Genomic DNA, 134,653 nt, shown 5'->3' with positions numbered 1-134,653 from the left:
ACAATAACCTTAGGGAAAGGTTTTTTCTGGAATAACATGTAGTGAAAATGTCCTTTTAAATAACTGCAGGGCTGGTGCTTGCAGGACTTGCAGGTATTCTCTGCAGGGAGGTTGGTTGACGCTTCCAAGGTATCACATGAGGACCTGGTGTCATTGGATCAAGGAAAAATCAATCCATAGCTTAAGGCTTCCCAGCAGCACCTCCGTTTGCACCAAGCCAAGAGGCTTCTCCATCACCCAAAGTCTTGGAGACCCAGCTGGATATCAGGAATGACCAGCCAGGATCAAACCCCATCAGGGTGAAGGGTGACTTCTGAGCTCCTTCCAGCCCTGTGGGAGAAGGAAGGCAGGCAGTGATGATTCCAGAAACATGACCAGGGATGCTACTTTGGGATAAGCTGCTTCTCCTGAGCCTGTGGGCCCATATCACAGCTGGGCTCCAGCCCATCCATTGAACTCCTGCCCATTTTCAATAATCCGTTTCATTAGTATATGCAAACAGTGCATGCAGCCCTCGAGTACAATTTCCTTGGAAAAAAAAAAAGATATTGCTGAAAGGCTTGTGGGGAGGGGGCTACTGTACCAGTCTGGGCACTCCTCTCCCAGCTCTGCCCATGACGCCAACACAGATCTTGTCACCTCTCTGTGACATCCTAGCCTTGCCAAACTCAACAGGAATTTCATCCCAGACTTCACTGGAGCCAAGATGTTGCCCTTTGCATCTGTCTGTAGCTCCCTGTGAGCTCTGACAGTCCCTCTTGCCAGGCACCTGTTTCACAGCCACCACCTCTGTCCTCCCCTCCCCTTCCTGCTATTAAGCCCTGATTTGCATTAGCTCAAAAGCTTCCCTGCCAGAAAAACTCTACAATCCAAAGAATTGGTGAGGATTGAAGAGGGTTGACTAATATTTAAGGTACCCAAAGGAAAAGGTACGACAGAACAGCAAATAATATGAAGACAAACACCCCCCACCACCACCACTTTAAAACCACTCAAACTGTGACAGAAGGATAAAACGTGATCCATCTGTGGTTCCCTTCCATACAAATTTCCTCCCTGCTTCAAAAGCAGGATACTGACAGTAATTACCCGAGTGACACAACCACGCTCCCCTCTGTCGTCTTGTTTACGAGGATCCCAGACCTGTGACACACAACCCTCCTCATCCTACGCAGGCAGTGCTGCAACCAGCCAAAAAGGAAGAGCCCTTGGCTTTGATCTCCAGGCAAAAAGTTGAGGCTTAATCATAAAAAAAAGGAAATAACCCGCTACACACACAATGTTGGTGCAAAATATGAGTCTCTCCTGCCAAGGGCAGAGACCCAGAGCAGCTCTCCTGAGGTTGTTTGAGGTGATGATTCCCAAGGTGGGTGCTGCTCCATGCATTGACATGACCACCTGGTGAGGTTTATGCTGTCTTTTTCCCCAATTTTTCCCTCTTTTCATGAAGAAAATGACCGCACAAAGGGAACACTTTCCCTTCCTTGCCAGCAACAGAGAAATTAACCTTGTCAGACAACAGACCTACAGTGACAAAGGGCAGATTACCAGCCCAGTTTTTTGATAAAAACAAGAGTTTATTAACACAGTCGATTGCTCTATAAAATCAAAACATACTTTCACACACTTAATCTCATTGATAAGGTGGAAGTTTTGTAGGCTGGGAACAGTTTGCTCAGGATTTAATGGTTGACTCATTAGCCGTTTGACCAGATTTGAGTATTTTCTACATTTGGAATAAAAACCTTAGACGAGAACATTTTATCTCTTTCCCAGTCCCCAGGTGACCAAATGCATCTCACACCAGCACCTTGGCAATACAAGGACTTCATTTACAGTCCATGACCTTGAGGTGCAACCCCAGAATCACGGAATACTAAAGGCTGGAAGGGACCATAAAGATCTAGTCCCACCCCCCTGCCTTAGGCAGGGACACCTTCCACTAGTCCTGGTTGCTCAATCTAGCCTGACCGTGAACACTGCCAGGGTTGGGGCATCCATAACTATCCTGATTTTAGCCCTGAATCCTAATTTTATCCCACTTTGAGCAGGTCTGTGATTGCCCAGCCCCAACAAGACATAGTGTCCCTATGCTCTGCCCTCACTCCCTGCCCGTCAGTGCTGTGCTGTGCCCCCCTCACCCCATCCCCCACCCTAATGCCCTATGTCCCACACCCCATGGTGACAGGGGACCTCTCTCCTCCCTGTGGCCCTTCTGCAGCCCTGGGCCCTATCAGCCATCCCCAGACCCTTAAACTTCACCCTGTGCCTTATCCCCTCTCCCCAGGCCCTGTCCTCTATCTCTAACTTCTATCCCTGGGCACGAGCTCCCTGTCCCCAACCTTCTATCCCCACTGCAGGCCCCATTACCCTCTCTCAGACCATGTCCCATGTCCCCAGGCCCTGTCTCACTCTCCAACCCCAAACCACCATCCTCCACCTTCCTGTCCACTCTCTCATCCTCCATCTCTGCCCTGTCTCCCATGTCTATCCCCTCTCCCCGCACTCCCGTCCTCCATCCTTTCCCCATCCCCCACCCCCTATCCCCATCCATCTCTGTCCCCTCTGCCCTGTTCTCCCATCCCTGCTCCTGTCCCCCACCCCCTATCCCCATCCCCACTGCCTCTCCCTTTGCCTGTCCCTGAGCCTACACTCCTGTCCTATCCCCGCCTCTTCTCCCAATCCCGCCTCCTGTTCTCATCCCCGCCTCCTGTCCCCATCCGCCAGCCCGTCGCTGTCCCCCTGCCCATGCCCCCATCCCCTCCTCACCGTCCTCCGACACTCCCTCCCTCCCTCCTTTCTCTCTCCCTCCTTTCTCTCTCCCTCCTTCCTCTCTCCCTCCCGTCCGCTCGCCCCGCCCGGCGGCTCCCGGCGGCCCCGGCGGCTGCGGGGGCCGGTCCCTATGTCGCCATGTCCGGGGCCCCGGTGCGGGTGCTGCTGCTGGGGCCGGTGCCGTACGCGGAGGCGCTGCGGGTGCAGGAGCGCTGCGTGGCGGCGGCGCGGGCGGCGCGGGGCCCGGTCCCCGCCGCTGGGGCCCGGGCGGGGGGGGGCGGCCCCGCTGCCTTGCGCGGTGACAGCGCGGTGCCCGCGGAGAGCGTGGTGCTGAGCGAGCCGGCGCACCCCGTGTACACGTGGGGCTTGCGGGGCGCGCCGGACGCGGCGGCGGCGGCGGCGCTGCGGGCGACGGGCGCGGGGCTGGTGGCGGCGCGGCGCGGCGGCCACATCACGTTCCACGGCCCCGGGCAGCTCCTCGCCTTCCCCGTGCTCGACCTGCGCCGCCGCCGCCTCCCGCTCCGCGGGTACGTGGCCGGGCTGGAGGCGCTGGTGCTGCGGCTCTGCCGCCGGCTCGGCCTGGGGGCCGCCCGCGCCCTCCCGCCGCCCTTCACCGGAGTCTGGATGGGCGACAGCAAGTTGTGTGCCATCGGTGAGCGGGGACGCGGGGCAGGGAGCGGGTGTGCACGTGTGCACCGCTCCTCTGCAGACGAGCTGAGACATGTGTTCAGCCTGGAGAAGGGAAGGTTCCAGGAATAGCTTAGAGCTCCTTCCAGTGCCTGAAGGGGCTTCAAGAAAGCAGGAGAGGGACTTTGGGCAAGAGCCTGGAGTGACAGGACAAGGGAGAATGGCTTCCCACTGCCAGAGGCCAGGGTTAGATGGGATATTGGGAAGAAATACCTTCTGTGCCCAGTTCTGGGATATTGGGATTAAAAATCAGTGTCCAGTTCTGGGCTCCTCAGTACAAGAAAGATAAGCGACTGGAGAGGGTGCAGTGGAAGCCAAGAAGATGACTGAAGGACTGGAACATCTCTCTTATGAAGAGACTCTGGGATCTGGGCCTGGTTAGTTTGGAGAAGACAAGACTGAGAGGGAATCTCATCAGTCCATACAAATATCTCCAAGGGGTGTCAGAGGATGGTGCCAGGCGCTGTTCAGTGGTGCCCAGTGACAGGACGAGGGGCAGTGGCCATAAACTGAAACACAGCACCTCAACATGAGGAAAACCTTCTTTCCATGGAGGGTGGCAGAACACTGGAACAGCTGCCCAGGGAAGGCGTCCCCACCTTGCACCCTGCGCTTATTAGGCCCTTACACCCATGGATGGGTGCCTGCAGCCTGGTCCCCAGCCCTGCCCCCTTCCCTGTCCCCCTCCACAGCCCCACATCCTACACTCCTTTCTGCAGCCCAGCACCCCCAGCTGGGCTCTGCCACCTGGGTCTGGGGTCCTTCAGGCCAGACTCCCCTTTTGCAGTACAGCCCTGTGTCCAAACCCATGGAAACTCCAGCAATGGGAGGTGCTGGGGGATGCACCCCATCTGTTCCAAAATTGGGGAGCCTTCCTCTAGGTTAGGGTTTTCCCTGGCAGAATTGGGGAGTACAGCATGCGGAGGGGAGGATATTTATAGTGACCTGGACAGTGTAGTCACTAAATATCTCACACTGGGACATCCCTGGTGATGGGTGCTGATGGGTGGGTGCTTTTGGCCCCTGCAGGTGTGCACTGTGGCAACCACATCACCTCGCATGGACTGGCACTGAACTGCTGCACTGACCTCACCTGGTTTGACCACATCGTCCCCTGCGGGCTGGAGGGGAAAGGTGTCACCTCGCTGAGCCATGAGTTGGGACGGCACATCACTGTTGAACATGTCCTGGAGCCCTTCCTCGACTCCTTCCAGGAGGTGTTTGACTGCACCTTGGACTTTTCAGGAGATTAGGACTGTTGTGGTGCCTTGGCCTGGTGTTTTGGCAAAGCCACGGCATGGCTGATGGACATCGTGGCAGCCACCTGGGGCTTTGTTGTGAGACAAGAGCTCTTGTGCCTTTGCCTGTAGACTCTGCCTGGATGGTGGCACAGAGGTTTAGGCTGCTGCTTAAACATCCAAACCTCCCCTGGGGCTGTTCTCCCCAGGCCCCAAGGACTCCATCCTTCAGCTGAGACCATCCCTGTATCACCTGCTGGGGAAATACCCAAATAGGTGCTTTTGTGGTTTTTTTTCTGCTGCTCTCCCCGCAAAAATCCAAAATTTGGGTGAACACTCATGCGCCAGCTGGACTAGAGGAACAGGAACTGGTGGGTCGAGCATCCTTCCCTTGCTGATGGATAAAAAGAGGCAGATTTTATATAAAGAGAGTTGCTGGGAACTTTTGCTGCCAATCCTTTGCTAGTTTATTTTCCTCAAGACTTTATGAATAATGACCTTTTTCTCACCCTGAACCCAGAGAAATTCTCACCCTGGGATCAGGGAGAGTGGAAAATGGCTGTAAATGGTGGTTAAAAGGCCGCTGGAGCGATGTGAATGGGAAAAGCAGGAGGAGGAGGGAGAGGGGTCAAGGTGCCTGAGGAGAGAAACTGATTTTAATCGACAGGGATAAGAAAGTCCCCTGAGACTAAAGTCCCTACATCCTGCTCCAACAAGACCTGACCCCCACCCACAGCCCCTCACCACTGCTCTGGGCCTTCTTTCTTCCTCACAAGTGTTAGGGTTTCTCTGCATCTGCTCTCAGGGTTTTGGGTGGACCAAGGGTGCAGCTGGGAGCAATGGGGCTGGAAAAAGAGGAAAATCCCATTTCCTGGAGCAGGCTCAGCTCTGGGAGGGAATGGTGAGCAGGGAAGAGCGTGCCCAGGCAGGCTTGGTGCCAGTGTCAGGGCTCGGGGACAGACGGATGAGGAGGGACAGGAAAACGTGACCGGCAGCGTGTGCCGGAGGGGAAACGCAGAATCCAGCTCTCCCAGCCCCATACGGCCCCTGGTATCTGGCTGCGGTGAGGGGGCCGTGGAAGGACCTATGGGGTTGGGCTGGTGACCCGTGGCGGGGCTGGGTGGCTGTGGCAGGTGGCTCTGCCCGGGAAGGGGAGGAGACTGGCGGCACTCCCAGCCCGGCCGCATCCCTTCCCACTGCCTGTGATGCTCAGTCTGGCTCAGCCTGGCAGCAGCGCAGGCAGGGAGGGCACCCCGGGTGAGTGTGATCTTCCCTTCCTACTTCCTGGCCCCCATTCCCCTTCCTGGCCCCACACCTTCCCTAAGGTGGGTCCCCCCATCCTGCATCCCATCTGCGGGTATCCTACTGCAGGTCTTGCCCTAAATCTTTCAAGTTCAGCCTCCTCCTGCTTCAAACTTTTCTCTAAGTCAGGAAGGCAGCCAGATCTGAGCCCATCGTGGCTGCTCAGCCCCTTCCTCCTCCTCTGGGGTCTCATCCTGAGAGGTGCACGCTGAGTTTGGGGTGACCTTTCTCGGGGGGATCAGCTGCCTGTGCATGGGGTAGAGCTGCTGGTGCTTGGGAGCAGGAGGGAAAAGGGTGGATGCCTGGGGGGGGTGACAGTGTTTTGTAGGGCCAGCATGTCCCAAAGGACAGCACACGTGGGGGACTGTGTCCTGGTGTCCCTTCCTGGCCCAGGCAAGGGAAGGTGCACAAGGGCACAGAGGGGGCATATGGAGGTCCAGGGGGTGCTGGCAGAGGGGCACAATGTCCAAAAGGGAGGCAGGTCAGAGGAGGTCTGGGACCCCTAGGAAGGGAGGTTTAGGGCAGCGACCCCTTGATATGCATGTGTCTACAGGGGTGTGTGGGGAGCTGTGCCAGCTCTACACCTTGCAAGGGTACAGGATATGTGCCTGCCATCCCCACACATTCCCAGGGAAAGCAGACCTTGAAACCAACTGTCCTGGCCCCCAGGTCAGCTTTGTTCCGTTGTCCTCACAGGACACACGAGAGGGGGTCAGGCAGCTGCCTCAGAGCCCCGGGAGCTTTATTCCCTTTGTAGAAGGAGTGAAATTTAAAGAGGGGGCTGCCAGGAATGCAAAGGGTTTGGACAGCCCTGCTCTGTGGTAGAGGAGGTGCTTTAGGGATCATTTTGGGGTCATTGTTGCGTCCAGCAGGACCAGGGGCTGCCAGGAATGCAAAGGGTTTGGACAGCCCTGCTTTGTTGCACAGGAGGTGCTTCAGGGATCATTTTTGGGGTCACTGTCGCATCCAGCAGGACCATCATCCTGGGAGCTGCCCCACCATGAGGGCAGCCTGTTATGAGTCTCCCTGTCCTTTCCTGCAGCCTAGAGAAGGACATGGAAGAGAACAACCAGACGGAGACCTGGCACCAAAGCCTGCAGGCTATGCTTAACGCCTTAAACCAGACACTGCATGGGGTCATCCTCTGCCCCGGTGACCGCTCTGCCACCACTGCTGCTGCTACACAGAACACCCGCCTTGGCCATCCCGGCCGGAACGACAACGCCTACATGTACATCCTCTTTGTCATGACGCTCTTCGCTGTCACGGTGGGCAGCCTCATCCTGGGCTACACCCGCTCCCGAAAGGTGGACAAGCGCAGTGACCCGTACCACGTCTACATCAAGAACAGGGTCTCCATGATCTGAGCCTGGCCCTAACGCCTTGTCCCCATAGAGCCAGTGGGTTTGGGGTCAGGTTGCTCTGCATATCCCACTGTCTGTGGGATGTGGCAGTGTTGCCGGCCCCAAATCTCCTGGGAACCCTCACCGTGGAGATGCTCAGCCCTGGTGTGAGCAGCACCAGGATATCCTCACCAGGGTACAGCTCTTGGCTGGCAGGAGCTGGCAGAATGCAAGCCACAGGCAGGTCCTGGTCCTGCAGACCCACCTTGACTGAGCCCCATGGGGACAGGGATGGTAAAGGCAGCTACTTTCCCACCTGCTGAGGCTGGTAGGGGTCTTCCAGGAGAAAAATTTCCCATTTTCTGATGCCTACTGGATCAACCAGCATTGACCTCCATGGGCTCCCAGCAGCTGTGTGACACAGGCTTTTCTGGTGCTGCAATCCTGTAATTTTTGAGCTGGTCTAGGCCCTGCTTTTCTGGCAGGGAATTAAAGGAGGTGGTGGGTTCCAGGGTGGTTGTGTTTGCTTCTTCTCTGACTAGAGTCACTGCTGGGGGCAGTCCATGGGGCACTGCTCCATGCCAGGGCCTGGGGGATGCTGGAATGGCTAAACTTGCTCCCTGTGTGCTACCAAGGTGGATTCAAGGGCAATCCCTGGGTGGCATCACAGCCCCTATGATGGGAAAGTTCCTGCAGGATAGAGCAAGCCTACAACCCAAGGAGCTGCTTTGTCTCTGCTGCTGTCTGGAGAGTGTTGCTGGAGCCGTGGGCACACTGTGAGCATGGCCCAAGCCTGGCTGGAGTCGTGTGGCTCCACGCATCTCCAAAGGTCTCTCCGAGCTCCGGACGGTGATGCTGGAGTTTTTCCTGCTTCCTTCCTGCTGTCAGCTGTAGCTTTGGCCTTTTGTACTGCAGGTCCCAAATGTGTTTTCCACAGGGTCAGGGCGCAGTGATGGACGGGAAAGGGATGTTCTTGGGTCCTGCTTGGCTCCTTGGCTTTGACTCTGCTATTAAGCTGGCTGGGTTTGGATCTGGTCTGTGGAGTGGCCGGTGTCCAGAACAGTGAATGTCCCTGTCCTTCAAAACAGGCTGTGGGGCAGCACTGGTGACCCAGTCTCCCACAGGTCTTAACCTGTTCATAATGGCATAATGATTGTCTTTAATTGCAGCTAGATTAGCTGGCCCACAGGGGCCTTTCTGCCTGCATTCCAAGGTTAAACACGGCTGCACTCCTGAGCCCAAACAGTGGCGCCAAACCCTAAACCGAAAAATGATAGTAGGTGTGAGAGTGTTTGGGGAAGGGCTGGAAACCTTGGCACCAGAGGCACTGATATGGCAGCAGCTCAGTGACTAATTCCTGATTTTCCACACCCTCTGCTTGGGCACAAAACCTGAAGCAGGGGTTTTGGGGAGCTCGCTTTGGGGCTGATCCCGCTGGGATTCCTGAGGCAGCAGGGCTTTCTGGGGTCCAGGTGCAACCACTGTCCTCCAGCACCTGGCCCAAGCAGGAAGTAGCTGGAGAAGCTTTATTGTGTTTGTCTTTCAGTTGCAGCGCTGGGAAAGGAAAATAAACCTATCTGCAAATAAATCAGGGGAACTGGGCCAGGTGGGGACAGAGACACATAATCCACTCTTGGGTTTCTTCCACCACTGTTATGTTTGTCCTCCTCCGATGAGAAGAGCCATGGAGCAGCCTCGTATGCCAGGGGCAAGATGTGGGGCCCTGGAACGGGATGGGTGCTGGATGGTGAGTGTGGTGCCCCAAATCCCCCCTGGTGATCTGGTCTTTTTGCTTTTCCCACTTCTGTGAGAGAGGGATGAATCTGGTGAACCTGGAGTCTCTTCTTCTGCTATGACCTAAGGGGAAAAACCCTGTTAAAGGGTGGCATATCATGAGAATGCTTTTCCCTAGTCCAGCAGACTCTAAATGGGAAAATCCCTCCTACAAGACATAGCTTCTGCAGATCATTACCCACCTGATTTCTGATCCATCAGCAGCTCCTCCTGTCCATCCCTGCAGTTAAATTTGGACCATAGCCTGTGGCAGGGGTTCTCCCACCCTGCAGCTGCTGGCTGGATGCCACCAGGCTGGGTGACAAGAGGCCAGTGCCACCTTGTGGCAACTGCCTCAGGGTCCCAGTGCCACATGCTCCTCTTTCCCAGGATACTCTGGCATCCCCGGGAGCAAGAACAGATGGACTTCTCTCCACGGGACCTTTGGCTCCTATTTGGCTGCCCTTGTCCCCATGGAATCCACATCTCTGGCACAGGGGAGTCACAAACAACAACAGATCTTTCCCCACCAAGAGGGCAGTGTGGAGACACCTGCAGATGCCACCACTTTGCCCCAGCCCACAAGCAAACCAAACCCACCACCTGGATTAGGAGAGGAGTCACTGCAGGGGGCAGGTTTGCCTGAAGCCTCCCCACCCCAAAGGTCTTTGCATCTTATATAATTCCAGAAGGGGAAAGCCAGAGGTGCTCCTGTGCTCCTGTGCTCCAAGGTGATGTCTTGTGCCCAAGGGTTTCGCTGTAAAACCACACAGCACAGCTCCCTGCCACATGGTAACCCAGCCTCCAGATTAGGCACTATGTGAAGTTCCTAGTTATACTTGCAGAAGGATACCCACCATACCCTTCACAAGTTTTCTGGGCTATGTTACAGGGAAATATCAGAGGCTGAGGGAGCTGGGGTTGTTCAGCCTGGAGAAGAGGAGGCTCAGGGGAGACCTCATCACTCTCTACAACTCCGTGAAAGGAGGTTGTAACCAGGTGGGCGTTGGTCTCTTCTCCCAGGCAACCAGCAGTGGGACAAGAGGGCACACTCTTAAGCTGTGCCAGGGGAGGTTTAGGTTGAATATTAGGAAAAAAATTTTTACACAGAGAGTTATCAGACATTGGAATGGGCTGCCCAGAGAGGTGATGGATTCTCCGTCCCTGGAGGTTTTTAAGATGAGACTGGATGTGGCACTTAGTGCCATGGTCTAGTAACCACGGTGGTGTTGGGTCAAGGGCTGGACTTGATGATCTCAGAGTTCTTTTCCAACCCGGTCAATTCTATGATTCTGTGATTCTATGATCTCTGTGTTCATCTCTGCTATTCATGAATTTGATTCCATGAATAGCAGAGTGATGGATTCCATCCATCAGGGGCAGCATCACAAGGTCTCTAGTTGTCATCAGTTCTATGACTTCTTGTAGGTCTATAAGTGTTTATATCAGTTCCCCCTCCCTTCAACTGCCCCATCTTGTAGACTAAGTCACAATAAGGTGAGATGGACTCCAGAACATCCTTCCTGGAACCTCCACTAGGGGAAGGGTCTCCATCCAGCCTCTCCTTTAGCCTCACAGCACCAGCTTGCAGTGCAGGCAAAGAGTAGGGAAGTGAAACCAGTGCACTCTGTCAGAGCCTTTCCAGAGGATCTCCCAGGAATTTTCAGATTCTGTTCCCTTTCTTGGTCCTATCATCTCTCTCCTCCCATGAAGGCTCCCATCTGAGCCTCCTGTTTCCCAGACTTCTGCTCTGGGCAGAAGTGGTGGCCCTACTGCCAGCCATGCAGAAGCATTTGGGGCTCAGAGCGAGCTCCCAGGGGCTGGCTAAGTGGTGCTCCACAGCAAACTCTATGACACGTAGCAGAGAAAGCCATGTCAACTCACTCACATGACAACACCAGCAGCCTGGTTTGAAGTTCCAATGGGAACTCTAAACTGGGGAGTACCATTCCTTCTGTCAAGAACATAAGCAAAGCCCAACCTTTTAAAGATTTTTCACAACTTGCAAAAAATAGAAGAGATAATCAACTGCAAAGCAGCTGATTAAGTTAAAAAAGGAGGGTTGATTAATAAATAAATTAATTAGAGGAAGAAAAAAAGAAAAAAATTCCCATCAAACTTGTGCACACAATGCATACACACACAAACAGTAGCCTACCTTTAAATTTTAAACACACCATGTATAACAACTCCTGATACTACTCTGGAGTTACCAGGCATGAATAGAGACCAAGTTCTTATGTGTAAAATTAGGAAACGAGAATCTGTCAGTAACAATTCCAAAGAATAAAGAGTTTGCCAGATAATACAGCGCAGTCAGATATTCGAGCATGGATCTAAGAAATTCAGATAGATATTCCTAAAATCATGGGGGAATCAAGGGCTGGCATAGCAAGCAGAAAATACCAAGTTACATTAAGTGTTTATAAAGCAGTGAAAAATGTGCCACACCTGCAGGCAAGCCCAGTTTTCTACTATAGTCTTTTGTCTCACTGCTTTAGTACCTGTTAAAGCCCTTATTGCACCACTGCGCGTACCCAGGGTAGCTACAAGATTTCACACGATGAGGAACCAGGCACCAAAAAAGAAGTCTCTTTAGGTCACAACCCCAATCATGCATACTGCAGAGGTAAAAAAAAAACCCAACAAAACAAAACAACAACAAACCACAGAAGAAAGGGGGGGAGGGTGGAAGGGAAGGCATTAAAGACTGGGGCAAGCAAAGCGAGAATCTTTGACTGTGCCTTCGCCTCCCAAACCCCACAGCGGAGGGCTCCTGAGCCACCGGCTGTGCCCCTTTCTGGACAAACCGCTCCTGCACCACTTTCTGTGAAACAACTTCAACTTTAAAGAAACTTTTATCCTTCTGGCGACCGGCTCCAGTAACTGCTCGGCGTCACACGGGCTTCAGAAGGCAGCTGCTGCGCGAGCCCGGCACCCGGGGGAGCCTCCCGGTTAAGAAAGGCGGAGGAAGGAGGCGCGGGCACCTCTCCCACATCTGGGAACAGCCCGGAGCCGCTCCTGCTCCCGATGCGCCTCGGCCGCCAGCAGCCGCTGCCCGCCCGGGCGGCCGAACCTCCGCCGGGGGAGCCTCTCCGGGCCGAGCCTCAGGGCACGGCAGGGGCCGAGCGGTGGGGATACGGGCCTCTGCCCCGACCCCGCCGCGGGCGGTGGCTCCAGCCTTCCTCCCTCCCGGCGGGCCTCACTCCCGGCCCCGCCGGGGTACCCGGCGGCGATGCCAGGCTGCGCCTCCCTACCCACCCCCCCCCGCACGGACACCTCCCCACCTCAGACCTGGAAATGAGACCGAGGAAGGCAGCGAGAGGGATGGATGCTCACGGCCAAGTACCTGGAAACAGGGAGATGAATGGAAGGAGAGCCTCGGGCAGACGGAGGTGCCCAGACCGGTCCTCGTCCCGGTCCAGGCGCGGTGGCAGCGGGGATTTGTCCCTCGTCCAGCGTCGGAGCTTGCAGTGTTCCCAACGTGGCGGGGGAGCTGTCATGCCTCCTGGTACAAGAGCAAGTGCCATACTCATCCACCGGTAACCTTTCCCTCAAGGGTTATGAATTTCAACCAAGTAACAAATTTGCCTTGGAAGAACAAATTAAAAAAATTGAACCCTGAAACGTTCCAGGTTTCAGTAATGCACAGCTGTCAGCACAGAGTTAGTTACAGCAACTCTCTGGGGCAGATGGATAATTGCAGTGCTGTTGAAAATCAGTGGTATAAACCTGAACTTCCCTCTAGGAAATTTTGGGTTTCACTCCAGTGTACAACAGAGAAATTCCTTTTATGTTCAAAGCATATCTTTCTGTGGTTTTAGTTCAAGGGTAGTATCAGTCACATCGACAATGAATTTTTGTGAAAGACTTCTATACTATCATAAACCACTAAAACTAGAATCCAATAGCAGAACACAATGTAATAATAATAATAATGAATTATAATAATTTATAATAATGGCCAAGAGCTGTGACATTCACCATATACTGGACTGTAAATACTTAGTATTCCAAAAAGTATTTGGGATTTTTTCAGACCAGGTCAATTTCTTGAACTGACAAGTTGTCTCCATTGTAGTTTTGTCAGGCTTGTTCCAGGTTTGACAGAAACAACTCATTTCTCAATGTGATTAGTTAGAAACAGCATCCTTATCAATCAATACAGGACATTCAGTTGCTTTCATACACGTGCACATGTTTATACACCATTCATATCAGCTGCAATATTTGTCTTTCAAGGTCTTAAAAGGTCTAAAGGTCTCTTGCTTTAAACCATCATTGCTCATGGGAATATCAAAACTGGCACAATTTCAAGCCCCTGCCAAAATTAATTGACAAAGACACCCAGGTAGTGGCCAAGTGCCCACATAAACCAAGAAACCCTTTCTTATTTAAGACACAGATGTGTGGGAGTATTTGAAACACTGCTACTAAACTGTCCTAAGGAGCAGAGTGGTGTTTGAACCTTTCACAAGCCATCCCAGGCTCACCATGTGTTAACGTTGCCTGTTCCACTGCTCTCAGTACCTCAGTGCACAAAGCAGCGCCTTTTGTCCTGTGAAAACAGAAAGCTCCTGCTGCCCCCCCAACAGATTAGGTCCAACTTGTTGCTGGAGTCTGGAGGTCAGGGCAGGGTCTCTTCCAGATGGATACAGCTGTCCTTGGAAACACCTTCTCCACTGCTGTGCTTGATTTAGTGCAGGTCTTTCCCTGCCAACTAACATACCAAAGCTACTTGGCTTTTCAACAAAATTTCAACACTACCGCTACCTTTATTTCAATGTTTCCTTCTATCTCCTAGGATCAATAGGTAGGTCTTGAATCACTCAAATTTCACTCTGCCAGCATTCCCTTTTTTGTTCCTTCTGAAGTAGGTAATGTCTCCAGCAACTATAACCTACTTGTTGTTTGAGACTGATGTACCTACACGCTTCACACACTTTTTTCTTTTAACGAGAAAAATATGTTAGCAAATCTCCTGTGCTCACCTGCCTTCACTATAGTTGAGGGGATTTCAGAGGGAACTCCAGAGAACTGCCAACTGCACAGATTAAAATAAAGTTTTCCAGAAGTGTGCTGTCCCATCAAAGCAACAAAAGAAGGGAAGTCCCAGGGACATCTTCTTGCTCTTATTTAATGAAAATAAAGGGGACATTTGGGGAAATTGAGCAATATTTTACAGTAACTCACATCTGCTGACATGGAAAAGGTTCTGTATTTAGGCAAATGTTACTACTTCTTCAATGGGCTGGAGAAACCTAGAGAAGAAAGAAGAAAATTATGAAAGAGTCTGGGAAAGTAAGAGGGCTGGTTCTTGGGAAGAGAAAGAGTAAACTAGAGCTGAGCAGGGAAAGGACAGTACTGAAGTAGTAGGGGAAGACCAGAGGCAACCTCAGGGCAGATAGGCAAATGGAAGGTACTCTAAGCAGACCAGCAATGGCAGAAGGTTCAAAGCCTTTTGTATTCAGAGGGGAACAAGACAGAAAAATCCTCTTCTACCCTATTCTGTGTTCTCATGTCAACTGTTTCTTTTTACAGGGACCTGGCTCAGCTCAGCAATCTTTGCCAAGTTTTACAAAGTTCTTTGTACTTTACCTTCTCTGGAGCTCGCGTTGGCTGACATGGATTCTTTGGAGTGACAAAGCCTTTGAAGTTAGTGAGAAAGAGAGCAAGTAGAGACCTCTTGTCCTAAAATCCAGGGTTCTTTGTTCCTCTCCTTTTATTTATTCACCTGTAATAAATCCTGCGTGCTGGTGGAAAAGGCAATCTGAAATTCCTTCTGTCGTGAGGTCTGTTCTTTCCTCTGCCTTCTGGATGGACACATTCTGCAGTTAATATATTTCATCACTCTTCCCTGGATTTCTGGACTAATAACCTATTGTAAGCAGAGCAATTTGAGCCACTAACCAGTGAAACCTGTACAGATTTAAGGAAAAGGATACGATACAGCTGACTCAAGTTGCCATTATTTAACAGGGAAAGAAAAAAAGGCTGACTGAAATCTGTGACACAAATTCAAATAAAATAAAATAAAACCAAACCCACTAAGGTGTGCTGCGTGTTGGAGGCTTATATCAGGACATTGGCTCAGGTGATTCAACTTTTCCTGCCTATTTGTTTTCCAAGTCCTTGGGGAGCATTTCATCATATATTCAGTTTCCTTCCCAATCACCAAAGCTAACTTCTGCTCTTTGAAATTACACCTTTGCACTGTTCTCATGCTCTTGCTACCAGAAACATGAAGGTGAGGCCATTCCTCTCCCCCTCCTTCAGCAGCCTCTGAACCACTCAGCTGGAGCACCGCTGGTTGCTCTCTCACAGTACTGAGCCTGCACGTTTTCTCTTTACAATTTCCATTTCCTGGGAAAAAGTTAACTTTAAAAAGCAGTAGTTAAACTCACTCATCTCTTGTTTTGTTGTGTTTATACAAATACATTGATGGCTTCCAATCAAAGCCACAACTGAAGATCACAAAAGCACCTGTGACTACCGTGGAAAAAACCCACAGATAATTTAACTGAAAAAAATTATATTAATGGGCATTTAGTCTCAGGAAACTCTAATTTGAGGAATGCAAGGTTGAAGACCTCTTTGTAACATACATGATGGGACATGACAGGTTTCAAGGCAAGTTGAATCAGCACATGATTTTCAGAATGCAAGGAACAGTTGTCTTCTAAATACCGAGCAACTCTTGCTTGAAACATCACCCAAGATTGATTTCTAAAGGTTCCACTGGCACTGCACCTTCTTTTATCCATTGCCGGCCAGCCTGGGAGTGTGGAGAACAGCCTTGGGAACATGTCTGTGTTCCCTTCCCTGGTCCTTTGTGAGAGCTCTTTCTCCAGGAGAGCAAGGAAGCACTGAAACTCAAAGCCCAGTTCTTTCTGGCAGTCCATTTCAATCAGCAACCACAGTCAGTCTCTGCTGCAGAAAAATGCTCATAGAATCATTTAATCATGGAACAACTTCGGATATGATTGTTGTAACTTCTTGATAGCTGGGATGAGGTTGCTGGATACCCAGTGGGTATTTGAAAGTCAAAAGAGAGAAAACACAGTACTAGTGAGTTACTATTTTAATGAAAGACTCACTGGAGGCACTTTCCCTTCCACTGGTGATCTCTCCCACTAGAGGGTACTCTGCAGCTACCAAAGACAGTGCTCTGTGCTGAAGCTGCACTCAACACGAGCTTCTTTGGGGGGCCTTAACAAAAATACACTGGAAACACTTCTCTAACGTACATCATGTAACGATACAGAGAACTGGGAGGAACTTTTCCAGCTCGAGCCCTTAAAAATGTAACTTTTTTTTTTTCCCCAATACCGGTCTTGGTATAGTTCTGTGGGTCCTGCCACATCAATAGCATAGATCCTTCTGCCTGATTTCTTGTGAGACATCAAAGAGCATCCTGGGACATGTCACCTACTCACTAGCTTGCCTGGTTTGATTCTTGCTGTTGCTCAGATTTCCACACATGTCTGCTCCAGGTGCTGCAGCAGGGACACACAGGCTCTGACCCTGGTCCAGGCTGGTGGCTGGCACTTGGCTTCCCTCACTCAGGTCTCCCCAGTTACCAGCACCCAGGCACATGTGGCCTATGGTTCTGGCCCAGCTGCTGGCACCAGTTCCCCATACACATATGCACACCAGCTAGGGCATCCCTCACCCAGGAGAAGACTCAGAAATGGAGTTTATTTGGGAGCTGGGACACACCATGGGGAACAGGTGCTGGGCATGCCCAGACAAATGTACTGACCAGCCTCCTATATACCCTTTTATTCTTTTATCCATCCATTTTCCCTTGCTTTTTATTCCCAGATCCCTTTGATTCCTCCCCTTTCTCACCTTTGTCTCCTCCCAAAGCATCGCATAACAGTCCAGTACTATCCCAAAGTGCACTTCTTTTGCATGGCATGACACGTCCATACCCTTTCTTTTAGGCAGTGATGCCCCTCAGTTCAAAAGATGTTCTACTGATGGACTCATCTGGATGAGTCCACACAGACCCCACGGCTTAGGATCTCCTGGGACATCACTGGGAGAGGCTTCAGCGAGCTGCCCCTTCCTCTGAGTCCTTAGTCGGGGTTCCCCATCTGCCCTTGGGCCCCTGTGCTCCTCTTTGTGGGGATGGCTGATGTCTCTCCTTCCTCTCCTGGGCTGGGGAGCAGGTGTGGTGGGGTGTTCCTTGGACTCCATCACCTACCTTTTCCTCACTGTCCTCATTCATGGGTGAGCAGCCAAGCTCCTTCATGGATAACCCAGCAGATCCACTCTCAAATGCAATTTGGAAGTTGCTGTTCAGGTTTTCAACTTCCTCTGAAAACAAGCCCCTGCGATTTTTTTGCTTTCTTGGATTTCTCTTCCACCTTTTGTGAAGTGAGGTGCCTCGTGTCTGCTCCTGCAAGAGACCCAGCACAAAAAGCTCCACCCTACCTCGCATAGAGAAGTGAGGGGAAGACAAGAGGGTTCCCATTCACAGTGCAGGATTAGCAAGAGCTTGCAAGGGAAACAGGGAGATCAAAGCAAAGTGTCTAGGGGGTGAATAACTACTAGAAACCTTGGGTGTTTGTGTTACCTCATTTTGATAAACAATGTGCTGGTCTGTGGGTGTGTGCAGGCTCACAGAGGCCTTCTTGCCTAGGTCTTGGTGTAAGCCTGTCTCCTTTGCAGGTGTTCTGGGTGCACTACGGCTCTTCTGTCTAGAAAAAAACCCAACACCATTAATTAGTCACATAATGCCCAGATACCTCCTGGCATTTAGACTGAATTGTGCTAAATGTGCTGTTACTACCTGGATGGGTTTCCAGGGCAGGTATATAAAATCACCAACAAGAAACAGGCAGGGAAATTGCCAGGTGAACGCAGGAAAGCCACATAATTTGCAAGAAAATGGAAAGTATTCTTACTTTTCCCTTCTGTTTAGTCTCGTGACACAATATATCATCAAGATTGTCAAGGGCAACAGAACTATTACAACTGGCGTGATTATTGTGGTCTTCTGAACACCTGTGAAAAGAAACAGGTAAGTTCACACAGAACATGAAGTGATGCCAACATGTGTCTTCAAAAGGTTGGGACTGAGGTGAAACATTCAGCATTTTGTGCTCATTTATTCCTTGAAGGAGAGAAAGGAACAGTGTGACAACGTAACACTATGGAATGTAAGAAATTATTTTGGTTTTTAAATAAATGCTGGTAATGTCTCACATTTCCCTGGTATCAGGGAACCCAAACCCCAGCATTTTAGCTCTTGATCTATTTGTGTTCATCTTTCTGTAGGAAGATGCTTTATCATGACAGAAGTCTCCCATCCTTCCTGAGGCACATCGCCCAGCAAGATCTTCCATTTATCAGCCAGGAACCTCGTCTGCTGATAACCTCCATCTGTGGATACTGCTGGAAGGCTGATTGCATCTCCCCTAAATCAATGATTATATAGAAATGTAAACATACAGAGGCATATATACCTATGTTGCACAAAATAATGTATTTATTAGATCTATATGTGCACACAGCCATCACACAGACACAAAGGTACCACAGGAAAGAGCCTTCTGCATGGTTTCAAATCACAAAGTCTCTGTCTAGCATGAGATCTGAACTCACAACCTCCCCAACCACTCCCCAGTGCACGTCTCCATACAACTGCAGCCTACCTTCCTCTCCTTTTTTCTCCAGAAAAAGTGACTTTATTTTCCTTCCTTGTGGGTGTTCAAGCAGGCAATGCAAGGCATGGAGGTGGTTGGCAGAGAAGGTAAGTCTGCTTGCCACTGTTACAGTTCCATTTGGGTTCTGGATGTGGTGTATTTCAGGGGACTCATCCAGGCCTCTGTCATCCAGCCAAGTGATGGTGGGAGCAGGCTTTCCTGTTGCTGAGCAAACTGCAGCAAGGAGACCCTTGGTGGGCAGGTGTGAATCAAATTCAACAGTGAGCTCAGAAATTGCTGAGAGCAAAAAGAGAAGGTACTTTTTACAATCTGTGGTGAGTTTATGGTCAAAGCTGGATGGATCACCTCTCTGTGCAGGGTTTCTTATCCAAAAGCATCTCCTGGCTTACTTACCTTCACCTTCTCCGAGGAATGGTGTCAATCTGGAGACTATCCGCCAAGGAGATGCTGCAGCATGGAATGTCTCCATGCAGCACTGGAGGGGATAATGACCCACCCACCTCCTGACTACACCAGACCTGTGCTGAGTACCAGAGAGTAAGAAGATATTAGTGTAAAACTTACTTTGGATGTTGAGGCGTATGTCTTTGCTGAAAGAGCCATGACGGAACACATTGAAAATGCATCTGTAATAGGACTCATCCTCAAATGTGAGATTTTGGAGGGTGATAGCTGAGGCCTTTGAGGTTGCTCCAGTGAAACGCACCTTCTTCTGAAATGACCCTATCAGCCTCAGACCATGTATTGAGCTGTAGGTGGCTATGTTCTGAAAGAAAGACCCATTTGTCTTCTGCCAGGTGACTTGCAAAACCTCCATCGAGAGCGAGAAGTTGCAATATAAATTTGCCTCTCCACCAAAGGCTGCTAGGATGACACTATCAGATTTGATGACTTCCTTGAAACCTAGGAACAAAGCAAATCCCAAATCAGAGCAAGAGGAAAAACAATTCACTCACAGAATCATCAGAGTTGGAGGAGACCTTCAATATCATCTTGTCAAACTGTCAACGTAGCACCACCATAATCCCCTTAAACCATATCCACAAGTGCCACCCACATCCAGATGCCTCCTGAACAATTCCAGGGCACCAATGCCCTGGGCAACTTATTGCAATGTCTAACCCCTCTTTCATTCAATTATGTTTTCCAATGTCTAATCTGAAACCCCCATGGTAAAACTTGAGGTCAATTCTTCTTGTTCTTTCATTTGGGACAGGGCAGAAGAGACCAACCCCCACATCACTACAACCTCCCTTCAAGTAGCTGTAGAAAGCAATGAGGTCTCCGCCTCCTTTACTCCAGGTTAAACACCACCAGCTCCCTCACACACTCCACATGTGACTTGCTCTCTAGACCCTTCATCAGCTTTGTTGCTCCTCTCTGAACACGCTTCAGCACCTCAATGTCTTTCTTGAAGTGAGTGGCTCAAAAATGAACAGAGTACTCGAGGTGTGGCCTCACCAGTGCTGAGTACAGAGGGACAATCATTTCCCTGGTCCTACTGGCCACACTATTCTTGATACAGGCCAGGATGCCATTGGCCTTCTTGGCCAAAGAGACAGATCCTATCCAGTTGACTGTCAACCAGCACCCCCAAGGCCCTTTCTGCTGAGCATCCCTCAAGCCACTCCTCACCCAGCCTGTAGCACTTCTCCCATTAACCAGGACTGCTGGTGACTGATTTAAAGTGGCTCATCAAGCTCTCTCACCAGTTCCCTCATCATTCTCATCCAGGTCCATAGACTTGTGGTTGTCTAATTAGCATAGCAGGTCACTAACCATTTCCTCCTGGATTATGGGGGCTTCAGTCAGCTCCCTGTCACTAACTTTCAGCTCTGGGAGCTGGGTGTCTTGAGGACAACTGGTTTTGGTATTAAAGACATAGGAAAAAAAGGCATTAAGTAACCCAGCCTTTTTCTCACCTCCTGACACTGTGCTACTCTACTGGGAAGGCTATAGTGCCTTGCAGCATCCCTTCATAGAGCTCTTATCTTGCAGAGCTCTGGAGCAAGGAACTCCACCACGTGGCTGTGTGGCACACTGTGAGAACTCAGACAGCTTGGTCTCACAAGTGGCTGTCGCGTCTTTAGCCTCTGCTGTACATATCCCGCAGAGAGAGGAAGGCAGCATGGGAATGGAGGGTGGGCAGGCTCCTTAGGAAGCACAGCAACCACCCAGAGAAAACATCTGTCACTCCCAAGAGTGTCCCTGCTCCCCTGTTGCTGGCACCTGCAGGGCTGTGGGGGAAGGCAGAGCAGCCCCGTGCACCCCGCAGACAAAGGGCTGTGCAAAGGGCTGCAGGGGGTTATCCCCCTGCTCCAGCCTGTCCCCAGAGAAGCGTGCACCACCCAGACACGTGCATTAGAAATGCAAACCTGCACTATCCTTTGCGCTGAGGAGCTTAGCAAGAATTAGAAAGAAGGGGAATATATAGGCAGAAAATACAGCTTGAGTGCAAAGATTATCTGAGGTTCCCTCTCTGACCTGCATTTCTCAACTTGAACAACCCCCAGGTTTCTAGCTGCTATTCCAGACACCAATTAGTATTTTTTAGTCAGGATGGGGTCTGGATCTCTCTGCTCACCAGAAAAGGCTGGTGTTGCTCTAGAGTTAACCTGGTGCGGGTAAAGGACACTCCACTCACCCATCGCTGGTTCCTCTGGCTGGCAGCCTCCACAGAGCAGCAGGTGGCAGCTTTCAGCCCAGAAAAGCAGGGAGGAAAGCATCGTGGGACAAAGCAGTTGCCTGAGAAAGCTCATCTCTTTCCTCATATCCCTGAAGGCGGCTGGTGTGCCCAGGGGTAAAGTTGAAGATTTTGGCGCCTTTTTGAGCGCGCTCCTCGGAGGCCAATTGGCAGTGCCAGGCAGCAACTGTTTCAGGACCCTGGTGAATCATTAATCACTGTCTTCTGGCAGCACTGGCTCCAGAGCTGGAAACAAACAGCACCCACTTTTTTTTTCTCCCCCAGCAGCAAAGCTTGGTGTTGTTCCTCACAAGCCCCCTGCATCTGCTCTGCCACGAGCCATCTGACGGACTTGCACCTCACACGGTGTAATTGTGGGATCTTCCTGGTAGGCAGGAGTGGTGGCTGGTGGAGAGGGAAGAAATGAGGGACCACAGGCCCTGACAAGCCCTGACAGCCCCTCCTCTGTTTCTCTTTGGCAGGAAAGGAAGTGTGGGCAGGCAAATGCTGCCTGTGGATCACTGCCTCTGCTGCTTGCTGGACACCACACTGAGTGCCAATACCAGACTCCTGAGTGAGATCACTTTACTCCCCTGGATCTGGCAGAGAGGAATCACAAGCAAGAACAGATCCTTTCCCACCAAGAGGACAGTGTGGAGACACTGTAGATGCCACCACTTTGTTCCAACCCACAAGCAAACCAAACCCACCAACTGGATTAGGAAATGAGTCACTGCAGGGGGCAGGTTTGCCTGAAGCCTCCCCACCCCAAATGTGTTTGTGTATAATTCCAGAAAGGGAAAGCCGGGGTGTGATTGTGCTCCTGCACTCCGAGGTGATGTCTTGTGCCCAAGGGTTTTACTGTAAAACCACACAGCATAGCTCCCTGCCACATGGTAACCTGGCATTGTGAAGTTCCTAACTGTACTTGCAGAAGGATGCCCACCATGCTCGGCATATGTTTTCAGTAAGAAAGGGAGAAAGCTGTCTTACAGGAAAATATGAGAAGCAAGTACCACGTACACTCTGTGTGTGTCTTTGCTGTTTATAAATTTGACTCTTCCATCCATCAGGAGCAGCATCATCAAGTTCTCTAATGCTCATCAGTTCTGTGATTTCTTGCAGGTCTACATGAGTTTGCATCCTCCCACCACCACTCCCTGCCCCATCTTGTAGACTAAGTCATAACAAGGTGAGATGGACTCCAGAACATCCCTCCTGGAACATCCACTAGGGGAAGGGGCTCCATCCAGCCTCTCCTTTAGCCTCACAGCACCAGCTTGCACTGCAGGCAAAGAGCAGGGAAGTGAAACCAGTGCACATCAAACACTGTGTCAAGAGCCTTTCCAGAGGATTCCCCAGGAATTTTCAGGTTCTGTTCCCTTTCTTGGTCCTTTCATCTCTCTCCTCCCATGTAGGCTCCCATCTGAGCCTCCTGTTTCCCAGACTTCTGCTCTGGGCAGAAGTGGTGGCCGTACTGCCAGCCATGCAGAAGCATTTGGGGCTCAGAGTGAGCTCCGAGGGGCTGGCTAAGTGATGCTCCACAGCAAACTCTATGCCAGAGAAACTCAAGACAACTCATTTTCCCCTTCCCAGGGGCAGAATTGCCAACCAAATTCACTACACTGACAAACTCAGAAACCTCAACAAAAACAAGCATCAGAGATTCTTGCAGAAACAGCTCAAGGCAAGAAATGATGAGAAAGGACAAGAGAGGATGCAGCTATTGCTGCGGAGGTTGCACAGGGAGCTTTCCTGGCTTAGAAGGGCCAAAGAGCATGTGAAGGTGAATATGCTCAATGCACATGGCACTTGCACCTCTAGAGGGGCCTGGTAACAGGTCAGATTATTGAAACAGAATCTGTCCAACTTCTCACATGGTTTCCCACATCCTCCTTCCCTAACTTTTACTTTTTTCTGTATAGTTCCTAAACTTTGTACACAGAAAGGAGCTTTTTTTCATTTTTCAGTAATTTATCAAAGTTTCTGGAAGATGCAGTTCTTTTTTTGTTTAAACAGAACTATCCCAGAGGACTGCTTGTCCAAGCCAGACCTCAATGTTTTCAACTTTTCAGATAAAGCAGCATACTCAGACTGTGAGTACTGAAGGCTGTGACCTTAATTACTTAATTCTTATTTTCCGAAGAAAAAAAAAGTTTTAAAGTCTGCCTAAGTGTGCTAGGTTTGAGTTGAAAAGACAATGTTCTGGGGGCTTATTCCTTTTTCAGGCTTTAGTTTTGCTATTTGTGCTGATGCCAAAGATCATAATTACTAGTAAAGAGAAAGACAGTTTGTCAGAAGTTTTATGACACTGTACTTCCCTCCACTCTTTCTGTTGGTTCATGTTTATTGTTCTCAGTTATGCCACAGGCCAAGGGACACCCTGCTCCTGCTTACAGCCTGGGTGAAAGGGAGAGGGGGAAAGGAAATGTTGGCTCTCTCCTGGCTGCAAGCTCAGACACACTGCTGAGCTGAGAGGGGCAGACATCAGCCTGGCAAAAGCCACGAGAGCAGGTTATCATCCAAAAGGTTCAGCCCCCTGGTTTCCTGCTGGTAACATAGTTTCTTCAGTTCGGAAGTTATGGGGATTTTACTCTTTTGATCACAAACCTATTGAGGAACATGGAGTTTTGCAATACCCAGTGCCAGTTCCTCACTTGTGTGTCAGCTCCCAGCTGCGCCCAACCCTCATCTTCCCTGGCTGCATCATCCATACCCACTCTTATGTCATATGCTGGTCATCAAGGGTCAAAAGAGACCATCCATCACTAATTAACTCTGCAGACTTTGCAAAACATGACACTTGCTCGTGCTCTTAAGTGGTATGCTTTCCAAGCACTCCTCAATTCTTTTGCCAAGACCTTGGCACATGTGGTTTGGTTGCAAAACTGGGCAAACTCCTCAAGCCAATTAGTCTGCTATTGCCTACAGAAGAGAGGCCACAGAGAGGTACAGATTCCAGATAATGGTCTCAATGCGAAGATAATCTTGTGAGAAGTGCCACTCCTGGAAGTAGCCAAAGGCCTAATCATCCATTTTCTAACAAATTACCAACTTGAGAGATTTCCTGTGAAAATTATTCCTGCATTTGACTCCATTTAGAGAATCAAACCCTTCCCCCATCTTCAGGCTCTACGTGTGCCCTTTTGCTCTGATCTTTCCTCCCTCCTCCCTCCCTAGCTCCCACTTGCCAGATCAGCCCTATGACAACACTAGATGGAGAAGAACAAGAGGTGCCCAGCAGGGTAGAGGTGATCCAGGCAGGAGGACAGCATCTTCAAAGGTATGATGAGACAGAATAACATCAGGGAGAGGAAACAACCTCAAACCAGCCAGGAGAGACAAATGACGTGGCTGGGTCAAAACAAAGCAAAGCTAAGGACAAACTTGTTGTTTGTGGCAGAGGTATTGCACTGATTGATAGTTCATCAGGTCTGGATCCTATGGACAAGAAGAAGAGCAAAGGAGGAATAAACGTTATAAGGCAATGAAGAAAGCTGTAGAGAATCAAATAGAGGGTCCCAGACCTTCTCACTCACCTGTCAGGAAAAACATCTGTCCCCCTACTGATGACTGGTGACCTCTGGCTTCAGTTTTTCCAAGCTGGCCTCCCAACCCATGTCTGCCAGTTCCACAGCAGAATGATACAGAGCCACAAATCTGAGAGCAGAGGAGTTAAAACTACACAATGACCACAAGATCCTTCTACTGGGCCAGAGCCTGCTGGAGAGCCTGGTACATCACACCCCTTCAGTTTGGGGTGTTATTACCTGTGACCCAGGATTTCACCTGCTTTTGTTTTGCATCTCAGTCAGAAGGTTTCCACCCCAGAGGAGCCTGCAGGGAGCTCAGCACTTTCTCTTGGTGATGCAGCAAAGTCTTGGTTTCCCTATGCAGCCTTGAGCTAGATTCCAAGGAATGTTTTCTGATTGTCTTGATGTGGTCAGAAATTGTTATAATGCAGATTTTCAGAAAGAAATGTTGAATGTATATACATAAATACTGAAGTATTGAATAGAGAACTGACACCTTGTTTCTACTGATAAATCCTAGAAAGTAGACAGTGTACATTTAATACCCTTAAAATTAAACCATTCTAAAGTAGGTATGCAAAGATTTTAATTCCCCCTTGTCTCCTCTTTGTGTATAGGTTCCGGTATTTAGAGAAAAACCTGCAGCAAACAATGATATTTCTTGTTACTGAAATCCACCACAATCTCACTTATGAAAATAGCTACATTCCTATAGACAAGGAAGGCTCAGGGCAGACTGATTTCTTTAAATCTAAAATGTAAGCCTGGGTGTTTATGATGAAACACTGGACTTTCTATAGTTTATTTGAGGGAAAATATCAAATAAAATATTCTGATTGAAAAAAATTAACTTTTTTTGACTAAAAGTTTAGGTTTTTTTTTCTGCTAACTTTTCATTGCATCTTAGTCTTTCATGTATAATTTCAGATGCTGTTTTACTAGAAAAGCTTCCTTTTCCTCCTTTTTCTTTAGGGTGGTTAAAGACCACAGCTTCTGACAAGGTAGAGAACTCAGAACTCTGTTTATATTGTGCATGGGTTTTAGGCTGAGGATTCCCTCAGTCTTCCCAGAAATTTCAGATGGCTTTTTTCAAAGCTGAGCAGACTACAACAGAGTCCACAAACCAAACTCTTGTCCACAAACACTTGGGCAAGAGTTCATTGCTCCTTTCACACACAGCTTTATATGTGCAAAGATGAAAGAAGCAGATATATGAGAAAGCCCTTTGTATGGCTTCCAAAATGTGAGTAATTACTGGTATACTGAGAGTGAAAACAAAAATATACTTGATTTCTGTCTACCTGGTTTGATAGTCTTATTTATGAAAGAAAAATGTACTCAATTAGTGCAATTCTCTTGTTTCAGCTATTTCCAGGGCTCAAGTGTTGAAAACTGAATGAAAAACAATAGGTCATATTTTCTTCCATTTGTGAGTTCATAGGAAAATTTACTGGTGTGGTATTTAGATGAATTGTTCCCCTAGGGTCAGGGGAACTGATGAATGATGCTTTCAAACTTCCATCATCAAAATAAGGTTTGTTTTCACTGTATGAATTTAGTCCCAAAACAAAGTTCCTTTTCACTGTATGAATTTAGTCTCAGCCCACTGCCAGTAGTGGTTTCAGAAGAAGAATATTCCTCCTATTTCAGCCATGACTTGTAAAATATCTAAGGCCAGATTTTCAGCTACATTTCCAAGTCACTTCTTCAGCCAGAGCTGTTGGGGCAACGCATTTGCACCTTACTGCTCTCTTAGAACCAGGAACCCAGTACCTGGGCAGAGAAAAATACCAATACAATACATTTTTGAAATAGCCTGACATGCCAAAACAGGAACATGGGCATTTTATACAGCCTGAGGACCCTTCATTATATATCAACATAGATAGATAGATAGATATAGTATACCATCAGTTAAAAAGGACACTCCTTACATGAGTTAAAACCTTAACGCAAACTGGTTAATGTCAAGATCAAAGGATCCCAGAGCTGAGAGGTGCAGGCTAAATTTGCTTTATGAAGAGAAACACATTACCCAGAGCCAATTTTACTCATGTAAGAGGCAAGCAGGAGGGTGACATTCTCACTTGCTTTCTTTCCATCTGTTAGGAGAAATTATGCCCTGCATCAATACCACTGTTGCCCTGGGCTGGACAAGTGGCAGTGACAAGGGGTGGCCAAAGGCAGAGTTAGGTGAGACCAACAACTGTCCAGTCCCAAAAGAGACAAACTCCTTCTGATCCCCTCAGTCAGGTGCTTGTTTGTCTTTATTTCATATTCTTTTTTTTCCACCCAACGGCTAAGAGCTAGTTAATTATCCAGTCTGTATGCTTGCATTCAATTTGTTGCTATGTGAAGCCAAACTCCACTGCACTAGTATACAGCATTTTATGGCACTGCATCTTAGTAGGTGGCTTTGTATAGCATGAAGGTAAATACATGTATTGGTTTTAAGTGTTCTGCCTTTGGATGTCATTTGCTGTTCTCATTCCAATATTGTGAAAGAAAAATAAATCTTGTACAGAATTTTGCTTATGGGTAAACTGCCTCATCCCTCTCTTTTACTCAGTCTCTGGATCTATCATGCCACAAAAGCTTCTCACAATTCAGCATTCAGCTAAAAAGCAAAAGAAATTGCAATCCCACAGATAAACAGATACTTTCATGACTCCAAACCCTCCTTTCTCCCACTCCAGGTGATCAGCTTGTAGAAAAGAATAGTAGGTAACCTATGCTGTCTTCCTGGGTTTGAAAAGGTTTCTTTGCAACTTTGTTCCTTTCTTTCTTCCCTCAGAAATTTGTTTTAATTACCTATGTCCAGACTCCCTGTTTCTGTGAGAGAATCCTTTCTCTCTTTTTTTTTTTTTTTTTTTTGCAAGGACCCCTTAGTCTAAACAGTAGCAGAAACTCTATGTTCAAACTCAAGTAAGCCTTTCTAAATTGCAAGTACAGACTGTGCAGAATGCAGGCTGAGGCTGCACAGCCTGCTCAGGAGGGGTACCAGGGGCTCTCACCCCCTTCCTGTTCTCCACGAACCCAGGGGTAAAACCTACTTCTCCCCAGCCTCATCCCTCACAGAGGAAGAAATAAAGCTGCAATGATGGAAAAATTTGGAAAAAACATTGCTTCCTCCTTTGAAAATTAGGGAGCTGAGGAGAAAAAATCCCAATTGTGACAGCTGCAGCCAGTTCCCCTTTCCCCTCACTCACCAGCTGCTCTATTACTAAGTGTTAGGGAGCCTAAAAAAGCATTTTATGGCAAGGACCAGATTTAGTCATTCTCAACTCACCCACTTGGTTTCATTTTAGGTTACTTGGCTTTTTGACTACAACTCAGTCTGATTCATCTGGGATGCCCATTTGAAATAGATGGATGAGGAAAAACCAGATGACATGCACTTGCTCCAGGAAGCCAGAAAGAGAGGAAAAATCCTGCACTTGCAGTCTTCATGCTCCCCACAAGACCAACATCAGCCAGGTGGTCTCATTTCTCCTTCCCTGGGTCTATAAGGTTTCATGAGCATATGGTGCAATTCAGAGAATTACAGGAGATTACAGCTCAGAGCTGACCTACAGGTTATAAGCAAAGAATTTTCACCATAGGTAACACTTGTTGCGCTGTCATTGTGTATATCTGCCCATATGCAGCACCCACCTGCAGCCATCTGCATTCCACTGCACTCGCTGCTACACCAGAACAAAACCAAAACACACCAAGCAGCCCTACTACCCCTCCAACTGCTCTTTTATTGCCCTGCTTCCTCCTGCAGATGGGTGGGCTGCCCGGAAACACAAGGCAGCTGTGATGGATCAGGGAAATTACGATGGGGGCTGTGGAAACCACTGAAGAAGAGGGGAGAAGAAAACGTATTTGTGCCTTTTGCTTTTGCTTTACTTTCCAGGAAAGGCTGGTGGAAGTCAGAGTTGGCACTTCCACGTGCCTGATGACTCTTGGCTTAAAGCCTGTTGCTCCTGGCGCCTGGGTTGCAGTCTTGGCCTGATCTCCTGTGCCCTTTGGGGAACAAGTTCAACACTTGAAGCTCACAGCAGTGTGCTGGGCTGCTCCATGGGTTTTCTGCAGCCCAGTTCCTTGCAGAGGTCTCCTTTGGCCCACCAGCAGCACTTCCCAGGCTAACAGCCCTACAAAACGCTGCCTTGTTTCAGAAAATTCCCCCACCTCCTTTTGAGCTTGCAATGTTAAAATATTGAAAAGGAATAAACATAATGTTCAAACCCCCAGAAAATACAAAGAACAAGTTTCATTAAGTGGATCCACACAGCCAGCCTGAATCTCAAATAAATACTTTACATCTTTTTTCCTACAAAACGGAATATTATAGTGTAACAAAATAAATAAATATCTATTATAAATTGTCCTTTTCTGTGTTACTCTTGGAAAGAGTCACAGCAGGTTTGCTTGGAAGCTTGAGGTGCCGTTGTAAGAGTTTCCCTCTTGCATGTGTAGTGTGGGTAGTTTCTCAGGTGTTCAGTGGTGCACTTGGGCTGAGGGACACCACAGGATCCCACCTGCCTGCAGCTCCATACTGCCTGCACTTCTTGGCCTTGCTACAGGCAGGAAGTACCTGATGGAAGAGAGGTTGTTTCGTTTATTTCTTAAAAATACATGGATGTTTGAAGTGCAAGGGTAAAGATCCTGGCTATATGTATTGTCAAACGAGTCCTTTCATCTCTCTGTGTGAGGGGAGCCTCAAGTTTTCCCCTTGCAATCTCACCAGCAGTCTTTAGCTTGGACCTACGGGCATAATGCCCGTGGAAGACGTATTGTATTTCCTCAACTCCTTCTTTTTGTCCAAAATGCTTATCAAAAGTCAGGGTGTACAGGCTAGGCTTATCCTGCAAGGAAGAGGAGGAACCTTCTCAAAACTGGGCTGTGATTTTCTGAAACAATGGCTCCTCACTCAGTGGACCCCCCACCTCAAGCTTGCACCCGTCATCATCAGGATGGCCTCGGTGGACAACAAGCACCCTGGGCTTTCCTCACAGAGGCACAGTTTTCCTCTAAGACCCCATTTTGTTTGAGACACATCCTCAAAGCTGCTGCCTTTGTGAGCTGCGCTGGGAGTGCTGAGGGAGGTTATTTTAGGAGCTGCAGAAGAATGGCCCAAGGGTCTGGCCACTGCTTGCACAACTATTTTGTGCATAAATATAGTAGTAGAGTGACTCTTCTGCCACAGTGTGCCTTGTCATTGACATAGTGAATATTTTCTAGCTGCCAGTGCTGTCAGGTGCATATGGCCTGGCTATGCAGAATCAGGTTTCCCCTTCCCAGTGTGCTGCTGCCCAGCTCTCTGGCTGGAGGCTGCTCCCTGTGTCCCTCTCCAGCCCAGGAGCAGCCTGGGCTGGGCAGTGTGTAGGCAGCCCTGGTGTGGCTGGGCAGAGCTGGATCATGGTACTGAGCCCTGTGACGGTGGGGTTGAGCCCTGCTGCACCCTAGGGAAAGGCAGACCTACCCAGCATGGCCAGGCTGGGTTTCTCTCCAGGTCACATGAGTGCCTGAGGCAGTGGCAGAGAAGACAGGTGAGAAGGAGGAGGGAAGTCAGGGGGACCAGTACTCCCACTGCAATGGCAATAGTGGGTGCCACGGTGCTGTCCGGACCTGTGGGGAAGGCAGCAGGTACTCAGTAAAAAAAAGTAAAAAACCAGCCCAAATCCCATTTCAAACATCTCTTGGCTATTCCCTGGGGTGAGATAGGGTGAATAGGGGCACTGGGACCACATGCCAGCATGACACACACAAGTAGCAGTGCCAGCAGACCTGTGCTTGGGGTCTGATGTCATGATCAGGTGTTAGGAACCCAGCCCTCCAAGCTACCCAACACTGGCATGTCTTGTTGGTGTGTCAGGCTATGTGACAGGGAAACCTGTCAGAGAGGAAGGGAGCCTGGGGCACATCATGGCATATAGGGGGACCTAGCAAGGAGTAAGACATTGTATGCCATAGCCCAGGGCATCTGGATGTTCCCAGGCACCTCCTCCATCACTCCCAAGCCCAGTCCCGGCTGCTCTTCAGGATGCCTTCCCCACCTGTCCCCAACCCTCTGAGTAGTTTTGTGGTCTGTCCCAGGGAGTGTTTCTCCACCCCACTTCAGAGCCCGAGCAGAGTTACACACTTACCTTGCTCCAGGCTGTCTGTGGGCAGGACCAGGGTCACATTTAGAGAAGGGTGTTGGATCATGCAGGCGATGGGGTACTCATGGAGGATTTTGGAGGGGGTGTGGGTGAAATTGCTGATGACAGTCATGGTCTGGTTGCTGAACTTGATGTGATATTCCCTTGGCTTCTGCTGCAGGATGCTGGGAAGGTGCCAGGTTATTTTTGGAGCTGGTTTCCCTGTTGCTGAGCAGCTTATCCCCACCACTTTCTCAGAGTCCTCAGCTTTGTCTGGATTGGGTATAAGTTTAGCTTCCACTTTGGGGTCCGAGATGGCTGTAAATGACAAAATGATAAAATGCATTAGTTTCTGCCCACATTTGAGCAAAGAGCCTCTGTATTTACAATTATCTTGGAGAACAAGCTTGATATCTCATCTTACTTCCCCCTTCCCAAAGCCCCAGCAGTGACAATAAAACATGAAAGTGATCAGGCGGCAGCGTAGAAGTGAAGAACTAGACAAAAATAAAGGGCAAGGGGCAGAAACATCTGTGTTTCAATTCTATTATTATCAGCTGCACTGCACCATCCCAGCTGAGAAGTGGTGATTATGGATGGGTTAAAATCAGTAGGTAGTGAAACTATGAAACTATACATCTTCTTCTCTCTGGAAGAGCTGATCTGCTTGAACGAGTTAAAATTCTTGTTCTTTTCCCTTAAACTTACCTGCAGGATTAGCTTTACTGCTGTTTGAGGTGTGTAGAGTTGTGGATCACAGGACTAAATAAAGCCCGACCTCATTCATTTACTATGGTTGCGGCTGCCTAGGAAAAATAAGTGTGTATTTCTCATTTTTTGTATGACCAATAGACAGAAACTCAAACCCCACAGGGTTGCTGAAACCTCTGAGAGCAACAAGGAAAGTGTGTAGGGGGATTTCAGCTGGAACTTCTCAAAATCTCCCGTGTATGAAAAGACTAGTGTCACAAACAGTTTATGTTTCAACTAATAAACGATCTCTGAACTTCTTCTTTCACTCACAGGATGCATAAAAATAACGTATCCACCCCCAGCATTAACACAGCATTCAAACATTAGGTTGCAAAATTCAAAAGCAGTCAAAGAGAGTAGTCACAGATGTTTCCATAGAGGATGAGCAAAATTGCTTAGTATCTTGCCAGAAACACGTGCACTCCATGCCTGCTCTTCTCCAGACTAAGCAGTTCTCTTTCTTCTCACGTTGGACCCCAAAGCATTTTCCTGCAGGGCCAAACTTCTCGCTAGCAAATGTCTGTAATAGATGCACTCTCAAAACCTGTAAGTGCTCACTTTTGCAGCAAAGTCCCGCTACACTGTTTGCTACTGTGTGCCCGCTGTTGATGTTTGATGCACACACTTAAATTAACTGCTTCTTTTACCTTTCATTAAAATATTTGTTTCCAGTGAAAAAGTCTTTGCAAAAAAGGTTGTGTGCAAGTACTTGCTTTAGTTGCTCTTGAAGAGAAGTAACGCAGATGTTTCCAAATTCGAGCTCTGTCAGCATTCCCAAATATTTGAAAAAGGGAGTTTCTAATGAGGTACATCACTTTGATTATCTGTAATGGCTTCTGTAATTAGAGGGAGACTGTCAGATCATGATTTGCTTTTTATGTTTAAAAACTCTTGACAGTGGTGTCATGGAGACTGATAAAAGGTTATAGGCATTATAATATGCCTCATGATGACATCAAGCCTTTTCCAACCCTATGGGTGTTCACCAGCAGCCCTGTGCCTCAGTTTCCCTGTCTAAGAAAGAGTGATGGCATTTCTCCAGTATGCTCAAGACTTCCAGGCAAATGGTGGTGTCTATGATAAAGGCAAGTCTCTGAGGATGGCCCAGCAAATGCCCAGGGAATTTTGTGACCCAGCAAGTCTTGCCCATTCTTGTGTGTCACATGCCTCTTTCTCCACACCTGCTCCCTCAGTCCTCTTCCTGGATTTCATTCTAATACTCTTTGGCAATGAAGACTGACAAAACATTTCCAAAGTAAAGTGGAAAGGGAAGGGGAATAGACTGTTCAAAAGAGACCGACCAAGCATGATTGAAACTATTCTATTCCAAAATTGATTATGCTAAAGGGTTAAGAAATTTCTGCTTCTTCCTGGGTTTACTGTTCCCAACAGGCAAGTCTGAGATCCCTCTAGTCATACCTGTTTCTTTTTTCACAGTGTTATATCCAGTTCTTACAGGGTTTCACTTCCCCTCACCACACAGCGATGGTGCCCATCCGGGAACAGCCTCTCTTGTGAGGGCTGTGTAACAGGGCAATTACCACCTTGTAAACTCCCTGGCAGTCCCCTCTTGAGGGCAAAGACATGGCAGCGTTTCATTTTCAGCTGGTCACTCTGGCTTGCTTACCTTGCCCTGTGCCCCTGAGCCTTGGGAGATTCCTGCTGGCTTCACACTCCATCATGGGGCACCCTCTGAACTTGTTCAGACAAGTCGCTCCCATCATTATGAGTAAGGGGATAAGGGAGCAAGACCATAGCTTTTAAGTAGCATCACATGTATTAGCTTCAATGAAAGATACCATATATGAACCAAAATCTTCTGTCACAGTGCCAAATACTCAGATTGTTCGTGCTGACCTCCCCAGGACAAGTTTGATGCAGCACGTTCCAGGAAGACCACCATGATCCCCATGAGGCAGCCCCTGGCAGTGGCCCACAAGGGCATGAGAGAACTGAAACCCTTCTCAGTTGATACATTTTCATATGAGATGCAGGAAAAGATGCTTGCATGAGTGTGTGTGGCAGCAGAAAAACAACTTCTTTTTTTAGAAGTAGTACTCTGGTGAAGGATGAACCGGAGCCACAAGGCTGGTGGTTTTGGTAAGAAATTCCCCCACTTGGAGAAAAAAAAAAAACCCAAAGCAAACCAAAAACAGAAACAAAAGAAATCTAACTTTGTGTTCAATTTACATGATAAAGAAGAATGGGATCCCACTGCAAGGCACTTCCATGTTTTTCCTGTAATGTATAGCCAGTGTTTACCCTCCAAGTGACTCAGAGCTGGGTGTCTTTAAGAAACACCTTCCTCTTCATGTATGAAATATTGTATGAATTTATTGTAATTTTTCTTTTCTGGTCTAGGAGTTTTCCCAAAAGAAGGGAAAAAGCACTTTTGTTCCAGACTTGATTTCCCCCTGTATTTCCCTCCACCTTTCCCCTATAATCCAGGAGCGTCTTTTCTCCACACAGAGGACTCCAGACACATGTGCGTGGACACATGGATCTGTGTCTTTGTCAGCTGAAGGTACTAGGGATGAGCAAAATACTCTGCAGAGGTCATATCACCAGCAACAGGTCACAGACACTGATATTCTCCACATGGGACATGATCTTTGGCTGATGTCCTCACAGCAGAGTATTCCATGAGGAAGTCAGGAGCCAACAGGTTGGCCTTAGAGCATGTTTAATGTCTCAGCTTTCTCACAGGCAGCAAAGCAGCAGCCTTCCTCAAAAGATAAGCAGCTTTTCGCTTGTTTCAGTTGAGTTCATCGATTTGTCTGTATTTCAGCTTGTACTTGCTAGTTGACAATTAGCTATGAAGGTGACAAATATTGCCACCTTGACTCCTGATTTGTTTCAACTATCTTCTTTAAGGTAGTTAATGCTGACTTGCGCAAGATTCATGTGGCAAATCTCATGAGCCCTTTTCCTGACCCCAGCAGAACTACTGTATTTTTTACTATTGCTTAAAAATGATCTTTCAACTACCCTAGTCATGCATGTGCCTCTTTGCCTTTTGAATACTTTGCGATTTTTTTAAGACCAAATGCAGACCAAGGAAACAATTGCCTGAGTTCCAGGCTTAGGATGTGACAGCAGCAGTGAAATTAAGGAGAGGAGTGCAGGGTTCATGGCTGTGGCCAGCCAGCTGTCACCACAGGACTAGGGAAACTTGGAGGAAGTTCATGGGTTGCACATCAGCTTTTGAATCTCACTGTTGCTGACTTGAAAGGGAAGAAAATTAAATAAATGTTGAACGCTGGTTTCCGGTCAGAGGTAAAACCAGACAGGGAGAGAAAGTCAGAGAAGAAGCCGAGCCACTTTTCCCATAGCAATGTAGCAATGTCAGGGAAGGTTTTTCACAGGGGAAATTACTTGGTCCTCAGAAGAAAGTCTGTACACAATTACAGTGCCTTACCATAAACCTTGAGACACATCCTGCCAGTGACAGCCCCCGAGGGAAACGTGTTGAAGATGCATTTGTAGCATCCTTCGTCTTGGAGGGTGACTCCATGAAGGGAGATGGCTGAGGCTTGTAACTCGCTGTGGGCGAAGCTCACGTGGCTGACATAGCCCTTGGCTATCTTCTGGCCATTCATTGTACTGTAAGTCGCTATGTTGTCTTCAGGCCCATCCGTCTCCTTCTGCCAGGTCACCTGTATCACATCTTCTTTTGTGACTGACTGGCATGAAAAAGTAACGTTTCCTCCTACCTGGACCGACTGGACTCTTCTGTTCATCACCTGCACAGAGGCTGCGAGAGAAGCAGGTGCCATACTCAGCATTTCTCACACTCGTCTGCAGCCCACCTCCAGCAGAGGCCCCCACAGCCCTTCACTCTCACTTCCAACCAGAGCAACTCTGGAGGATTTCTCTGCCCCTCCATCCAGGGAAAAAAATTAAAATGCAGCTTGAAAGATCTACTCCAAGAGTTTTACTGGACCTGCTACCTCTCACACAAGGCATCTCACCAGCCTGATACCTATGCTGCAGAGAGCACCCCTGAGAAAGGCAGCTCTGGTGCTGGGAGCCACTGATTTCTTTCTGCTAGGACTGCTATGCCACGGGCACCCACAGAGAAGTTCCCTAAAGTTTCAGCTATGCTAGTGACCAGACATCAGGCCATTACCTCTCTCTTAGCCCTTCTGCGGTGCAGAGTGAAAGAAATCTGCAAAACTGCTAAAAATTATGTCTCACTTTATGCCGTTCATTCACACTTTTCAGAGGCTGGCAAGAGAACAGAAAACCAGAAGGAAACAGCAAAGTAGGAGACCAGAGGCAAACTGCATTTGTCCTGCTATCTCAGGCTTGAGGCCATGCAGCTGGGAAGCAGCTGCTGAAGAGACCTTGCTGAAGGTCCACAGACAGAAAACTTCCACAGCATAAATGCCATGGTATTAAAGGTCTCCAGGGAAAAGAAAAAACAGTTTCCTCTTCCAATTTATAGACCCGTGAAAAAACTGTTAAGGGTACAGGCAAGGAAAAGGGATGCTCCCAGGCTTACAGCTCAGCTCCACAGTCCTCTTAGGGTAATAGTTTTCAAAGTTTATTTGTGTACATTAGCAGGGGGAGGAAGGTGTCAGCAAGGACAGGTGCATCACTGAAGACATATAATTCAGTGTATAAGAACACTAAATATCTTTGCAGGCTTTAAAGAGGAGCGAGGCTGTCTGCAGTGCCCAGAGGTACACTTGGCTAACCCACCCAACAAAGTGTTCTCAGGTTCTGGCTGTGGCCATGGCCAGGCAGATCTCCACCAGAGAGCAAGAACCCAGCTGTGAAGCTGTACCAGTCATTTTGCTGTACCATAGGTAGAATACAAATCACGATCATGAAAGCTAGTTTGAAACTAAGTCAGCCTTTTCTATATGCTTTTTAAATACAAAACCAGCGTAACACCCATACACACTTTTGGTGGTCTAAGCAGATACCTACAAGCAATATTTGGCCGGTTGCAATAAATTTGTGCATCTCTCCGGAGCATATAAATGCACTGGTAGTAAATTAAGCAGCAGATGCTGTCAACGCAACCAGCAATGACATGCCTGAAGCTCCAGGCATTGCAGACTGAGCACTGCAGTCGTGTGCAGTGCCACAAGTGCTGTGTCACCTATGGACTTGCCCCAGGGGGGTGAGAGATGGGGACTGTAGCATCCAGCAGTACAGAAGGCTGGCAGGGCCACCGAGGTCCCTAAGGCCATTACAGTAATGACACAGACACACAGACAGACAGAAGGAGTTACCTGATGTAACGGTCCAGATGCTGGAGAGGAGCAGGCAAGCGACCATCATCATCTCAGCTGTACGCTCAGCGGGACGAAAGAGCGACTGATGCCTCGAGTGTGACTTCCCCCTTTTTATTCACTGCACTCTTACTCTAGGGACATTCCCACACCCTTCAACTACAGTAAGAGGGACCTCATAAAAACTTCCTGCCCCTCTGACAATCAGCTGAATAACAAAATTTTTGGGGGACATGACAACAAACGTCAGAGTCAGAAACTGACAATTTCCCGGCTGGGCTACTAGACAGACAGGGGGAATGGGTTTTTCACAAGCACCTTTTCCATAAGGTTGGATTTTCACAAGTGCCAAAATGCAAACAGAGATTTCTAAGCCAGCTGAGCAGTGCCTGTGAGTTGCAGGATGAAAGGCCACCCTGGTCCTGACCTGAGCTCTAGGAAAGGAGTTCGGGTCAGTAGTCATGCTGCAATCAGTAGTGCAAATGTCCCCAACTCAGAGGACCCAGTTAGAGGTCTGCACGCTTTGTGTAAGTCAGTGGACACCCAGGAGCTGCTGATGCTGCTGTAACACAACTCTTTTTCTAAGTTAAGGAGACCAGAGCAAGCCAAGGGCCAGACCCAGGACCTAGGTCATATGTTGCCTCAGAGAGAAAGCAGAGCTTTGGTCTCCCCTTTCTTCCATTGAGGTTGCCCCCATCTCCAGAGGTCCATGATCCCTTCCCAGGCCTGTCCCTAGGAAAGACAGGCCTGCTGTCCCACAAGCACACGCCTTCCTCTCCATCCTCACTTGAGATGACATTAAAATAGGTGACACAGCTGGTTTGAGCCATTGTTTTTGTGCATTTTTGCTTTGTCATTGTTGCTCCTGTGTTTCCCTTTTTTCTGTGGGTTGTGATCATACTGCCGAAACCAGTCAAACCCTCAGCCCACGGGTGGCTCACACACCGCATAGTGGGGCAGCCAGCCAGTGACACCTCATCTGCTAATCAAACTTCTACTGGTAAACTGTGTCTCGTGTTTCTGCTTCCTGATGAGGTGGTTTACATTTTTACAAGTTCTTACTACTGAAAATGACTATGATTGCAATTAAAATGTTTTCTTTCAGTCAAATGGCTGCAGAGATCAGCCTTGAATCATGCAAATATTTTGGGGGAAGCCAGCGGGGCCCAAGTCATAACTTTACACAAAAAATTCTCAGACATGCTTACACATTTACAGTTCCTTTTCTCTTCCCAAGTGGTAATTAATCTGAACACAGAAACAGCTCAGGTATCAGCATGCCTCTAAAGAAACATTTTGGATGTGCTTTTGAGTAAGTTCAATAATTAATTATTATCAGTCTACAAAACTGCAATTGCTTCATACTATTGTCTTTTTCATTTGTGGTATCTTGTTTTCCTTTCCTTGAGTTATTTTCATAGTTGCGTTTTCATGCAAAATTTCTGGAAGGGCATTCTGACCTGATCAAAATGTGAAAACAACGTAAAAATGGTTCTTGTGGGGTTTGCCAGACCATTTTACAGCTATTAAGCAGTACGATTAGCTCCAACAGGCTCTGGACCAAGACTCAGGAAAAAGTCAGACAGAAAACTGCCAGCCCTGAAACGGAGATTCACAAGCAAATATTTAATTTCTGATTGTCAGCCTCTCAGAACTTTCAAAACTGAAATGAAACCCTCCCCAAACCATAACCCATTGAAGATTTGCTGTACGTCCTTTTGCAGCAGAGTCTCTTAGCTGGGTGCACATTATCTCTGAAAAGATTTGTCACAGGCTTTGTTGATGTCCTCATCTTGATTCTGCTACAATTTAGAAACAATAGTTTAACAGGAGAACTTTCCACAAGCTTGCAGACACTGTCCTTATAGCTGACACCACTTAGTGATCACAAAAGGAACTGCATTTGATTCTAAAAAGAATTGCAAGCCCAGTTGATATATAGGAAATGTTTGTGTCGACTTTAACTATCTTATTTTCTGCCAGAAACACCGTAATCTTCCAATGCGTGCTGCTAGAGTAAACACTTCTTGATAAAGATCAGTCCTTCAGTCTTAGCAGAGGATGAAGAAAAATGGTGGGAAAAATTTCTTGGCTCCATTTGCAGCACCCCTGTATACCCAGCATAACTGGTGATAAAAGCCATGCGTTCTGGCTACTCTTTCCAAGCTCTGCCTTTTTCCATGTTCTGAGCATGCAGAGACCTCCCTACCAGTCTACATGGGAGGGTGTCTGCATGCACATCTGACTGCTGCAGCATCTCTGTCTGATCCCTTCCCTTTCTCCAGGGACTGGGCAACATCAGCACTTGATTAATTACTTTAAACACAAGGCAGGCAGAAATATGAGATCCACTCATTAACCCCACCACTTATTTAAATTTTGTATCTTTAAGTTCATATATTCAGACAGTTCCTGCTCTGTTCATCTTTACATAGACTTTTGGTGGATTACAGACCTCTTCCTTCCTTGTCAGTCAAATCCTATGCTCCTCTGCTTCAGTTGCACAGCATCTTCATTTCTGAGAACTGCACACCATGCCTGAGCTTCAGTCACATTTTAATATCAGTGAAAGCTTGGGAATAAATCAGGCAGAAGATTGTTCTGCAGCTACTGCTTGAAAAACCCCGTGATTCACATTCATTTCTTCCTTTCTGCTCCACCAGGATGTTCTCTCTAGTTCCCAGTAAATCAAAAAAAGACATACAAGAATTAATTGCACAGTCATGAAATGCCAACTTTTCCCCACAGCCCAAATGACTAATGGAGTTGATGACTTGTATGGATGAACTTCCAGAAAATGTTCCCAATGGGAACCACTCAGGCACAATTGGAGTCTAAAACATTGTTTTGTCAACCATCAATCTAAAACACTGGTTTTTTAACCACCCAAACCCTGGTTAACAACCGGGCAGCTACCTACCTCATCAGCAGAATTCAGTGCCACCTCTTAAGGCATTGCCTCTAAAGAGAACAAAACAGGTGGGGACGTTTTCATCCACTCCTGATTTGCATTGACTTTTGGAGGTTGGTTCACCAGTACTAGTAGTAGGTACTACCACTGGGAAGCAGCTTGTCAAATGCAATTGAACAGGCCTGGAACTTTATAACATGTTTGTAGGTAATGCCTGCATACAGCAAATCCCTCCACATCTCCACTGAGTTTGGAGAGCTGCAGTACTGGGGTAAAGACAGTATCTGCATCCACCAACATATGCTCCAGCCTATGTCACTGCACCAGGGTGAGCTGCAGCAGGACCTGCAATCCGCAGCCAAGGGATGCTGCAGGACTGAGTGGGGCTCATCTTGGCTAGGTTACAGACAAATTGTCATGTTTGTGCCTAAGTTTTAGATCAGAGAACACAAGGGTAGTTTATCCACAGACACAGCTGTTTATCATGTCATATTTGGATTTGTGATCTCTCCCCAAACTGGACTTCCTCCCTCTGCTAACACACTGCTGTCAGCTAGAAGTTACAGCTGCTGCTGCTGAAATCCAGTGTGGGACTGCCTAGTAAAGTGCAAAAGAGGAGAAAAGGAGGTGGCTAATAAGCTGAGACCTAGCTTGTGGTGGTGTATATCTATCTGCAAAACTACGTGTTCCCAGGGGACAGCACATGCTGTCAAACTGTCCTGTTAAGTGCCCAACCCTTTTTACCTCTGAGTTTTGATGAAACTGTTGCAGACACCTAAAGTCTTACAGAGATTTGTTTTTCTTTTCCAGCAATGTACCACAATTAGAATGTGTGAACAAAAACTTGCTCGTTCCCCAGGCCACCGACCCTGCAAATAGTATTTCTGGTTCTTCTATTTTATTTCTTCCTTGTAGCTGAGAAGGAAAGGGATAAAAATGATAATAATTATAAAAAAAAAGAAAGACAAAAAGGAGAGGAAGAAGCAAAAAAAGGCTGCACTGAAAAGCTTCAGTAGGAAAGGCTATGCTTCGTTGGGGTTTGAAGTGTTTGGTTTTTACCATTCAGTGTGTCACTCCATTTCTCAGAAGAGCGAGATGGCCAGGCATGTGGTTTCCTCTTGCCAAAAGTACCCTAAGTTACTATTTTTGGTCAAGGGAACCTAGAGGGAGTCCATGCTGCAGCCTCCTAATCACTTCATTAAGGTCATCAGCACCAGCACACATGCCAGTGTCCCAGGAAACCACATCACTCATCCATTCCACCCTTCTTCCTCTCCCACCCCCGCTCATAAGGTTTTCACGCAGTGGAGGCTTTGGGGTGGGGTTTTTTTGTAGGTGAACAACATCTAGGTCCTACATATGTTTTTCAGTGTGAGAGCTGCTTTGGTCACTCAGTTTCATTCTGTAACACAGACAGTATAGAAAACAATTTAGCCAGAAGGGAAATCACACCAAAATTGGCTACCCAACGTGCAGAGATCCAGTGGAAGGATGGGAAACTGCCCACCAAAAATAAGGTAGGTCCGATACCATTTTATATTTAATTACTAAACAAGAGGATTAAAAGAGCGATTCCATTAAAATTGGAGCAAATAATACCTTCAATGAATCAGACTTGATTAAAGGAAGGTAATTTAGAAGCAAATTAAGATGAACAATATAGTTCTTAGTATGTCAAAGAGCATTACCTCAGGATGATTTTTAGGGAGGTGACTTCATCTGTAGGCTCCCAGCATGGAGAACCTGCTGAAGGGAGGACGGATGTTCATCCTGGTGAGGAACACAAGGAACAGAAAGTACTTGTCATCTGCTCCAACTTTCCAGGAAGGAAAATTACGTGTAGAGGTTCACCTTACCATCTCTTATCTGTTAGCACCACGTCTCGTAAAGACAAGCTTTTATATACACAATAAAAAAAATAGATTAAACTGTACAATGTATTTAAATGCTGTACATGAGATATGTAAGTGTGCTACAGTTATGGACAACAGTGGTTAGGAATAGATTGTCTCCTAAGGAGCTGTGAAGACAGAGGAGGATGCTCAGCAGAAGCCACCTAGGAGAGGTGGAAAATTCCCTTTCTTTTGCCTTGTTTTCTTGGTAGGTCAGAGAAAAGGTCCTGCAATCTCTGAGTATTGTATCCTGACTGCTTACTTGGTCTTGTGGTGCTCAGATGAGGCACTTCATTGCCAAAATTAAATGTTCTGCTTGTTTCCAAAGAGAATCCACCCCTCATCTCCCTGCAGGTCTGTGTCCAGACATCTAAGTCATGACCACTTTACCTGGCCTTGAGGGAAAGGGCAAAAGTCCCCAAAGCATGAAGCCTTACTCTCAAAAGCACTTTGAGTCAAGGCAGGCAAAATCTGTACGAAGCTGATGGGTCCTCTCTTGTGGTAGCAAGGAGCAGAGATGAGCTCACACGCCTTCAGGGTCTCAGCTCCAGGCTCTTTGCTCCCAGGCTGGCAGAATACCCACCGCTTTAAGTGGCTGTGTCACACGTACAGGTGGGACTTCTGATCCTTTTGAAATCATTCCTGACTGCTTTTTGGGAGAAGGAATCAGAACTGTGAGCAAAGTTTGTGTAAGGCAGATTTTTCCTTCTAGCTTGACAAGGCCATGAACCCCATATCCCTCATGAGAGCAGAGGGGAGGAAGGGCCACTGCTGTAAAAGGCAGCACCAACATGGTGCTGTGTCCCAGCCTGTGCTCATCCACAGTCTGTTTTCCTCACTGTCAAAAACTCTAACAAATCACTACCAGGAGAAGTAACTCAGGGAGAGCATTGACCAGCTGCCCTTGCAGGACAGAAAGTGCAGTTAATCTCACTGCAGCTCCTGCCAATGGGCTGTGTCAGCCTGGTGTGACTTTTGTGTAGCATGTCACTCCTCTGTCATGAAGTTGCGTCTTTCAAAAAAATCGTAGACCTCACGGAAGTTCAGAGGGGTGGAGAAATAACAAGGGTGGGTTTTTTTTTTTTTGTCTGTTTGTGGCTTTTTTTTCAGTGAAATAGCCATTCCTGTGCAGCGACTCATCCTTGCAAAGCTCTGGTGCTGCAGAGGTCCAGTCCTAGCTGCTGCTGCTCACTAGGCAGCATGAGATGCAGAGACTGAGGAAAGGCTCCTCTGCTCCACAGCACCGGGCAAGCTCAGAGTCAGCCTAAAGAGATAGCTCAGGTTACAATATAAAATTTACATGTAACTTGTGGAAGTCAGCCCATCCACACCAAATTCCTAAGGAATGAGGCTCATGCAGGTACATCAGTATCTCTCCTGAGTAACCTTAACCAGACCTGGAAAAAAAATTAAAGTAAAGGGGCACCTGCAGGTGGTGCAGTATCTACAAGGCTTGAGAAGATTGGCAGTCGGGTGGAGGAAATAACCCCAAATTATCAATCCCGTGAGACTGGCAGGAAAAGTTCATCAGCTTCAGGTGAATTAGTCTGTATGTCAGTGCTGACCAGCCATGACCAGTGGGGTCCCAAGAAGGAGAGGCCAAAGCCAATTACAGAGTGACAGGAATTAAAATGTACTGAAGTGATGTGGCATTGGGCCTTCTTTGCCAAGCAGCCAGACACAGAGCAAGAATGACACTTTTTCGCTTGGTTGGATGTGGGTTTTTTTTTCAGGTTTGGCGGTTTTGTGTCAGAGGTGGTGGGTTTAAGGAGTCAAGTGGGAACTGGATATTTCTGGAGGAAGGTCCTGCTGTTTCTGGACCAGTAACCTCTTGCTGAGGGACACCAAGTTAGATGGAGACAACAGCTGCAGCGGCTCCCCTTGCTCCTTAAAGCTGGTGCTGTCAAGTCCCACAGCAGTTCAGAGGAGCATCATATTTCTGGAAGCGGGGGAGGGCTGGTGGCTCATAAAGGTGGCTTTATGGGTCTCTGCGTGACCTTACCAGCAGCATCCCACTACCTTTGCCCAAGAAATCCCCCTTCATGGACAGAAAGTGCACCCACTGCCTTGTTTCTTGTCCCTTTGGCAGTTGGATAGAAGTAAAGTCAGATTGAAAGCAATCTTAATTTCAGGTGTACGAAGCAGACCTAACACAAACTTGAGCTCTTAATAGCAGGTGCTTAATGCTGCAGCTGCTGGGAGAAAATGTTGCAGATTTCAGACCCACCATTTATCCATAGCCTCTGCTGCTTCCTCTAATTAATTTCTTGACTTTCTTTCCTTCTTCCTATACATCCCCAAGTCTGCCACTTCATCCCTTCTGTTTGAAGAGTTCACTTTTAAGCAGCACTTCTATATTTGGGTTGACCACTTCCCGAGCATGACAGCTCATGCAGCTGCTCTACAAAGAGCAAAGTGAAACTATAGAAAGAAAGAAAAGGAATTCTGCCTTTGTTTTCGTTTTAATAGTTGAGTCACATTTCTCCTCTTTTGAGATTGCTGGTCAGAACTATTTCCCAGCAGTTTCACTGATAAGGCTATGCCTTTAATTGCCTCCAAAAAAACCCCATCAAGAGCCAATCCCCAGAACCCCTCCAACCCTAGGCAAGTTGGGCTCCCTTCCTCTAACTGCTGGAGACCTGCCTCAGGGAGTCACAATATCTGTAGCATGAATGCTGATGCTGAGAAATGCTTTCAATTCTCAGACCACACCACATATTTTCCCACAGGATTACATATGATTGACTAAATTAGAATTTATCTGAGAGCTGTGCAGCAGTTTACAGGTCTAATTTGCTAGAGGAACATATGCTGTTTATCTTTTGACAGTCCTGGGGAAGAGCTACCCAAGTCCAACAGCCTTTCCCCCTGAGCTAGAGACTAAAAAGTCAGAAGCCAACTCAATATAAACAAGAAAAAGTGGAATAAATAAAGATTAGAAAACAAAAATACTTAAACTCACGATACTTGACAGTTACAATAGACTCCTAATGTGAATTATGTGTATTATAAATATACACACATATTTTATTTTAAATGTATCTCATAGGAATTCTAGGACTGAATTGCATGAAACAGTCCCTCTTGTGTCTCCAACTAGGGTAGAGGAGTTTGTGCTCAGTGTAGGAAAACCACTATACATAATTCAGAGAAAATCAAGTAGGCAGCCTGGAAGGAGGTAGGATTATAGCTTTATTTTTATACACAGCTGTAATGAAAGCAATCTAAATTCTCCCACTAAACAGAAAGTTGGGAAGTTTACTAATAGTTTAAAAACTTTCTGCTACTCTTATAAAAGCATCAGAGGCACATATAGAAAGAAATTATTTCAGGCAAGTTGCCGAACGTAGGTAGTATATAAAAGAAATTAGACCAAAGAGCACACATTTATCAAGGAAAGTATCAACAACAACAAAGGATCATGGCATCACCTATTTACCTCAGTCCTGGGAAAGAAAGAGAATATGCAAATAAGCAACTAGAGACCGACTCATAATGTACCTCCATCAGCAAGTTGGGCATAATTCCCAAGTTCATATGACTTGGCAGCTTCACACCCCTTAGTGCATTTTTATTATGTATATAAATCTAACATATAAATATTAACACTACATTGCAAAATGCTTGTATATTACAGGCATTGTACAAACACAACATTTTAAACCATAAGCGATAATACACACCCCAGCAAGCCTAGTTCTAATTACCAAGAAACATGGTAACAGCAATCTGAACATAATGTAAAGGCTCCAAATTTGCCAAATAATTTCAGTACCTAAACCTGGAAGCATAGTCTTCTGCTTGAAACAGCAAGGATTATTTCAGCTGCTGGAGGCAGACGTGCCAGAAGCTGTCGTGTCTGCTAGCCTTGTACTCACCCGTGTGTTTGCAATTTGTGTTGCACAACTGCTGTGTTTTTCTTCCTTTTGCTTTTCACCAAGGCACACTAAAGGTCAGATTGATGTAGATCATTTGTGGGAGCATGAGACCGGTTCTCCACTCTCTCTCCCCAATATTTACTGCTCACTCACTCATCTAGAGGTACTTAATACAGACAAGCCCAGAAGGGCCGATTGCTTCTCAAATCCACGAACTTCGCAGAGGTACTGCCAGGCTCTCCACAGGGAGACACAGGCCGTACTTCCCACGAATAGCTACGTGCTGTAACACCTGCCAACAGGCACCAGCTTGTCCCTACCATCCCTCCATCCTCGGATTTGTGCCTCTACCCCCCCGCAACAGCTCCTGCTCCTGCAGCTTCCAGGGCAGAGCTGGATGCCTTGCCAGGGACTGCCTCCATGGGAGAACAGCAGCAGAGAAGCTAAATAAAGTGCCTCATCCAAAAAGCCGGAGAAGGGGTCTCCCTATGGGAACACAGGTGCCCATGGGTTGGCAGTGGGGATGAGGACTGTGAAGTGCCAGACCTACATGCTCACCTTTGTTTTCGTGCCCTAGGTGGAAAATACCCATCCCGATCAGGAGAAAAAGATATTCCCACAAGCAAAGTAAGTAAAGAGGCTCCTTCAGCACTTCGGGGGTGATGTGGCATGGCATGGGTGGGGGCAAGGGGGAGCTCTCTGCCAGTATCCAGCATCACTGCGGAGGTGGTGGGCAGCAGCCATGAGCAGGCATTTTGCATCCCAGCGGATAGAAACCTCCTTGCATCCAGTGAGGGATATCTGCTCTCTTGATGCCCCACTGTGCTGGATTATTTGGAGCCTCTGGTCTATTTTGTTTCTGGAGAAGGCAGCATGAGGGGGCAGCTGTCCTCTCCAGCTACAAAACCATGCGTGCATCAGCCACTGCTTTGCAGCTGCCTCCTGCAGTGGTGAACCTCGCCTTCCTACATCCCAAACAGGATTGCAAGCACTCAAACCAGAGTGGGGGAGCCTCTGCTATGCCTCTGCTTCATCCCCTGCAAATGAGGTGGAGGGCTGCTGAAGGAAGTGGGCTGTCAGCACAGCACAGCCTGCATTTGGTCACACACCAGCCGGCGTTCCCCATACACAAGCACAGTTTAGAACTTTCTCTAAACACATCAGTATGACATATTCTCCTAATAAAACAGTTTCTGCATATTGAATATGCAAATAGGGAAGACTCACATGATAGCCAGGATCACATGTGTTCATGTGAATCAGGAGGTCTTTGGTTTCAATTCAGACTGCTACATTTTTCCTCTGTGGGTAGACATTCATGTAGCAAAGACATAATACTTTTACCATTTGCACAAGCTGCAGTATTTGCTTAGCAAAAAACAGCTTCTTGTTAGTCATTTACATCAGCAATTTCATGGCAGTGTTAAGGCAGCACAATAATGTTTGAAAACACCTTAAATTCTCTAAGATAGCAGCTTTAACAAAATATCGAGAGACAGATGTCTCTCCCTCTGTTGGGTTGCAAAACAAGTATGCTTAAAAATCCCATTATCTTAGGCAAAAGTGAAAACTCAGCTCTAAAATTTTACAGGAGCAATCCATATTTCAATCAACCTCATAAACAAGAACCAACTAGACCGATAAAAACAAGGCTGTGAGAAAGCACCATGCAAATGACAGCCCTCTGCCATTTAGATGCTTATGGGACAGAGAGACAAATTTCCAGAAAGGCTCAAGCCTGCCAGACCCATGCACACAAACACCCAGTGCACAGTCAGGCATGTAGGCATCACGTAGTGTCTCTGCGCCCCAGCGCCCAGTCAGTGATCCCAGGCACAATTCAGGCTCCATTGGCATAAAGCTAAAGCAGAGTCAGAGAACGAGCAAGCAAGATCATCCATTTCTAAGCAGACATGTACAACTGATTTCAGTTAATTAAACCCCCCAAAACAAAACAACAAAAAGAAAAACCCAATAAGGCTGCAAATCTAGGTTTTCTTAAGGTCGTTGAGCACTACTGCATGACCCAAGTCTGTGTTAAACTAGAGAGAAGATAAATCTTGAAAGTCATCAGATTTATTTAGCCCTCAGAGATTCAACTCTTTCCCCAACTAATGCCATGTGAGCTCATGCTTTTGCACAGCCTGTGCTCAGTCTGTAGCTAAGTCCTGTGCTGCCAAAAATCCTTGTCTCATATCGCTGCACCAAAGTATGACAATCACGTGTTTTCTTCCTCTCTCCTCAGCACAGACCTACAGCTATCCATCAAGTACCATCAAGGTAAAGACTAAAAGCAATTTTTTTTTTTTTTGCTGCTCTCTGGGGTAACTGAATCAAAACATTAATGTATCAGAAAGACATGGTGTCCGTCATGTTCCCGTGGGAGAGAGAAAAGCCCATAATCAGAGTATTTGCTTGGGACACAGAAAACCATCACTTAAGCCTACCTACAAAATAAGTGTATGCGCAAAAAACTGTAGCATTGATACTCAGCCCCAGTCTTGGGCAGCCAGTGGCCAAACAGGCTGCAGCACTCACCCATCATTTCCAAGGCTGAGTGTAATGCTGCCCGGCCCAAATCAGACAATTCAGGAGGCTGAACCTTGGGATCACATCCTGGGTGAGTGTCCCCAGCCACTGCACAAGTTACAGCTGTGGGGGTGCTTCTCTGTCCTCAACCCCCCTCCCTTCTCCCTTCAGCTTTCTGGTAGCCAGCGTAGCCTCCCTTGACTATTGACATGTTTCCACAAAAGGTTTCAGTTTCAACATGACATTTTCTAAAAATCATTTAACTGGACTATGGTCAACCAGGTTTAGTAATAAAAGAAATCTTCAGCTGAAAAACAATGGGAATTTTAATGCTTTGAGGCTTAAAGGTTAATTTTTACACTGTAAATGTAATTTAAATGTAAATTTGTTGATGCCTCAACAAATGGCTAAGTCTCTGTTGGAACAGAATAAGGTTTCCCTTTCCAATGTTCCACTGACTGTAGAAGGAAGAAAAGAAAAAAATAACCAAACAAAAATGCCCCTTCAGATCATGCATTTAGCTTCTTATGAACCAGAATGAAGCAAATGGTTGCATTGCAGCACAAAAAAGACTGATAAACACTTTGCCCAGTCCTAATTGCCTCCCTACTTTAGGGTTAGATTTAGGAATTCTGGCAATGCAATCCACAGTAATTTAAGAGGTAACTCTATAAGCTGGTATGTTCCCTGCTTCTGTGCCCAAACTTATCATCCTGGAAGGCAGGGGTGGGGGAACAGCCACTTCTCAACTGCTGCACTCAGTCTTGTGTGCGTGTTTGTCTGTGTTAATACGCTGGGCTCCGAGAAGCAGCAGCTGAGTACCTGTGGTTTGCTACCTCTGCTTTGTAAATAGTTCATTTTAGCAGAGGGTTAGTGAAGTTGCCTCCAGTCCCTGCTGACCAATGATCACCAGGAGCCCTATGTACTGCAGAACAAAGCACTGCCATTTAGCACCCTAACTGGGTTGTTTTAGGGTTTTTTTTCAATAAAGATGACATCAGTAAAACAAAAGTTGGTGTCCAGCAGATAAGTGGGTGTTTAGCAGAAAATTTTGAAGAAGGTGGGCAAGATGACAGAAAATGGTGTGATTAAATGAGTTCATCATTTGTACATGTAAGTGTGGGACGGATTGCGGGGGAAAAGAAGGGGGTGGAGCTGTAATGGGGAACCTGCCAAGAAGCTGTCAAGTTCTGAGTTTTTGGTGTCCTGAGTAAAAGCTCCAGAGCATGGTTCAAAGACAGTCCCAGGAGCACTGTTAGTGCAGTAGGAGAGATGCCCCTTCTGAGGTTACACTTGGCCTGTGAATAATGAAGGTCTTCACTCTTGCTCCTCCTGCACCGTTGGCATGCGGGAGAAATCACTCCACCTCTGCACTTTGATCTCCCCACTGAGAAGAGAAGGTTGATGATAACAGCCTTTTAAAACATGAAGACTGGAAGGATTCTGGAAAATGTGGCTATGAGCAAGTCTTGGTTAGAGACCTGTATGTTTGACAGATAAGAGGTGCTCCAGACTTCACTCAGTGGACTAGGAGCCAGAAACTCACGAAAATTAAGAGCCTACCTATTCTCATTTCATAGGCACGTTAAGAGAAACACTGCTGTCCTCCAAGTTCTTTGCAATCATGACTAGATGAGGAGAGAGCCATGCACTTGCAGATAGGTAGGAAATTCCTTTTCTTGGGCAAGTCTACCCTGATCGCTTTGGTCCTTAAAATTTCTGGAATTTCTAAATCTTGTAACTCAATAAAGCCCCAAATCAAAACTCAGGATTTATTTTTGGTGAAGTGTCCTCAAGGTCAGGAGATCTTTCACACTGAAATTCAAGCAGAATCTATACAGACAGTACGATTTACATAAACTTGGAAAATCCAAGACAAATTCTGCAGGAATTTTGTTCTAAGAATTCTTTCTCACTTCTAGGTTTGAAAAATAAAATCTAACGTTTTGGGGTTTTTAACCCATAAAGCAGAGACCACTGCTACAGAGTGTGAAAGGTATCTATAAATGTCATCATGAACCCAGCAACACTCACTTAAAACACTACCACTGCTGAGGACAATCGCTATAAAGGCTGTGCTTACTCACTGGCTTCATTAACCAGTGGGTTCAAACCAAGAACACCAGGGCAAACAAGTTTTTAACTTCTGGCTTCAAGTACTTAATCATTTCACATTGTCCCTTTAGATTTAATGAGTAATCGTGCTAGCTATTTAGATGCACAATCACTCACGACCCATTAGCAAACACCTTCAAGAGGCAAAAGGAGGGACAAGTCTAAACAGAGTTGGGAAAGCATTTGCCTACACAGTCTTACCTCCTCTGCTAATGGAAATTACAGAAATTACAGCAGACAGGAGTTAGAGAATATTCTGAGTGGGGAGGGACTCTTCTTTCTCCTCCCTCTATTTTCACAGAGAGCATTAGATGAGGACTGCCAGGGAAGGGATTAGCCATTGCTTCATCTCCAGTGAGGCCAGGGCCCCTTCCAGGACACACAACATGCACACTTGGAGTCTTAGACCCTACAGTCTCTCTGCCAACTGGCTGTGACTCCTCTATCCCTCCCTTTATTCCTCTGTTTTCTTATGCACTTTACTCTGCAAATCACCCTGAACCCTCCCTTTAGTTCCTCCCCTAAACACCCCATCTTAAGTCCTGTGCAAATCCCAAGTGCTCTCCTTTCACATACATCGATACAGTGTCCCGTCTAATTCTCCCTCCACTCCCATCAGCTCCCATTCACAGGTTGGATGGATATCACCTTGGGCTCACGGGGATGATATCCCTTATGGAACAGCCCTGGGGGGAGCTGGGGCGGGGCTGCTGGCTGCAGTTGTGCTGCTGTGCTCCCTCATGTGGTGATGAGCTTTCACCTCGTAAGCCACTGCTGGCGGTGGTGGTACCTCAGGAGAAGAGTCAGGCCTTCGCCCTCCACCCACACCAGGTGTCCATGTGTTGTTGGGGTCTCCAAGTGTGCCACCACAGTCTGTGTAGTAGGGAAATGAGTGTGGATTTACAAACCCTTCTTGGTACTGTGTATATTGGTCAATAGCACTGCGTGAGTGTATAGGCTATACTAGGCTTGTTCAGCTTCTTCAGGGTATAATCGTGTTGAGCTTCACTCTTTCTCTCTTTCCCATTTCCACTCTCAGGAACATGTTGCCAAAAGAGATTCTATGAATTCCAGTGAACTGTGGTACTCAGCTCTCAGCCACAATGTAAAACATGAAGCCTCCGAGATTGATGGCAATAATCAGACAGAATACGCACTTGTCAAAGTGCCCAAGGCGAAGAAAACTATCACCATCCCTGAAGAACATAGTGAATATGATGATGTCCTGGTAACTTAGAAGGCACTCTTTTGCTTGAGTGTATGCAGCCATGATAACCATCTTACCTATGCTGTCAGGTCTTCGAACAAACAACTCTCTCTCTCTCTCTCTCTCTCTGCACTAAGCTTACACATTGGGATACATCTACCAGTCATTTCCTGTGAGACAAACCTGTCCATGAAAAGGTGATCAGAGAAAGAAACATGGACAGGGTACAGGACTTGACAACTAAACCAGGAGGAATCAGTAGCAACTGCTATCATAAAGACAACGTTCCCCTATAGAAAATGAGGAGCTTCAATGTCAGAAGCAACTGAGGCTGCACATTTTTCTGGACTTTTATAATACTTTTTAAGGGTGTGTTAAAGAACTACTGATACAAATCTCAAAAATGCAATAATAACAGGGTTATTTTGTTTGTTTGGGGGATCTTTTATGTTTCAAATGAGAGCATAAACCTTGCATTAGGTGCGCTTACACTTTTCCAAAGTTTTTCTGTCCTGCTTGATTAATACCATTATACAATGCACAACTTTTATAAATAACTAATTTCTCAAATTCCCCCCTTTCCCTTTTAATGTAATACTCCTTGTCTAAGAGTGAAGTCTTAATGAAGTTGGAATTAAATAAGAAAACCCAATAAACTGCATGCAAAACAAATATTACACCCACTGAGAAGAGTATGAGTACTGATGCTGCCCAGGTGACAACTACCTCTCAATAGTAGAAGCCCAGGTGTAGCTTCCATGACAAAACTCCTCCAGCTTACTCCTGCTGGAGTCTCAGGTTTGGCTTTCTGCAATGCTGGAATATAATCTCCTCACAGCCCATCACCCCTCTGCAAGCAGTATTTCTGGACATGCGCAAAGGACTGAAACTGGTTATTCAACTGTTTACCAGAGCTCACAAAGTGATTATGTGCCTGTGTTCTTGCTTGAGCATGTTTTTTTGCTCCCTCCATTTTTGTAACAATACAATTTGGAAGGAAATGTTGTACAGTTTTCCCGAATTTAAGTCTTCCTTTGTTTGTGATGGCTGGCTGCAGCCCTGGCTTTGTGGTGTGGTGCCTTTGCCACTCCCACCTGCCACTTCAGTGCTGGGTGCAGTCCCATGGGTGAATGGTTGCACTTAGCATGGAAGGGCACAGACTGCCTGCAGGTACTACTGCTGTGACAGGCAGCTGAGCCTGCCCAAAACTGCTACTGGCTGCTGGGGCTACACAGATGACTTCCTGCTACGGGGTTTTAAAGGGCTGGTTGTCTCAGTTGTCTCAGTCGTTAAAGTGTTACCCACATTCCTTCTATTAAAATTCACATTAAGCATCCACACAAAATATCTAACTTGATGAAATAATGTGTTTTCACACTGCTGTGTCCCTAATTAACTGAATCATAATTAATACAATTTGACTAGATGTAGACTGTAAAGTTGGACATTTTCTGTTTAATATCACTTCTTACTACAACTCCACTTCCTTCTTTCCTTGGGGTTAAGGTGCTGGGGCAGAGGAGGATGACTGGGTAAAAAATGAATGCTTGTCTCCTTTTTTTCTCTCAGCTCTTAATGTTCATAGGTGTATCACCATAAAGAAGTCTAATCATTACATTATTTTTCAGTTCTTAGAATTAAGATAAAGAAATGTTCAAGGATATGTTCAGGTGTCTTAGTAAAAGCAGTAAGTTTGAGCAGCATCTCAACAGCAACTTATTTCTTTGCTGCTGGTACTTTCACAGCCTGCTGCTTTTGGGACAAACCATACAGGCCATGAAGTTTATCCTTCCCCAGTGTAACAATCAAAATGAATATCTCTTCTAGCTCTATGCTGTATAGAAAATTACAGCAAGAGAAATTATAGTTCTTACAGCCAGTGCTACATTTTACAACTCAAGATGGGATCAGAATTACCCACAAACAGGAGAGTTATGTGAACTACTAATTTGGTCCAGAATGTTTCCCAAGTTCAGATAAAACTCATGCAACAACAACTATGGATGTGAGTGTACAGCTCTGTCAGACTGAAGCTTCGTACAGCTCTTAGCATTTAGAATTACAGAGGTTATTTTCCAGTTCAAACACCTGAAAGAATGGAGCTTGAAAACAATCACTTTAAGACTAAAAATAATTTAATGCACAATAACATTGACAGATTACTCCTTAAATAAACTATTAGTATTAGAAAACACAATTTACCATAAGGTATTTCTTAAAATACAAAATGTTTCTTAAAATAAATGTGTCTGTCTATCCAACAGGCTATAAATAAATGACAAGAAGGTATACTTCACTAACATGGTAGTGAATACATTCCATTCTGCATGAAGTTAATGCTTCATTTTCAGGTCATAGCCAGGTACTGTTTATAACTCTCATGCCATGCTGATCTAAACGGTCTGCTTCAGCATCTTCCTCTTGGCATTGATCCATCTCATCTGATCTTTCATCAACAAGAACAACTATTTGCTGCCTTATTAAGGCAAATATCTTGCATCTGTTCATTTTTATCCCCAGTGCTGGGACAGGGACTATAGCTAAGGCAGTAGACTAGTTTGTCTTCAGATTTACAAATGCGGGGCAAATATCTGTCTATTCACTAGTAGCAGTAGTTAATTATTAAAGCACACAGCTAATTTGACCCTTGATAGATTCCTGTGACATTCAGATACGTTAGTGAACAAGACATGTTTCTTCACGATGTTTCTTCCTTCTTTTCTATGTCACACAGAAGAAGAGAAAAATAGAGCAGATACCACCTTATCCAGGAAGACTCTAGGATGAATAAGGAGAGTTAAAGCTTTCTTGAGAATCTAGTGCAAAGGTCTTGCACGTAATTAAGGAATACATACATACATACATATATATATATATATATATATAAAAAAGTAAGTTTTCAGGCTGTTTTACAAGAAAGGAGCAATGGGAAAACATGGTATATGAAGTTAGGAGAGAAAAAAGTAACAGCATTAAGGGTGAAGCTGTGCAGATAATTTTGGATAAACCAAGAGAAGAAGAAAGCCATGTGCAAGACCACTTTTAAAGCTTGCACAGAGTATTCAGATTTAAACATAAGACAAGACAAAGCAGAGCTTTCAAAGTCAACAGAGCATGCATCAGAGAAGATATATGATTTTCACAAGAGCAAAATGGATTATTGAGGTATCAGGACAATTAAGAAGGAGGTAGTGGTGGTGTAGGAGTGCAACACTGTTATAAATATGCCACATATTCCATTTACAATATTGCATCACAGGCAGTATTTAGAAGTGTTTCTACCTAATGAATAGCTCCCTGCCCTGGGATTACTAACAGATAGGAGATCTCATCTCTTCTAGGTGGTGATGAAGACGAGGAACTTTTCCATCATTTCTCTGAAAGTTAAAACAGTACAGTATTAAAATTAAAATGAAACTTTAATATGAGTTAATCACAATATACACTGCATGCTGAAGTGTTGGCCTAGGGTTACTCTGAAAGCACATAAGTTTGGCTTAGCAAATTGGGGGTGGGGGAAGAAGCTCTGTGCATTGTTTTCATTATAACTGCAAAGCTCATGGGACTTTTATACTGGCATTTCTATCAAGACAAATATAAATTTGTTGGAATTGCTGGCTAGTCACTGGTAGTCATTGGAATCACTGCTTAGGAAACCTAGGAGAATGAATATTTGGTGATTTTAAAAGGTATCTCTGTGCATAATAAATTTTAAAAAAACCCCAAACTTCCAAAGAGACAAAAATTAGGAGTCTTTTTCACCCTTGACTGTGAAAAATAAAATTGAGAAATCGAATCCCAAATTACTTATCCTGTTTTACTTGGATTAAAATTTGGTTCGTAAGTATTCAGAAATGAATATACAATAAGGAAAAATATTTTTCATTTTTTGTCTTCCCACTATGGTACACACACATATGAGAAGAATTTCTTTGTATAGAAAAAATGTAAGAATGGATTTAAGGAGTTTGATTGGTGTCCATAGCTGACCAGTCTCATCACTATTCCCTTTCTCATCAGAGCACCTGACATTGAATCCTCGGTAATAAGTTATGCATAGCAGGACTTTCTCAAAACTATTTTACACTGTTCCTAATGTTGTTGTGCAAAATATATTTCCTAACAAATATCAACACTTTTCTAGAATTATTTCCCTTCTTTACCATAAATGCTTCTGCTCTTTGTAAAGAAACAGTTTCTATAATGTACAGCACTTACATGTGAGAGAAGTTCGGTCAAGCTTTAACTTGTCACATTCAGATGTCTCAGGATTAAAAGTATCATCTTCATCATAAATATTTTGACGTAAAATGTTCCTTATAAAATCTGGGTTCATAATGTTTTCCATAAATCCTTCTGTTGTTGGTGGTACAGAAAACACTAGCTGATAAATTACAGTGGAGCTTTCATTACTGAAAAACAAAGTCAGGTATGAATGCCTTCAAACTCCCCCTGGATGTTTTATTTTTTTGAAAAGACTATCTTTACATATCAATCTTGACATGGATTTTTTTTTTAGAATGTTTTCTAAAGAAAAGTATTATAAAAGAAAACTGTCATCAAAGCTTCCAGTTTTGTCCTCAAATCTCCTCCCTTCTCCGAACAGCTCTTGAAACTGGGTATGTACTTGAAGCCAGCCAGGGACATGTTTTCAAATGCACAAAGGGCAGTTGGACATGTGTCCTAATGGGGTGTGGTTTTCAGCACCCCTGCTTCACAAGTACACACTGATAAGAGGTGTTGCAATATCACGTACATAGCTTAGCTAGGAACCTGCAGAAAGGTCTGCTCTCCTGCCAGCAGTACCTGGGACCACCCAGCTGTGCTCCTAACTCAACTCTGGAGTGGATTACACAAACCAGTGAATGGGAGACCACCTCTGGAGATTTCGTTCTACATCCACTGTCTACAATTCAACAGTTACATTTTGTGCTCACAGAACTTAAACATTACAAAAAGTAGTTGAATGTGAGAAAATAAAAGAAAACAAAGAGAGAGGCAGCAAGAGAGAGACAAAGAGGCAGAGAGGGAGAGATCAGCTGATCAGTGTATGTGCAGAACTAGACCTTTGTACCTGGTCTAAATCATAATTTTTAGGCATAGAGGAAATAAGGCTTAGAAGCTACAGTTCACCATGGAACAGCGTTGGCATGCCCAAGGTTGGCAGTGCAAGGGAGCATATTCCCTCAAGTGAGCAAAGTGACCTCAGGACTGCCCCTTGCCACATCCCAGGGTAGCTCTATCTCTGTCCTTGCTCTCTCAAGGACCTTGGGACTTTGTGAATCTACTTTCCTTGATTTTCTCCCATCTTTCTAATTCCTTTTGTAATTGAGCTTTTCAGAACTCCTTGGGGAAGCTCTCTGTCTTCCCTTGCCTCTCTGCTATTTCTCCATGACAGGAGGCATGTATATTCCTGTTGCCTTTACCTCTTTTGGAAACAAAACAGTTCTCTCCTCCCCCTGAACCCTGTTTTATTTATTTAAGCCAATTCAATTTTAAGTGTCTCCACCAATTAATTTTCCCTTTAATAAATATCATTGAATATGTTTATTAAGGGCTGCAATTGGAACCAAAAATAACAGAGATGAATACTTTACAGCAACAAAATGCTACTGTCATATACTATTAGCAGCATTTTCCGTTTACACCAGAGTCCTTTGACCAGTTTTGCCTATCTATAAACCTAACTTTCCCCCAAACAACCTATATATACACATGCTTATGTGTTTATTTCATCAAAAGCCTATAATTTTCAGATAATTTTGGTGACAAATTGCTTACCTGAAAGAAATCACTTGAGCTGACCTAAAGTAACGCCCTAAAGCTGGAGATGAACTGTAGACCTCTGTTAGCTGGGATAGGAAAAAAAAAAGAAAAAAAGCAAAACATATTTCTTCTATTCAATCTCTCTTTTCTGTACAAAAGAAAGCACAGCAATTCATTCCTAGAAGGTATCTTATGGGCATAAACACAGCTACTGAAGGTCAAATTTCAGCAAATATCTGCCGTGGAAGAGGTACATGGTCCTTTTAAATTTGACAGAAAAGTTAATTGCACATTTGAGTGATTGCTATATAACCTTAACACAATAGAGGCACTCAAGGTGATGTAAAAGTGTGTGCTCATGTTGTCATGTGCAATTCACATCGTTAGGTTTGTGATTTAATTAGTGCCAAAAAGCTCTTCTAACTTTTACTTGGTAGAGGGAAGGGTTTCTCTACTGACACTCCCTTTCCACGATGTCTAAATGAGCACTGTTATGCCTGCTGAGCTTATTTCAGCTGTAACTCAGAGCCATGATGGCTTGATGGAAATTGCAGCTATAAACCCAGGCTGTCATTGTGTACTCATGAAAGAATGTAGCAGCACACAGGATTTTGAGCACCTATTGGCTTTAGATGACTTCCACAAGCCCCTCCTAAATTATTCAATGATTCTGTGAAAAAGGTAGAGACTGTGTCCTAACCATTAGTCAAATTTGGTGGAAAAAAATCAGATGCTCTTTTTGTGCTTAAAAGCAGACAACGCTTTTTTTCTAGATCTGGACTTTAAGAAGTACAACTCAATTTTTTTGTGGACTTGCTACACGGAGAAACAGAAACTTCTTGAAAGGAAAAACACTGAAACTATGTTGTAAGCAGAATCAACTTTGCCAAGAACCACATCAAGACATACCCTCTTAGTAATGTCCTCAGAGAAAAAGTGTGGGAGACCACACATTAACTCCAATGTTCCCGAAAAATTGTGAAAATTTCCACTGTTTAGTAGTGCATCAGGATCCCAATAGTCATCCTCATCTGTGTAAACATCTAATAATAAAAGGAGACAGAAAGAGAAGGAAAAAGTTCCAGTTAGCTAAGTATTGAAAAAAACCATCTTGGCTTGCTCCTTGTAGCTTTCTCACAAATTTCCTAGGTAAGGACTGGCTGGGAGTGACAGAAAGAAAGTGCAAGCGTTAGACACCAGGTCAGTTATTATTGGGTCAGAACCACCTTGTGTGTGTGTGTGTGTGTGTGGAGGGGGTGGCTTGAACCTCACGGAGGTGGGGTGGTGTCATGTCCCTCATGGCAGGCCCCTGGAGACCACAGGGGGAAACTCTGGAGGAACTGTCAGTCACAAACAGCCCAGGAAAACTATAACACCCCAGAGCTCCTGCAGCCCCTCGCCCAACTCAGATTGGTAGGGACAGTGAGAACACTACTCCTTCCCCTGACCTGGTACCCCCAGAGTGGTTGGTGGGTCAGAGGCCCCGCCTGGGGGGTTGTCCATGAGGATCAGAGCAGATAACACCAAGGGCATGTGTTTGCCTCGTGTTGCAGCCCTGCCACTGGACTTGTGAGAGCTGGTCTTCTACAAGGCTGCAGTGGTAGCTATATGATCTGTCTCTTTCTCCTTCTCTCTTCTTGATCCCTCTGCTTCTCTTTCTCTGCTCCTTTCTTGATGCTTAGGGTGGTTTGGAGCTGGAGTGATTGTATTTTGATATAAGCGTTGTTGGTTTACTGGATTTTGACTTAAGTGTTGTGGATTAATAATATATGCTGAGTCAGTATTGTGGTGGAACATTTTTGTCTAGCTTGTGGGGTGTCCTTTTGAACTTTGGCCAAGTTCCCTTATTTGCTCCCCTAAATAAATAAAGAAATTCCTTGGGAACAAGCCTGTGGCTTATTCTCTTGACACCATCTAGAGATATTAATGAACCCCTACATCTATATATTAAAGCAAAATTCCTAGGCAGTCCTGTGAGCCAGCAGCTCCCTGGGCTTGGAGTCTTACAGCAAGTCACCTGAAGAGAAGTGACAGCACGTGGAGGTCAAACACCCACCCCCATTAGGAAAAGTCAGCTGCTCTGGGAGCCTGACTGACAATGACACCACTTGAGGGGAGCTAAGTGATCCATGGCACTTGTAACATGACAAACATAATTTCCATCCTCATCCCCACATCTCTTCTCACAACATTTTCTCACTTAGCTACAAACCGGAATTGCCACCTGATCAGGATACAAGTTGCTTGCTGCATGCTAAGATAAAACCATTCACATCCACTACTCAACACACCAGCCTCTGCACTCAGTATCCCAGTCCCTTCAGCAGTTTAATGAAGGAGTTTAAAGGATGCTACTCTTGCATTTGTGTTATATTAGACTGTACATATTGTACATTTGTATTACTGTAACTAAGAGTGAGATACTTACTAGAATAAAGAATTAGGCTGATGAGAATGACGAGGAAAATTACTAGAAATATTGCAGTTATAACCATCCATAGTTTACACTTCCAGAAAACTACATTCCTGCAGGACTTCCAATGATCTGTCTCCTAGGTATAAAAGGGAAGGACATATTGATTAACGAAATAAGGCAAGAAAAAAATATTGAAGTGAGTCTCTACTGTCACATTTAGAAACAAAAACTCCGCACAGATAGGAAAGCCACATTGGTAAGCAAATGCCCTACACCAGGGGGTCCCACCCTTGACTGCTGCTGCAGGTGGGAATGTGGACCTGCAGAAGGCAAAGGACTTTCACAGGTAGGTGATTACTTGAAAGAAAAACGTTTAATTCCCATTTGTGCAGAATTTCCAACTGAGTTGCCCTTAAAGTCAAAGTACTACAAAGGTGCATTCTTGGCTCCCTCTTTATTTTTAACTACATGAATTTGAGTTGCATGTTCCACAAGCTGTCCTTTTAATGTTTGTCATCTCTCCCAACCCAAAGGGTGTTTATAGAGGTATTTCCAAAATCATTCACCTTTGCAATGTTGATGATGTCAATCTGCATAGCTACTGGGTGCCAGCTATTCAATAGATGCTATTGCATTAAATCCACCATAAAATAACTGAGACCTTTATCTCCCTTTTTCTGCAGAAGATGGGAAACTTGAAGGTTATTGAATATATTTAACAGAGTTTAATGGGAATCTCACCTGTTCTAGGAGAGCACAAGAAAACTGTCTCCAAAGCAATTGTGCACATGTACATTCATACCGGAAAGGACAGTACTTGCCTGATGTTTAATTTTTAATACTACTTAAGACCATAGAAAAAATTAATCTTTTAATTAGTTAACTTAGCTGTATGAATATTATAAAACAAACAAACAAAACCCCAAAACAACCAAACAATTAAAACCTCACTTAGGTGAATAGCAAAACAAAAAACTTCAACTGCTTTGTTCCACAGCCAGAAGACTGAAGGAAGGGCTTGAATTCATAAGTAGACCATGCTGCCTTTTTATTCCTTCTCTTTCCCCCTCTCCATCCATCATAAACCCAGTAGTAAACTCCACATCCTTTTTGACATTAGTACCAAGTAAGGAAAAGGTTGTCTGGGCCACACACAAGCAGATTGGTGGGAGGCACTAATCCAGGCTACCATCCTTTACTTTTTTAACTTTCTAAGAATCCAGCATAACAGAAAGGCTTTCACTGAATTTTACTGAATCCACGAGCTGGCTAAAAGTTTTTGTGAGGGTGGCAAGGGGACAGGGAGAGAAAACAAACACTTACAGAAAGATCTTACAAGAGTCATTTCTCCAGGAGCAGGGGCAGAAAAAGGGAAACACTCTCTGCAGACATCTCTGCACACAGAACTTTGCTTTGGTGGAGAACAAAGAGCAGAAACTGAATATGGTTTGACTTACAGCATACTTTCAGGTGTTATTACATTTACATAAAAATTTTTTAATTTAATTTTTAAATGTGTTAGAAGACTGAAGCTTCAATTTAACACTTAACACTAGCATATAATTTTGTATTTAAGAAATTTTTAAAAGCCAGTAACTACTGCCTAGAGTGCAACTTTGAAATCAGACATAGTAATATTGGATGAGACAGACAGCTGTCAAGTCCAAGTTTCGATTGAGCTGCCACATATTTAGATTACCACAAAATGTAATCCTTAATCACGCATAGCATACTGCCTTGATCTCAAGAAAACCTTCAGCTCCACAACTAGTCCAAAAGCCTCTGGACATTGCCCATAGGCATCACAAGACTGCTGGGGGGAAGCAACAGCAGCAGAGAAAAATATCTCCCTGATGGGCAGGGCAGCTCTGATTAACCTGCCACCTAAGCAGAAAGCAAAGCATGATAATTTTCCAGCAGTCGCTATAGGAAAGGAAGCCAATTGCCAGAATCAGCAGAAACAGAGCCTGAATGAAAACTCAGTTCTGGGAAGGGGAAGGATAAACTTAAGGGTAAAGTTTTGCAATATAGCCAAGCAGATCTAGCTCACCCCTGTCTCTCTTCCACCCTCTCCCGTTCCTCTTTGCACCTCCCTCAAATTTGTCTCACCCTGCAGCAAGCTGATTCAGCTTACCAGACCAGAGGAGAAGTAGCTGACCCCTGATATAGTAGAACAAATGGGGGTTTTGCCCAGCCAGTGGAATGGATCAGCACACAGAGATGATCAGTGGGGCTTGCACAAGGAAGCAGTTGCAGTTACTCCACCAGGAGCAGGAAGGGAGGGGTGGTGTGACTAATACAGACAGCTCTCGGGGGGCTCAGCCATGCCTAGAGAAGAGTGGGAAACATCTTTGCTCTATCACAAATATTCCTTGAGTGAGTAATGTAAATCATTTTACAACAGTCACCTGTGAACATATATTATACCTCTGCCAGCATTAGTCTGCTCCATAGCTTTAAGCTATGGAGCTATGGAAGCTACCTTTCTCAGGACTCATGTTGGTTTTGACTGAGGCTTTGAAGCATTCTATTAATACAAATTTATAATGGTTAGTAACTCTGAATTACTCAAAGATAAAAAGAAAGAGAATCCAGCATGCTCTGTTGGAGGACATTCTTGTTTTGGCAGCACTGTTTTCTGGTTAATTTGTACTGAAGGGAAGCCTGGGTTTAAAATCGATTTCAACTTTTCTCCTTTCTGATTTTGAGCCCAATCCCACTGACAGCACATGAAAATAGAAAGCAAAACTCAGAGTATCAATTGAAACTTTAGTTCCCAAGTTAAAGCTTAAAATACCACTTCAATATTAGAACACCTCATTGAGAAGAAGAAAAAAAGTATGTTTTCAGCTCCTTTCCCTCTCTCTCAAACAATTAATTGAACCACCCCAGCAAGATGTTTCTGCAAAGTGTCATTTCTCTTGCTATGTAGTGTTTTCCCCAACAGCAAAGATCAAATGAACAAGTAAAATTCCTACCTTTCTCGTTGGAGCATTTAGAGGCTTGTCATGATCAGCCTCACTTTCCTCCGCATTATCTTCTTGTAATTCAATAGTCTCATGCTCCTGAGCAGAGCTTTGCCTTTTTGTTTCTTCTGTCTCTGTGCGAGGACCTCTGACTCTAAAGCAAGTACGGAGGCAACTCATTTCCTTCTGGTTTCGGGTCAGTAATACCTCTGATACGAGGCTGGAGACACTAACAGGGAGAGTTGGGATAGTTTTCACAGAAGTGATCTCAAAACACTGATTAATAAGGGGAATTCCTTGGAAGAACAAATGACGTCGGCTGCACTAGCTACAGAGAAACAGGAGGTGGAGGAAGTATCAATTTGCCCAGCCGTGAGAACTACAGCTCTCTGCTGTGCAATACTAGGTTTTCCAGTTTGCCTGCCTTCCTGTACCAGCCCTTGACAAGCAAGTGACTAAACCTTCAGCAACGTTATCATTTGCTGAGGCAATTTTGAAAGGAGCCAGAATGCTTTCCCTGCTGCTGTTAGCCAGAGCAATAAATTACTATTAATGTTTTCCATGCAGCTAAACAGATGTGGTTCTGACCAGCACAAACTGAGTAAAGGATCATATAGATTGTGGTCTGCTTAGGCTGTGACTCTAGCAATGCTTGTAATTTTAGTCTCCCTGTATAGAGAATAAAGAAATGAATGCTACTGATCTTTGTGCTGTGAATTGTCCTTTCTCTAGCTGTTATACTCCCTAAAATCATATCTGGTGTTAAAGAACCATTTCTGTCTATTAACATACTATCCAACCTAAACCTGAGAAGCTGCTTTCAGGTAAAACAAAAAAAAACAACTCAAAAACACAAAGTACAGATCTGAGGAGAAGAGGGAGATGACCTTCAATTTCAACCTATGGTCTACAGGGCATGTTTTTATGAAGCAGTCATGGTGATCTGGTTTGCATTAACTTCCCACGTGAACACTCTTGTGCACTTAAAGTCACTCACCACTGCTTACTGCAGCCAGGGCTGATTCCTCCCCCAACCTCCCCACTATCTACCATCCTACCTCCTGTTCTGACTCCACCCTCATGTTTCTCCTTCCTCCCCACAGAGCATCTCTCTCCCCTCTGGATCTAAAGGGCTGGGCAAATAGCTGTTTACTGCATTCTTGCTTACTCTTTTGTTCCAGCACAGGGACGATCATGCATTAAGAGCAAAACAAAACCTCTCTCAGCAACTCCCTTCTCTGCTGCCTGGGTATCCATTCAGAGCACTGCTACTTCTTTTTCCTACCAAAAGCCTGGGATGCTCTCTCTCCCCATCCTGCCACTTTGATTTTTTTTCTTTGTGCAACTCATCTGGCTACTGATGGCCAGGGTTCAGATTCCTGATGTGTCACAGCCACCCAGGCAAAGGAACTCCACAAAATTGAGCACATCTTATGTTTATTCAGCAAGTAAAAAGAAATACAAATTTTATAACTCCACCTTTGGTTCTGAGAATCCTGAGGACTGAGGATGAAGCTAAGTAGTCATCAAGATTATAATGTGTCTGGATCCACAAGATTTTACCTGGGACATCTTCACTAGAAAAGCCTTTATCAGCTGTTTCTCAGTACTCTGGCTAGAGACTAGCTTCATTTATTTAATTTCCACTCACAGTAAAAGACATTACCTTCCTACAGAATTGTCTGAAACCAGAAAGGTTTTTCTAAGTCAAATGAGTTAATGATTATGGATCTCACCATGCACAGGCCAAAGTCCTTATTTTCTTTATATCTGTGAAGGAGTTCCTTAAAGTGTTGAGTTTCTTTCATCTGGGGGAATCTAACTTCCACACTTGGTGCCCTTTTTGCATGTGAAGTACCAGCCCTTCTGACACACGTTGCTGAGAAACTCCTAAATAAAATGAGAAGTCGAGAACTGACCTGAACTTTCTGGGCTAAGCTTTTATCTAAAACAGAACAGCAGGAAAACTGTTTTCTCCCCTAGCCAAGACATCTCTGGTTTCAATACAAGGAGAAGAAACTTGTACCTTTAAATGTGCACTTTAGAAATAGGGTTACGCTAGGCTTAGCTTTACAAAAAGAGGAAACTCCAAGGTACACATGTAGTCTGATTGCACCTGGGGATTAGGGTTTCAGAGGCACAAACAAATAAAACATGTCCACTTGCAGTTTTAGCATGTGTTTATTGAAAAGGAAGATCTGAATGACCAACTAGTCATTAAAGATAATAACCTCGTAAAATATAGGCTTTGAGTATAGCTTATGTTGTAAGTTTGGCAGAAGCCAAGGTAAGGTGCCCAACACTAAAGTGAGAAAGGAAGGAAAAGCAATATCAGTGTTAGAAAGAAATACCTCAGTGCATGCAGATTACAGTGGTAGCTCATTCCAGCATTTTCCCCACATGCTGCCAAGGTGGGTCTAAAACTAAAGATCACATGTTTATGTGCTGCAGAGTAAGTGTGCTCTGTGGACAGCAATGACAGGCATTCAAATTGTCAGCTTCTTTTTTAAACACATTAAAGTTGAAAGCTCAACACTCCCAAATATTGAGCACAATTTAAAGACCACCTGCATGGTCTTAAAGACATCTAAATAAATCTTTTATTAAGCTAAATACCAGTATTCTTAAGTCTCATAAGCAGTTTTGGAAATCTTAAATCAGCTAGATTTGGGATGATCCGCTCATCAGGAGATTATAATTATCAAAACTAGAGTTACTAACAGGGTTAAAGGAATGTGGCTGTCATTTCCTTTTCTACTTTCTTTGAGCCCAAGGATGCATCCAATCACATAAATCTATTTTCCTTTCATGTCCCTTTCAACAAAGTGTGGCCACATGGGCACAGCCCAGAAAGATACACAAAACAAAACTCCTGAACCTGAAATTCTGCTTGCTGTGGACCAAGGAAATCAGAAAAAATAGTGAACCCATGCTTAAAATTCACAATGCATGCCAGAGATGGAGCTGGGGAAATACACCTGTAACAAACTGAAAACATTAAACCCTTCAGTTATGTTGAAATTGTAAAGATAATGTAAGAAAAAGCATTAGAATTTTGTAGTTTAATTAATTAAGAGTGATTAATTCTTTCCATTTACCTAGACATCATCCTCTTCCAGTTCTTTCAGAGAAATATCTTGCATCCCAAGGTTTGTGAGCAATATATCTTGTATTTTTTAAGAAAACACAGGAGAGAACCTAAAAGTTACGGCCCAGAAAGTAATAGTTGGGCAGTGGGAGCATAACTATAGAATGAATTAATCTAAGCTTTGTACACTATACATTATTTATATTTTTGAGAAATATGAAATAATCATTCATGTTTAGAATCCTGTAACATCACTAAGGCAATATACATAAGTTGAATATATATGGAATGTGGCTATGAATATGCAGATATGTGTATGTGGAAACATTTAGATATATAGAGATAACAAGAGACATGGAAGAAGAAAAGACTTGCACAAGAGAGTTTTGGCTGGATTTTTGTTACAGGTTCTAATCCATTTTGTTTTGTTATTAAGGCAGTGCTGTTTCTGGTAATGGGGATAAAGAAGATGAATACATAAGGAACGAGAAGTTGCTCTGGATCTGAACAGTTATTTCTAGGTGATCCACAAATTATAGTTTCTTCATTAAGAAGGTATGTTCTTTCACAAAGGAACAATGGCATTTCCCTGTTATGCCATCAGATAGACTACAGGAGGAAGTGCCTTTCACATGGAGATGATGTGTATTTTCTCCTTGGCTGATCAGTTTGTGTTCTGATGGATCCAGTCATAAAGTGCTGTCACCTTAGTGTACACACCAGGACGATTGCGCCGAGCACATCCTTCACCCCAGCTCACAATGCCAGCAAGATACCATCTATTTCCCTTCCCTGTGCAGGCCAAGGGACCTCCAGAATCTCCCTAAAATGAAGGGAGTCCAGCCATTAGTATACACACACACAAAGCAATGTAACAAAAGTTAGGTTGTTTAAGAACAGTAAATACCTACCTTTCTGTTTCTCAAATTAAAACTTAATACTAGAGTCTAAATTCTGGATAGAATGTACCCAGCTAGACACCAAATTTTTTCAGTTATCTTAATTTGTGGAAGTAGCACACAAAGCAATATAAATCACTGGCAAGAAGTAGTTTGTAAAAGTACCCCTTGTTAATTCCCACTACAGGATTCATAACTCAACACAGCCCAAATGGGAAGAGATGATGATAGGGACAGAAATGTGGAATTCTGCTACCATTTGACCATAAATTGTTCACAGGTTGAAGGCAGAATTCTCATGCTGTGTGTTAAATCGGAGCAGAAAGATACCACACATCCCCAATTAAAAACAAACAAACAACACCCCAAACAAACAACAACAACAAACCCCAACAATCTAAACCAAATCCCCACCCCTGAGACAAACCAGGCACAATTAAGGATTATCATTAGTTTCATAATCAAGATTGTGTCTACATTTGTAGATGGAAAGGAAGGAATAAAGACTAAGGAACACGCAAATAAGAACCCAGTCCTCAAATGGAACATGCAACTCTGCTCAGCAATGTGGGAAAATAAAAAATTCCATTTGGTTCAGTTCACAGGATCCAAATGCATTCAGGCTCATCAATGCTTTTGTGTCCTTCATTGTTTTTAACCTTGTATGTCTTCTGTGAACTGGTCTGTTCACAGAACTCTGAGCAGCTACAGTGCAGCTCCTCTGCAGCTGTTCTTTATGCACACAAGGCAGTCAGCAGCCTTCAAAGTGACCCTGGGATTTGTTTGCTGCCCCCAGTCGGAGCTAAAACATGTAAAAGGTCAGAAGAAAGCCATGTACCAAGAAAAGAGTAATAAAAGAAAAGCCTTCATCATCCAACCAAACAAAATTATCTAGAGATAAGACAACAGAGCACTTCTTCCTCTCTCTCAGGCTGCTGTCCTATGAGCAATTTTAATGATCCAAGAGGCTGATCCCAAAGTGACTTGAGAAAGGAGGATACACAGTCCAGCTGATTACACAGCCTGTTGTGAAAGACTGAAAGGGCGGTATGATGGTGGTGAGAGGAAAGATCCTACACAGACAAACTGAGACCAAAGAAAATCCTGGAGTGCTAAGAAAACAGTGTGAAAGAATAATTGTTTCATTTTTCACTGTAAGTATCAGATCCTCTAAAGATGAAAAGTGTTTGGAAGCTTCACATAACTTGTGCAACACACGCACAGCTTACATGTCCAGGAAGAAATGAACAAAACAGGATGACCACAAGTCTGGAACTACAGTAAGAGGGTTTCAGGGTGCTGTGGGGGTTTCCTGAACTGCCAGTGTCATTTCTCTCTAGCACTGTACAGGAAATATACTAGTGACAGAAAAGAAAAAAATAGCAAAGATGCTACCCAGGCCAAGAACTTAGAGGCCCAGAGGGCCAGCATGCTAGGATTCAAACACAGCATATTGTATTGGAAACTAGCCAGTATGATATATAGCTGAATTGCTTAAAAATGTCCATCTGAAAATTCAAGGGCATTTCTTAAGCAATACATCTTTGGAGGAACATTGCACTCCTAAACCAACATGTTTTAACAAAACAATTCCAAGGTCTAAGGTTATAGACAAACTGTACATAAAGTTAACAAAAATAATAGTTCATTGAATTAGAACTTCGGGACTGCAAAAAAATCCTGCAAATAGTCTATTCCATATAAAGAAGCTTGACCCATTTTGAGCTATAATCTTGCAAAAATTATCCTATTACATTAAAATACTAGAATTTATATATTACACAAATATTATATCAAATTGCCACAGTGTAAAAATCAGTAACACATTTCTCTCCCTTTACACAGGAACTGGTATAAAAACCATGTTTGTAATTTCAGAAGTTGATATTTATCGTAAGTTTAAATACAAAAAAAAGTACACAACGAGTCTAATAACTCAGATGGAGAAAGAAAGCAGAGTCAGGACAACTGAAGTACATCCAAAGAGCAGTTTCTGATTGTGCATATAAATAAGTGAGGTCATATAACTTACGATACAGTGATGTAGTCAAAAGTTGTATTAAAAGGGAACATTGCAGCTACAGTTCCCAAACCTAGCTTAGCTTTTCTGTTTGTATTTCTTTGTAACTATAACAATACATTACTCATCATACTGTTACAATATTTTAGCAATTACACACCCAGACACTAAAAAAGAAAGAAAGAAATTAATACAAATTAATACAGATGGACCTAACTTCATTCCTTTTATCCTTATATTTTTCTTCTACAGTTATATTTCATATAAGAGAAGATGAAAAACAATTCTCGACACATTTGGCCCTTTGTCTTTGCAAAACAACATTTCTCAAGAGTCAGAGATTATCTATGCCAAATTTCCTTCCTTGTTTTGGAGAGCCTTTAGTTGTCATTTTAAGTTAACCATACACTCACACTCAAGATCTCTCTCTCTCTATTACTAATAAAAACAAAAAGAAAAAAAAAAGGAAAAAAGAAAAACCACACAAACAACCCACAACTCTGAACAGCTTTCTAATGAAAGCAAGTATTTCTTTGTAGTTTTTCTACAAGTTACAGATTACCTGGCATGCATCAATGCCACCATTAAGATTCCCAGCACAGAGCATACGTGATGTAATAAGATCATCATACAGCTTGTTGCAAACACTTTGGTTAATTATTCTCACTCGAGCTTCTTGCAGTGTTTTGGCAAAATGACCTAGGAAAAAATACAAATAGTATTGCAGAGGTTAAGGTGGCACAAATTTCTAATAGAGATATCACTTATAAAAACAAAAGAGAATTGCTTCAAGCTCTAAATCTACCCAGCTAATGACAGCAGAGTAATTCTGTTCCCTTCACCTTTTAAAAGTTGTTGTCCACACTACCCTCTGGACGCAGAGGTCTCAATGCACCATCTTTCCATTTCCCTAGTCTTTATCCTAATGAGCCTTTTCTGCCAGAAAGTAGTAAAAGCACCATGCAAACTGTAAAATAAGACTCTACACAGAGTAACTATCTTTGAATGCCATTTGAAATTATGTCCAAAGACAATATGTTGTTATTCACACTATAGTTGTGCTCCAAAAAATGTCCAAGTCCTACAAAATGAAATTAATATGTTGTTTTCAATCCTCTCTAAACTGAGGAATAAAGTTAAAGGGGAAAAACCAAATAATTTAAAAAAACCCAGTAAACCCCAACAAAAAACAGCCTGCAAGTCACACATAATGCTAAGAACTTAATTCTGTTCTATAGTATTGACATAAGTTGTTGTGAACTAAAAATCCTGAGTCATGTTTTGGCCCAAGAGTGTACATAACCTCTTTGATACTTGAATGATCAGAGGAAGTACAGGATTTTGGTTTGTTTGCTTAGTCAGCTTTGAGGTTGGGTTCGGAGTGAAACAGATAGAAAAATATGTTTCTTTTGCATATCATTATATTGAATTTGAATGTTACCCACGTAATTTTGATAAAAAGCAAGACATTGTATCAAGGCATCAATTGTAAAGCCTTTTGCACTTCATTAGGTTGTTCTGTTATTAATGAGATTTAATTATTTTTAAGGCGTATTAAGTAAGCCAGAACTACACAGCCTGGGGGCTTCTGACCAAACATGAGGAACTAGGTCTCAGCACAACTGTGGGGACCTCTGAAGTGCTGAGGGGCTGTCCAAGCCCAGGTTTCAATGCTGGCTCCTGTTTAATGCTGAGACAGGGCCGAGATCCCATGGGCTCCCCCACCTCCCCTCTCCAATTCAATTTGCTTTTTTTCTGCCTCCTTCCTGCAGCATGCTATTTCAAGCACAGAGGCAAAACTCTTCATGGGGCATACATTAAACTGCCTTTAGTTGAGAGACAGAAAACAAAAAACCCTCCATATTTTTGCAATTACTGCTGTTCATGGCCCCCTATTGTCACAAATGTAGATATAGAGACAAATTCTTTCTCTGCAATAGCTACAAGTCACTGTTTACTTTACATGCAAAATACCTATTCACCAGATAAAAAAAGCCATGAGCACAGGTACATTTTTGTAAATCTGTGGTAATTTGGTTTTCAATGATCTGTGACACCTGACTGTGCATTTTGTCACTTATCACCTGCCACCCAAGCAAACATTCAGAATTCACAGACTGCAGCTAAGGAGATTTTTTTCTAGCTTTTTATAGACTCACTAAGTAAACCACAATTAGGGTTTTTTTTGCTTACAAGTATAAATATTTCATTGTTAGAGTTTAAAACTAAGCCAAACTTGCCAGAAGTATATCCAAGAAATGAACATACTATTTTCTTTTATGGCTCCCCAGCCAGTTACATAGCAGACAGTTCCATAAAGAAATACTCTAGAGGTGCTGGGTAAACAAATGGGCTGTACCAGCTCACTGAAGAATACAGGCATCTCCATTTCCAACAGGGCAATGTCATAATCTGAGATAGATTGGTCATACTGTGGGTGGACAATAATCCTTTTGATTGATCTCATAGCTACACGATTGCTCTTTCCATTAATAGTGCGTAAGCCCATATATGCTCTCCATCCCAAAGGAACAGAGTATCTGTAAAGAAAATGTTTTAGAAGATCCCATTGGAAAGTAATGTAGTGTTAGTTCACTCCATTTTAACTACTTTTTGGTATTGGATGAGATTAATCAAAACCGAAGTGAATAGAGTAGAATAGTACTTCAGAAGATAGATGTACTATAATCTCTGCCTCCTAAAACATTAAGTAATGTTTTTACTTGCTATTTTGAAAACAATTAATTTCCTAGAGCTTTAAGATCAATTCCATGCAATGCACCATGCTTTGGGAGTCAGAAAAGCATATTATTAAATTCTAATTCCTCCTTGTTGCATGTAGGAGGTATGTCTTTTCAATTTGCACTGCCTAAACTGAACATCAGTGAGTTTTACACTCAATAAATAGGAACTTTTCTGGAGAGAAAAGGCCGCAGATTCTATTCAGAAAATCACTGCCTTAAGAAAAAAAAAAAAGAAAGAATTAAAAAAAGGGTGTTTACCCTAAATCTAACAAAACAGTGTTTTACCTTGCAGGATTGACTGACAATAGAAACAAAGGAGTAACTTTGAATACTTCAGATTTTTGAAGCCAGCAGAATACAATACTGAGTGTTGATGTACTGATATGTCACAGAATTAAAACCTTAATCAACTTCTCTAGACAAGGAATAGCTACTGCAGACTTTTGAAAGCAACACTGTAAGGTTATTAAACTGTACATACTCTGAGAAAATATAATTTCTTCATACCTCACAGAATCAGAATCCAGGAAGCAGTGGGCAGCAGATATGAGCCACCTGTTGGAAATAACAGATGCACCACATACATGACCTTGTGCTCCCATCTGTAAACTTGCTTGCCAAGGCCACTTTCCAGATCTTGCATCTTCACCTCCAACGATTCTGTTTTTCTTAATCTGGTGTCTTCCACAAGCTAACAGAAATCATTGAATACAATAGTAACAAAGCCCACAAGGTCATTTCACTTTGCCATGCTTAACACAAACTTTTATCTGCAGACCACAAAGCTGTTGGAAAAAAAAGAGTATTTTCTTACTGTGCAATTTGTAAAAAGGTGAGTACTTGCTCCTTCTCACTCAATGGGCAGGTGAGATATAAGCCAATCATTGCTTATCCTCCCTTGTAGCTTTCTAAAGAGGTTAAAATTTCAAAAAGACATTTAGGCACAAATCTAAGCTGGGTTGTTTCTGAAAGTTCACTTGAATATATTTGCACATTTTTCCCTCCTTCCAAACACAGCACTTAGACTGCATTTTATTCAGCTGCAACAAGCGCTAAGACCTTCCAAATACTCCTGGAAGTGTTCATTGCTTGAAATAAGTCGTCACACACAGAACGGATGAGTGGATTTAAAAGAAACCATGCAAAATTCAAGATGTACGTTTTCATACAGATATTGCGGGGAATTATTTTTTTTTTAACTTCCATTTGATTTAATCAATTCTTTATCCAATAGTGCTTGACTGTAACACAAATTCCTGACTCAGTTTCCCAAGTCATAAACTAATTTTTACATAAATGTTACCACACCACAGTTCATTTCATCAGATCCATCTGCACAGTCTCTCTTCCCATCACACTCAGGATTTGGTTTCAGCAAGCACTCTCCATTGAGGCATTTGTATGCATAAGGGGAGCAACTTTTGTAGGCTGAAATAAGAGAGAGAAGATAGTGTCACAGGTTTGGAGTCAGGCTTTCAAATTATTACAAAAAAACCTTGCATGTTCAAGTAGTTGTTCAAAACTACACATTCCAGTCTGCTGGAAGGCACAGCCTGTACTGGTGTAGACTGGTCCCTCTATGGAGAAGGTACAGTGGAATGTTTTACTCTGAATAATGATCACACTCATTTCAGTCTTCACTATCCATGAGGAAAAAGACATAAAAGCATCCAACTGTCTTCACCACCATTTTACTTAACTCTAAACTGAATCAGCTAGGCTTGTCAGATCCATTCTTTTACCTTCACCAGCACTACTGGCATTATGAATTATAAATCTTCACAGCACCTTTGCATTTTTAAGTGAAATAGAGAGAATTGTGGAAGAACTTTATACCTCTCACCAATAAATTTTTTCTAAGGACTATCAAAGTTTACTATGTGAGAACCCTGACACATCTCAGCAATAGGCTTCCATCACTATTGTTCTTGTTACCAGTTGCTTACACCTCTCAACAGTGGGAAGGAGGTTTTTTTCAGCAAACGAAGACATACTCCTGGCTACCTCAAGGACCTAAGATTCAAAGCAAGCCAAGAACTATAATGGAAAAATGCAGCAAGTCATTAGGGAGACATTGGTAGTACCGGCAATGTCTGTAACCATTGTGGATCTACAGTAAAAAGACCATGAATGTGGCAACAGTCCCCAACCTACCATATCTCTCTCCCTTACATTATTTTGTACAGATCTGGCAGAACCTGGGGAAAAAGTGCTCTTCCAACAGGATCACCAGCAAACGTGGTTTGTTCATCTTTCTAAAATGACTATTATCTTGGATTTTGCTTCATTAATTGTCTAGACTCCCCCAAGAACTAGTTAAACTCTGCATGTTTTATTTTCACAATTATGAAACTTTGTGCCATGAAAAAAATTAATTTAGAAATAACACATTTATCCATTAAAATAAGCATATTCCCGCTTCTGCCTTCCACCATCTTTCAGAAGGTAGCTAAAAATATATACTTACAGCAGTTGTTTTCATCACTGTCCTCCCCACAGCTGTCATCTTCTTTACATGACTTATACTGATGCTTACACTTTCTGTCACCACAGTTCAACCATTCTGGATTACAACCTGAAGAAGAAAGGTCTGTAAATGCTTTATAATTCCACAAGCTACAAACCCTATCAGAGGTCACCTCGATGTTGCTGTGCTATCTCTGTCAGACATTAATCTACCATGGTTTTGAGAGCATCCAGTGACAGAGAGACTTGTTTCATTACCTAACTTGTGCTGTGCTCTCTGACCTTGTGCTACCTTCTGGTCAGTCTTTCCAGCATCTCTTCAGTGTTCCTTATCTTCTTTGATGTGCAGTGCCCAATTTGGACACAATACTCTAGCTGAGGCTTTCCCACCAGTGACTGGGAAGATATTTTCAAACTCCCACTTTATATCCTAGTGTGATGCTTAAATCCCCCCCCCCCCCAACAAAAGAAGACAACCAAACAACAAAACACCAAGTACACACAAAACACACAAAGAATACTTTATGACTTTGACTCACAAGTCATCTTTTGAGCAACTGTTACCCCCCCAGCTATTTTTAGCAAAAAAGCAACATAGGCAATCCACTTGTCTATTTGGTTCCCTATGTTCAGATCGTGTCTTTATTTTTCTACATATATGTTCTCCAGCATCTCAGGAGCGTTTATAAATACATCCCTCTTTCTATTGTGTAGCACTTTCCCTATATCATAAGCATCTACTCTAGTCTATCATTTAGATCATGAACAAAAATTATGTGACATTCCATAACAGATATTGGCAGAATGACAATGAAAATATCCTTTCACTTTGGTAATTACTCTTGGCCATTTGTTCTCTGGAAACAGTTTTCTGTATTTTTTCCTTACTGTGTTTTCTTCACTTACTGACAAGCTTGTCACACAAGACAGCGTGAAAGTACAGCTTCTCCTCTATTTATCCTCTCACAGTGGGGAATTAAAACAATATTTTAAAACTACATGCTGGTTTTTAATATTTTCACTGTTTACAAATAGTTTATTTGTTGTGCTATTTTTTTTTTCCTTTGGAAGATTAACTTATAAAGGTTGGTGTAAAATTTCCTCTTGATTTTTTTGTTCTCCCACTCTTTAAAGAGATGCATTACACAGCCTCTTCTCCAGACTTTTATATCTTCACCCACATCCCTCATGTGATCTTAAAGATCACCACCAGTATTTTAGAGAACTTCAGACAGCCTCTAAACTTCGTGGAACAAACTCTTTAAAGAGGACAACAAACAAGAAATAATTGCTCTATCACAATCTAGTTCATCACTGCCATTTGAGCAGCCTTTCCAGTCTTCAGAGAGATTGCTTGAAGGAATGCATGTTCTATCTGCATATCTAAGGACAAGCTAGAAAAATAAGAAATCAATGGCACTAGAAACACTTTTATAGTCTAAATGCATTAATGCAGGACTACACCATGCAGAAATACTAAAATGGCTGTTACATATTGAAGCTAGTGTCATTTATAAATTAAATTGAATGTTGAAAAAGGAAACAATATCTTACTTGGCACAACCTGTCAACGATTTTTATCAATCAGTCTGGATCAAATTAATCAATATTCATCTAAATGGAAATTAGCAAATTAATCTCACATTAACTGCCTCACTCTGAGGGTTGAAAGTGATTCAGCACAGACACATAACAAGTACTGATAGCAAACACTTGTTTAATTTGTTAAGGGAATGTATTCTACACAGGAGCATCTAAGGAGAAGGAAAATAAAGAAATCAAAACTAGACATTCTCTTTAATATTATAGATAAATATTTCCTGATATTAAAATGCTGCAGAAACTAACCTGTGTTACTACGTTCATCTGAAGGTCTTATGTGAATAAGTGCCTTATCAAACCTTTCCCAAAACTAATCTCAGCCTTTCTCCAAGAATTTCTTTCACATTCACTTAAACTACCAACTAGTATAGATGAGTCAGTTGTTCGTTTGCAATAAATATAAAAATGATTGTTGTCTTCCACTTTTTCAGATGTGCCAGGAAAGAAAATTTTCTGTGGAAGAACAAGTAGTCAAAAGTTCTCTTCTTTCTGCCCAAGTCAAATGAAACTTTTTTCTCATATAGCACCATAAGCAAATTAAGAGCTACATCAGATTGAAGGACCAAACATATTTGTCCCACAGTTGTCTTATCAGTTCCAATCTGGGGTAATTTAGTCCTCTTCATTGCTTTGCATGTGATGTCAGTGGGAGGAAAGCACACACTTGGTAGCCAGCAGTGTTTCCATTTTCTCTTCATCACTCCCAAAGTTATTTAGATGATGGCTGGCATTTGTTTTCCAGGTCAACTCAGAGCAGTGCCTGTGATTTTTAATAACTGTGTTTTAATGGGTACCCAACAATGGAAAGAAACTAATCCGAGGTGGGTGACTGCAGGTACTACAGATACAGGACACGAATTTTTATCCCCCCTTTTTCTTACTTCTACAGGTACATCTGACCTAGAAAACCAGTGCTCTCAATACATGCTGCGCTCTCAGATGGTCTTCCACAAATTACTGTAATGACTTGATACTGACACATCACAGCTCTTTTACCCCGCCTGCTGAGTCTTAATACAGATCCTTGTGATCATGACTAAGACTTGATTAAATAACTTTGAGCCATCTGCTTGCTCCTCAGTGCTAGAAGCAGAGCACACAGATAGTACTAGACCCCGACAAATTAGAGGACTGGGCAATCACCAGCCATGTGAAGTTTAACAAGGGAAAGGGTTGGATTCTGCACTTGGGATGGGGCAACCCTGGTTGTGTGTATAGACTAGAGAACAAGAAACTGGAGAGCAGTGCCACAGAAAGGGATCTGGGGTTCTTGGTCAATGGTAAGTTGCATATTAGTCAGCAGTGTCCTGGCAGCCAAGAGGGCCAACCATGTCCTGGGGGGCATCAGGCAAAGCATCACCAGTTGGTCAAAGGAGGGGATTGTCCCACTCTGCTCTGCACTGGGGTGGCCTCACCTTGAATATTGTGTGCAGTTTTGGGCACCACAATATAAAAGAGACATTAAACTACTAGAGAGTGTTCAAAGGAGGGCAATGAAGATAGTGAAGGGTCTGGAGGAAGAGCCATATGAGGAGCAGCTTGGTCTGTTCAGCCTGGAGAAGGGGAGACTGAGGGGAGACCTCACTACAGTTACAACTTCCTCCTGACAGGAAGAGGAGAGACAGGCACTGATCTCTTCTCTGTGACAGAGCCCAAAGGAATGGCCTGAAGCTGAGTCAGAGGAGGTTTACGTTGGATATCAGGAAAAGGTTCTTCACCCAGAGGGTGGCTGGGGACTGGAACAGGCTCCCCAGGAAGTGGTCACAGCACCAAGCCTGACAGAGGTGCTGTGAGGCGTTTAGACAATGCCCTCAGGCACATGGTGTGATTCTTGGGGTGTCCTGTGCAAGGCCAGGAGTTGGACTTGATGATCCTGGTAGGTCCCTTCCAACTCAGCATATTCTATGATTCTAATACAGACTGGGGATTTTCTCTGTTAAAAAATGTGTTCGTAGGCTTAGACTCATCTTTAGCCCGTTTTTGAGGCAGTGACTGGAGTAACCATAGCACATGATATAGTCTGTAACTTTTTCTAGTACAAAGAGACACACACAAGTGGAAGAAGAAATCCCTAAAAATTGTGTTAGTCCTGTAGAATGACCAACCATAAAACCTAACACCTGTTTATAACGAAAGGCATGAAACAAGAATCTTTATCAGAGACCTTAATACATAAATGCTTCTGTGTCAACACTGAACTACATTTGGTCAAGCAAGCTGAGGATCTGAAGAGGTTTCAAACACTCATCTGATATCTTGAAATTGCAGAGAACTTTAGTTACCTAGATGTTAATTGGGTAAAGGAAATAAAAGGCATAGAAAAAATAAGACATTCCATCTTTTCTAAGAAATATCTCATGTAGATATGTGTATCCCCTGAAAATTCCTGTTTCACCCTCAGAAGCCCCCCAAGACCTAACACTGATCCAGAAGTGCATCGACTAGGGAATCAGGAGAGGGCTATAAGAAACTCAGTCATATTTCTGCAACATCTGCTAGCAAGGGGTCCTCTTCAACTGTCAGCGAAAATCTAAAGTGTTTGCCTAAACCTGGAAACTAATTTAGAGCAAGTTGAGTTGTGAATGTAGAGAGAAGTCAAAGTATTCATGGTTAACTTCTGCTGGCAGAGGAGTCATGCTTAGAGGCTCTCTGCCATACTATTTTCATGTTGCAGCTTGGCTATTTTAAGGTATTAGCAATGTGCTATATAATTAGATCCACAGAAATTTATTTTTTTACTACCTATTTTACATAATTATTGATAAAATCTAGAAAATAAGTTTCTTAAAGCATCTTATTCTAAATGTGTACATTTATTTGTTCAGTTAAAGACAGAATCATATTTTAAACATTTATCTCTTGAAATTAGGTTAAGAATAAAAGGCAGGTTGATTTGTATGTGGTTGGCCTGTCAAGCATGGTTTCTCAAAGGTTTGTCCTTAAAAATTAAAGTATGTGCTCAATAACTTACGGTCTGTGTGACTGAAGGCTTTATATTCAATATAAAACCCTCTGTGGGTGACCAGTTCATCAGAATGGAAATTGATTGCAACAGAATAGCCATATTCCCTGTTTCTGTTGTTTTCTGAAGGAGCTTTACAGTATCTAGCAAGGCAAAAGTGAGAATTATTAATTTCTAACCAAACAGACCATTACCACCCAGCTACATCTACTTTTACCGAAAGGTAATGACACCAAAAAGCTTTTAAGACAATGCAGTAAAGATCAGTTATATTTTGGTGTTAAAAACAGCCCGACAGAAGCATTGGAAAGCCTATTTACAAATGCCTTCCACTCCACAACTTTTCTGGAACTAATAGACTTTGAAAAAAAATACAGCAAGATGATCCATGTCAGGATCTGCCTTAAAAATATAAACTGCTTCAAGCATGTTTGATTCCAGATTTCCCATTTAGGTTTGCAAATCCAAGAGCTGCAAATCCAGTGAAGGATTAAATCATACAACCAAATCCAATAGGTGTTGCCTATTATAATATGCACCTTCCAAGAGGCAAATTACTCAGAATAGTGGGGTTTTTTAGCGTTAGTGTAACAATTACAGTCACTAAAGAGTAAGTGGTACAGAAAATGAAAGTTCTGATGGACGCAAGCTCTTCACCCACATCAAGACCACTACCAGGAACTTACAGTTCATCTGCAGCTGCATAAAATCCTGTAGTTTTCTACATTATTGCTTTTAAGGGGAACAAAAGTGTAAGTAAGTGCCTGTAGAAAAACCAGGATGCCTAAATTAATGTAATGACAAATGTTTAATACTAGGGCAGGATTAAGAACATTCTGCTGCTGAAGTTCTTTGGAAGCATGCCAATTTTTTGTTGAAATGTATTTTTCTGCACTATAAGTGGTGAAGCATTTTTTTCTTAAGTACAGTACATTGTGCAGCACATTGAAATGCAAATTAATACCTCAGAAAATAGTGTCTTTACTCACCTAACTCCATCAATTTCTAACCAGTCTTTATCACATTTACTGGACCCTGAAGACTTCTCTTGAATTTGTATTACAAGGATTTTTAGTGACAGCTTGTAGCCAGGCAATGGTGCCTAAAAAGCAAAGGATAAATACCCTGACATACATGTTCAAAAGGTGAAAAAGGCCTGTGCTGCCAAGATGGCAAATCTTTGTATACATATTATTAGATTGAAAGTACTGCATTTCTATTGTGCAAATTAGTGCCTTCGAAGAACCAAAAAAACTTTGCTGATTTAAAAAACTATAGAAATCTTTTTAGACCAAATTTTGGCCAGACTGTGCCAAATAAAGGAGTGTGAGCATTTCTGCAGTCAGCATAAAGCACTGTATCAGAAGTTCATCCTATGTTTGTACTGCCATGTGTTCCCATTCCTTTCGTGAACAGAGATGAGAGTTTTATGCTACAAGCTGCTAATAATTTTCATTGAGCACAAGAAAGGTAGAGACTGTTACCAAGTTATATATGTGAAAAGCTTCCTTTACCAGGGAAAGTAAAAAAGTACTTAAATGCTTAGTGGAGCAACAGACAAACACACTGGGGAGTTGGTAAAAATCATGGGCAGATTTTAAGTCCTGCCAAAGGACTTGCTGGACATTCAGAGCTAACTTCTGAGCCAGAGAAGATCCTGTTTCTGCAGAATTCAGGGAAATACAGTGTGGTATCCACCATATGAAGCATGATTTATATGACCATTTTTTCTTTCTGACATAGAAGAAAAGTGCTTTATTATTATTATTATTCTCTGGCTGGTAGGTGTTGTTGTCTTACCCATTAATTTGGTTTTGTCATGAATAATACTCAAACTTTTAGAAGCTGGCAATGTTTCCCTCCCATAGCTGGCACCTGTACATTGGACAGGAAAGAAATGGGTGCCTGAAAAGAAGTCAGGTGCAGTAGTCCCACTAAGTCTTCTCTCTGTTCCACCCACATCAAAAGTAATTTCTCCCAATTTTTTGTCTAATTAACATAAAACAAAGTCATTGGTACTCAAAAGAGATCCCGGAACTTACTTTGATGATCCAGTTGCAGTCAATGTTTGGTGGGTAGTAACTTGGGTAATAAGGGGAACTCAGTGTCCCATTCCAGGAAATGTAATGACCACCACACACTGGGAGAGAAATGTATCAGCAAGGAACACTGTTATCTCAGCCAGGTTAAAGGGCAGAGGCTACTTCACTTTTTAGGACCCTTCTCTATGTACTGACTTAGAAGAATGGGTTGTGACAGTATTAAACTCACATTTTGCCTGTATTAACAGGAAATCACTCAACTTCCACCTCTCCGTCACACTGGATTTCTCTTATTAAATTACAGCTAAGGGTAAGTACAAAACACCTTTGACCGAAATTTTTAAAAAATGTTCTTTCATGGTAGGTGGAAGAAGCAACTAAATGTGGATGCAACAAACCTCCCCCTTCCAATGTGCTTCTGACCTTTCTGTAGGCATTATCAAAAATTAAAAAGCAATAAGCCCAATGAAGTGAAACCTCTGTTTAATTTCACGTAAACCAGGAAGTTTGTGTGTCAGTTCTCAATCTGAAAATTCATGCCACATTTGAACAGTATTTTTGAGGTTTTATTTTCTACCAAGGACTCTCCTAGATATCCAGTCTTCAGTGCTTTTAGTTCCCTTTAGATAACATCATAAATGCAAATACGAATATAACAGAAATGAAGACAATTTTGAAAATAACAATATTTTGTAGCAAACCCCAATCTAAATATTATTTGGAATGCTAATCTTCAGAAAAATTAAGCCATTCTGGTTAGTAATGTGCATGGGATAGGTATTTGCCTAAGCAGCATCCACAAAGACACAAGCTCAAGTGTGTAAGATTTGGAAAAGTTTATCCCCTGTGATTTGTTCCACAAGTTTGAAAATAGTCACTTGCTTAATTGTCAAAATTCTTTCACTTAGGTTTTACCAAATTAGTGTCACTAAACTTGACCTGGTGAAGCCCCTTCATCTCCTCTACAGTACTACAGTTTATCATTACTCATAATATTTCACTAATCATCCGGAACTCATGCAAAATTCATTAGTACCCCATAGGTTCGGAATATACTTCATAGGTCTTGAGACACTTTTCTTGTACATTTAACTACATTGAACAGTACTTTCAGTAAAGGAACAAGGATGTATTAGAACTGTTTGGTCTTGTTTTCCATTTTCTTTAAACACACATTCTACAGGTTGGGGATAGATTGCCAAAACTGATAAAAGTGCTGTTCTTTGACTGGAACTATCCAGCCTTGCCTAGACATATAGGGTCTGTAGGGCTATTTGGTTGGCTGCTCTGCTGCCACTGCCCAGTGTTTTCCATGTAGCAAGACCAATGTCTGGCAAGTATGGCTTGAGTAGTTATCAGAAGACAAAAAAATATCTCAGACCAAAGGATTCTTCTATTCTTTGTTCAGTTCTCAAACTTTTTTCAAAGTGGGTCAGAATGATAATGCCCTGACTTGTATGCCAACATTCCCTCCCACAAGTATGTTCAAAGCAATATCAACTTTTTTAGAGGCAAAACCAGGAATACATTAGATGTTTGTTTCTATTAATTACTTACTGATTTTAGGAATGGCTTGAAAGTGAGCTTTTAATATGCTGCTTCCTTCTCTTTGGTCCAGTGAGAAGGTAAGCAACATTACGTTACTAGACGAAGTTAAACGTACAACAGAAGGAGCCCAGGCCCCAGGTCCACACCATCTGGAATAGTACACAGAAAAATGCATTAAAAAAATCCCGAATTCCAGTTATCTTTGCTGAGAAACCAGGCAGAAATAACACTGATCCAGTCATCTGCGTTTGTGAAGCATTCCTTTGGCTACCACTTCCCTTTTATTCTTCCACCCAGCTGACAGCACACAAGACGCTAGAGTTTCCCATCACTGAGGCTTAGTCACTCAGGGTGAAAAATCACCCTTGTTCTTGCTTAACAAGTGCCCCAGAGTTTTCAGGCCTGCACAAGCTTCAGAGAGGGAGTGCCAGATCATGTTATTTCAGTAGTGGTAGGGGCACTGGGTAATAGAGGTTAGGTCTGAAAAGACAACAAGTGCCAGCGCAGCAGTGTTGAGAAGCATCTACGCAACAGATAAGCCCAAACATTTTCAATCTATTAACATTCACTTTAGTTTCGTGTCACAAGAGCTATTACACAAAATGTGAAGGTCTATGCATGGAAACTATTAATTCTTACTGATCTTCTACTTGAAACTTGAAAACTTACTTCTATTTGGAATTTGAGATTCTATCTCTTGGATCTGTAAATTCACTCTTATGTTTATTCCGTTTTGAAATCCACAGCATATTTTGGATTTCTTTTCATTAATTGATAAATCCGTGCTAAAAATTTCTAGCAGTTTTCTCTTTTCCTTGCACAGCAAATGAAAGCAATTAAGACAAGACCTCTCAGTAACAGAGTCTTTGCACCACAGCCCTGCCACTGTCACCAATATCCACATTGGCAGCATTAAAATAAAATTTTTGAATCTTAAACTGAAAGTAGTTGTCTTTTGCTTTCCAGCAGGCTATTCCTGGTTCCCATTTCATGTGAGACACTAGATCTGCCTCTCTTGCAGACATTATTAAATCTGTTTTATCATAATAGCTGACAAAACCTTTATAAAATAACTATTTGAGTCCTATCTGCACTGAAACATGGAAATCTTTCAGCATCTTGATCAACCCAGTTGACAGCCTGGCTTATCTTCTAGCTGTGCCTTTTGTCACAGTATCATCAGAGTAGCAGGGCAAGCTATGAGAAGAGTTGTTCACATGAGATGCTTATTCTTACAGTACACCTCACCATCGCAGCTTGCTCACTTCTTTAGTACTTGTCACTGAACAGTTGTACTACCACAATTTACAGAAACTGGTGAGAACTGTTTTAGTCACCATGTGTGACCCTAGAACTAAACATTAGGGAATAATGGCTATAAATATCATAGTTACTGGCTGCCATGGCCATTGGACATATTATTATTAGTTCTATTATGTCTGTCTTAAGCAGCCACTAGCTGCTTTTGGCTCCAGTAGAAAACTAATAGACATATGCAAACCCACACATTTTCTATGGTGGCAAGAAAAGCAACCAAAAAAAGTCAGCTTTTGTTGAGGTATCATTTAGCATAATTTCGGTCACAAAATTCTGTTTTGGTTCTTTGATAGACAGGCACTAATGCACATTCTTGAACTTTGCCTTACAGCTCGCTGCATCAATGTTCTCTGAATATGTTACATCACACCCCTGTGTCAGTTTTGCCGTTTTCCAGGCGCTTCCATGCTCATGGACAGCTCTACATTTGTGTTTCCTAAAAATCTCAGCCATTGCTAATAATGCACAGTGGAGTAACAGTTGCAGCAATAATCCATAATCAACAGCAGAACAGATGCAGCCCAGCATCTGGAACAGGATTCTCCTTCCTAGGCTACAGTCTCAGAGTAAGTCCTTACAAAAACCATGTGTTCACTCCATGCCAACAATAGCAAGCTGTTACGTTTTGTTGCATGAAGAGAGAAATAAGTCTGCTAACAGAACTGAAGAGGACTACCTACTCAAGTAAGTTAAAGCACTACTACAGAAGGGCATTTCAGATTCCTACTGAATCTTCATGCTCAGTTAGCCTCTTCCTGAATGTTCTTACAAAAAACTTTTTAAAAATTCCCTTTTTGAATCTCAGATTCTTAAACTTGTTTATTTTTTTTTGACGAAGACAGATTCAATTGTGTCCATACGTGAAATTTGACTCTGAAAAGTGGGCATGGCCACTCAAGTTTAAATATCATATATCTTACTTATGCAAATGGACTACATGGTGACTGAGGATGGAGCCTTCCATAGGCACAATCCCTGCAACTGGACTACTATAAAACATGTATTTTCTAAAAGTGATAGAATACAATACTATAAAAAGTCTGTATCTTTTTGAGTTGTGAGAGTAACTGCATGAAATCAAATCCATTAAAAATTAGTCATAAAATAGAATAAGCCTCACAGAAATTTATAGCAGGTTCCCTAGGGAAGGGGTCATGGCACCAAGCCTGTCAGAGTTCAAGAAGCATCTGGACAGGGCTCTTAGTCATATGGTTTAGCTTTAGTCCAATGAGGAGCAGAGAACTGCACTTATAGGTGCTTATGGCTCCCTTCCAGCTTTTGTAGGAGGTCTTTTCATTGCCTTATACAATATTTTTAATTAAGTTGTATTTGGAGCCTTACATTTTATCAATTTGGTACAGTTTCAGAGAGTTTCTGTACAGCTCAATAAAACATCTTTGCTGTCTCTATCATACCTGGTAATGATCTTGTTTTGCAGTGGAAGAAGGAAATCATATGCTGATAAGTGGTGTGATGCACAGCTCTCTGGAGTGACACCATGCAAAGTGATAACTACCAGTCTCACCACATAGTTAGAAGGAACTCGCAGCCTCCATTGATAAAAAGACTTTTTGGGATTCATCAGAGTTAGAGTCCTGTTGTTACCTGGCTTGGCATACAGGTCAAAGGATACTGCTATACAAAAGAAGCTAGATCAGTGGCTGAAAAACTGTTAAGTTGAAAGATAAATTAAGTTCTTGGATAAAATTTCAAACAAGGTAGAAACAATCACCTTCCCACACTTCTTGACTACTCTAATCCCTTTTTGCCCTTCCCTTTTCAACTCTATTCTCTTTTCCCTACCAGACTACATCACCTTCTCCAGCTCTGGACAAGCCTCACCACCACCAGCTCATCACACGCTCCACAAGCAGGAGGTGATTTGGCTGCAATTGCTATGATCTCTGTTTCACACCTACTGCTTCCTGCATCATTTTCTCTTTGCCCCTCTCCATGCAATGAGAACACTAAGTTCACAAAGCCAGTCTCAAGGTGTGCTTGATGTGGAGAAATCAAGCAAAGTGAATTAGAGCTCTACACTGTCTTACTGATCACTACAAAACTATCTAATCACAAGATAAGTAAGTGATATATAATTTTGTATAGGTGTTTGTTGGTTTTTTTTTAAAGATGTCAAGGATAGGAACTACAGCTCATTGCAATGCAGTGGGAACTATTAAATTTCAACCATTTTAGTCAGAACATCAGAATAAAAGCTGTAAGGTATTTTCATCCAGCCTCTATTTGGAACACAAGCCAGGGAGATTCCCTAGTTTGGTTTAGTTCGTAGGTCCTACAGATATAAATGGCAAGCTGCCATTTTTCTGTTACGGGATTCCCCCCCCTGCCCAGTGGTATCAGTTGGGATTGAAGCATAATTACCTGATTTTAGCATCACATCATATTCTGTGGAATCTGAAACTGAAATTTATTAACTATCAGCTACACAAGTCAAAGACACAAACTGGAGAAAGAAAAATAGACAGAATAGGAATTAAACGACAGGTACATTGTTACCAAAAAGCTCCATTGTAACAAGATCAAAATCTTCCTCCCCAGAAGAACTGAACAAGTGAGCTGCTTGTTTACTACACATTTCTTTTTGTTCCACTGGGGTTAATTTCTTAAGAGAAGCAACTATGTCTTGTGGTGCCCAGAGTGTATTCCAGTAGTAAGCTCGAAGTCCAAATTCCCCTTCACTGTGAAAGGAAAAAAGTGCATCATAAATACACTGTAATTACTATTTTGGATGTGATTTCCTCTGGTCTACATTTTTGGTTGGCACAGTTTCATAGCCAGTTGAACTGCTGTGCAAAGAGTTGCAGCTGAACACAGTGGCAAAAAGTTCTCTTGTTTAACAATTGCTTTTGCTATACAGTAGAAATACTTCGAAAATATGCTGCTTAAAAGGTTACACACTAACACTGAAAACTACACCTCACAAAATCCTTGCAATAATTTTTATGGAATCAGATGTTTCCTTCCCTGCTGTATAATTATACACTTTTAAGATCATGTTACAGCTCCAGAAACATTGTACTTTTTTTTAATCTGAGATTAGCACCATATGACAACACAATTTTATGCCCATACTTTGATACAACATTTCATACAATTGTTGCTGAAAGAAACAATCTTTATGTGTACATATAGAAAGTATGACCTCAGTGATTCAAAGAGACAATCCATCACACTCCTCCTTTCAAAATGGCCTGTGGACTGACCTTTCAGAGTTTTCAGAAACTACCAGGATAGTAGTAGCCATCTGCTCAGTGTATTTATCCTTCTCACAAGGAGCTTAAGCAGAATGTCTTGCCCAAAATTACACATTTAATTTTTGTTTTGATAGGTAAAAAAGGAACTTCATTTGAATAGACAAAACCAAAATAACATTCTGCAAGTACCAGATTGTTTTTTCAAAAATTAGAAACAGATGAATAGACTATAAAACAATCCATAAAACAAGGAACAATTAATTAGACTTCATTTCTCTCACCGATTCTACAGGGCAAGACAGAAATCACTCTATTAGCTTAACTCAAATATACTTAAGTGCATTTCTACATTTTTAATTCTCTTACAGAGATCTGTATGTTCCTCCAGGTAACTCATTTAAAATGCATGGAAAAAAAAAAAAAGAGAAACACAGCTGAGTATTTTAAATTTGTACCACATGTTGAAACAGTACCTACCTGAAAGCAGCCACTACAGACTTCAAGTAGTACTTTCCCAAGAAGGAAGACTCATATGTTTCTGCCAACTGACAATCAAATGGTGGTAAAAGAAAATGCAAAGCATTATATTTTAGTGCCAATATAATCTCTTATGTTATAAAGCATTTGTCTTTTTCTTCCTTTCCTCTTCCTTACACCCCTACACATATCAAAAGCACTGTCCATCACTTTCACAAAATGTATCAAATAAGCCTCATAATTTTGCATTAAATTCCACTAAAATAAAAAATTGCTTCCAAGTCACATCACATTTCAAGACCATTGAACTAGCCATGAAAAACAAGACTTTAGTAATACATTTATATTTTTGTTTCAGTCTTTAAATTTCTGCCACGTAATCTGGGCATAAACAATTTGTATTGGCGGTGCACAAAGCAGTTTTGAGGCACTAGATTAGCTCTTCTGGGAAATACAGGCTAACAGAGAACTGCTTTGTGTTTAAGGCTGCTGTTCACGCGTACCTAGGAAACAGTATTGATCTCACAAATAGAAACTCATAAGAAGTGCAAGAAAGAAAGCATTGTTGTGAGTGATAAAGAAAAACAAAAAGTCAAGCACTGAATTGGAGATATAATTAAAAAAATAAAGGGAAAAATGTAGAAGGAAGAGAGTTTGAATGAAGTAAAACAAAAACACTCTCCTCTTTCCTTTGAGTATTTTTTCCATAATCTTGAAACCCACAGGTTTATTACCTAGAGAACATTTTCCTTACTATAAGACTCACAGCCCCATCTGTCTAGCTACGTTTCAAAATCTGAAAACTGCCAAGGCACTCGCTAGCTTTAAACTTGCAATTTTGAAGGAAAAAAACCAGTTACGACTACCCGGAATCCCCTCCTCAGTCCCAGTCTGATTCTGTAAAAATATTTATAAATTATTGCTCTATTTATGTGGGAACTTACATAATTTTGGATTGCTTCTGCTTGCAGGAGGAATTTCTGTGATGTTGGATCATTGAGGTCATTTGTGTAAGTCAAATTGGGAATTTCTAGGCTTCCACCAATATAAATGAAAGAGAAAGCTGGAGCTGAGGAAAAAAAAAAAGGATTAAAAAAATTAGCACACCTAATAACATTATAGAAAAACTTCCAGAACAAGAGGCTTGCAGAAGCATGTATTTGTCCTTGGTGCCTGTAGGTATTAATTCTTAGGAGAAACATGCAGTAATAGCCAGAATGCTGAATCACTCTCACTGACAGAGTAATGCCCAGCAGGAAAGGAGAGAAATGAGGTACAGGTTCAGACAGGCATTTTTACTAGGAAGATTTAATTGTTAAGCTTCCCTTTTTTGCAGTGCTAATCTCCTGAAGAGGTATGGTTTTAATGGCTATATGTTGAGATTTGGGAAGGTATATATGTAAGTTAGGTACCTGTCCTGTTTTTTGGAAAAGAGGAATAGAAGATAGACATCTAATTCCTGTTGGTTCTTGGGAAAGATGACAGTTATAATAATGATGGTATTCACAAACAGAGTCAAGAAATTGAGATAAAATGCATACCTTCAATATTCTTGTGCAACTATTCACTTGTAAAGGAACAAAATGCACAACACTTAGCAAAGACATTAAGGAGAAGGGAAAGCCAAGTAGCTTAGGTGCACATTATGTGCTCAGCTGCTTAGTGCAGAGCTTTTCACAGTGCAAAATGTGAACCCAGCATGGTCTGGATGGGATGGGTAACACTTACAGAAAGAATAGTGCAGGACTAGCACGATTACTGTAACTGTTAAAGAAACTACAGATAATATTCCTAGAAGCTCTCTCCTCCAGAAAGACAACTTCATCCTTTTGAAGACATGATACTTTTGACACAAGCCATCTTGGTAGGATGGGTAGTAGCAAACATGTGGACTTTCCTAGAGAATGACATGGGAAGGCATCAATTAGTAAGGCAACAAAGAAGAGCTATTACATTTTAGTATATTTACTCTTTAGTTTTAAAGACATTAAAATTGAGATAATATCTTTCACGTTATCAGCTACATCATGCATGAAACTCAGATTTTTTGGCTGTTTGCTTGCTTAGTGCATTTCAATCTATGGAAATGTGTGCATGGGGAAATGATTAACACCTTCGTTAAGAGCAATTTATGAAGAACAGAGGTCAGTGCACACCAGAGTGGACAAGGAGATCATTTACTATGTTCCTACTATAAAGCTTAGCTGGTGCCTCTTACCTGCCCTGCAGTCCGCTCAGTGTCTGGAGCTGGAATGCTGTACACAGAAGTCCGGCTGGAGGGGAGAGCCCGTAGCATGATGCTGCGACACAAACACTTTCTGACAGACCTACTAGCAAAACCCTAAACAACCCTCACTTCTTAAACATAACTGAATAGCATGCTGCTCTCCCCACCACACACCTGGGGCTTCTCTTATTTCCCCTTTGCCACACTGCTTGAAGTTGGAGCCAGCTGATCTGTGATCAAAGAAGGTTGGGAGGAAAAGCTACCATCACTGTAACTCTTTGTTTGCCTAACTAGCTAAGTAGGATATGGATCCCCCCATTTCAAAACAGGTCGCTTCTTTCAGAAATAATAGAGTACAGAAATAATTTATTATACAATGGAAAGGTCATGCAAGCAATTTACAGATAAAAAAATCCCAGAGCAACATAAATGAGGTAACTTCTAATAAACATCCAGTGGAATCCACAGAAATACTGATGAGAGAGAAGAAATGCTCAATTCCACAGACCACTTGAACTTTCCAGTCTCAAGTTGGTACCAAAGAATAAGTGTAACTGCAAAGTAATTCATGTTCACATTTCCTGTTTGAAAGAAAAACTAGTTTTAAGTCAGCAAATCAACAAGGTGACATATTCTGCATGTAAAATAAGAAAATCAAGGATGTGAGAGGGATAATAACATGTTTTATACATGTTGAAAGAGACACTACAAAGAACAAAACCTTGAAAACTGAAACAGGCCCAAGAAACCCAAGCCTCAGAAAAAGAACCCAAAACAAACAAACCCCACCCTCCAAAAAAAAAACCACAAAGGGAAGAAACAAACCCCAACACAGATCACACAGACTGCAAAAGGGATTAACTGGAAGGTAATCCTCAGAGCTCAGAAATTCAAACTACAACTGCAGACAGATGACTTTGTTCAAGTCCTCTTTTTTCCCCAACAGCCTGTCTGCTACACACACAACCTGCTGATTGTCCCTTCCTTTATGGAAAAGAAAAAAAACACAGAAAAAGCCTAGGAGAAACAAACCACTTTTGCATAAAAACTGTATCAGGACCTTTCAGAAACATCAGTTTTACTTGGCAAGGACAAGATCATTACAATAACTTACATCATTATATTTACTCACCTTCTTAAGGTTGCCTGAAGCTAAAGAATTCAAATTCTTAGGTGGATGAACTTGAATATGAAGAAATGAAGGCAGGAAATTGAAGAGTTAGTAGCTCCAAATGACACGGTTAATTAAATGAAAGCTGGAGGAGGAATAAGCATGGAGCAAAATCACTACTCTTTAATTCAAAATTTCTGATCTTCAAAAATTAGGGCCCTACAGATTTGAAAGGATTGAGTTCACCTTCTGCAACCTCTATTCTTCCTTTTGCCTGACAGCTGTTCTTTGTGGAGAAGACAGAGAAAGTAGTATTTGCAAGAGTGCAAATAGTTGATTGCTGCTCCGCAGTTACTTCTGTATTGGCCTTACACATCTCAGAAGAAAGGAGTGACTAAGCCTTAAGCTCTCTCTTTAAGTGATCAATTGTATCTTCAGTTTCCTGACAGAGGATTGCACCTGCACTTAGGTGGTACCTGGAAAATGAATGTAAAGTGCCAGAAGTTTATTATTGCACCTCCTCCTGTGTCTCCAGATATCTGCATAGAACAACCACCACAAGGAAAAGCCTCTTCCTTATTCATGAAGGTTTGAAAAAAGGCTAATTATTACTTCCATATGTGAATTCCAGAATCAGCAAGAGACCCGCAAAGAAATTCCACCACTGAACAGTTTTTCCAAATATGATTTTTAATGAAGATATCCAGGACATGTTTTATTCCACAAAACCAGTTTTCACATTACAAGACTGAAGGCACATATTTGTGAATCCATGGTGCAAAATTTGACACTCTTGTGTAGACACCTGGGAAATTTGGTCTTCCACATCCATAACCCCAGCTCACTATGCCAGTCAAAAACCATTTTCCTTCTCCATTGCTTTGACACGACAATGGTCCGCCGGAATCACCCTAAAAATAATAGATTGAATTGTATGTGTTTACAATGAAATATAAGAACTAGGGAAAAGCCCACAGCAGGTGTTTTGCCTGAGCAATTCCAACAGTGATTATAATTTCATATTTACATAGTTCAAACCATCGATACTTTGTTATTTGTAAGCAGATGGATTGCACAGTTGTACCAAAGTTTGCTCTTTCACAAGAAAGAAGGCTAGCTCTCCTTCTCTAAAGACACTAAAGATATCACTTTTCATGGACTAGATTTGAAATTAAGTTTTTTTTCCTAGGTTCAAACTCACAGCTAGACCCCAAATCTGCTCCTTACTATGTATGTAAATTCATAAGTTACACATGAACAACTCAAAAAATAGTAAGCTTTTTTTTTAAAAAAAAAGATAAATACAATAAATAAAATATTTAATAATTATATAACTTCTCTCAAATTAAAGGTAACAGCTTGAATCCCTCAATTGTTTTGTTTGTGGGTTTTTTTAGTTTAAAGAAGGAAAAAGAGCCTAAATGTCATCCTCTAGTAGATACAAGTCAACAAACTAACAAGTTTAGGCTATGTAATGTCTTTGCAATCAGATCAGTTAAACTGAAGTCTGTAACAGACTTCAAAGTTTTATACACTATGTCATAATGCCGTAGTACAGGACAAAGCAACTAGGACTCTTCCTTTATAGGATGTTCTTGTACAAATACATTGGTAGAGCTTCAGGTAAAAAAAAAAAAGTGCCACCATTTGGGGAAAATTGCTTGGACCAAGCTTATACTTTCCTGTAAGAACCTGCTGTACACACAATATCTCTGAAAAAGACACCAAGTATAGCAAGTTAAACCTTACCAAAACACTGAATGCAAGAAACAACTTCCAAAAGCAAAAAGTGAGCTGGCAAAATTCAATGTTTTGCAAGAAAAGTGCCTTCCTTCTAGACATACATTTTGACAGAGCAGAAAACTGTTTTCTTTTAACAATTAAGATTTTACATTTACTGAGGTCAAATTTTCATTTCTTTTCTTTAATTTCTAGGACAAAAGAAAAGTGGAACACCGGCATTTTTCACACATTTTGATCAGCTCTAACTGCCAGACACAGCCACAAATCCTTTGCCCTTACAAAAATACAGCCAGAAGGCCTGTAAATTATGCTTTTGCTTGGCTATATTTTGAGTGGCCTTACAGAAACAAAGTAGCTGCAGAAACAAATTCTCCAGTTAGTGAAAACAATACTTAATATCAGTGGTCTCCCTAACCTCTAAAAAGCAGCTGGTACATTATACTCCCTCAAAACCCTCAGACATTCCTTGCCTGAGACCCATTGTAGTCTCTCTGACTTCTACATAGATCAGTGAAAGCTAGAACATTCCAGATCTCCATCACTAAAAAAATGGTTTATTATTTTAGCAGAAAATTAACCACTATTTTAGTAGTAGGTTTATATAAGTTCAATATAACATCTGTAATACGAAATGTTATATAAATATATATTGTATGTATACACACACACACACAGTTTTACTACCATTCACTAGAAGTAAATTCAGAACCTCATATTTATTATCTTTCAGCTTTTCCAGATCAGAAATAATTTACATTTGAAAATTTATGCCCAGTTATCATTGTCTCATTATACACTCCAAGTTGGAAGGGAGGGATCCTGAAAAGAGACAAGCTAGTTTCTCATTTTTTTCTTCAACTGAGAGCTTCTTATGCCAAAAATTGCCTGACTTCAGCTTGTTATTGGGACTTGCAAATTGATTGGCTTTTGGCCTGCAACTGAAACTTAGTGATGCTGCTTGTGCACATAAAGCAGCAGAACTCTGAAAGCACCCAGAGGAGAGACTTGCTGACAGACAATTCTTATATTGCTCTTTTTCAGAACTGAAACATACTGACCACAAAGTGGTCTGCCACTCAATTCTTACACCTCAGCATGCAACAATGAAAGACAAGATATGCTCTATGCAAAGTGTGCTGAGATACATACTTTACACCCATCTCTTTTCCCAGACAATAGCCCAGCACAAAACATCCTAGCTGTGATAATCCCATATGTGGAATGACATAATGTCTGGTCAATAATTTCTACCTCTGCTTTCTGAAGAACTGCTGAACCTTCATCATCTGGAAAACAAATTCAAAGAAGAGTGATTCAACAGAGCTTAGCATTTTACTTATCTATTGAAATAGAAAACAAATCTTCAGAAAATATCTACGGATACTTTAGATCACTGAGTTTATTTCAGATTCCAAACAACTGCAATAGAGCAGAATGCTTCTTCTAACAGGCAATTGTATAGTGTGGTTTTTGGTCCTTTAGACACACCAAATACAATGGCATAATCACTAAGGTTGGCCAAAAAATTTTTTCTTTGCTTTTTGCAAAAATGCCTCAAGACTTCCTTATTTGTTCTCTTCTTATTTTTAAAAGGAAACAGGATTTTACAAAGGTATTTGGATCATCACATGACAGATTTGCAGTTAGGGCAGTATATCTGAAGGAGCCGAATCCAAGATTAAGATTATGAGTCAGAGTTTCAGAATGCAAGTTTTGGCAGTGTTAAGAACTTGGACATTTCTCAAAATTTGGTTCTCTCTGTCTGAAAGATTTGGTAAAACATCTTTTTGCTGTAAGATATATACTTTCAGAAAAACAGAGTTAAACCTAATTGTCCCCTCCTTTTAATGCAAAAGGTCCAATCTCATCACCAGTTGATCCTCTCAAAATCTGGGTACAGCCAAAGAAACCTCACCTATATATTCAATTATGAAAGTGTTGGTTTACATAACAAAGCTCTGTTTCAGGATTTGATAAAGCTAGTACAAGGTATACTTTAACATTACTTAAAAGACTGATTTGGCACTTGTATTGTGTAGAATAGTGAAGGGAACAGAGGAAAACTGGGGGAAAAAAACACTTTTTTTTTTTTTTTTGAGGCATTGCATTTCAAGTAACCAGCTTTTACATTGCACATATGACTAACCAGCAGCCCAAAGAGAGAAACCACACCGTGCATCCTATCTCAGTCAGGTGGTTGCTCTTGGTTTTCAACCATATATTTGCTCACAGCTATTTATAGAGAGGCTGGATGTAACTTAGCATGTGGGAATCCTGGCTGTGAGCAGCAAGTCCAAACACTGGAGTTTAATGACTGCTGCTGCCACCTTTCACCTTGCACTGGCTGGGCCAGCACAGTGGCAGCAGCCCCGAGAGGGCAGGTGAGGTTGGCCCTGGGCAGATGCAGACAAACCACCTGGCCCACGTCCCTGCAGTGCCACGAGTTATGCCAAGGGAAGTCATCACACCCACACTGGAAGAGCTTTAGGAAGGTGGCCATGGGAGGAGTGGAAGGTACCACCATTCCCACAAGGCAAGAGGCAGGTCAGGACAAGCTGCTGGGAAGGCCAGCCCTACCCCTGCCACGGGGCAGTCCACGATTACAGTGTGGCTGTTCTGTCAAGCTGCAGTCCAAGGATGGAGCTGGCACCTCACAGCCAGGGTCAGCACTACAGGGCTGCTCAGCCTGAAGAGGTTGAAAGTGAGAGAAGAAAGACAGCAATTTCATCTCCGTGCAGCGAGCAGTACAGGCTCCAAGGGTAACAAAGGCAAAAAACAACACCACGTTATTTCAGATTAAGTGTAGCTCCTTGCAAGTCTTAGCTAACAACATGACCCAGAAGACTTTCAGATCCATGGGACCAGTAGCCAATTTTCCTGAACACATGGCACCTACTTGCATAGGACAGAAAATTCAAAACACTATTATTTTCTGCACACCTCAGCAACACACAAAAGCTGGTGTCCTGCACACCCCCACACACATACCAGCTGTGAAGGCTGCTGTTTACCTGGGGGAAAAAATTAACTCAACTGAAGGGATAAAACTCACCTGTTTCCTGCTTTTGGCCCCAGCCTGTTATCCAGCACTTGTCACCGCTGCGGACTTTATGGGAAAAGGGAGGCACACAGATTGGCTGGATGACATGGCTCATTGTGTCTGGCCACGGCTTGCTCAGCTGCAGCAGCGCAATGTCGTAGTCGTAGTTCCTGCTGTTGTAGTATTCATGGACTATGATCCGTCTCACCCCAGACACAAACTTTGCACGGCCTTGCATTCGCATCCCCATGTGGGCTCGCCATGCTCTGGGGTCAGCCAGCCTGCTTGGGAGCACACAGTGAAGGCATTTCTTTAAAAAGTACCTCAAAACACCTGCAGGCAGCAGGGCAGGCGAAAGGTGAGGGCAGCACCTCCATGCAATTCAAACTCTGGGATCTAGAGGCATTTGTGGATGCTGGTCGTGTTTGGGACAGAGTCAGAGGGAAGATTGCTTACTTGCTCCCTTGAAAGCAGTGAGCTGCAGACACGAGCCATTCTTTTGAAATCACTGATGCTCCACAGTAAGCAGCTCCCACAAAATGAAGGCTGACCTGCCAGGGCCATTCACCTTCCTTGGTGTTTGAGCCACCTACAATCCTAGAGATGAGATTGCTGATCTTGCTACTGCCACAACCTGCAAGGGATATTTCAGGTTATAAACCCCATCCCTAGTGCTTTTTCTTTAGTGAGAGGGCTTCCCACACAGGGCATGAAATAATCTTGAACTTTGAAATGTTTGGAATCTATTTCCTTGCCCTGTTCTAATCTATTTGACTACTCTATTACTGAAACAAGAGGTGACTCCAAGTCAGAAAAAGCACCAGTCTAGAAAAGTTCCTTTTCTAACTCTGCTACAGAAATTGGCCTCTGAATATTTCTTATGTCAGCAACGTCAGAGGATCCATTGGTTTAATAATAAGCATCCCAATGAATATATAAAACCAGACAGTATCTCTTTTTGATACTGTCAGCCCTGACCTGAAAAGACACCATCAATAAGGAAGTTCAGCATCATCAGAACACTTATTTCTTGCCAAAACAGTGGGAGTGATACAAGAAAAATGTATGTGGAGATTAGACATTTGTTACTTCAGAAATAAGGTGGTCCAATCATTAATTTGTATGGAAATAACTGACAGCCTGTCAATGCTGTCTATTAGTAACAGGTGAAGAAGTCATATCTCAGCACAAAAAGCTGTACTCTAATTTGAAAAGCAAGGAAGAAAGACCCTTCTGTAGGGCTTTGTGTCCATCCCTACTGCCTGCACATAAAGTTTCTGCTCAAGAATTTTAGTCCCACACAGAGGTGTTAATATTTCTGAACACTTTCCTACACACAGACAAAAAGTCAAATGCAGCATTAATGTTTCCAGACAAAAGTAGTCATATGGCTAGTCTTTTAAGATATCCTACTCTATCCAAGGCAGGTGCTGGCAGATTTGAAATACAGGTAACATGCCAAAAGCAGCTGAGAGCCAGGCAAAATCGTAAAATCATAGAATGGTTTGGGTTGGAACGGACCTTAAAGATCATCTAGTTCCAATCCCCCTGTCATGTTCAGGGACATCTTCCACTAGACCAGGTTGCTCAGGGCCCCATCCAACCTGGTCTTGAATACTTCCAGGGATGGGGCATCCTCTTCTCCAGGCAACCTGTTCCAGAGTCTCAGGACCCTCACAGTGAAGAAGTTTTTCCTTATACCTAACCTAAATCTACCATTTGTCAGTAAAAAGCCATTCCCCCTTGTGCTGTCACTACACGCCCTTATGAAAAGTCCCTTTCCAGCTCTCTTGTAGGCCCCCTTCAGGTACTGGAAGGTGCTAAAAGGTCTCCCCAAAGCCCTCTCTTCTCCTTGCTGAAAAACCCCAGCTCTCAGCCTGTCTTCATATGAGAGGTGGCTCCAGCCTTTGGATCATCTTTGTGGGCCTCCTTTGGACTTGTTTCAACAGGTCTGTGTTATATACTTCAAATACCTGAAAGCATTAAGTTTAAGCAGCTAATCCTAATCCCACTTTTATTGCTACTGCAGTAACAATAATCTGTTCGCTTTAGAGCAAAGCAAACTGCAGACGTTGTACAGAGGTTACTTTAGGAAGATTTGAGACTAGAACATAGCTTGACACTATGAAATACTGGGGTTTTCACCATCAGGAAGAATGAAAGTGAAAAATTTGTGGGTTTTATCTCATTGCAGCTGTATCATCCCTAAGTCCAAATACAGTCTGACTTCAACAGAAGTACCTGGCATCACTGCAGGCAGCAAAAACGCTGCCTCACCAGCTAGCCAAGTTCACTCTGCAAGTAACCCTGCTTCCCCAATCCTTAACATAGCTACAAAAAGCAGTACAGCTGTTTAAGACTCCCCATGTCTTAGACTGTAAACTCACCCTCTCCCAAGAACTCAGGAAATTCTGCAAGCAGACCTGAAGTGAACTGATAGCTGATCATTACCCCACTACTATAGAGAGAATGCAATAAAAACTCAGTACCTGCAGCATGAGTTGTACCCACTCCAAAACAGGAATAAAGGGCTTTATTGTGCAAAAAGTTCAAAGTTCAGAAAGATGAACGTTTGAGAGGAACTTACTGCAGCTGTTCTCATCGCTTCCATCAACACAGTCCACGGTCCCATCACATTTTGCATATTGTTTCCTAATGCAAATATTATTCCTGCACTTAAATGAGTGGTTTGTGCAAGGAATACCTGAAATAGTTGTGGAGAAAAAAAAAAAAAGAAAACCATCGCCTCAGCTTAACATGTGAAGAAATGTCTGCACAGATGAAAGATTCATACATGTATTAATTGATAGGAGGGAACATAGTAAAAAAAAGCACTTTGAATGGGATGGCTTAAGTTAACCTCTAATTAGAATAAACTATTCAAGTAGAACTGCAACAATACCAAGGTGTACATCAATTTGGACAAGTCTGAACTAAGGTTTTGTCCCATCCTTTCCCATAGCACTCATGAACATGGATATAGTAGCAAAAATTAGATGTACAGTGTGAGGCTAGAAAGAGAAAACATCCAGGGTTCTGGAAAGAAGCTCTCCTTTATATTTCAGTATTAAATGTGAAAAGAAAGACTGTAGTGAAAGCAGTATTATTAACTGTATTCAGTAAAACTGAAAACTCTAGCCTTGGCATTTTCCTGTTTCCCTGTGGTTTGCAATAAATGAGGCCACTCAAACCCAATCTATTTTTCTTGTCAATACACAGAAGTATCATGTAACCATTTACACAGACTGTCTAGTCAGAGAGGTCAAAACCTTGCCTTCAAAAAGGTCACTTGCAGCACTTACCAATTGTGCTCCCTTTCATGTCATGGTGTTAATTTATTCTAAAAAGTCCAAGAAAAGTCTGATTCAAGACTTTCATGGGCCTACTGCTAAATTTACAGCTTCCATAGAATTTTAAACACATTAACCTTATAACCCTGAAAACTGTTCCAGAGAAGTTATCATTTTTATAGTTATTTTACAGTTGGCAAAACAGATGCAGGAAATAAGTTGCACAGCTTATGCTTTAAAGAGATAAAAGCAGGGACTCAAGCTTCAAACTCCGAGATCCCCATCCTGCACCCAAAGTACTTAATTCTTCTGCCAGTATTTTGCCGAAACAGGTGTTTGTGAGTTCATTAAAAAAATAGTTTAAAATCAATAAGGACTTGTTTCTAAGCATTTTAGAAAATTAAACAGAATTATATAGCCTGAGTGAAATTTGACAGTGCCTCTCAACTCTTTGAATGTAGCATCCAGAATTCAAGTCAGGGGGAGATAGATAATAGAAGAGAGAAAATAAAATATTTAAGAGAGCAGTCTTACTGTGGGTGCAGTTCTGCTCATCTTTTCCATTCTCACAATCACTTACTCCATTGCAGGCAACCAAATTATCCTGTATTGCGAAGCTGGAGTTACAGTTCCACTCAGGGACAACTTTAAAAACATAAGTCAAATCAGGTATAGAAGCATGCTTGTAAATGCTGACACTAGTCTTCTGACTATGTCTGGGTACCACTTCATACCCTCACTGCATGGTACAAGGATGGGTGTGAGTGCCACATTATGTGTGCAGGAAATAAAGTGCAGGAGTTCAGTGACTTCCCCCGTTCACACATTGCCCCGGGCAGAGTTGGACAAGTTCTAACGCGCTTTCACCATGGATGTTTAGTATAACTTTCATGTACTCTATTCACCCCCATTTGTCACTTCCCCCACAAAAATAACTCATCTCAAAATGGAACAGAACTTAACTAATAATTGCCAGCATTTATGACATGAGGAAAAACTAAAATATAGTCTATTACAGCTGGTTTTGCACATCCAAATTTCTTCCTTCTGCTCTCCAGTGTCATATTTCTTCATTTTTTTGTTTTGTCTCTTGTCAATTAACTATTATTTAAGCACTGGAGACTGATTTATAGTCTGTACCTGGACAGACAAAGGAAGCTGAAAACATCTTTTTTTTTTCCCCCTAAAAATTTCACCCTGTTTCAGTTGCCTTCTAAGACAAGATAATTCATTAATTTCTGTCAAGTGAATACAAACCACAAAAGAGTTCATCGCTTTCATCAAAGCAGTTGTTTATGCCATCACAGCGCTGTAGCTGCTGGATGCACAAGCCAGTAGAACACTTGAAATATCCAGGTGGACATGCTGGAGGTTAAAAAAAGAAAAAACAACTTCAAATTTTTCTTTTCCCAAATATTGCCAGCTCATTTCATTTTACAGTCACTAAGCTATTCCAAGGAATGACAAAGTTGATCTAAATCTAATAGAACTGTATACATTGCCAGCACTTAAACTGAATTCAAATGCTGAAAACCGGGATTTGAAGAAGAGGAAAAAACATCCTTAAAGTTCCAATTCAGCTGTTCCTGGAATATGTACCACAGGCTCACTAGGGCTGGACCAAATCAGCCAGTGTTTTATGACACAACACAAGACTGCTTAGAATGCCATCTTCTTCTAAAGGACAGTCTCACTTCCAATAACTAAAATTTGCAGCACTTCACAGTTTTGGTAAGTAACCTGCATGGTGCTGAGGTATGAACTACACAAATGCTTCCTTTTAAAATAAACATGAAATAAGCAGTTGATTATTTGGTACTCTCTCTTCATTACCTGGAAGCCTTTGTAGTAACAGAAACATTAAAAAAAAAATGTTGGGGATAAAACCAAAGAGGAACAGCAGACTTCAACTGACCGCACTGTTGTCAGAGCCACACAGGAAACTTTAAGGACTGTGCAGAAGAGAGCAGACTGTACATGCAGGACCACCAGAGCATGCTGCACAAGCCCACAAACCTTAGATGCACAGCCTTGATGAGCTAGAAAAGGCACTTTGTTTGCTAGTCATCTGATGTAGTAAGATCAGAACAGAAAATGAACTAAAACCCAACAGGTAAGTTCCTTAATTAAGTCCTAGTGGACCCCAAGAAAACGATGCTTCACAGGTCTCAAATGCAAAGCGGGGTTGAAAAGATAAAATCCATCTTACGCTGGCTGATGTTGTAGCTGCCATACTCCACCAGAAGTGGTTTCTCAGAGACCTTCGAACTGCACTGAAGCTCGACATGGACAGCAGAACTCGTAATGTGGAAGACTGTTTGGTGATCAACATAGTAACCACAGTACCTAAAAATGTTCAGCAGAGTTCTAAGCAGCCTTCACGTGAAAATTGCCTTATGTGCAATTTAAATGTCAACAACACTGAAATTCAGCAGTACAGTCAGCTGCCATTCATTAATTACGAACCAAAACTTGAAGCAGTACACAAATTCCCCAAAATGCTGGTCAAAATCCTTCGTGACCACACGCAGACAAGCACAAAGTTTTGCCAAAAAGTCTAGAAGAACAGAGATGTAACAAACATGGGTACTTCTGTCACCATTTCTTATATCTGTCTTCAAAGGATTTTGATTTTTAAGAAGACTCAAGTAAGTTTGGTGTGAGGGTAAATGCCAGCACAGTGGGACATCAAATTTAGCTTCTTGGATTTTGAGGATTGCTCCTAAATAATAGTGTAGAAAGAGATTGGTATAAAATTGGTCCAACTTCATTGAAGGCAGAGGGGAATAGATTTACGGAAACTGAATATATTCTTAAGTAGTCACCCAGCTTTCCTCCACTATTAACATTCTGGAAATTTACCTTTGAATGTCATGCCTTCAAATAACTAGTCTTAAAAATAATCTACTTAAAGCTGTCATTTTGGCAAAGAGGTTCCTTGGACTTCAGCCTAGGCACCACCTGGTTGAGAGAAATCTAAATGTTCCCTGATATCAGTAAACATTTAATTCATCCACTGCTAATGAATTCTAACATCCCTTCCCATCAAAGATGTTGCAACTAGCATTTAGATGCAGCGCTAGATGGGGGGAATACAAAAAAAACCCAAAACAAACAAACAAAAAACCACACAAAACCCCCAACAAAAAAACCCAAGCAAACAAAACCACAAAAAAACCAACCCCCAAAATGAAAACAAACAAACAAAGTCTCTTTAACAAGGAAAAGGTTGCTGGATCGTTATTTAAAAATTAGAGACAGTTTTAGACCAGTGAACATTGACAGTACAGGTTGTTCTAGAAGCAGAAATAAGGACCCCCTCCTCTATTCAACAAACTGCCTCAAAAATACAGCACTTATGAGAAGAACATCTGGCTTTCAGATTCCTGCCAAAAAAAAAAAAAGTACTTATGAGCTTAAACAGATTTAAGAGCAGAAGCAGCAGTATTGATTTTTAGCACACTTGGCACACACACTTGCTCCTCAGCACTGCAAGGACACAGATTGCTGCTAAAATAAACACGAAGAACATGAAAATGGATTGTTGTATTGTTAAATGGACTAGTGGACTATTAATCAGAGGTAAATATTTCCCTCATGTATTTTGGTCACATCAGGCATTGCACCAGGACTACTCTTCATGTCAATGAATGCAGACAAATTGGTCAGTGATTTCCATGTGGATGGGTGTTGCCTACGTGTCCTGTGCATCCCAGTGAGGTGGGATTTCAAAAATGAAACATCCTGTTAACAGATGTAGGAGATTCTGTTCCAGCAGTGTGAAAAATAAAGGAAGAAAACAATTTAAAAAACAGACTCCTCCTAGACATCCTGAATGCAGATGCGAAAAAAACCCAGTTAATTTTACAGCTTTCTACTATAGAAAATTGTAGAAAAACCCAAAAAACAAAAACCAACAAACAAAAAACCCCAAACAACAACAAAAAAACCAAGCCACCAAACAAACAAGCAAACAGAAAAAGTAAAACCAAGCCAACAAAAAAAGACAGCCAAAACACAAGATATACCAGGGCTATGAGTTGAATACAGAATATTCTGAGTTGGAAAGGACCCACAAATATCACCAGGTCCAACTCTGAAATGAATGGTCCATACAGGAATCAAACCCACAACCTTGCTGTTATTAGCACCGTGCTCCAACTGGGCTAATCTCAGAGTGCAGACTTCCTACTACAGGAAGTATAATTCTCACTCATTTTAACATCCATCACCAATGCTCCCAACCTAAACCAGCTTGTCAAAGTACATAGCAGAATGCCACCTAACCATCTGATTGCTCTCAATTAGCCCACGGACATTTTCTGCATTTCTCCTTCTGTCAATGACTTTGACATCTTCCCTCCAACAAACCTTAGCACCATTTTAAAAACAGTTGCAGTCTGCATTGACCGCTTGTCAGCCACATAAAACAACCTCATCTCGCCAGAAGCAGAGGATATCTGTGCCCATCTGTGAAAGAGCTGAAACAGGTACACTGAAGGAACCACCTCCTATACACAGTGAAAAATGCCATATGCTCATGGGATTTGTAAGACAAAGCCACTGATCCTTAGGAGCCTTCTGCTGGAGTTTTACTAACCATATCTCCATGTCCAAGGCAAATGGAGGTTGCAAGGCACCATCTGTAACTCTGTGCCATTGATACTGAGAGAAACTAATCAAGGGGATTCTGTCCCATATGTTGAAGGAGGGAATGGGATACTTTTTTCAGGGGATGAGCAGATACATGCATCCTGTAGCAGAAACAATGGGATGTTGGAACAACAGTTTTAAGAAAAGTAAAGCACTGTCAAACTCTGTGTTCACATAAACCTCTAATATTTTGCTTACAGAGACTCACTGATATTTCTGCCCCTGAGAATTTTAGCAAAAGCAGTTCATCAGCTTTAACTTCTTTGGCTAGACAGTGGAACATCTGTATGTCCACTGGAAGAAAAACGAGGGAGAACTGTATGGCTGTGTTCAGTGTCTCTGGGTAGATAAAACTCTCCCTGAAGGTCTGAAGGAACCTTATCTGCACCATCTTCTCGGTAGCAGTCTTTACTAATATCAGTATCCTGAAGCTTCTTAACCTTTTGCACCTGAGATAACAGCATTCTATAAGCTGCAATTGCAGAAAGCTGAAAGGTGGGGTCCCCCCCAACCCTCATTTCATTAACCACTAAAATGGGGAAAAAAGAAAATAAAATAACACAAGGTTTCATGCTTTAAATCATACTATTTTTCCTTGAGAAGTAAACACACAGAACAGAAAAGCAAAAGTTCAAAAGCCTTATTTTCAGTGAAAGAGACACTTTCAAAGGAAATCTTGTCTTAGTCTACACATATTATCAGCAACTTACAACAGAAATCAGGAACATGTGCTCTTGTGCAGTACTTCAAAAGTAGCCCTAAGTGCACTTCTAAGTGTTATACTCTGACATTTTGTTCTATGGAATGTATAATTGGTAGGCTTATTGAAAAACTTCTCTTTTAGATAGAGAATCCTTACAGTATGAACCCATTATCATTTTTTCATCCAGCTTTTACCTTTATTTGATATCTCAGCCCTCCCAAATATCCTGAATCCTTACAATTCTGTCTTAAAAAGAACACCAAAAAAACCCACAAGCACACCAAATGTGTTGTGTTTTGACTGGTGTTTTTATGTGCCCATCTAGTCCAGCAACCAATCTCCATCAAGGCACAATTTTAAGAACTTCAAATTAAAATTTATCTGTCTAATTAGAAGATGGTATCAAAGAATAGAGAAAGTTCTTCTCCTCTTTGCAATTCTTTCAGTTACACTCACTAATTGACTTTTCTTAGTTTCGGTAATGAGTTCAGAAACTCAGTTTCAAGAATAATCTTACAGAGGTTTCCATTTGAACAAAGTTCAAAAAAAAAATAAAAAATCCTATGTGCAGTTTCTCTTTCAAGAGCCAGTGACTGGAATGAGGGAGCAGTTACTCTTCTATTCCCAATCATCTCATTGCAACAGCTTTCACCAAGAAGTTAATTAGATTTGCCGTCCTCTTGAGCAATTATAGCATTAAGTTACACTTAAAAGGTCTGTAGCAGATCCAGTTCAATGACCCCAGAAAACCTGAAATTATTTTAGGGTTCACAGGACATCCATCTTCACCCAATTCTTTCAATTTCTCTCTCTTCAGAGAGTACCAAAGGCTCTTGTTTTCATGTTTCTGGTACTTTTCAATAGAAATATATATAAAATAATACACATATATATATGTATATAAGTAAATATATATAAAGATTTTGTTACATCATCAGCTAAAATGAAAGAATGCTAGGACAAGGCAGTGAATTATTTCTGGTTTTGTGGAAACTTTCTGAGTGAGCTGCAGTAGTAACGGGAAGGTTTACTTCTGCATGGATTATTAATGTAACAGTACCAAAATACTTACATGTGTTCATTAATTTTCCACCACCCTCGCTCACAGCCTTTAATATTCTTCTCACTGATGGTATAGTTATGAAACTTCAGAGCTATACCAAGGCTCTTCTGTGGAGTCTGTTGTGAACAAGAAAGACAGTGAACATAAAACACAAAAGTCTATAAACTTATCTCAGCAATCATAGACCTTGGCAGTGCCACACTCTGGGAGCTCTGAGCCAGCTCAGCAGCCAGCACTTGAGACACATGCCAGCTATTCAGTCTTGAGTAAAAGCAAAGGCTGGCACAGCCCCACCACAGCTGCAGGCTTTCTCCCCCTCTAGCCAATCTCCTTTTCATCTTCAGAAAGCCACTGGCCAAAGAAAGCAGCATTTGTATCAAGACCAAAACACTCAAGCAAATCCAAGTTTACTTGTGTAGAGACACAGAGACCCAGTGGACTTTAAGAGCTAAGATACTGCATGGAATAACTGTGTTGTGTTACCTCTAGCACAATACTGTAGTCTTCTTCTAGTACCCGCTCAGCCAAGCATTCTTTAGTACTTTACAAAACATTTTTAAGCCCTGCAACATCATGAGTGTTCATAATTAGTTAGAAGTTCCTTTATTAAAAGGAACAGAACCTTTTTGCAAGACAAGGCAACATTCATTTAAAAACAAGGGCTGGTTCAGGGCAAAAATCCAGAAATGAAAATTTTTCTCCTCCTCTCTTGCAGAAAACACAATTTGGCAAATGAGGGAAGTTTCGTTATTGAATGACTGGGAAATTAAACTGGTTTGAGCAATAAATCTCGCAAGTTGCCCATGTTAAGTACCTAGAAACCTTTCCCTCAGAAGTCCAAGGTGAACTAAAGACATTGCATTTAGCAAAAAAACCCCCAAAACCAAAACCCACACCTTATCATTCTAGAAAAGGAAGAGGCTGTAGGTCATGGCTAGCTGGACTTGATTTCTATTGGTGTGATTTAATATGGGCAACCACTAGCTTTACAAGTCATGAGTAACATAAGCAGAGAGATTGGTAAATAGTGGACATCATCATATCCATTGCCATATTCCTTAGAGAAGAAAACACGGAAGAGCAAGCCCTAATTTTAGCAGCACTAATAGAGAAATATTCATGACAGAGAAGGCATGACAAAACTTTTTTAAACTGATGGAAATTTTCACAATTTGTTTTCAGGGAAGTACCTGAAAAGACACCGAAAAAAGGACACCAAGTTAAAAAAAGTCTGTGGGATTGTGCTGAAAGGACAGACTATCCTGAAGACAAATGAAACATATTAGACATATAAGAAGACATCAGAGAAGTGGCAGCAATAACGAGGTTAGAGGAGTCTTTTGTACACAAGTTTCATCCAAATTTCTGAGAGTGGGAAGAGGAGAGTTAAAACCAGTCAAGTCTTATATTTGCTGAAGTGAAGTAATTCTGCAGGTTGAACATCAAAACTTATCTCTTCACCTTTATAACTAGACAGCTTGGGAACTATGTTCTCTCTCTGTGGGGGATTTCGGCGGGACTGAGCCCCTGAGATGGAACGAGAGAGACTGGCTGAGAATGGAGGCCTTAGTCCTGACAACGTACTGATGCATCCTGAGAGAGTAGAGGAGCAGCAGGAGAGAGCTGTCCCGTGGGAACAGGGAACACTGTCTCATGAGAACGAGGACTTGTTTTGTACAGAGTGACTGAGAAAAATATAAACATCAAAGGAAAACGGGGACAGGTGCACAGAAGTGAGAAAGTAGAACTGAGAAAGTCCAGAGAAAGTCCAGTTAAAATCCACCTATAGCTGTGAGAATTGCAGTTTGTGTATGTAAGCTGACCTATATGTGTGATATACGTGTACAAAAAGAGCTGTATTTAAGAGGCTGTAAAGTGCAGCTCGTGGCTGCTGCTGCTTCCTTTTTTCCTTTCCAGTAAACTTTCTTGCTGAATATTACACGTCGTAGTCCGTCCCAACAACGACATCTCTCTTAAGAACAAATGCACAGAAAAAGAAAAAAGAAAAAACTGATACAAAACACCTGAGCACAGCCAGCTATTCAGCTGTGGTATTTCTATAAACTGCTGCACTTGTAAGGATGTAGTTACTGCCTGCTCAATTGATTCTGCTTAACCTCTGTGTGCCCAAAATACACAAAAGTGCCCGAGAGAGATTCATGTCACCTGAAAGTTCCATGCACAAAGACATTTTGGAGGATAATAGCTTGGGTAATAGGGACTTGTGATGCTCCCTTCGTAGCCAATTTTCTCTTTTGTCACTATTGCTTTTCCACACCCTAGAGGGAAAAAAAAAAAAAAAAAAAAAAGAAAGAGGCAAAATTTACTTCCAGTAAAGTTATTCAGTCAGCTAAAGCATCCACATTTATCAGAAGTCTTTCACTGCAAAGCAGAGCAGGTTAGGAGTTACATTTATCTGGGTTCAACTTGTAAAAAGAGACCCTTCCCATTGATGCACACAGAAGACAAGGAATCTAAAAGTCCAGAGGTGCTTGCTGGGCTCTCTGCAAGACCAGGAGAAAATATTGTGAAGTTTTATATTGGTTATTTCGCTGAAGGCAGTTCTGCAAACAAGCACATCAATACGTCCACACTGCAATAGTACACGAGGATCTTTAGTCTTAAAATGCAGCCAGCTAGCAGAGGAATGGACAATGTACTAAACTAATCAGCCTCCTGAAGTCAAAATTTTCTTTTTTATGGATTTACAGAATTCATTAAAAACAAAGCACACCCAGAGAAACCAACAAAGAAAACCCAGATCTGAATTTAAACAAACAAAACCCAAACAAATGAACAAGAAATGCAACCCACCCAGCCCTGAACTTGAAGTCTCTCAAGATGGAGATTTTATCACAGGCTTTTATGATGGTGTTTTAATGCTTAATTACTGTCAACACGGAAAGTATGCAGCATCTTTTTGAGCAACTTGAATTTCCTTGCACTGGATTGTGTTAGATTTTGCTCCTTGTGCTACTAGTGTGATATTCCTTGTACTACTTGTAATTATGATCTAACCACTTCTTAACGACTAAAGTAATAAAAAGCAAGTGATGGACCTGATGCACAAACTTAACTGACTCCTTTGTGTTCATGAGGAGTCAGGGACCGATAGCAAATGCAGACAAAGCTACTGAAGTTTTATTTTCTGAGAGCAGTTTTGAGTGCTGAACTCCCTCCACCTTTAACGTGATCCCGGAGTCGCAAGGCAGGAGAGAAGCCCGTGCTACACCTGAAATAACAGCTCCATCTACTGGAACACTGCGGTGCTCGCCAACTGAATTCAGGTCTGGTTTCAGCCTTTTACTTTCATATTTCACTTCACAGCTAGTCTGCTCAGATTAAACTACTAAAGAGGAAGGGAGATGCTCAATAATGCAGAGGAGACAAAGAAGAGAGACACACGTTTATAAAAAATTGGATATGAAATATAGGAGTCATTTATCTGTAGTCAGAAACATGACACCCTCATCAGGATCTTAGAAACAATAAATGCATTTCCAAACACAGAACAAACCTACTTTCTTGTGTAATGACCTCAAAATAGCCATGGAATTCCTTACGCTCCTTTACTTGTGCTGCCTTAAACATTACCAGCATGAGATTATTTGTGGACACAAGTGACACCAATGAATCAGCTGGTTCACAAGCTCTGAGGGGGAAGAAAGAAGAGCACATACATAAGAAATCAGCTAAAAAGTAAAAAGCCTAACACATTACTCTCATTCTATGCATGAGCTTTCCACTGGTTCAGATCTTACCTACTTGAAAGTCTAGTAAAAATCTCCATGCTCTTAAACGCAAAAGTACCTGTTACAAAGCCAGTTAGAAACCCAATATTAGAAATCACTTCTTACCGAAAAAGAAATTGTAAACATGAAAACTAGTATGGAACGGTTTGCTCTATGAGATAATGACTTTCAGCCTTCACTCCAAGTAAAAATAAATGAAGCCAATACTAAAGAAAGGGTTGTAGGAAGAAAAAGCTTATTTAATTAGACCAACAGATTTATCCACTTTTTGGGGAGTGGGAAAGACAAGAAAGTTATTCCTCAAGTCAGAAATTAAAAATCTGAGCCAATCAACTAGTCTCATTAAAAAAGTTACTTTCCACATGCATTACCTAACAGACATCTTCACTCCTCTACAGATACTAACATGTAAGTGAACACCATCTGCTGTATCATAGACAGATCAATTGGTGAGAGAGGTTAGTAGAGGACAGCTCTCAAAGAGGACTGAAAAGCCAATGCTCTGTTTTTGAGGCTTATAAACAAACTGACAGGTCAGAGAAAAGGATTTCAGGGGTGAAAACACTGAGCTCTTCATCTACTTCATGGAAATGCTGTCTTCTCCTTTTGGATTGACAGAGCCCTGTGGAATTAGTTATCAGGAATTTCAAGCAAAAAGTCCCTAAACAAGCACATTGGATCATTAAGAAGACAGAAGGAAAAGAAAAAAGTAATAGCCCACATTCCTCAACCCATCGCAGCTTTAACTCTAGGTTTTAAAAACCCTCTAAACAAATAAAGCAGATTAAACAAACACTGACTCGTGCCAGTAAGTAAAAAATCATGAGACTGAGTTTTAGAACTTCAGTCTTCATATGAAGAGCACTAATCTTTATCTAAAAGAAGAGTTTGCTTAAGGGAGGAAATTTTGACATTCACTTTCAGTTAACATCTATTTCCTGATAAGAAACAGAAAATTCCACTCAGTAATGTGTGACTTTCACAATTCTGTAGCTGCACTCTAGTTGAAGAATAAAGAAAAATTTGAAGAATATTTTACCATTTCTTTTATTACTAATGTCATGTTTTCCACTTTTGTAAGAAACTTAAAATTACCACGTGTCGTGTGAGTAATATGCGAATATCAGAATAATTCTAACAAAACAAAAACTACCAAAAATGCAAATGACAAATCTTTGGGGGCGGGGGAGGGGAAGAAGAAAAAAAAAGTCAATGAATGAAACTTTATACTCACCGGTACAGTATCTTATCTTTGATTGGCATCAGAGAGTCATAAATGGTTAGTGAGTCAGTGATGCAGTTATCTGCTTCAATCTGGAGGGATACTATTGAAAGGCGAATAAGATGGCCCACAGATGCAATAAGCTTAAAATAGCAGATTGTTCCCTCGGAGGCAGCCCGCATATCCAGAGGAAAGTGCTCATGCAGACGATCACCATACAGATCATACATACAATTTGTTCCTGTGAAAACGTCACATTTTCAACACTGGACACACTCACTCCAAAACACTTAAATTCACATGGCATTAAAGAAAAAAAATAAAATCCTAAAACATATGTTAAACTAAAGCAACATATGAAAGCATATCTAACTCAGAAAACAATGTAATTGCAGAATCATAAGGTGGTTTGAGTCACAAGAGATAACCCAGTTCCTGCCATGGAGGGGGGACACCTTCCACTCAAGCAGGTTGCTCCAAGCCTCTTCCAACCTGGCCTTGGACACTTCCAGGAATGGGGGATCTACAGCTTCTCTGGGCAACCTGTGCCAGTGCCTTACCACCCCCACACTGAAGAATTTCTTCTTACCCTAAATCCAAACCTACCCTTTTCCAGCTTAAAGCCATTCCCCCTTGTCCTTGTAAAGAATCTCTCTCTCATTTTCTCTGCCACTCACTGTTTTCACCTTAGTTACACATCTGTGGTCAAGGAAAAGTCTATTCATAAAAGTACAGAACATGGCCAACAGTGCTGTAACTCAGTTCTTGCAGTGTATTTGCACTAAAGCAATGCCATTTTGTATAATTTGCACCTAACAAAGTTCTGCAGAGTCTCTATAGGATAAATTACTTAAAAAATTATTTGCTGGGAAATGTTCATCTACTTTCAAGGCATAAATCAACTGCTTGCCCCTACAGACATTAGGATATTTATAATCAATAAAATAAAAACAAAATAAAAATGCAGCTACATGACTGTATTACTCCAGCTTTTTTATTGTTCAATTGTCAAGGTTTTCAAATGTTTTATCATGACTTGAGCTGTAAGTGCTACCAATAAATTCAGATTCACCAATTCCTTCAGTTTGGAAGGACTGCTAGGACTTTCTTGTTCATCGTCCTGCTCCAAGCAGGATCAGAATTAATTCAGACCAGGACTTTGTCCTGTCGAGTCTTGAAAACATTTGCAGCATTAGAAATCACTGTTAGAAATGGAAGTGCTTGGAAATACTGATGAGGCAACCTAGCCTACACAACACTTACATTAAAAAAAGAAGGTAAAAAGTTGTGTCATAATTTAGATAAGGATACCAGGAAACTGTGCTACTTGCATCCAATTTTCCAATCAAGCTGAAACAGTTGTAACTTCCAAGTCAAATACAGTGAGGTCTTTTTTAAAATTCAATATTGCAGCCCACAGTCAGCAAAAATCTTACAGATTTTTTTGTTTTGGAAAATGCAAATTAGGGAGAATAAGATCCAAAGTAAATATTTGCATTAATTTCTACCTATTAAGAAGACAAGTCTCTGAAATAGTTACTATCGTGGAACCTCAATTAGAACACAATGTTTCCTACCAATTGTTGACTCAAATTAAATGCTGGCCTTTTAACCAGCAAGTAATCAAGACAGGAAGTGGCAGGCTTTGTTTGACTTCCACTTCTAATTTACAATCTTGAAACTAATGCTATGAATGTTTATGAACAATCTCTAAGGGTCACATACCGTTCAACTGAATTACGGTTATAACTATTTAAAGCTTTGGTTGGGCCATTGTTCTTCCTTATTCCTTGTTCTTATCTCTTCCCAATAACGTTCTTTTTATAATAGTTTTTTGTGCTTATTTAGTCACCCTTAACAAAGCCAGCTTTGATCATAATCTCTAGAATTATGTGACTACCATTATTTCTACTAAGTAAGTAACGATGAGCTCACTGCTGGTATGGAGCAGGGTGAAGAGAATTCAGACCTAGCTCTGGAACTACAAGTAGAGCAAGCATGTTAGCTTGAAAAGAAAGCTGGATAAAAGCCTTTACCCAAGCAAACCCTACATAGCCAGATGCCATGGCAATGCAAGTCGCTTGGATCAGCTGAATCTCTACAAGCATCTTCTCCAACAAGATTCTTCAATAAATCTGCACTCCAGTGCTGTGCCTGAACCAATGACTAGGTGCATCTTCATACCAAAATTAACTCCATTGGTCTCAGAATACAACCAGGCAGTGCACATTCCTTGTATGCTGCTGCATGATCACCTTCACCACTGCACCATATTCTATAGTCCTAAGCAGACATAGTTAAAGGACCACAGAAAATGAAATTGCACAAATATAAGATTTTCTCTACTGTAGCCATCCATGTTGTTGTTCCCTAGCAACTTCATTGCATACCAGCTCTATGCTTCCCACAGATACCAGCTGACATTTGTGGTTGGCTACAGTAAGTCTCTGAAAGATGTCTAGAATATGGCAGGACATCCTTCTCTCTTTGTGTGACAGATACCACACAAGTCCTAAAAAAATCTTAGCATCCATACTTGTGTTGAAATCCTCCTCTTAATTTCTTCTGTTTTAGGAACTGCACTTTGCAATAAATTGAAACACAAGCTCTGAATGTACTAAATCCTCTGCACTGGAACACTGAACTGGGAAATTAAATCACTATGCAAGTAACCACCAATATGCAAAATTCTTTTATATAAGTAAAATGCATGTCATGAGTTGTGATAAACATCAATATTGTTATGCTTTGCAATTTAAGCCAGGAAAGGTTTAGAACAAGAGAAGGCTGTAGCAAACTTGACCTGAGTTTTGAGAAGTCGTGGGCTGATAGCAATCTAAATGTTGCAAACCATGGCCTAGGGTGTGTTACCCAAAGTCCATCTGTGGACCACAGAACTAGGAGACATTGACTTGGCTGCATGGGCAAAAGCAGCTGTTGAATTCTGAAAAAGTATGCAAGCTAAAACATTTCAAGATAACAGGAGTGAAAATCACAGATAGAAGTGCAAAAAGTTAATGTCTCAGAAAAGAAAAATACAATCATAGAAGGGTATAAAGCCCTTAAAAAACTGAAACCGTGCAACTTCTCAAGATGAAGAGTCAGTCTGTGTCAAAGAGCAAGGCAGGTCAACACACTGAGCTGCTAGGCAACTGCTGGCCCAACAGAAACCTATCAGGTGTCTGCATCAAAGTTGATCAGCATACTATGGCTTAGCCTAGTAGTACATTTTTTCTAGATACCAGCTCCACATAACAGTGAAGGTAGATGTGCTGTGCTTTTGAACTGCTTATAAAGTTTCTGCACACTGGCAAAGAACCCTACTGGGAGGTTTACAATATGAAACCAAGCAGGTATACAAGTTATGTCTCCCACAACTCTCGCAAAACTCAGTGCTTGAACTAATTACCATTAGGAAATTAATTCAAAAGACAAATTCATCATTAATCTTGGAGAAAGGGAATTAAGGAAGATAAAGTGTGGACAAAACCATTACCACGGTTCAGCATATTAAATTCATTACTGTCCACTTTAGAAAAGGTTAATCCTTTGTTCAACACAGTGAATAGCAAACAATTGCCTGAGTTTATTTCCTACCATGCCAGCAGGTACATCTAAAAAATTTACCAGGAAGATTAAGGATAGATAGCTTCTATATTTGTTGCGTGCAAGACTCTTGGTCATTCTTATAGCAAGTCAGGACTTAAATACCAAGGCTGAATTTAACCCTCTTAAATTAACACCGAACAGTGTCTTTGAGTCTAAGTCGTGAACTAAAAGCTTTGTTCTCCACCTCTCCACTGCCATGAAGTTGCCAAAATGCTGAATTACCTGTTCCTGTTGTCGACCAATAATCTGACCGAAGACCTGCTGCACAGAAAAAGAGTTGTGTGAGTCTTCTTGTTTGCCTGAAATCCAGAATTCAGGGTTTAATTCAATCACAGTTCAGTCCTAACACTAAATACATAGGACAAAACAGATATCTCAATGAGGGGGGGCTACCCTTTATTTCTGCAAGTAGCTTTGAAGGTATCATGTCCCCAGACATCTCAGTGCCTGAGGCAGGAAGAGACTGCATGTCAATTAAGCAGTCATATTCAATTAAAGAACTAAGACAGAGGTACCCCAGGGGGTCATTTCCTCACCCTTGGCCACAAAGGTGGACAGAGTTGTTCCATCCTATGTTCATAGAACTGAAAATCATAAACCATTTTGTAGCTAAATACATCAAACAGATACTTGAATCTCACATTGTTAATTTGTTCCCCAGACAGGAATGGCATAAGAGTTGTTTAATGAAGGGGCAGGTTTTTAATCTGTTTTTTAGTTTTTAATAAAGGGATGATAAGAGTCTCATTCGCAGTGTGGGGACTAAAATTTGATCCATGTGGAAATCTTAACCATTCATCTTTTTATACTTTTAAAGTCACAAAGTGAGCTGCCTACAAAGTGTCAGTTTTAGCTCCTGACTATGAACATAAGCACTCCAAGCACTCAGAGGAAGTTTTACAATCACTGTTTACAAGGACACTTTTTGACCTCAAATCTGGGGTTTTGTTTTCCTTCTCTCTCTCTTTTTTTAAAAAAAATTATAAATTAGCATTAGAAGCTAAAAATGTAGGATAAAAATTTTAGTTTATTTATAGAATTTGCTACTCCAAGGTAGAAAAGTTTGCTTAACGAAGTGTTTCCTCTGGGATATGGGTATGTGCTAATACTAACCACTTAGTACAATAGAATCCATGTCGACTGCAAGGCCCTGAAGACTTCCCACCGAAGTCCGGTTAATGATACTTGTCTGAATAGAATCTTTTAAAATGGCAGCCACACAATCCTCACACAGCACTTGGCCCTTCGCCTGTGGTACCACAAATACGATCCAGAAATGAATAAGAAGGCCTCCATTGTTGTTGTTACTGAAAGAAAGAGGTCCTACAGATTATCATCATGTTGAAAGTTCTCTGAAGACTGGACTTCTAGTCCAAACTTCTGATGCACAAATTTAGAAGTGTATGGCTCATTCCCATCTTTCCTAATTACATTAACACACTGAACGTGTATTTTCCTCTTGGATGGGGAAGGGGAAAGAAGCCCAAAACACCAAAACACACTCTTCATATCCAGTTGGGAATCTTCAGTACGTTGATTTCCTGAGGGCTCCTGACTTCTGAGATCTATGGAAATGATATTACCTACTTGAATTAGGGCTGAATTATCTCCTAAAAATCAAAACAGAAATAGTAGAACAGAAATAGAATTATCTCCAGAAATGCAGAACTCTGCACTGGTATGCATTTCACCCTGTACTGTGTGCTATGGTACATGAGAAACAGTTTCTAGACTACTTAGGTAACACATTAGAGATGTATGGTCACCCCAATCTTTACCTTCGGGTGGGGAGAAAAACCATTAAAACAAATGTACCCTAGAAACTCCTCTACGTGAACCAAAATTGTATTTGATTCAAGAGGATGGTAATAACTAAACTTCTAATATTAATTGCAAACACAATATTAGAGTAAGGGTACTCTATTGCAGTATAGAGATTTTCCCTTTCTGTCAGTAGAAAAGAGTTTTATACCAATAAATTACTTACAAAATATGTGTGATTTAGTCAATAACATAGAGTTGTACTTTAACAGCATGTTTAAGTGGTTAAAATTCCATGTGACCTATCGACCAAAGTATCACCAATCCTCTTTAAAGACATTATTTCTGTTCATCTTAGATTGTACTCCTGGCAGACAAGGAAATGCTTATATGACTTTAGTTTGCCCTTACTTTTGTTAAGTGAATTAGTATAGGTTATCAACGTATTTTGCTATCAGTACAAGTACATAGCAAAGACATTATACCATAACCACCAAAAACAGGCTTCTCTTGTGGGCTCATTACATTATATCCTACCTGGCAGAAAGGCAACTACATTAACTGCAGTTTTACCTGACTTCTGAAACAGTGGACTGCTTATAAAATTTGGAGAAAGAAGAGGTTGTGTAGACCAAGTTCATCTGAAAGAGAAGGTATAAAGATTTAGCATTTCTGAAAGTCAGTCCTATCTAGAAACGGTGTATGTCTGGCCTTTCCTAAAACCATCCTATTTTCCTCCAAGACTATGCAACATGCAAGTATTTCCAGACACACATCAGCCAAGCTAGGCAGAGCAGAAGACCAGCTGTTTATAACAAGTCCAATATTCCCAGGAAACATCAGATCATCTGCCCATGGCCAGCTGAAGGGTACAGCAATGTTTTTTCCAAATAAATGAGTTTTGAAAAAGGTGCACATTCTTTGCCCAGCAAATTCTGAACATGGAGGGTTTCCCTGTGCTGATGCTGAAACTTAGGGTCAAACTTCAAGAAATGTGCACACGCTCGTAACATTCTTTATGTTGCTACTGATGTGTAATGAACAGCACAGAGTTTTTTCCACGGAATCAGAGAAAGGATCTCTGGAGACCACCTAGTCCAATCTCAGTGCTCAAAGCAGGGTCAACTACATCTTGTTCCCCAGGGATGTTTCCAGTTGAGTATCTCCAAGAATGGAGACTCCACAGCCTCCCTGGAAAACTGCTTTAGTGTTCGATTACCCTCACAGCTAAAGATCTCTTTTTCTCTGCTTGTGTGGAATTTCTTGCATTTTGATTCAGTTTGTGTCTATTTTGTTCATCGACATGTATTTCTTTCCAATACACACAGTGTACAATGTGTGGAGAAGCAAAATCTCTGCCTGTTTCATGCTGTGGGATGGTCTTGGGTTATTTTGAAGCAAAAATCACAAACAAAATCCCAAACCCCCCACTTCCCTACTAACAACTTTAGTCAATATTAAAGGTTGGCACAAAGCTCAGCTTCAGCTTTGCAAAATCCATTGGTGAGTTCAGGCAAAATTTACACATAAAAAATAGACTTCAAGTCATATTCAAGCAGGAGGTGGTGACACTGGAAGCTCAACACCTTCTTTCTGACACCTCTGTGTGACAAGGGCAGGATGCTCTGGGACAAGAGCAAGACACAGGGCTTACATCAGGTTAGAGCTGCTCCATGGAGTGCAGGGAAAGGATGTGTCCTGCACTGGTTATCTACCACCCCTCCTGAAAGCACTTCAGTCATTAACATGCAGGACTGGGAAAACTAGACAGTCAGCTTTCAAGTCTTTTGTGAAGCAGCTAGGGGGAGGGAAGAGAAACAGAGCTGGAAAACAAGAACATGAGTTGATATTATGACAAAAACTTAGCAATTATTAAAAAAATTTCTTGGTTGCATCTGTAATTTCTTTGTTATTTGTTTAGCAGTTTTCATACCATTGTTTGAATCCTTATGTGGACAGTGTTGCATTTTCTGCTGCATTAAAGTATTTTTGATCCCTACACCAAATGTCTTCAAAGTCACATTTCCTTTTAACTAAGATTCCCATCCCTTTCTTCCCACTGTGGAGCAGCTTTAACTGCCTACCAACAGAGTGCTATCTCTGCATTGACTGATGCAAGGTGTTTGAGAAAAATAATGGCCTTTAGAATACCTAGCATCAGAAGGAAATGTAAATGTAAATATGTTTGGGAGCTCTAGGGTAATTATAGATGCTTTAAGGCAGAAGACTGTCAGAAGATATCAATTTAAATGGAAAAGATTTCATCAGTTCAATGTCTCAAAAGTGGCAATTAAGTTTTAAAAGACTTTTGCAGAGTTCTATTCATAGATCCCGATTTGTGGGGGAAAATACACAAAATTTTTAGCAAAATGTAGAAGTCAAAGAGACCTATTCAAAACTCAGTTTGTGACTAACAAGCTGAAAGCAGTCAGTTCCCTCATACCTCCAGATAGCCACTCTTTGTACATAATCCTCTGAGGGGGAAAAGGTGGGAAGCAGAACACCACAACAGACTCAGTGGCACCCGAATGTCCCACCTTTTGTTCACAGTTCTAATCTTTACTAGCCAAGCAACACGCTCATCTTACCACATGTTGCACAGTCTGTGCCATGGAGAGGAATTCCTTTGACTCTTTTTGCCTATATTCTGGGAGAAACTCTATGTTGGCAACACGAAACAGTCCAACAAAATACAGTACATCTTTGTTTTCTGCCTGAACTGCAAGAAACAAAGAAGATAACCTTTTTTTTTCCCGCTCAATAACAATGAGGTGGTTTTTTTTTAATTAACTTCTAACCCAAATGAATCTATTTGGCCTTACAGTGGAAACAGCTACCAAAAGAACACTGTGCTTTTTATAGTCAAACTGCTATAGATGTGTACAAAATATGGTTTATTGAGCACCTGTTCCCTACACACAAGGTAAGATACCACCATATGAATGAGCCAGTATAATGAAGGCAGTATCAACATCCAGATTCTGAAGCATCTCTAAGGAACCCGAGGCAGTATTAGCGTCAGGAGTCTAAAGAGGAAAACATAGCTTTTAATGCCCAATCAGACATGTGCTTTTTAAAATCCCCTTTTATTTCTTTAATTCTATCTTGCATACGAGATAAAGGACTTGGATTTCATAAGGTCAAGAAACACAGTGAAAGGTAAAATTTCTGAGCAATCAACCTCATAGAAACTGTCAAGTCTGCACAATCAACTTGCACATAAAAATGTTTTGCATAACACTTAAAAAAAAAAAAGTCACACTCCCTAAAGCCATCAGCTATGCCTGCTCTTATAATAACTTGTTAAGTCTTTAACTAAGACACACAAGAAGTACTATGTTTTTTTTAGAAACAGCTGAAAGTACTACTGAGGATAGGGATGTATGAAATTGGCTTGAGCTTTCAGGAACTCACCAATGAAGAGCCACAGTAATGTCCAGGTTACAACTCCTAAAATGAATAGAATGAGGGTAAAGAGAATTATTTTGTTTTGAAAATTCCACAGCAACTTATCTTTTTTCTTCAATTTGGCATGTTTTTTCCTTGCCAGAATCCTCTTTGCCAACTTATCTTCTGCAGATACCATTTGGACTGAAATGTTGGCTACCTAAAACAAGGTGAAAGACAACAAAAATGTGGAACATTTCTAACAGCAATTGATGGACCAACAACTAGAAGAGATTCCCACATACGTTTGCCTGTTACTGCATGTACATAACTGTAATTAACTTAGCAGCAGTTTAAAACTCCAGTCAGAAAGTAAGGGTCTTCCTTCAAGACACTTGCATTTCACTCCTGAGTTGACATCATTGTGGGATGTCAAGTTTAATACAGTGGCTACAAAATCCATGTGTTGATGGAGCTTGTCATGCAGGAGATGACAAGCATAACTACCAGCCATTTGCAAAAGTAGCATTGTAGGTTATTTCACAAGTGCTTCTTTCCTTTTGCCCAAAAGTAGAAGACCCACATCTGAGTCCAGTTTTTGGCCCATGAGTATAAGATAATCCAGGGTGATTCCAGGGGAAAGTCATCAAGCAGTAAGGGGTTGAAGGGATGTACAGCAAAAAGTTGAGAGCCCTGGGGTTGTTCAGTTAGAGGCAAGAAGGCAAAGACAGTGTGAGTAAATCTAATTATAGATTTCCTTATCTAAAGTGGGTTATGGAAAAGACAGAGACACACTTTTCTCACTGATGAACAGTGAAGAGACAGCCACAACAGTCACATACAGTAGCAGGGGAAATTCCAGCTAGAGTGGAGGAGGGGGAAGAACGTATTTCATCATGAGGGCCATGCGTGTGAGCCATGCCCAGAAAGCTCAGGGAACCTCCATCCCTAGGAGTATTCAAAACTCAGTGGAACAATGTTCCAAGAAATCTCTTGGCTTTGATGTTAGTCCTGTTTTTTAAAAAAATTAAAAACATTCAGAAATCCCCATCAACATAAATTTTTTTAATATTTCTCTGATATTATGTGCTAGCAATGGTCTCAAGAAGAGAGCTCTGTGTATCCTTACAGAGGTAGCATAAGAAACATCACCAGAAATATCCTACTGATCCCGTAGTCAAATACAGCAGATAGCAGTCTTTGACCTCAGAATGGAGGATGTTCAAAGAAAGCTTGGCAGTAAGTAATAATGAGTAAAAAGACCCAGTAATACTCTCTACAACTTCCTCAAGCAAAACCTGAAAACACAGAACTGGAAGATTTCAGACTAATATCTTCTATGTAGCTAATTAACTGCACTTGTTTGGTGTGTTCTTCACTCAATTTACCCATCTGTCGTAATTTTTAAATTTTTGAAAATCTTATCAAGTACATGCCTCTTTAAGAATGAAAATCAAACTGCCTGTTTGTCTAAGGCTCCTCACTGTCAGGTTCCTGTATACACTCAGGTATCCAATGGGACAGCTTGAGGCAGCTCAATAAATGCTTGGCTCTGACATCTGAACTTTGGGCCACTTCGATCAAGATTCCCCCAATAATATTTTATATCTAAGTTTTCCCATTTCAGTCCTCTTTGCAGCTATGGACCTAACCAGCCAGACTTCTTCTTAAAAATTGGGTTATGTCAAGGACTGTTAAAAACTGCACTAGATTGACATAACTGGACTATAAGTATGAACTTGAAACAACTAACGTCTTCATTGCCATTACCGCAATTCTAACTTTATTTTTTTTTAAAAAATGCACTTCATGTATCAAGGTTTGCATGGCAAAGTTCTCTGTTACGCAGGATTCACAGGAATACTGAATGCTGTGTGCTACATTATCAATATTTTCCTAGGTAATAGTAGTCTACCATAGGCATCTTATAGAAAGGAAAACCAAGGCAAAGTTAAGCTGCTCCCTTCCCTCAGTAAGGGCCATAATTCTTAATTCACCTTTCCTCTCTACTGCAACTTAGTTCTTGTATTCTAGAATTGGTTTCCATCTAAAGCTGTAATTTGACTATCACCATACACTAAATTATTTAATTACTTCTTTGTCATGAGTTAACACTCATGCAATAATCCCCTGTTACATTTTCTCAGGGGAAAGTAAAACACTTTGCCTACTTTAATGCTGCCTTTTTGTCTAGAATTTGACTTCTTTGTTGAAAAGCCTGCTGCCATGACACCAATATAAGCTTTTCATATTGTCACACTGACATGTTCATTATTTCAATTGTCTAAAAAATACATATTATTAGCAATCTAAAGATATGCAAACACACGTTGACATTTTCAAATGTCAAATCTAGCCATGATGTTAAGGTTAATACTTGATAATCAGATCATAAGAGATCTAATAGTGTCAAGAAGTACATAAAATCAAGAATGCTCAAATCACCTACTTACAGTTCCTTCATCCTCAGGTTTAGCTGTTGGGTCATCATTTTTTCCATCCATTCCAGCAGAATTAATTTTATTACTTGTCCGAGCTGAAAAAGAGCCTTGCACCTTTCTTCAAGCACCACTTCTACTTCTGAAGCTAGCTAACAGCAATGTCCAGGACCAAAAGAGGCATCAATTTACTTTGATGAGTTTCCAATTGTAATCTCATCTGCCCTATTGCACCTTTGTGAATGCTAGAAGGCTGCTATCACATAACTTTGGACTTCCAAGTCAGACTGCTTAAAATAGGCTTTTCATGGTATTTTCAATGCTGAAATAGACTCCAGCTTGTTAAAATATAAAATCACAGTGCCAAAATCTATACTACACTAAAATTTCACAAAATTAGTTTCATGAACAAGAAAAGTAGCAAGCAAAACATAAATATGAAAGCAAAAACACGCCAAAAGAAGGAAAATAAATACAGGCACCTTGAGTAAGTGTATTGCAGATAACTGCAAACCAAGAGGAGCATTTTGACTCTCTTCTAGAATTTTGTAATGGATCTGTTGAACACTCAAATTTGGTTATTTTATTGTAACTGAGAAATAAACTGCTGCAGGCTACTTATTTAATATTGTTAAAATAGATCAGGTTTCAAATAGAGAATCCTTTTTGTAATCAGATGCAGGAAGTCACTTGTATTATAACAGTTCCATCCTATTTTCTTTGTTAATTAAATATTAATAGAGGATGTAAACCAGTACTTTCCTCAATGGATGCTAACTATAGAGCTGTCTTTACTTTTAAGTGATTAACAATCTCGATGCCTTCCTTGAATCAACTGCAGAAATGGCACTAGAGAAATACCATTTTTATTAAAATAATAACCCTTCTATGAATTTATCTTTGAAGATATAAACCCTAGACTATCAATCAAAAAAATTAGCAATACAGTAGACATAGAACAGAAAAGATGTAGTCAGAACTCATAACAGGTGAGCTCCAGGTGTGATCTATGCTCTATGTAAGCAGCAATAAATTACTTCAACTGCAAGGCAAAAAATCCTAGAGTCAGATAAAGTATTAGCAAACTATAATATTTCCTATCTGCAGTAGTCTTTGGCTTATGCCCTGAAGCACAGTAATTTTGTCCTCAGTTGTTGTTTGTTCTAGAACTGCAAGGTAATTTAATTATGAGTAATTTTTTCTGGGATTACTCTGGTCTCAAAGTGTTCATCTAATTCCCAAAAGCCTCCAACTACCCTGTGCACAGGGAGATCCTGTGATATAAGTGGTACTTCAGAAGCTGGTCCATAGATTGAAAGAGCATTGTACATATAAATACTTCAGCCTGTGGAGGAAATCATGCTGGAGCAGATATTCCTGAAGGACTGCAGCCCCCAGAAATGGATGTTGAAGCAGAGGAAAAGTGTGAGAAAGAAGGGGCAGCAGAGAGAAGTTATTGAATACTGACCAAAAGCCCCCATTCTCCTGCACTACTCGGAGTTTGGAAGGTGAAGGGGGCAGGTAAATAGAGGAGAGGCAAGTGCAGAAATGGGCCTGAGGAAGGAGGAGGAACAACATTTTTTCCATGTTTGCCCTTTGGTTTCCCACTACCCACATTAATACTTCCATTTTTGTTTAAATTTGCAATAAGTTCAATAATTTTTCCCCAAGTTGCGTATGTTTTGCCTGTGACAGTAACTGGCAAATAATGTCCCTGTCTTCAGCAGAAACCACTATTTTTCTCACCTTCCTTTTCCTCCCATTTCTTCCCCCAGTCCTGCTGAGAAAAGGAAGTAGAGCCTGAGCAGCTGGGTGGGAGTTTGGCTGATAGTCATGGCTAACCAAAACAATTGTTGCAGTATATGGTACTTACTTCCCCCTCTCCTCCTCTTAAAAAGCAAGGGTTTGAGTTTTGCTCAAGATAGCTTTACTTTGAAACAGAATGCAGCAAGAATAAAGAGGCTGACAAACTGAAATGAAACATGAAACTCATTAGAAATAAAATCATCTTATGAAAGTGAGCACTGTTGTTTCCTTCTGCTTAATTATTGCATGTTCCCTATATAAAAAAAAAAGTCTGAAGACTAAAAAAATTTAAAGCCAATGCAAATCATAGGCTCAATCTCTCAGGTCCCCTGATAGATACCAATGATTCCAGTTCAGCCTGAAAAGTTACCATGACCCAAGTATTCCGGTTCTGAGCTTTGTGGAGAAACGCACTTTGACTTAGGTCCACCTGAAAGGGCTATTGGCTTTAAGCCATTACTTGGTATGAATGTGCTGGTATTAAGCACCTTGATTTTTATCTCCTGTAAGTAATGCATAAGAAAACATGACATCTCTTGCTGACCCAAATCAACATAACCATTTCAGAAATGTCCCATTTTCTTTCCCTTGTCATAGCTTCCTGACCAGTTCCACTTCCTCATGCTTTTCTTCTGCAAAACCCACTCCCACAAATCACAGACTTCTCAGATCATTCACACACTGATAGTGGCACTAGGTTTTACTCACATCATTCTCTCTTAGGGACATAGCTTCCTCACGCACATCTGTTTGGCAGCCTTACTTTCTGTTTCCCACCTCACAGAAGACACTCACTCACACAACCAGGGGCAGCTTGTCCGTCTAATCTGTGCCCCCCATGATGGTGATGAAAGACAGTCAAGGAAAGATAGTCTGGTCTTTGATACATCCTTCCCTACACACCCACACACCTCTCTCCCTTTCCAGTCTTCTGGGCAATGTGGTTTGTCCCAAGATAAGACCACCGGGTGGGTATTTGCAGGAGAAACTGTCTGGAGGCTCACATAATGAATGCACTCCAGAGATGGGGGAGTCATGATGTTTGCATTGTTGTTGGTGCACATTGGCTTGCAAAAGGGTATAAAATGCTGCTGGAGACCAGGCAAACTAGGCAAATGGATGTCCCAAAGCTGCCAGCACATTCTGGGTGGATTCCTTTAGCAGGGAAGACAGAGCACAGTCACTTTTGGATGAGTGGCTAAAAGTGCTAAGATCCTGATAAATACAGAGCTAAAATCTGAACTAGCTACGTAAGTGCTTTTTTGCTTGTTAACTGTGAATTCTGCAAGACTGAAAATTGTGAATCTGTACATTTCTAGCCAAACTTTCTCATATTATAACCCTTTACACACTGTAATCCATTGTCATAGATCATAGAGTTGTTATTTAGATGGTGCATTGGCAATATTTATATACTGTACTGGCAATAAATCTAATCATAATCATCCACGTGATGATTGTGTCCTACTTCTCGTACCTGGCTGAGAACCTTCCCTCAACTACTCTGCTACACCCCCCCCAGCCCACTGAGTCCCTCATTAAGGGAAAGGTTACAGCAGATCTATGCAACAGCCTCAAGCCACAGCAGAGATGTCTGCCTGTATTACATGGATATATTGTGGAGAAAGCTGGGATATCAGCAATTCAGCCTTGTAGGAGAAAAAGTTTGTCTTGTGCTGCACAAACCTAGTGCTCTGCCAGGGGAGAGGTAGGGCTTAGCTCACCTGTCTCAGACTGCCTAGATGTTAGGCATGTAAATCCAAGTTTGTTTTCTAGGCTCAGTCTATACATGATGGTGACAGAGAAGCATTCAAAACAGAAAAGATGATTCACACTTTCACAACTGAGTACAGATAGGAAAGAGGTTATTATCTTAGCAAATCTGGCATCTACAAAATCACCTCTGTGTAACAGAAAATTTTCCCTTCTGACCAAAGCTGATCAGTTCAGAGACAGTCCTTGCCCTTTAAATGATGGGAGCCTAGAACCAGCTTGACAGCATCAGCCCACTAACACAGCAGGGTGCTCCAGAGAGCTACTAACCTCAGCGTGACACTTTTCCCAAACTAAACATTAAAAGTGACAGAACATTAAAATTGCTTGTATTGCAGGATGTCCCTTTGCTAACCAGCAACGTTTAAGAAGCTGCACAAAATCATTGGAGGAAAGTCCCTGCACAATGCAAAGGTAATTCTACTACAACCTGGTTTTAGTACCTATAAGAATTCTCCTGCATATTGCTTTTATCTGTTTTTTCTTTAATCAAAACTCAAGTAAAGCACGTTTTAACATGTCTGTGAAAAATAAACAAGAGTTTTAGTGACAGTTTATAATGACATTTCAGATGGCATTCATAAACATTCCTAAATCAATCAATTTTTGTTGGTACAGTCACACTGTCTGATTGCATACTTTGTACCCCAAATAATTTCTTCAAATTACAGCCAAGATTACTTTTAACAAAGGAAGGAAAGGTTTTGGCTGTCCTTCCTAATAAACCAGCTGAATTTGTAATTCAGTTTTATTTTGAATATATGCCAGGTCAAATATGGGGCACCTTCAATAAGCATGTACTCGTAACTACTATGGTATTAGTAGTCTGCAAAGATCTGTATACACAGGCAAGACATTAACATTTTGGATCCATCTCTTCCACCACAGAAGACAGAACCAGCCCACAATAGATATTACTTCAATTTTTTTAAAGTTAAAATGTTAAGCAAGTTCAGGTGAGGCTTTTATCAAAGTATGAAAGTGGGTGGCAATTGATTACTAAATACTAAATTATTAATATCTGTCTACTAATACATGTTTCAATATCAGCTTTGAACCCTTTTCCCCTCCCCCACTGAATGAATACCATGCTGCTTACTTTCAAGATCTTTGTCATCTAGAGATCCAGGTTCGAATCACAGCACTTGTATTTATTTTTTTCTCCTTGAGCTCTCACTCAGTTTCTGACTGTTGACAATCCCTGACTATGCACTAGAGGTCTCTGATGTAGCAAAATATTTTCCAACAGACAAAATCACCTTGGAAATTACAGGCAATTAGCTGTCTTCAAGGATCGAGAAACAATATATCTGCCATTGAAGAGCACATCATCTGAAATGAAGCAGAATATAGAGCTAATAGAGCTATTTCACCTCTGAAACTCAGACTAAGGACAGCTTAGTTATTTGCATCCCCATCAATTTAAATTAAATTTAAAAGGCTAAGTGAGCACATCCTTTGGACACAACATCCCTTTATAAGTCTGTGGCATTTTAAGAACAGCAAGCCCTGCTACTCCATCAGTTAATGGTCTTGCATTACTTGATGCTCATTGGGGCCACCATTTTACTCTCAATTTCTCTCTTCCTTGTATGAAACTGGACTGTGTGTGGCAGGGCAAGGAGCAAGACAAGCAATATTGACACAGCATACATAGAATAATACTGCTAGATTAAATATGACTTTTTAGGACAATGACAGACCTATGAAACCTGCTGCATTTCTAATAAAATAAATACTACTTAAAAAAAAAAAGGATTTCTACAATAATGAGGTTGACCCAGTTGAACCAGTGCTGAAGCCAAAGATAACATCCTCTACAGAATCCAAGTCAGGGCAGCTCTTCAGCCAAGCAAAAACAATGCTTGTAGCTTTTCAGGTGATTTGCTGATGTGCAAACTCCCGTCTATCACATGTACTTGGATAGGTCAGGCCTGAGCAGGGTCTGACAAGCCAAGTTCAAAGTACTTTTACTGGTGAACATGTCTGTGTTCATCCCTGCAAATCACACTCAGCTGGTGACCTGGTCCTTAATTGGTGACCTACTAAAAGTGAACAAACATGAGATTTATGCAGTCGTGGTTTCAGCTTACAAGCAGTGCAGTAAAAAAGCACTGGGCCATGAGGCCAAGACCTCCAGACACTGTTCTGGTTAATGGATACCCTGTTCTTGATCATCAAACTCTATGTGCCACATGGAACACAAAGAGGAAAACATCTCTCTTCCCTCATTTTCTTAGCAGTCACACCTATTCCCATTATGGATGCCCAGCTGAAGCAAGGCTAATATTAAGTGCATGCAAACCAAAGATATCTTATTCATGCTTGCAGGATTAAATCATCTCCCCAGGAAATACTGTGCCCAAGGCCTCACGCCAACCTAGCCTCAGTGTTTGCCAGAAATAAATTCACCTATAAAATGCTGGTATAATCTACTTCTTCTGCCTTTCCACAGTTGTATTTTCCTTGCAATTAGGCAGAGAATATCTTTAACACCCTGGAAGAAAACCAGCACTGGAAGTTTAACTTCTTGCCTTCCCTCCTCCGTCTTTCAAAAACTACTCATGCCTCTTCCTTTTAGTCTTGATCTTTCACCTCATTTCTATTTCTCTAATCATCTTCTAAGTAGAAGGACAGACCAAGAAATCCTGGGAAGAAAAAAACCAAAACACAACTCCCAAATCCTAGAGCTTTTTCTGCCTTTATTACTGTCTCTTAAAAGACTCCAGCAGGGCATTAAGGCCACCTGTGATCCTTTTATCTCCACTCTTGCAATCTTTCGATGTTATCATCCAGGCAGTGAGACTACAGCAAGCACAGACAACCTCAAACTGTTAAGGAAGCAGAGCAGAGTTTTATTGTTTTGGGTTTTTTGTTTGTTTGTTTGTTGTTTGGGTTTTTTTTTTAAACTTCAATTTTAAAGCAAGTAACTCAAACTAACCTACTATTAAACAGATTATTTGCACTTTCAAGTATTGAACAAGCTGTTTCACTCAGTCTGGTGAATTTGGGGTTTCAATTTCTCTGTTCAGGAGTTATGGGGCAGCTCAACATTTCATCCCTAGAAGTGACTGACACTGTTGTTCTCATCCCTCACCCACCAAAGATTTTGATGAGTACCCAGAAGATCTACAGTGATTAATTAAAGAACTGAAAAAACATACTTGACAGGAAGGAGCACCAGAAAGTTAATCCACCTAATTTGATAAGGAAAAGTTTAAACAGAAGTATTTTTAGTGTTTGAATAACATAGCTCTCTTGTTGGCAGGCTCATCACCAAGACAAAGAAAATTCTAAGTGCCAGCAGAAGCAGGGCAGTGCAAAGAGATAACTTACAAAGAAAATCTGATGTTCAGAATAAAAAGCACAGACAAGCCGGTTGAGAAGAATCACTAGTGAGGGCTGTTAACCATGAATACAACTGACCAAGAATTGCAATGACTCTTTTTCACTAAATTGCACAGTCCCCTGTTGAAATCTTTTTTTCAGAGATGCTTTTGATGTTCTAGGTAGGCCAATGCAATCCCCTCTGACCTTGACATCTTTGAGTACTGCCAAACAACTGCTCTATCTCAGCTGCAGGGACACTAATCTTCATTAGGGGTTGATCACCAGATTGAATATCTGCTCATGCCCTTGGGATGAGTGTAGGGAAATAACAGGCAGAAGTTAAGAGGATCTGGACTGATGGAAACAAATGAAAGTCTAAACGTAAAACTTGTTACTGTGATCCACATAAGCTGCATTTTTTCCCCTGCCTGCTTCTAGGTTCTGCATTACAGAAATTGCTGTTTGTGTGTTGGTTAGAGAAGTAGCACTTCAAGGGTTGGATGTGAACATGATCTGCACATGGCAATATCTTTATACATTCACTGCCCTGTGAAGAAATTGCAAGAAATAAAGAACCAAAGACCTATTAACAGGAGGGAGGTACAGCCTTGTCTGTTCCGTTTACAGTGTCATTGCTAAAAAAAAGAAATAAAATAATTTCTTACCACAGTTACAGGTTTTGACCAAACAGGACAGACACCTTGTGTGTCTGCCGTGTGGAAGTTCAGCAGAGAGAAGCACCCTTTCCAGTGTTGGGTCTGCAGCCTCAAATCAAAGAACTTATGAACCTTTCTTTAGCACCATCATGGTATCCAGCTCCATCAGTCAGCATCTCCCAGCAACACCACTTGAGCCAGCTGTGTGAACAAAAGCTTTACCACAAGCAGGCCCTTCTTTTCAAGGAGTTCAACTCTCCTGATGTTAGAGCCAATCACCTCATAAAGGATAATATGGAGCTAATCAAGACAAGTCAGCCTGGTCAGCAATTTGCCAAACTAGGCAAGCCACCTGAGATTTGTTTAAGGATCAGTACTTGAGGAACAGGTGGATATCACAGCAAACATAAGCTGATCACACATGTACAAGTACAGTGCCTAGTAAGGATAGCTGGTCACATAAGCTGCACTTGCCTACTGCAGTGAAATTTCAGTATCCTTTGTTGTCTGGAAAGCATGGGATAAGATCCCCAAACTAAATCCTTTGTGTAATGTCAGAACCTGCAAAGACTGCACTTCCTCCATGTAACAGAGTAGTGCTGAATGTCTGTGTCTTGACCTTCAGACACAGGGAGCTCCCTATATCCACTTCCATGTTGGCTGGTCATCTATCTACCTTTTGCCTGTCCAGACTTGTAGTGGATTTATTTTAACAGGCGAGATGGATTCCTCATGGTGCTTTGAGTCAAAAGGAGGGGAAAGCTAATTTAGGATCTTTTGGGATGCTGGCAGAGCCACCTATTTTTACTGCCACGGCCATATAAAAATAGAAACAAGACAAACTACACTTCTACATGGACAGCCTGGACTCCTCCTCACACAGCTTAGGATCTTGTGCAGCCTCATCATATCTTGGCTCTCAATTTTGCAAGTGACATGCAGGGCTGTCACTATTTCTCCTCCAGAACCATTATGAGGAGGTAGCTCTGAAGTCCCTGCTACCTTACACTGAATCCAATGCATTGTTGGGACCCTGTTCAAGACATTAAATCTCTGAACTTGCCTCAGCCTTATCATTTCTCAAACTTTTCTCTCATAACATTTTTAAAAATAGATTTAGACTCCAATTTCCCCATTTCTTTGGGGAAGGGTAGTGGGGGGGGATGGGTCACGACACAGGGAGATCAGGACATAAACACATGACTATGTAGATGATTCCTATGGTTTTAAATTGATGATAGAAATTGTATTTTTTGATGACTCTTCATAATACATTGCATTTTCAGTGCAGTCCTCCTCCTGAGGATTTTAAAGAAGTCCCAGACACAATGATAAGTCTCAAAAATGCTTTGCCTTTCTAATGAATCCTGAGGGAGGAAACATGATTCATTCTGTAAAACGCCAAGCAAACGGCAATAGCCACATCCTTTACCTCAAAGGACAAAGTGTAGTTACAAGCACACAGCTCATAAGTAATGTTCTATAAAGAACTATTTTTGGAGTTAGTTTTCTTCGCTCCAAAGAGCAAAGCAGTTTTTTAAAAAAATAGATTTAAAAAATGTTCTATTAGAGTTGGACACTCATCCATCCTGGAATAAAAACATATCAGTAGGAGCACTGTCTTTAGTTTCTTTGTTCTTTCAGTAGCTCCGACTGGACACAGAAACAGTTTATCTCAGCACAGCAGCTCTGCTGCTGCGTAGAGGTAAGGATCTGGAGAGACCATGTGCATTTTGCTGCTCATTCAGTCTTATTTTTAGACAGCCAAGTAATCAAGCAAATGCCATTTCTCTTTGAGCAATGTACACTGCCGGTCTCCACTATGAACAGCTTCCCACTAATGTGAATAAAGATCTGCCTTCCCTCATTCCCAGCCAAGACAACAGGACTTTCAGCTTCACTTGCTATATATGGATTTAAATTAGAAATATTAACTGAGAATATACAAACATTGACCAAAGGAACAACTAAAATTTGAGACCTCTGGTGACCCTATGATGACAGAAGGGGTATTGATGATGTTAAGTATGACTGTTTTATGTTTCCATTTGTAGAGGTCATCATGTCCCTCTTCTCCCAAATGAGGGTGATCTTTCTTTTTTCTATAAGAACAGCTGGTTCTCCTCTACTGTAGTCTTCTTTTTTTCCCCAAGAACTTATTTTGCTCTGTCCATCTTATCCTGTATTTCATGGGTTATTTCAAGTCTGCTCACAGGAAAGACAGCTTTATATTCATCTATTCTTCTAATTAATTTTTCTTTCTAATTTGCCTTTTTTTTTTTCCCCCTAAAGACCCACCACATGCATAAAACAGGCAAGTTAGCAGCAGGTAGGAAATGTTTGCTTTTAGTTTTTATTTTCTATCAGATCGCATCCCCTCCCCTTTCCAGATTTAAACAAGGAGTCCAGGAATAAAACAAAAAGAGAAAAACAAAACCACAATAAACAAACAAGCAACCCTCCCCCCTTGTTTTCTCTGCTCATTGGAGGGTGTTACACCCATCACCCCCCACTTACGCCAGCCATGACCACTGCAGGTCAGTTCCTTGCAGATTTTGCTGACCACACATTGCTCTGTTGGGGGTCACATCTCACCACCATGACACTGCAAGCAAACAAATAAATCCAGCTGTTTCCATCCTGCATGTTCTGATACTCTAAAAATATCACCGCAAACTTTGAAGTTTAAAGCATGCTAACCATTCTGTGCAGGCCTTGATCACACGTTATAGCTACAGAACAATTAAACTAACAATATCATTTTAAGGAGATTGTCTTAAAAACAAAGCAAAATTACTCCTTTTATTTCAAAATCACTATAAAGGATGTAACATTTTCTGAAATTCATTGTCTTCAAAACTACTGGTTCATCCCATTATGCCTAGTAGAGAGTCTCTTAAAGAAAGCAGACAATGTTCAGGACTGAAAACTCCTTCCTCTATACCTCCCACTTTTTAAAGAGCTGGCATTTATACTTAGCTGAAGGGCATGAGCATCACTGCTCCTGCAGTTAAGTGCTCCCTGGGCCCATTTATCTCCAGCTAATAATCCAATTTGCCTGGATGTACTTGACTCCAGTGGGAGGACAATTCACAGAGCAAATGCAGAAGGTAGTTCTTAGGGGACTCATCATATTACACAGAGACAGGCACTTTAAATACAGAACATATTCTGCCAAAGTGAGCTTCACTCGTGCAGCCTGCTTCAGTGACGTGGCAGTACTATGACTTACTTTTATTTCACAACTCCCACTTATAAACCAAGCAGCACAAAAACTGTTTAATCATTCATGGATTCATTTTACAGAATACAGAGACTGCTGAATATGGTTGTAAACAGTAATTTTGCTTTTGATCCTTATCTATACCAAATACATAAAAAGAAAGTGGAAGAGACAGAAGAAATAAATCAGAAAAAAAAATTTTATTACTGTAAATGCACTACTCTTTTTTCTACTTATTTTGACTTAACACGTTACAGGTGTCTCACACCCAGAAAAACTAGAAACCTACCACAACACTTACCTTCATGCAATACTTCTTTTTGTATTCCCTCTGGGAAGGTTATGGCAAAGCTTGACTTATTAACGCATACATCCCAGAAAGATCATCTCTGTTCTAGCTGTTGTATTTGGCACCCCACAAAACAGCTTGTAAGATGGTAATGCTTTTGTATAAAGGATTCACATAATTAAACATGTTCCAGCACAAAAAGAAGACTTTCGTTTTTAAGTAACATCTCACAAAACACCTTACAGCATCTTACAAAACACACTGTGATTTCAGTGGATCCTTTTGAGACCTGAGTAGAAATGCCTTCTAATTGCACTAAGAAATCTCAAAGAGAAGATCTCCAAGACAAATGGTAGAGAATGAAACTGAATGCACAGGAGTCCACAAAGCAATTTCCAGTACTTAGAAACTGCAGGTCTGTTCCTTATAACTCACTATATTGACCTTCATGGTGGCAGTCACCACATCTGGGCTGGGGGCTCTCCCAAGTGATCCAGCTGTCCTGCACTTGGGAGACAGGCGCCTTCATACAGCTGCACGCCTGCACAGTCCACTTTCAGCTGTGGCCACGCTGCCCCTGGCTAACAACAGCTCCATCAACACCCACCAACACACTTAGTAATAAAAAGCCAAGAAAAGGGTTAATAGCTGCTTTGCCACAGTCCCAGCAGCACCTGACAATTCTGAGCCATTTTAGGGACACTGCCTCAGAGCAAAATCTCCCACAACAGGAAAGAAAAGTGCACTTTAGGTTATGCACATGAGCATGAGTTTTGTTTTCCTCACCTTCTCTCTCCTCGAACAGGGCCTGAACCTTTCACTCCAGTTCCCTCGTGCAATCTAGCAACCAAATCCATCTGGCTACAGGACAAGCTCTTGCTTTTCAGTAGCAAAACCTTCTCCAGCTGCTACTCATGTGGGCACCCAGCTGTAGCTCATCTTCATAAAGTCATAGAATCATTTAGGTTGAAAAAGAACCTTATTGAGACCTCTAATTGACTCCAACCATTACCCATATTCCAAAATATACTTTTGAGGTAGGGGAATACAAGAAATATTGCTTTAATTTAGCACCACTGGCAGAACTTTGGCACAGTGCTTAATGCATCTGAACTGTTGGGGCAGAACAAGAGAAAAGGGCTCCTTAAGGATGTCAGGGGATGATGAATGCACTGGGCACACGCACAGATTCCCTTGATATTCCACTTGCACCTTCCAAATTTGCTATCTGATTTATTGATTTTTCCTCCTTGAATCAAGAGGTTTTTCTATTCACTTGGAAAACCAATGTTGCCATGGTATCCACGCACCTAAAAGTCAGACCTGAATTTACATGACCATTCTCCTGAGAGATGAGGAAGGGGTTTTGTCCCCTTTTACCAAGAGTCAAGGCCACAAAGACCAGGTCCAGTGCTCAGCAGTTCTGGGGGTGTTAGGGCACATCCATGGAGGGAAGCACTCCTCCAGCATCTTTGAGAACCTGGTCAAAACAACTCTTTGGTTGTGTGCTGGAAGGAGCTGGAAGCAGCAGTTACCCATACATTTACATTATGTGTGGGAACTAATACAAAGAAACTTAGAATGAAGTGTTGACTCATAATGACACTAACACAAAGCCTGCTCCTAAAAGCAATCCCTGTTCGCTTTTGTTGTCCTTTCCGTGCCTTGACAAGAAATGAGAGAAACAGAACATTTAGTTGATTTCTGTGCAAACAAAAAAGCTTTCACCCACCTCATGTCTTTATCGACAAGATGACAATGCATACCTTTTCTTAAAACTCAGTTTGGAAATACCCAGCAGTTATCAGTCTGTCTCAGATGTGTGCTGCTTCAAGCCCCCACAAGCCACGTGCCTGGGGATACCTGCTCCTTCCCTCCAGCACTGCCTCTACCCTTGCCAGGCAAGCTGGGCCCTGCAGAACCCAGAGCAGAGCAGAGACCTCTCCTGCATTTCTGGACATCACTTCTGAACATAAAGATTGAATCTGCCACGTGGTGTGCAGAGCACTGACTCACTGGAGCATAGGATTTACGCCTTTAACATTTCTACCAAACTGAGCCATTTAACAGAATTTCATTAGGGAGAAAGTTCATCTCTCTAATTTCCCCTATAAATCCAATAGAACCACTGACAAATCTATTTCTACATCTGAGCAATGGCATTAGAACTTCACTTGAATGTCACAGCATCATGCACTCTGCTGTTGCGTAAACACTGCAAGATGAGAGCAGAAAAATTTCCTTCCATCCAAGGCTGTGATTTTCCCCCTTTGGTAATAGTTAACATACTTTTTTTCTCTCCCCTCTCTTTTATCTCATGGTTTTCTACTGCTCAAGCTTAGTCACAGACCTATGGTGGTTTTATTTTGGAAATTCATGTGGGAAGAA

General features: G+C 42.2%; 5 protein-coding genes and 2 long non-coding RNA genes across 9 annotated transcripts; 3 read left to right on the top strand and 4 right to left on the bottom strand.

Annotated features, from left to right (window-relative positions):
- Positions 1-2,910: 2,910 nt before the first annotated feature.
- LIPT2 (lipoyl(octanoyl) transferase 2) lies at positions 2,911-5,154 on the top strand. Its single transcript, XM_027648637.1, has 2 exons — positions 2,911-3,424; positions 4,489-5,154. Exons 1-2 carry the CDS (start codon positions 2,911-2,913, stop codon positions 4,710-4,712), a joined length of 738 nt encoding a protein of 245 aa, XP_027504438.1. The 3' UTR covers positions 4,713-5,154.
- On the top strand, positions 5,017-7,851 carry KCNE3 (potassium voltage-gated channel subfamily E regulatory subunit 3). The gene is made up of 2 exons (XM_027648821.1): positions 5,017-5,068; positions 7,042-7,851. Exon 2 carries the CDS (start codon positions 7,055-7,057, stop codon positions 7,364-7,366), a length of 312 nt encoding a protein of 103 aa, XP_027504622.1. The 5' UTR covers positions 5,017-5,068; positions 7,042-7,054; the 3' UTR covers positions 7,367-7,851.
- A 21,427-nt stretch (positions 7,852-29,278) lies between these two features.
- Positions 29,279-57,509, bottom strand: CD200 (CD200 molecule). 2 transcript variants are annotated; one of them, XM_027648745.1, is made up of 9 exons: positions 57,443-57,509; positions 41,729-41,810; positions 40,785-40,955; positions 40,050-40,088; positions 37,130-39,802; positions 35,305-35,640; positions 31,140-31,451; positions 30,476-30,621; positions 29,279-29,587 (listed from the first exon to the last, which is right to left on the bottom strand). In XM_027648745.1, the coding sequence occupies exons 5-9, from the start codon at positions 37,179-37,181 to the stop codon at positions 29,483-29,485; spliced, it is 951 nt and encodes a 316-aa protein (XP_027504546.1). In that variant the 5' UTR covers positions 37,182-39,802; positions 40,050-40,088; positions 40,785-40,955; positions 41,729-41,810; positions 57,443-57,509; the 3' UTR covers positions 29,279-29,482. The 2 variants fall into 2 exon arrangements, with proteins under 2 accessions (XP_027504546.1, XP_027504547.1); XM_027648746.1 differs by having other exon boundaries at positions 39,585-39,802.
- A 2,361-nt stretch (positions 57,510-59,870) lies between these two features.
- On the bottom strand, positions 59,871-64,486 carry LOC113949760. 2 transcript variants are annotated; one of them, XR_003528553.1, is made up of 5 exons: positions 64,289-64,486; positions 62,822-62,963; positions 61,978-62,171; positions 61,167-61,254; positions 59,871-59,979 (listed from the first exon to the last, which is right to left on the bottom strand). It is a non-coding gene; the product is annotated as an uncharacterized LOC113949760 (long non-coding RNA). The 2 variants fall into 2 exon arrangements; XR_003528554.1 differs by lacking the exon at positions 61,167-61,254.
- A 558-nt stretch (positions 64,487-65,044) lies between these two features.
- Positions 65,045-89,485, bottom strand: LOC113949707 (transmembrane protease serine 6-like). The gene is made up of 17 exons (XM_027648636.1): positions 89,408-89,485; positions 88,918-89,086; positions 88,134-88,258; positions 87,190-87,257; positions 86,015-86,196; positions 85,880-85,918; positions 84,913-85,129; positions 82,190-82,329; positions 80,633-80,730; positions 79,580-79,692; positions 78,600-78,733; positions 74,028-74,135; positions 72,869-72,988; positions 72,068-72,251; positions 71,085-71,356; positions 69,379-69,515; positions 65,045-66,720 (listed from the first exon to the last, which is right to left on the bottom strand). Exons 1-17 carry the CDS (start codon positions 89,483-89,485, stop codon positions 66,562-66,564), a joined length of 2,343 nt encoding a protein of 780 aa, XP_027504437.1. The 3' UTR covers positions 65,045-66,561.
- Positions 89,486-91,199: 1,714 nt separating this feature from the next.
- TMPRSS7 (transmembrane serine protease 7) lies at positions 91,200-121,408 on the bottom strand. The gene is given in 19 exon segments (XM_027648804.1): positions 91,200-91,438; positions 93,420-93,556; positions 95,323-95,591; positions 95,767-95,944; positions 97,898-98,014; positions 99,135-99,245; positions 99,858-99,965; positions 100,810-100,946; positions 105,029-105,135; positions 107,186-107,298; positions 108,541-108,671; positions 110,006-110,234; positions 113,825-113,863; positions 114,716-114,909; positions 115,937-116,004; positions 117,952-118,082; positions 118,778-118,970; positions 121,204-121,296; positions 121,298-121,408. Coding segments are annotated over 19 exon segments (2,637 nt in total). The 3' UTR covers positions 91,200-91,267.
- LOC113949791 lies at positions 106,641-122,626 on the top strand. The gene is made up of 3 exons (XR_003528567.1): positions 106,641-106,752; positions 118,240-118,243; positions 122,613-122,626. It is a non-coding gene; the product is annotated as an uncharacterized LOC113949791 (long non-coding RNA).
- The last annotated feature ends 12,027 nt before the right edge of the window (positions 122,627-134,653 follow it).

This window comes from Corapipo altera, unplaced genomic scaffold, assembly GCF_003945725.1.
Source record: "Corapipo altera isolate COAL_440 unplaced genomic scaffold, ASM394572v1 58, whole genome shotgun sequence".
Lineage (NCBI taxonomy): Eukaryota > Metazoa > Chordata > Aves > Passeriformes > Pipridae > Corapipo > Corapipo altera.
This window is presented reverse-complemented; position numbering and strand designations above follow the sequence as displayed.

Bases quoted from the DNA above. Each gene is read 5' to 3' on its own strand.
- LIPT2 (XM_027648637.1), top strand. From the start codon at position 2,911: ATGTCCGGGGCCCCGGTGCGGGTGCTGCTGCTGGGGCCGGTGCCGTAC. The intron at 3,425-4,488 runs GTGAGCGGGGAC...TGGCCCCTGCAG, and splicing joins CAGCAAGTTGTGTGCCATCG to GTGTGCACTGTGGCAACCAC.
- KCNE3 (XM_027648821.1), top strand. From the start codon at position 7,055: ATGGAAGAGAACAACCAGACGGAGACCTGGCACCAAAGCCTGCAGGCT.
- CD200 (XM_027648745.1), bottom strand. From the start codon at position 37,181: ATGATGATGGTCGCTTGCCTGCTCCTCTCCAGCATCTGGACCGTTACA. The intron at 31,452-35,304 runs GTAAGGCACTGT...TGTCATTTACAG, and splicing joins GATGTGTCTCAAGGTTTATG to CCATCTCGGACCCCAAAGTG. The intron at 30,622-31,139 runs GTAAGTGTGTAA...CCTTCCCCACAG, and splicing joins CACAGACAGCCTGGAGCAAG to GTCCGGACAGCACCGTGGCA.
- LOC113949707 (XM_027648636.1), bottom strand. From the start codon at position 89,485: ATGCTACGGGCTCTCCCCTCCAGCCGGACTTCTGTGTACAGCATTCCA. The intron at 80,731-82,189 runs GTAAGTAATTAA...TTTCTCTCCCAG, and splicing joins TCAAGCCATTCCTAAAATCA to TGTGTGGTGGTCATTACATT. The intron at 66,721-69,378 runs GTAATCTGTAAC...CCTTCATTTTAG, and splicing joins GTGGCATTGATGCATGCCAG to GGAGATTCTGGAGGTCCCTT.